The 103909-nt window shown below is 42.3% G+C and overlaps 4 protein-coding genes across 5 annotated transcripts; 1 reads left to right on the top strand and 3 right to left on the bottom strand.

The window, feature by feature from the left end:
* Positions 1-39661: 39661 nt before the first annotated feature.
* Positions 39662-42618, bottom strand: rce1a (Ras converting CAAX endopeptidase 1a; the record flags this gene model as incomplete). Its single annotated transcript, XM_079215493.1, has 8 exons — positions 39662-39891; positions 40370-40432; positions 40524-40595; positions 41244-41411; positions 41520-41598; positions 41736-41819; positions 41933-42035; positions 42449-42618. The coding sequence occupies 8 exons, from the start codon at positions 42616-42618 to the stop codon at positions 39662-39664; spliced, it is 969 nt and encodes a 322-aa protein (XP_079071619.1).
* Positions 42619-57899: 15281 nt separating this feature from the next.
* Positions 57900-66600, top strand: peli3 (pellino E3 ubiquitin protein ligase family member 3). The gene is given in 7 exon segments (XM_079215958.1): positions 57900-57956; positions 57958-58097; positions 59203-59332; positions 59677-59778; positions 60664-60888; positions 64808-64996; positions 65894-66600. Coding segments are annotated over 7 exon segments (1419 nt in total). The 5' UTR covers positions 57900-57923; the 3' UTR covers positions 66494-66600.
* Positions 66601-72901: 6301 nt separating this feature from the next.
* On the bottom strand, positions 72902-84688 carry rab1ba (zRAB1B, member RAS oncogene family a). 2 transcript variants are annotated; one of them, XM_079215332.1, is made up of 8 exons: positions 84445-84688; positions 80775-80847; positions 80598-80693; positions 78984-79079; positions 77970-78101; positions 75783-76490; positions 73869-74851; positions 72902-72920 (listed from the first exon to the last, which is right to left on the bottom strand). In XM_079215332.1, exons 1-6 carry the CDS (start codon positions 84456-84458, stop codon positions 76296-76298), a joined length of 606 nt encoding a protein of 201 aa, XP_079071458.1. In that variant the 5' UTR covers positions 84459-84688; the 3' UTR covers positions 72902-72920; positions 73869-74851; positions 75783-76295. The 2 variants fall into 2 exon arrangements, with proteins under 2 accessions (XP_079071458.1, XP_079071457.1); XM_079215331.1 differs by lacking the exon at positions 72902-72920 and having other exon boundaries at positions 73003-74851.
* A 593-nt stretch (positions 84689-85281) lies between these two features.
* On the bottom strand, positions 85282-98520 carry LOC306734301 (tyrosine-protein kinase receptor TYRO3; the record flags this gene model as incomplete). The annotated part of the gene is made up of 12 exons (XM_079215658.1): positions 85282-85646; positions 86400-86536; positions 86658-86817; positions 87118-87227; positions 87833-87954; positions 90102-90194; positions 90277-90357; positions 91384-91497; positions 94693-94911; positions 95853-96185; positions 96483-96638; positions 97977-98520. 12 exons carry the CDS (start codon positions 98518-98520, stop codon positions 85310-85312), a joined length of 2406 nt encoding a protein of 801 aa, XP_079071784.1. The 3' UTR covers positions 85282-85309.
* Positions 98521-103909: the final 5389 nt, after the last annotated feature.

Raw genomic sequence — 103909 nt, forward strand, 5'->3', positions numbered from 1 at the left:
AGCTGTGAGGAATTGGGGAGTACAGGAGGAAAATCAAGCCACAGCGTTGTTTTATTTGAGCCTGATTACAGCTTGATATGTGCTCCCATGTTCCGAATCTGTGTATTTCAGGGGAGGTTATGTTTTCAGATTTGTATTCATTTTGGGCTGACTTGGACTCATGCAGAAGTCTGACGTTTGCTTGACATCTGGGCCATATAGAACTTGTGAAGTAATTGTGAAATGACGATTGTGAAGTAATTTGAGATGACCTGGAGGAGAAAAGATTTGTGTGCGCAGTAGATCAGTGCCAAAGTGATTAAACGTTGGCCCTGTTCCTACATACATGTTTTAATTTGTGCTCTAATTGGGCGGGGTTAGAGTTAGGGTAACTCCAGTTTTGGACGTATCAGGGCATTCAGTTCAATTCGCACTAAGAATTGGCTCGAAAATATAACTGCACCTTTTATTTTATATATATTTCAATGTGTTTGGCAAACAAAATGCAGCATGTACGAGAGATGACTTTAGAGCCACAGAAAGGCTTCTTTTTGTCGTAACCGATGAAGCCATCACGCCACAAATGTCCACCTTCTCGCTCTCTGTGGCTTAAGCCACAATAAAGGATCTACCGTCTCTCTGTTTATTGCATGAAACTGATCTTCTCATCCGGCACTGAGAAAGAAGGCATATGTGTTTTCAAAAATGTTCCATTTGAAGCTGCAGCCTCCCACATAGACAGGATATGACCTTGAAACCTGTGGGCAGACAGTTTAAAGGACTGAGAGAATGAGGAGCACATGAAGTCAGCATTCCAAAGTGGGTCAGCCTTCTAGGTGTTAATGATAAGACTCCATAACATGTTGTCTGGCATCAGTGTGCATTCAAACATGGACATTGGATTAAAAGGAAGACATGTTTGTGACGATGCCCAAACAACAACTGCCTCCATTTTAATGGGCAACCTATAAAACTGATCCCAGAGTGATGCAAAATACTTCAGACAGGCATGTAGAGATCCGCTTGTTCCTGCTGTCGACACGGTGTGAAGTACACTGCACTGACAAATCTCCGTCTTAAGTCATTACCGACCGCGACAATGATAGTTTTCCACTTGTGAGTCTGTGTGTGTGTCATCATGCCAAAATGTGGTTGTTTTAACACCTTCTTGTCGCAGTAACTTTCTGTGGACAGATTCTTTTCATCGAAATAGTGTTACAGTTGAGGTTAAAAGGAGCTGAGGTTGAATAAGGGTGTGTTGCCAGAAGTAGGGCATACATGCATAGAGTCTCTTTTCAAAATAAACTTCCAACGTAGATTTATTTAGTTTTTTTATTTAGCTGTGCAACAAAACTAATTGGGTTATTAAGTTAGGCTTAGGAAAAGATGATGTTTTAGATTAAAATAAATGTTTCTTACATTTTACCTACCTGGCATCATTAAAGAACACCAGTTAACACTCTGGGTCATTTTCTTGATTTTACATCATTTTTAAATTTCTCTTTTTAAAGTCACTTGCATATGATACATACATACACAAATTACAGAATAATCTCCGCTATCTATATAATGAGGCACCATTGTCCCAAGGCACAAGTGTAAAGAGAAAATATGACTAAAACTGTAGCCAGCTATCTGGCCCGTTAGCGCCGGCTAGCTCCTTGTTAGCGAATCCTTCAGGCACTGAAGCTGCGTCGTCTGTCCATTCCAATATAGCTTTGCTCAGGACTCTTTGCATGGCATCTTCTGACTCACATTGAAGCTTTGCACACGTCGTAAGACACGTCCATGTTTAGATGCTCAGACGAGGAAGTGTAAACCATATCCGCCAGATTTGAAACCATATCTCTGATGTATTATTGCTAAGATCTAATTTTATTAAAAACATAAACACCTGGTTTTACGTATCGCCACGGGCCCCGCCCCCAAAGGGTTAACATGGGACATAAACAGTGGTATCCTGGGTGAAAGTCCTGTAGTTGTTTGAGACATTTAAACTTTATTCGCTCCCACCCGACACAGAATTTCTTACTCTTTATACTACGTCAGTCACTGACCGTCTAATATGAACACCAATGTGTTTGCATTGTGGTTAGTTGAAAGCCTGGTGTCTCATACAGATGCTAAAGGTTGCCTCAGTACGTCAGAACTGACCAACCCTGTATTGGTGTTTGACGAGTGAGAACGTTTTGGATGTACAGATAACTATCAGCTGAATTACTTCCATACTTAACCCTTTGGAGTCGGGGGTCATTTTCTTGATTTTACATAATTTCTTAAATTCACTTTTTAAAGTCACTTGCATATGATAGATACCCATGTGTTTAAAATCTAAAATTGCAGAACAATCTCAGCTCTCTATATAATGAGGCACCATTGTCATAAGGCAAAAGTGTAAAGAGAAATATTACTCTAAAGCTGAAAAATGTAATCTAGATTTTTGGAAAATCTCTTGTGAAAACATAGCTTTACTCAGGAGGTCGAACTGTTTTGGTGCTTGAAATTAGTTTACCAAAGGTCTTAGGTTCACAAAAGCAGTGAAATATATGAATACAAAAATGGTATAAACATGTAAATAAATGTCTAAAATCAAATGTATTATTATATGGTGAGGTGATGAGCTGTGGCTGGCGTTGTGGCCTGCAGTGATGATTTGGCAGAGACGGACTGGAGGCTGCTAAAGCGATGCTGCATGTTGTCCTCTGGACCCTGGCAGCTGCAAATCCTCTCTGTAAAATACATTACTAATAGTTAGTATAAGTTCACTGAAAGAAAGTAACAGGATAGTGACAATATTTGATTACGCCCCGTTCAGTCTCATAACTACCATGTACCCATTTAGGTACTGCACAGCTACTTCCGGTTAGCGCGCAGCTAACCTAACAACATGGTCATCTCAGTCTCACAAACAAATAACAGAGATCCCACACTACTAAGCGTACTACGTTCGCTGAACGAAAGTTAACAGGGATCGTGACAATATTTGAACACCCACCGTTCAGTTTTTTATCCACCATTTAGCTATATGTGACCCCGTTAGCGATCGTTAGCTCGCTCGGTAGCTCCGTGTGAGCAGCAGCTAACGTAAACACTACGGCATTAACGATTAACAGAGATATAACACTACTACGCGTACTAAGTTCACTGAAATAAAGTTAAACGGCAGTATCGTATAGCGCGTGCGCGCGCTCGAAGATCTCGAAGGGTTAAAGTCCAAATCTGATAATTATGAGTGGTGGTGATTCCTGAAGTATTCCAGCAGAGACTAAGTAATGAGTCAAAGCGATATCAGAGAATCATTATTCATCTCCACATGGCTGCTTTGTCAGGCCTGAAACCATGTGGTCCCAACAGACCCTGAGATAATGCTGAAATGATTCTCTATCATGTGGCAGAAAATATATATCAGCTCAGCTATATGCCTTTCCAAACATGGTCTCCAAGCTAAATCAAATGATTGATAACTTCTACAATGGCAGTACTGGAGACAGAGCTGTTGAGCGGTCACCGTGCCTCAGACTTAAATGAAGGGGGAAAAAATTATTTGACGAAAGACCCTGCAATTTGTCACATTCTCTGCCCCTCTGATCTATTGCAGGGCACATGACTCAAAGTCACCGCCAAGAAAATATGCTGGATATTTCATGTTCATGACGCGCTTGAAGTGGAAGGGAGGTGGTACAAAACAAAAAGTAATCTCTGGACAGGCTGCAGTTTCACCGTTTCTCAGCAGTATTTATCATCCGGATGGAGGGAGAAGAGGAAGGATGAGAGCAAAAGAGGATCCACTTATGTGAGAGGGTGATGGAGAGAGTGAGGGAAAAAAGGTGTCCTCTTCATCTGGTAAGGAGTTGACCTCACTTGCACTTTAAACCACTTTTGGGTAAAACTCCTCCGCTGTGAAGCACCAGTAGTCATGTCTGAGCCTTTGTGCACTCTATAAATAGCTGCTTATACTCCGGCTGAGTGGAAACGAGCTGTACCCGTCACACCGAAGGGCAGAGCGCAGAATGGGGGACGCACAAAATCCCATGGAGATTCTACCAAACGGGACTCGCAGCCGCAGTTGAGGATCAACACAAACTGATTGATCAAATATGACGGAGGAAGCCAGAAACAGTCTCCTTCAACATCTGCATGTGTTCAGTAAAAAAATCCCTTTACTTTAGAGCAGGGGTGTCAAACATCCGGCCCACGGGCCAGATCCGGCCCGCCAGGGGGTCCAGTCCAGCCCGCGGGATAATTGTTAAAATTGCATGGGGAAAAAAGAAGAAAAAAAACAACTAGCTGAACCACCGATTCTCTGATTGTAAGACGGGCATGCTAACCATTGAGCCACAGTCGCAATTGATTGGAGCACTGACATTACTAAAGATATTGCCTAACTGCGAGGAAATCTGCAGAGAGCCCAGGCAGATAAACAGTGGGCTGATGTCTGAATTTTTGGTCTTTATATGTTTCTAGTTTTTTGTAGAAAGACCTTTTAAAATAGGGTTTATCATCCAGAAACCTTCACCAATGATTTAAACAGAAATATTGTCATTATGTATGCGTTATTATGCTATGATTTTACTGGGCCGGCCCACTTGAGATCAAAATGGGCAGTATGTGGCCCCTTAATTAAGGAGTTTGACACCCCTGCTTTAGAGTTTAAACATGATGACGCTCCCTTTTAACTATGAAGGCAGAAATCTGTGTGTATGTCCTTGGCAGTGTGACGTGCGGGGAGGCACTGATTTACAAATTAAAAAATCAGATTTACAAATATATGAACCCAATAGAGGAGCTTAATGACCCTTTAAAAACAGGGTGCGAAACTCCCCCTGCGGCTATTGTCAGATAATAAATAACATTATCTCCGGAACCACATTTTTTTGTTTAACTTCATTTAAATTGCTACAATACTGCAACCCTTGTGAGAAGATACATCGCGTGTGAAACATAATTCAAGTAACCGTTAAGTTTAAGTATTTACGTAAACTCAATTTTTTAACCGAACGACACAGTTTTTTGACTGAAACTCCTTTGAACACCAAAATGCTGTGTTCTACTATGATTTTTGCAGATTCCGATTCTTTAGGTTCTACTTTTTCCAAAAATCTGTCTTATTAGTATGTGGGCACCATAAAACAGTTTGAAAAACTCGGTGACCGGTCAAGGAGGCATTTTTGGGAAATCTTGCTCATATTGTGCTGGATGTTCATAGTTTTGATCAAAATATCTTTTAAAAGGGATTTTTTTGCATATATACTTTTTTTGCTGAACAAATACATACAATAAACACACATATTGGAATTAATTTGGGATTCCTACAACGACCCAAACACATGGGGGAAAAAAAAGAGTCTGGAACCAAAACTGGTTCCACCGCCATTCAATTGGCAGCTTGCACATTGACTACTGGTTGTTTTTCCTATTTTATATCAGCATTCTTTACACACACATATAGGTAAGGGGCTCTCATTTTATCATTATTTGATGAAGTCAATATACCACATGTATCTCATATCATAGGAGTGCTCTGCCTCACCGCCTCCTTGGCATATCTCAAGAACTATTCCATCTACTTCACATAAGGGTACAAGGAGCCAAGCCATTGGCTACACAACTAACAGGCACTGTACTAGGAACCTAAAATTTGATAGTCAGTCAGGGTCATTTTGAACATGAGGCCATTGAAAATTTAAGCAAACCTTTTAAAAAAATGTTTATTTATGACTTTATTTTAATTTGAGCTGATTTTCTCATCAATTCTTAAAAAAAACTGCAGCGGAATGTCTTGCAATATCAGGTGGTCCTTATTGGGTTAGCCTAAAAGTTTAAAACGTTCAATGTGTGACATCATTTGAGCTGGTTTCTATATGATCATAGTCATGAACATTTTGAGCAGGAATCCATTGTGCTTCTCAGCAAAACTATGGAAACTGTTTTATCAAAAAACTTTTGATACATTTGTCTTTCTACATTTTAGTGATGTCCGGAAGCTTGATGAGAGAAAAGTATTTGTACATACTGCGAATCCGGATGTTTTAGTCATCTGTTTTAGTCATCCTGGCTCAGGAAATCTGTTCCCAGCTCTGCTATATCCATCCCTGGCTATAATATTTCCGACATCTTCGGCCCTCCGAGGGTAGGGGTGGAGGGGGGTTGCTAAGTACTGTTAGGACAGCTTGCAATGCTCTGTCTTTTTATCTAAATCTGTGGTCAAAAAGTTGGAGTTTCTGATTTTAAAGATGAATATTTCAAAGAACCTCTCTCTCACCGAGTGCCTGTGCCTTGCCTGCTCTTAGTGAACTAATTGCCCCTCACACCTCCGAGCAAGTTCATCCACACGGTCATTCAAAAAGTCTACACCGCCCTCGGCCGTTTCCCGTTCCAGTCTGCTGCTCCAAGCGATTGGAATGAGTTGCATAAGAGGTTCAAACTTCACAACCTCGTTTCGTTATCCTCCTTCAGTAACTCATTCCAAACGATAGTCTCTGATCCCTGCAACTGTTTCTGAGTTTGTTTCTCCAGGAACATTGTAGCTATTGAGGTTGTAATTTTTGTATAAGATTGATTGCTTTATTCGTTTGTAACAACCTGCCTCCTGTTGCTGCCTCTCTACTGTCCAGCACCAGTAAAATTATGAATTAGCCATTACCAGTTCCTGTTTATAATATTCCCATTACTATGATACTGAATGAGTTCTGAAGTTATATAGAGCATCTTTGTCCAATTATTTGCGATTGTCATTGGAGATACTCATATCCTCTGACAATGTCAGTCACACTGAATCTTAACATACACGCAGGGTGTCTGCGTGTTCAGATTTGAATGAGTTCTGACTCAGAGAACAAGTGCAATTTTCTGCCTCTAATTGCAACAATCTGATGCTTAGAGTTTTGAAGTTCCTGAATTGCCTCCATGGCCCGTGTTTCACAGCCATTGCTGCCGCTTCAGCTATTGATTGTGTTGGTGATTGGGCAAAATAACTTCCCATTGTCTTCAGAGCACCTGTACATAAACCTGTCGCTTTCTCCACATGCAGTGTGCTCTCATCTCTCCTTCTCCTAACAAAATGAAACTGAGGGGGGAAAAAAACGACTCATGAGGGAACCGTCACCATTATTTACTAAATGATCGTATGTATTTTATTATAGTAGTCTATTCTTTTAATTAAATAAAGACAAAAATACCTCAGATTTCTTTAGTAGATGGTTGACCATTTACAATGTAGCGCTACCATTATTGTGATATCAGACAACCGCTTCTTAAAGTTGAAGTACATGGGTTTGAGTGGCGTTCCATTGTATTTTAGTAGGTCGGAAGTACAGAGTCATTTGAAGTGCAGCATAAACTATGCTCTTTAATTAAATCGTAATAGGGGACAAGCAAGTGAAACTATGGGAAGCGCTTCTGTATTTTGTGGCATTTCCTCTATTTGCAGTGAGTTTCTATTTCAGGATGTGTTGCAGTGGCGGCCGGCCAATAAAGGGCCACGGGGCCTGGTCCCACCCTCCTTGAGCCACCAAATTAATTAATTATAATATTATTAATTACAAAAATTATAATATTAATAAATTATAAAAATGGTCAATATGTGTTTTTGAGATATGTAATATACGATATCTGCGCAAAATATATGCTTTTCTTGCTTGTCCTCTCCGCTTATGCACCTATCAGCTGCCCCCGTACACGTCTCTGCTGCGCCGGGCTGAATTGTTTTGGCCCAAGAAAGACGTGTCTAATATGCAGTTTAGCCAATCACTGATTAAAGATTTAAATGAGGGACATACAATTTAGCCCATCACAGGGTTCTTACGGTAATGGAAAACCTGGAAAAGTCATGGAATTTTAAAATGCTTATTTCCAGGCCTGGAAAAGTTCTTGAAAAAAATAAAATCCCAAAAGTTTTGGAAAAGTCATGGAAATGTGTTATATTTATGTGTTCATGACGTTCATTTACGCTGAGTTTGAAATAATGAATATGCTTTAAAAAAAAAAAGACACTCAAAATATAAGCAGGCATACATACAGGCTTTGGAATTCTCATTGTTAGTTTAAATATTACATTTTCTCACTTTCATGTATAGACCGAGATTTCACAAAATGTTTGTCGTGGAAATTTGGTTTAAAGTCAGGGAAGTCATGGAAATCCATTGGTCAAAATGTGTATGAACCCTGCAATCAGCATCCTAAAAAATACTCAACGCGCATTCACGTCTCTCGTGTTCTCATCTAGTCCCAAAAATGTCGGAACATCAAACGCCCTCGTGTTTGGGTTCATAACACCATCCGTAGCCGCACACAGCTCAGTGAATTTCACCGACTCCTCCAGGAACTGCGCCTGGCTTATCTCCGTAAAACGGATACCGATTCTGCCATCCACCATGGAAATAACCACTAGTTCTGCTTTATACTTGTTGTGTAAACTCCACATACTTTGAAACATCAAACTCCATAGTGTCTGGGTTCATAATATTATCCGTAGTCCCACAACAGCGTCTGAATGAAGCCGCTACCAGCGCTACTAACTCGTCTCATCCTTCGCCTCAAACGCGTCGCCCAACGGAAATGTTGAGCCTTCGCAAGCTGTCGCGTCTGTACATTGATTTTGCATGTAATCTGGTCGCGCCCGGTGTGAACACAGCATAAGAAAAGCTGAGATGGACCTTGAGATGATATTCTTTTGTCAACAATACAAAGAACTGTGTTGACAAAAGAAGATATGTCTTTTTCTTGTCAGTTGCTGACAAAGTTGGCTTCATCTTTTGATTATGCAACTCAGGAAAGCATTTTCTTTTCCCATAGTAGATTAATGAATAAGGAAGTGTGTTATGCTGCAGTACCGTTGAATGCCTGAAAGGCCTATCAGAGGGTCTAGTGTACGTGCAATTGTAATATGAATATATAATGCTTCTTTTCCCTGGATTTAATATCAGGAGAGCCGGGCCAGTGAAGTCCGCTAATAAGACCGAGGAGGCGGACGATAAGAGTCTAGATAGAGACTATATAGAGTCCTAGGGTCCCCTAATTAGGGGACCCTAGGATGAGCTATTAGTGGTAGCTCATACAACCAAGATATGAATACCAGACCCTATTGTCCTTTATCTCTAACGAATCCACAACTCATTGCCTTTAAAAAAAAAGGTATTCTTCGCTCCCTTCCCATCATCCCACAGAGTAATACTGCACATCTTTAGAAAGATTACAACCCAAAGCATCTAAATATGCAACAATAATAATAATCACAATAAACATAAGCATTGACATGTTAGGACGCAGTTTCAGTCCAAAAACCAAGAGCTGCGGGCTTATAAGGCCATGTACACACCACCAGCGCCTGTGTCCATAAGGTACCTTGAAAAACACATCATTATATTCATGTGAAAAGCGCTGCCATTCTGTTAGTGCAGAGCTACAAGTGGGATGAACTGGGCTCAACGTGATTGCATTCATAAAGACTGTTCAAATAACAAAATGTTCCCTCTACCAGCGCTGCTGTTTTTTTTTTTAAGTTTGTCTAATGTTGGAATGACTATTGGAATGTTGAGTTTGTCTTCAGGACGGCGGACCGAACCATTTCCGTGTCCAATTCACTCCTACATGTAAATTAGTATGTGGCGGTTTAACAGTAAGGGCAGGGAGAGACTTCCGTAAGGATCAAGGGGGGGGACAAGAATGGGATTTGGAAAAGCGAGGAGGACATAATTACGTGCTAACAAGGTTTTTACGTGTACACAACGTTTAACCATGACTTTCTCCGAATCCACAAAATGATGACTATCTGATATGATTGCATGAGAGTCTATGGAAAAGAGTGGCAAAGTTGTCGGATCCTGGTTTGGGCTTGGCGGCGCTGCGCTGATTGGCCAGTCTGCATTCGATGGGACGAAGTAAAAGAAGTAACACCAGAGTGCCTGATAGAATCACATACAAAAATAAGATGACTTTTTTGATATGAGCACTAGGCATACTAAAATTCTCTACCAGCTGCCAGTTTTTTACCCACTCTAATACATATTTAAGCTTAAAATAAATATTTTTTTAGGCAGTCACATTCTGTAAACACCACTCCTTGGAATCTATCTGAAACTCTTGTGGCGCTTTTAGTCACTCAATCATACACTCGTAAAGACAAAGACGCATTGTTAAGGACCTTCATTGTTAAACTGCCATTTTGTAAACTGCAGAAAACAATCTGGAATAAAGGCCAAAGCAGCAAGACAAAAAAATACACACACTCAGTGTTTCCCAGCTGTCATGCTATAATATCAGGGATGACAGGTGGAGGACATTGTGTTTCCATAAAGATGGACTCCCCTGAATCTTATCCCAAGCTGTCATGCGCCTCAACAGCAGTAGAGCTGATGAACAATAACCACGGGAGATGAGGCTGATGCTACAGCGCTGATAGAGATTCCATCAGTCTGCGGAAGTGACAGTGCCAGGCCTCTTCGTGCCCGGCATCGAAAACCAACTGTGAGCTGATTACAGTTTGCTTCTTCGTCTAATAACAAATAATGATGAGTAACTGTGGAAGTGAGGTGGCAGATCTTCCCCTTGTAGTGCCGATTACTTCAGAAATGCCCACAACAAATGACAAGGGCCCATGGCAAAATTAGTTGTGGACACATGAATAATGAATGGTGTTTTTGCATTCATCTGCTGAAGGAGGAAAGCTTCTCTGAGCTCACATTAAATCTCAGTTTAACACACGTACGATCCTGCAGGATTTATGACAAACAACCATGAAGCAATATGGCAAGTGGAAACTTGACGCTGAATTTATTTATTTGCCCAGTAGCCAAACTTACTAGTCTAAAATATAAACCTATTCAAATCAATCAGGGATTTGCACAATTGGACTTAAAACGTCAATGTCAGTGCCGAACAACGTCACTCGTCTAGAAGCTGACAAACTATGATCATTATGTGTTTTATTTCTTCTTTGTGTACACATATATATATATATATATATATATATATATATATATATATATATATACACACACACTACCGTTCAAAAGTTTGGGGTCACCCAGACAAATGTTCAGTTTCTTTGCAATTTCTCCCATGAAATAGCCTTCATTTCTAAGAACAAGAACAGACTGGCGAATTTCACATGAAAGTTCTCTTTTTCTTGCCATTTTGAGAGTATAATGGAACCCACAAATGTGATGCTATGCATAGGAAGGCCAGTTGTAAAGCTTCTCTCACCAGCATAACTGTTTTAAGTTGTGCTAACATAATTGCACAAGGGTTTTCTAATCATCCATTAGTCTTCTATGCGATGAGCAAACACAATGTACCATTAGAACACTGGAGTGATAGTTGCTGGAAATGGGCCTCTATACACCTATGTAGATATTTCATTAAAAACCAGATGTTTCCACCTAGAATAGCCATTTACCACATTAACAATGCATAGTGTATTACTGATTAATTTAATGTTATCTTCATTGAAAAAAACAGTGCTTTTCTTTGAAAAATAAGGACATTTCCAAGTTATCCTAAACCTTTGAACAGTAATATGTAATATGTGTATATATATATATATATATATATATATATATATATATATATATATAATGTATTATGTAGACTTAATACTTACAATATGCAATACTACTGTACTATACTGAATATTGTTTTGCTACTACTACATTTCACTTCATAATATTACACTTATATGCCATAATAGGTATAATGTACCAGCCTTTTTATTTGACCATATTATGTCATACTGTTATACCACTTTACTTTGAGGAGACGTCAGTTAGTCTAGAACAGCGGTTCCCAAACTTTTTAGGCCACGCACCCCCTTCTACATCCCGACCGGGTTCACGCACCCCCAATCCCCCACACCTTAAAAAAAAAAAACGCAACAGAGCCTATTTATAGCCGCATAAAATTGGACCAATGCGAGAACTGTTTGCTCGCGCGTGGCGTTTGTTACAAGAGTTAGTCCGCTGAATAAATTTCAGTTACACAAGGCGTCACTTTTAAAGAGCAATAAGGATGGTGAGGGAACAGGCTCAGAGGCAAATTGCAGTTCACATTTATTGACTTAAACACAGTAAGCCACGTAAAGAACAAAGAGTGGCACATAGGCTCAGAAACAGATATAAATAAAAAAGGAGGAGTCCATATGAGGATTTTCACATGCAGCGCAGGTGGCTCAGCCTGTCAAGTCTACTTGCAGAGAGTAAAACTCACTCTTCTTCACGCGACCGACTAACGTTGCCAGGATGTCTTCGGACAAAGCATCGATGCGGCGCGAGACAGTGTTGTTGGACACCGGGATCATGTCTAACTTTTTAGCTTCTTTCTCTCCAATCATACATTCCACCATCTCTTTAGCAGCTAGCAAGCACACATCTTCGCCGATTGTGTGAGGTAGACCCTTCCTTGCTATTCGGTAACTGAGCAGATATGAAGCCCGTAGTGCGTTTTGTGTAGCGCCAACACATGAATGAGACTGCAATTGTTTTTGGCTGTTTTGTAACTCTTCCAATTTGGATCTAAAAAATGTAAGGGGCTTCTGACTTGCACTGGCATGCTTGGTGTTCAGGTGGCGGCACAAATAAGAGGCTACAGACAGCTGTTAGCCAGAACCTCACTGCACAACACGCACTGTGGCTTCGGGCAATCTGCATTGCCAATCCAAGTGAAGCCCAGACCCAGATAATTGTCATCATATTTCCTCTTTTTTTCCCCAGTCTGATGCTCACTCTCGTTTCCTCTTTTTTCGCCTAGACTCCACGATGGGCCTCTGTGCTCCCGGTTCGTCTGTGATATCCCTTCCTCCTTCTCGGTCTCCTCCGTCTCCTCTTTCTCCGACTCCCAGTCGATTTCTTCTCCCGGTCTCTCCCCAACGCACCTCTCCGTTTCTCTCGCCTCCGGTTCCTCACTCTCTCTGTCCCTCTCCTCTTATTACTGATAGCTTCAGATGTCCCACCTGACAGCTTCCCCGATTTCAGCCAGTTTAACATATTTTCATGGATCTTGCTGAATGAATGAAATGACGTTAGGCGCACAAGCTAGGCTAGCTAGTGTGTATGTAAAAGACAGTCTGGCGGCCGGACCGGAAGTGCATCTATTTATTAAATTGTACGTTTTTAATTTTAAATTTAAATCTTACAAAGGGAATTTTTATAATTAAAAAAAATCCTACTTAATATTTTTTAAATTATGTTTAATATTAATTATTACACCATTAGACCACCATTACATTTTTCCTATCGTGTACCCCCTAGAGGCAGCTCGCACCACACTTTGGGAATCCCTGGTCTAAAACACTGAATTCCACCAGTAAACCTGAACATGCACACCTCTCTGTGTGACAGTGATTATAACCGCCTAACATATGTATGTATGTATAAGCATAACTATGTAGATTATAATTAACAGGAGGATATACTTTTTACGCGTAGGTTCTTAACCCTTAAATATAAACAGGAGCCCGGCCACCCTACGGAGGAAACTCATTTCGGCCACTTGTTTTTTAATTAAAATACAAGTTGGATAAAATCTCCATTTATCCTCCTTATATGTAGTCAGGTGTCGGTAGGTAGAGCTAACAGAGCTGCTGACTCGCCGCTCTCCTATCTGACGTCACACGCTGCCACGGACTCGCCGCTGCCAGTAATCTCACTCGCTGTCTCTCCAACAACGTTAGCTAACGTGTTAGCAAGCTGACTAGCTTGCCATAAAAAAACTGGTAGGAGGGAAATGAAGCCGCTGTAGACATCTTAACGCTGATTGGCCAAGACTCGACACATCAAAGATCTTCTATTTGCAAAGAGCACAACTTTTTTTTTCGTGTCTTACTCTGATCTCAGAAACGCTGGGTGAGTTGACCCCCCCAAAAAACAAGAACTCTTCGGATCTACACAATTCACGTGGATGACCTTTTCATTTCAAAACGGCGAATTTCGCCGAAAGGTGACAAGTTTGCAGGTATGCTTGATAAAGAAAACATGACACTTACTGGGTTGCATCCCAGTAAGCTTGGAGAAATCCTCCAGGATTGCCAAGTTGGTAACCATTCCTTCCCAAGTACTACTTAAAATTGCCAGATCGTTTGCAAAAGCTATTGCAGTATTGGGCTCCAGTTCTGTGGTTAAGCCCCAGCCCTTGCGTTTGAGTGTTTGGATTAGTGGATCCAACGCAAGGTTAAAGAGGAGAGGGGACATAGGATCATCCTGCTTCACTCCCACCTTTATTGCGATGTCTGCTGTGTTTCCTTCCAGACATCGCACTTTCGTCACACATGGTTCATATGAATTTCAGACTCCTGCATGTGCCAGTATAACCATTTTTGTTCAAGAGCTCCAAAAAGAACCACTCTCCCTTCAACAAACAGAAGAGCATGGCTAATTATTAAACAGTATCCCGTCATCACCATCCACTGAGCATCAGTGAGGTGCCTGCGCACAGTTGTTAAGGACTTTGGACCCAAGACAAGACTCAGATGCAAACTCGAGACTCGGTAGTAGGGTGCAAAAACAAGGTCTTTACTCAAGCAGGGTTGGTACAGGCACAGGTGGAAACAATGAGGGCGGGGCTTGCAATCACACAGGAGGAAGGCAGTGTCGGAAATGAGAGACAAGGTGAGTGACAGAAAATGCAACAGAATCAGACGGTGACAACAAAACTACCCAAGAGGTCTGGACGTTACAAGAGCCTACTGTAAAACTTGAATTTATGCTTGCCACATCCGAGGATGTCTAATAAAAGACGATACCTACTCGGCGACAACCTGTTTAACTTATGGTCTGGCAAGCTATAATTTTTTATTTTTTAAAGGGATCACAACTCCCATTTTGATTGGGCAGTGTGTTGTAAAATGACAAATGAACATCGTAACCTTGTACAAAGGTCAGTTTAGAACCAAATATAATTGGTTTCAATGAAAACTGTGATTAAAAAAACAAGACAACAAAACACTTGAAACACAAAGCCTTGTATGCCAGTGATTGAAAAACACTACAGACCTAATTTCAGCATAAGATATCTGTCCTTCAACATTGCAATGAATTCAAGTGTCTGTGGAGGACACTCATGCTCACTGCAACCTTCTATATGCTGTTTCACTTCCCATCAGCCATTGTCCTTCCAATTCATATGCGACCAGAAGGCTGTTTTCTACTAGGAGACATGATTTATGTGAGAGGTTCGAGGCACGTTATCTCAAAGGACTAATCATAGGAGAAGTCCTGCAATGTCTATCAATGTAACATCATTTAAAGCAAATAGTATTTTTTTTTTTAACATAATAAAATAGTGAACAAAAACGCAAATATACTTTATAATTTGCTTTTCATTATCCCAGAATCATGGCTTCTCATTATAGCACGATAAATTAATCCATGTGTCTATGTATGGGAAAAAGTAAAATAATTTGACTCGTCTCTATCTCTTTAACTACAACTACAGATTATTATCATTGAAATTATATAATTTGTTTATATATTATTTATAAATAAATATAATAGTATAAATATATTATTATTATTATTGTTGTTGGTGCTGCACCAAAAGTAGAGCTGTCATGGGGTCAGAGTACAGTGGTGCTGTTGTCATGTCTATGTGTCTGAGAGGCCCAAAATGGTATTTGCTTGAATGGGGAAATATGCATTGAACAAGTTTCTCTAGTTTTCAGATAATATTACTGTATACTGGCCATATTCTTACTGTAGATCTGCAAAGCATCATGGTCAAAATTAATTCCCGGGTGAATCTTACTGTAAATGTTGCTGTGAATCACAATACAGACATTTTTAGTGTTTTCCCCCTTTTCAGCAATACACCATAATCCGTTTTAATAATCTTTCATTATTTTCAACACAGATGTTAGTTTCACGCAGACGGAGGAGAAAACAACATTGTTATACCTTCCGTTGCGTTACACAAATGATGATAACGTTGTATGGCGATGGACACTTGCTTTTCTCAACACAATTTTGAAGCAAGAGCTACAACATTTCTGACCAGAGTCCACACTTCTACTTCAGCAACAGCAAGGTAACGATGCTCATTATTATTCCTTCATATTTCATTTGCCAGGCATTTTGCAACTGTATATTAATTACAGAAAGAACAGTCTTCTCAATTAAAGTTACCGTGTAACGCGACATGAGGGAAGTAGGGAGACACTTTCCTGCACTAGTAAGTTAACGTTAGTGTTAATAATATTACCAAAATATAGTATTTGCACTTTAAATTGTGATCTAAATCATTTGACTTCATATAGTTGACAAATGGCCTGAGTTTAGTGTAACTTGTAAATTAATTGGAATCGTTTATGCTGCCAACCAGTTACTGTAGATTGTACAGTGTTCATTTAATTGGTGCTTTTCCTAAAAATCCCAACGGATGTCTCACTACAGATGTATGTGTCCAGTTGCTATCACTTGTGAGTGAGACAGTGAGTGTGCACCTTTCAGTCTGTCCACAGTGCATTCTGCATACTATTTTGAGTGGCAAGCATGCTCATCTTGTGGTTGCGGTGCCTCACACTTTTCACGTTTCACACCGCCATTGACTGCCTGCTTACTCCTTCCTCACTACTCATAACCGCCCCCCGGCCAGTAAGAGCCACAAGTGACAACACTGAGTGCATCGCCGACTCCCAGCTGCTAATATGTGGCCAGAGACTGTATATGTGTGTATATGGGGAAAATAGTTAGCTGTGAAAAGTGATAAAAGGGACGCAAACTGCACTAGATACAGATAATATAGTAATATTGCCACTGCTCAGTTGCCGCTGCTCTGCGGCCAGAGATAGTTATAGGGTATCAACCTCATGTTAACTCACATACTGTCTTAAAAATAAACTTGAAGCCTAGATAAACAATTCAAGTTGTGGCTAGAACACTGAAACAGAGCTGAGATCCTGTTGTATGAGTTGTGCGAGGGGAAAAATCTGCCTGTTACACGTGTGGTCTAGACAAATGAGGGTTGGTCTATGCCAATTGTGGGTTGTGTTCATTCAATAACACAATACAACAGTGGTCGTTGCAGACATGCCTCACACAGTGTCCTGTCTAGGTGATCCTGTTATGTGTACATGTGTCAATGGATAGATTAACATGGTTTGGGAATGCTCTGGATCTTGACCCCTACCACTAGTGTTCCACTGGGACATACTACTTACAGAGGCCCTTCAGCGCTGTGCAGAAAGCTGATATTTTGTTGCTACTACAGCAGCAATGCAGTGCTGCTTGGATCTCTGTTCAAGCTTCCACAGTGGTTTCTGAGATTTTAGCCCTGTGGATTAAGTTACCACCCTGTGTGGTTGTTGAGGAAAGTCTCGTCTTCAACATGTATGTGCTTAATGCCTCCTGAGATCATTGGAATGACACATTTTGTATAGTTCTCCAACTGTTTGGCCTACATAATGTCAGGTGTTAGCAGCCCCAACAATTTGAAAAGCAGGAATCAAGCAGAGGCCTTTCCTGTTAAGACGAGGAATCAACCCCAGAGGAAGGGGTCGAGGTCATCTTTACTGCATACCAGAGCGCGGATTCTCTCTAAATTAAATTAGCATGAATGCGGGCCCATATTGCTCCAGTTCAGAGAGGCCTCCTCCAGTGACAGGGGGTACCAAGTCAGATCACACTTTCCAAACCACTTGACGGTGTTATTCCTGGAGCACCCCTCGAGCTGTTTGTTTTGCTAATGCAAGCTGAGACCTCAGTCTCTGACGATAACATTCATCAATGCTAAAGTAAAGGAAATGTCCTTTCCTTACTCGTGCATGTGCATTTAGGAGTCAAGGTGAACTTTATGTTACCTGTCCTTTTGTTTCTGCCTCTACAGTACTTTCAACAGGATGAAAATAGTCTTAGTATTGTGCATGAACACACTTCGAGCGCATTCATTAAACATGCTCTTATTTTTTGCTGAATGGAATGTTTCCACTTTTAACTAATGAGTGTGGAGGTGAGCCTTGTTAACTTTCAGGACAGTTAACGTCGCTCATGCACTGTGTGGCGGGCAGCTGGTGTGTGGCATGGCTAATCCAATCTAAAGGGAGGACCACCACCACCTCCAATGTCTCAAAAGTCAATTTGAGCTGCGAGCGAGTGTAGGGATGGTCACCCTCGTTACAGCCGAGTGCTCGCAGGACCGCATTTGAGCGCACATAGCCGAAATACGTAAGTTGCTCTGATAGTCTAATACTGACAAAGATGGGTTTACAATAGTCATCTGAAAGCCAGGTGCGTCTCAAACCGATGCTAAAGGATGCATCAGTATCAGACCCCGAGGGGCACTGACCAAGCGCCGATATTTGATGAGTTGGGAGTGAGAATGGATGGATTTAATGGGGATATTTAAAGCAGCTTGAGGACTGGTATACATAAAACATGCTGAGCCATGGCAAGAAGACGGATGGCAGGACTCTGTATATAGAACTCAGGACCGTATCTGGAATCATGCCCCAACTGGTCCACACAACAGACCAGAGAACGGACCGGGTTTGGGACGAATAATCTGTCGTCTCTGGAGCAGGATTTTAGCACTAGCCATTTAGGACAGCGTGCTTAATGTTCGCTCGACAAGCTCTCGCTCTCAGTTAAACAGCTAGTAAAGAACATGGAGGTTAGGTTAGGGGTGTGCGGATGGCCTTGGAGTCCACCCTAGTTCCATGTGGGAGACCAAGGTCTTGTGTGTAATGTTCAGTAACAATTTCCCTAACATTTACCATATTTGAGTTGCTGGGCACATATACTGTTGACATACGTGTTTGTGACAATGTTGACATTTTATGTAGACCCCACCACACAAATGCACAAATGTTCTTACACAACCCAGATGACACTTATATTGCTAGTTCAAAAGTTAGCAGCAGTTTCCCACCACTTCAATCCAATCTGGAATGCTCCATGAAAACAAACCAGTTCCTAAGATGTTCCCAAAACCATCAGTTCCTATAAGAGATAAATCAGATGCACATTCCGTGTCTGCTCTGTTGCTTTCTTTTTCCCACCCATAGCTCTGAGCCATGAACACAGAGGAGGAATAAGAAGCCTAATCCAAGCAGGCAGGCATTCCTTTAGCAAATTTTTCATCCTGCAAAGAGGAGTCTTGGCTATATGCACACAAACAAGGGTCGTGTAAATGCTGTGTACATTCTGCCCCTGTCTCTTGAAACTGTGACCAGAGAGATGAATGCACTCACATTCCTTCCTGTCCCATTCTCTGCACACATATTCACACCTCGAAGTGTTCAGTGTGTCCTGGACGCAGGAATTATCAGCTGTCACAGCCGATAGAACAACTTGTTTGAGATCGCACCGCTGCGGACCCACAAAGAGAGAGTGCTACACTCGCATGTTAACTAAAGCCTGTGTGTATATTTGTGTCTATACATACTGAGAGCTTGGCTGAAGGGAGTGGGTTAACCAAACCGTCTTCATAATCAGCCAAGTGCTGGCTATCGCGGTTTATTTGCTGAAACCTGGAGAGGAGAATGACGCCATACCACATATGTTGAGTGCGTTTGGAAAAGAGATAACATGAGGAGAGGACAGCTGGGGTGTTTCATTACATAGAACACCCAGTGGGAAAGAGATCCAATGAAGATACGACAAGTGTTTGGAGAAGATTTACAACACCTATCACTTCTAATATCGACTGATACTGCAGGACAGGCTTGCTGGTATTTAATCTAATCTACTGTGGCCAATATGTGTAAGGAACAATCCACTGATGTCATTGTATATGCTACACGGTATCCTACAGTGGTGGAAGCACAAAGTACATTTACCCAAGTAAGCATGTGACACCCTCACTGTCACAGCGTTTTGATAAAGATCACAGAGCCTTGTGAAGATGGGCTCCACCACTCTGTTGCAGTCAGGCCACTGTGTATGGATTTAGTTTCTTTTTGGTCTCTTTGTAGTTTTAGTAATTGTACTTGTATTGTTCTGTTCTTGGTGGAAATCAGAAGTGATTTAACATATATCCTGTTGGATTCAATTCAAAGATGCCGAAAGGAGAAACCTGGATATTTCCATGACGCCATTAGAGAAATTAAACCTTAAATATGGCACCATTGTTTCCACAATAAAACACCTGCATATAATAAGAGAAGACATATTATACATATATTTTTTTTTATGAATACTGATGTTATTAATTAAATTGTAAATGTACAATAAAAAGTAACTTGGTCCCCCCTACATCATGTGATGGAGCTGGTTGGAGATGTCACTGGGATGGAGGTGGAGGGACCACAGACAGGGATGACATTAAACTAGTTGCTGAAGGAGTTGGAGACGCTGATGCTTGTGAGGAGGCTGCCGGTGTTCTTTCTGTGTGAAAGGTGGGGACAGTGATGTCCTGAAACTCTTCAGATTCAGCATGACCTTCATCCGCCTCCATAGAAAAATCTGTGGCATCAGACTCTTCAATGGCCAACTTGTAGTCCTGTAGAACTTTACCAGTTTGCTGGAATAGCTTGCAGATAGCATTTACATATCTCCCCTTTTTCTGCTGGTGTTCCTTCTATTTCTCAGTCATCAAGAATTTGTTATAGATTATTGGCCCCTGTCCTATCCCTGTGGTGGCTCATGTTCACCTGCTGTTTTGCTGCCTCCATTTTGCTTTTTTTTTTTGCTTCTGTTTTGCATTGTTTGACTGTTGTAACTTTGTTCTGCATCTTTTGGCTTTTGATTATTTTAGTTGTGTCCTTTAATACACTTTTGGTTCATTTTATGAAACACTTTTGGTAAAGAATCTGTGTCCTTAACAATTCTAAAACTACATCTTAGGGTCGTTAAACTGTTATTTCTTGGGGCATAAGCTCCCATGTGTCAGTTATTCTGCTTAACACCCATCACATGATTATGAAACAAAATGTAATTTATTCAGGGTTAAATTTCCTCAAAACACACTTCTGAGCTTTTACTGGTCCAGGGTTGTCTCCCACATCACTATTCCCAATTTGTATAGATAGATGTATACTTTATTTATCCCCAGGGAAAATGTGTTTGTCACAGTAGCAAGCAAGTTACATAGACACAAAAATATCAGGAATTAAAAATACTCAATATAAACAAAACAGAGTCAGAGCTACCAACTCTCACGGTTTCGCCGTGTGACACACGCTTTTGCATGTTTTCACACGCACTCACGCCACACAACCAATTTCTCACGGCAAAAAAAAAATTCTGATTTTGGGCCGAGGTGCGTTCGTTCCTTTTCAAACTCTCCCGACGATAGATGGCGCTAAGGAGCGCATCTGTAAACCTATTCGCTGCATAGACATCCTATTTACCCCAAAGAGTCCCGAAGATAGCAACAGAGGAAGATTTTCAAACAGACACAACCGCGGGAGAAACTCAGGAGGAGCAGAGACTAAGGCAGACCTGGGCATCTTACGGCCCGCGGCTCTCCCAGTCTGGCCCGCGTGAGGTCAATCAAAAATGAAAAATAAATAAGGTGCACGCCATGAATGCAATACAAACGGCACTGCTTTTACTTTGAAGGCGATTTATTTATGCGCGCGCTTATGCAGCCGCACTACGGGCAGTGTTGCCGACTTGGAGACTGAACTGAAAGCGTATTGTTCTGCAGTTTGTCGCGAGACCCCGCCTCCCAAGAAGCCTCGCGCTGCAGTCTCCGCCTCCAGATTGAAAATTAATCGCGCAAAGCCGCCGCGGATCTGACCTGCGGTCTGATCCACTATGGCAGAGCACTTTGAGAGAAGAGTGAAGATCCTGACTTAAAGAGGAGAACGTTCCTCACATGAGGAAAGATGCTCAGAAGATGTTGGTTCTCTTTGGATCTACCTACATGAGAACAAACATTCTAGTGATGAAGTTCAACAGATCAGATCCTCTCTCACTGATACCTGTCAGCTGTCCTTCACATCTCCACCTCATTCAACCAGACTTCATGCTCTTGTTCAAGCAACACAGACTGGACTAAGTAAGAACAACTGAACTGGAAAACATCAAAAGCACTTACTGCTTTTGTTTAAAGTTAATAAATTGCTGGTCTTTAACATACATATTTAAGGTACGGTTTACATTTTTTTTAACTTATTTTCATAGCCTTATTGTAACATGTATTCTTACCAGTAGCAGCTCAAAACAATATAATTTACAGTTTTTTAATAAAGTAATAACATTCATATTGAGTTAATTGAATTAAGTTCAGACTATTGGTTCGGCCCTCCACAACGGTCCAAATTTCTCATGTGGCCCCTTGGGAAAATAAATTGCCCACCCCTGGACTAAGGTATGTTAATGACATGTGGTTTCCATGCGCTCTTTGGTGACGTGGTTGATTACGTTACTGTCATCGCCCTGACAATTTGATTGGTCTGAACAATTTTTGATTTTGGATCATTTCTCCCCAACGGAGCAGTGCCAGACCGAACTTCCAGACCTCAAATGTTGTGGGCGGGGGTAAGTTCGGCTGGTACCAGGCTACGTCTTTAGCATACCACCCAAAAATCCACTCGAATGCATGAAATAACATCTACCTAAACCAAAATGTCCTGGGGGTGGACCATCAGCTATGTCTTTGCTTCACAGAATGTAACCAATGTTGTCCATCTCCAGTCGGCCGCCCCGATCAACGACTTTAGGCCCCACAAACCACCAAAATGCAGGGTACAACATAGGTACAACATGGGTACAACGCCAAACTAATTCAAATTTCCTGATATTTGAGCCACCAACGTGTGTCGCTGCGTGCGCAGCAAAATTTTGGTCACCCCCGACAAAATCTCACTCCAAGGTTTTTTGAAAAGTTGGCAGCTCTGCGGAGTGTATTAATTTAGGAAATTAAACAATGTACAGTGACTAACAAAACAACAAAAGCGGTGCAACACTGGAACTGGACCATTAGCTTGCCAACAAGGAAAAACATGTTTGTCTACTTGATGTGTCGTAACTGGCATGGCCGTGGCTGCTCAATGACATTATAAATGGAATGTGCAAACCTTTCTTCTTCATACTCCTTCAACAGGGCAGTGTGTTTTTTGTTAATATTGGATCACAAAGTCATTGAGTCTGGTGAGCCTGCTTGACCGGAAGCGAATATGTTTCAAATCCCATTGACTCTTCTCCATGATGCCCTGTGTCTTGTCCTCGGTTATGTTCTGGGATTGGAATAAAATTGTCACATACATAAATCATCAGTAAAACACAATAACATGACATCATTAATTCATTACTTTTTAAGACTTCCACGTATAGTGAATGGATTTAATTTACTTTTTTTTCTGTTTTTTTTCCAGAACATTGAATCTTTTGGTGTAGTCCTCATATTCTTGTCGAGTCCCACGTCGTCCAAGGTTCCCTTTGCATTAAAATAAATAGTGCTATTGGTTTATATTTACAGAAAAAAAAAGCTGAACAGAGATATGTTGACAAAATTAAATATGATTTACAGAGCATTATCCCGGTCCATAGTCCAGCATAGAGTATAAGGGACTTTTGTGATGTGATCCACAAGGCCGTTGCAATAGTAAAGGTTGGGCACACCATCCTTGTCAAGTGGAGCTTTGGAAATCACGTCCTTGAATTGTTTTCCAAAGTTGTTGATTCCTTTTGACTTCTTATAGTTAATTAAAACATTTGATTAGCAGTGTGTTATATTTGAAGTCTCATGGCGCGAATCTAAAGACCCCATCAACCTTAGTGGTTTCTATTCTCTCCTCCACAATAATAATGATTTAAACATAACATTTTTTTAAAAAGTACTAAATTGTGTTTAGTAAACTTCTTCCTCTTTTTAAAATTAATTTATACTAATTAATATTGTGGTGACAGTGAATTTGTAGCAATATTCCTGATTTTTTTTTTTGCTTAGTTTATTGTGAAATAATTATATTTAGCACAAAACTGGTTTAGCACATTATGGGAATGTATTACCTTCTAATTATAACATCACAAGTTGCCACAGGTGTATACCCTAATATGCTTTACTGTTGTATAGACAACCGAATAAGTGCCTAACTACATTATCGCTTGTGTTTTATGTGTAATAAATACTAAATTGATACATTCCAATTTAAATGCAAATGTTATGACACAACTAAAATTGTCATTTACTTGTAAATCCTTAGCCATCATTTGTGAGTTGTCAGCCTCCACCTCAGTGCATTAATTCTGCAGCAATGACTGAAGGTTATTGAAATGCTTCTCAACATTGGCCCCTCTGGATAGACTTGAAAAATCACTGCAAGACTTTGTAGCATATCATCTAGGTTTAGCAAACTACTTGCAGTTGTGAGGAGACTGAAGACATGCATGGCCAGCTGGTAGTGTTTTGGAGCTCTGCGGGATGTAAAACATGAAATTCCATTCCATTATCCGAACCGCTTATCCTTTTTAGGAGCGCTGGAGCCGATCCCATTGGGCGAAGGCAGGGTACACACTGGATACGTCGCCAGTCTATCTCAGGACACATATAGAGATAGACCATTCACACCTACAGGCATTTTTTTAGAGTCCAATAAACTAAGCTGCATGCCTTTGGACTGTGGGGAACCCACAATGCCACAGAGAGTCCCGCCCAGACCGGGATCCAAAAAGTCACCAATGCCATGTGTTCTACTGTGAACATAACAAAGGGTGATTCATCGTATCTAAACTTTGTAAGAAATTCTTCTGAGACTTAGCAACACACAATACAAGTTAAATTGTATCCATATTACCATGTTACTTAATGTAAGATACAAACATGAAGTGGCAATATGAGGTTATGCTTAATACTTTTTACACATCTCATTGGCATTCCTCATAACGTGACTCAGGCAGCGGTGAAGAATGGACACCTCAAAGTCAGCCTTTGTTGCATGTCCATTGGCGATGTTGTAGAAGCAATTTATTGTGTCATGCAGATTTTTTTGGGCAAACAACAAACATATTGCCTGCATTAATGCCATTGACCGATCGCAAATCATCATTATAGGGGATCGCATGCCTTTACGTCCATAGGCCTTTACAACATCAGTCTGGAATGCCTCGAGGAAGTAGGTCACTGATGCTGTGGTGGGGGTCACAGGTCAGATATGTCGCGCCTGGCAAGGGAGAGGAGTTTTTCTGGGAATTCCTGACCACCAACTCGTAAACATAGAAAGGAGGCGACCTCTTGTCTTTTTTTTTTTTTAATGCTGCCTGTGGCATCAAGATAAACAATGTCCTTACGGCATCGCTTCTGAAATATATCAATCCCCCTTTGTGACCACAGAAGAACACCTTTTGGGTGCTGGAGGACCTCATATTTTTTTTTTTTTATCCAGCATTATCTGCTGGACTTAAAATGTCATTGTTATGTTGCCGACTCTTCTGTCGTACCTCCCAGGAAATATTTTGAACACCTGAGGAGTAGGAGCTTCCTTTCTGAAGCCAGATTCCATGATATCTTCATTAATTAATTCATTAATTAATTAAAAAGGATTCCAGATACATGGCTCTGGATAATTGATTTTGTAAGTCTTTGCCTATTAGATCCTTGTAATTTGCTCTTACTGGTCTTCTTAGTTCCGTGTGATTATGAAAGGTCACCCTGCCTTGAAACTCCACCTTTGCCTTTAAGTCCTCCTTACTATCTATTCTACACTGACGGTAACGGTGACTAGGCAGTACTCAAATCGGCAGTATCCCAGACACCAGAACTCTGGGCATTCTTTTTGGGATCCTAAAGCCTTCAGTCTGTGCCTCTTAAATGCAATTGAGCAGTATGGGTGAATGGTGCTACTTTTTTTTGGAAAATATATTCATCTACTGCAGTCTTTTGAGCCCTCTTTTTAGTATATTTATTTTGATTAAATTCCACTCGTTCTGCTTTATGAAAGAGTGGGATTGCTTCTGAGGGACTTTGATTTTGATAAATCCGTCTTCATCAGATGTGCTGCTCATGGTGCCCTAATGAAAACGCAGATGTTACAGCGCCACCGCTCCGATAAGGCGCACTACGCGCTGTGCGTTGGGGGGCAAAAAAAATATGCAACAAAAAAAATCATCAGTTATAATAATTATAATACCGATATTCTTTTAGTATAGAAATATTAGGCACCTTTTAGGCATGTGTATATCACAAAACAGGCAGAACAAGAGATATATTTAATTGCTCAAAAAAAGTTACGATGGTGCACCCACCCCAAAACAAATACACATTCAACTTCCTAAGCTAGCCGTGGGTGCCCTTCTCAGTGGCGAACTTTGACAGTAAGCTTAAAAAAAGATGGCCTCAAAAGTCAGGGTCAGAAAAAAGGAAAAGAAAGAAACTGCAAGATGATGCCGTGCATCTATTTCAGGTAAGTCCATGTTTAATCATTGTTAAATACGGGAAATGTGTGCTGCTAATTTAATGGCTAGCCTATGCACACACCTCGAACTAGCTGACGTTATTGCTAATGTTAGCTGAAGACAGGCAAGAGTGACATATCCCCTGGGAGCCGTTGACGGGGGTGGGAGGAGACGACGACGACAAATACGCGCCGCCGGACAGCTCCCGCCTGTCCCGTATTCCAATCACAGCCTTTTTTATTTGTATCCATGAAAAGAGAAAAATATAACAGTTCAGTGTAATCTGTGCCCTGGAGACAAGCGCCTCTCAATTGCACATTTACAAGTAGGCCTAACTGACGCCAGCTAGATGTTACTTTACATTCTATTATGCTTTTATATTAGATTTATCAAATAGTTGATAAATATAGGGGAGAGCACCTTGGCTGCATGCTTTCAGTTTTAAATGTTCATAATTTTTTCAGTATAAGATTCTTTGTTTGAATATTTTGTCTCTTTCTATACTGATCCTTTTTCATTGTATTTCTAAATTAAAGCAGGCTCTATTCTGAGATACGTAAACAAGGACAAGCACGTGACCAAGGCGATGATGCAGACGAGGAGCAACCGTCTTGCAGCTCTGTAGACTCCACAACACCAAGCCCTGATGATGATCAACAACCCTCAACCAGCAGTTTAGGGACAGATCCGCAGAGAACCACCACCTCTGAAAGTCCTGCCATTGAGAATCCATCAGCAGGTGACAATGCCCCCTCCAACTGATCCTGCTCTTTGGCCGCCACAAGTTTTAGACGTGGATTGTGTTGAAATAGTACGAAGAGGTCCATTTAAAATCCCATCAGATTTTAATTTTCCAAGGGGACTAGATGGAAGGGCATTTCATAGTAGCCTACAATTCAAAACTCTCAAATGGAGAGAACATTATGAAAAGTTGACTTGTTTACTCGCAACAAAGCAATGCTGTGTTCTGTTTTGCGTGTAATCTTTTCAGTTTGAAACTTATAAAGCCGAGATGAGGGCTACAGTGACTGGTCCAACATAAACAGTAGATTGAAGAGTCATGAATGTAGCTCAGACCATGCCCAGTGCATGTTTAAATGGAGAGAACTGGACATGAGTTTACATAAAAATATGACAATAGACCACCAGGAACTGACATGGCTGGAGGCAGAAAAAAGGTGGCGAGATGTTCTCAAACGCTTACTTAAATTAACCCCATCTCTTGCCTCAAGGAATTTGCCATTTAGAGGCTCTTCACAGTGTCTGTATGAGCAAGACAATGCCAACTTCTTAAAGGAAGTGGAGCTTTTAGGCAGTTTTGATGCTGTGATAGAGAACCACCTGACCAAGATAACCGATGAAAGCTCCCGAACGCATTATCTTGGACAGCAGACGCAAAATGAACTGATCCAGATCATCTCCACCAAAGTATTACAAACAATCTAGACACAGATTCAGGAAGCGAAATATTTCTCAATAATTCTTGACTGTACAGCTGATATAAGCCACAAGGAACAAATGTCCCTCATCGTGCGCATTGCTGATTTGGTGCCAAAGCCAAATATCAAGGAGTATTTCCTTGGGTATATGGAGGTGGTTGAAACAACTGGCCTGAACCCGTCTACTGTCCTTCTAGACAAGTTGAAGGAACTCAACATTCCGTTTGATAATTGCCGCGGACAGGCCTATCTATGACAATGGCGCAAACATGAAGGGGAAGAAGCAAGGAGTTCAGGCTCGACTGCTACAAAGTAATTCGAGTGCGTTGTTTGTTGCAGGTGAGATGGGCATGAGGGCCAGGTGATTGTGATGAGGGGTAATCAGGTGTGAGTGGCAGGATCTGGAATGACAGGAGAGTGGTTAGAACTGACAGACAGGATGAAAACACTTAATATGACGGGGAATCCTTGACAGAACCTCCCCCTCTAGGGACGGCTCCCGACGTCCCCCTTGGCTGGTCCGGATGAGCCCTGTGGAAGACCGTGATGAAGGAAGGGTCCATGATGTTGCGAGTGGGGACCCTTTGGCGCTCCTCCGGACCATACCCCTCCCAATCAACGAGGTATTGTAGTCCCCTACCCCGTCGCCGAGATTTGAGCAGGCGACGGACTGTGTAGACAGGGCCCCCGTCGATGAGCTGGGGGGGTTGCGGGGGTCTGGGGAGGGCTGAAGCGGGCTTTCTCGGACAGGTTTAACCCTGGAGACGTGGAAGGTGGGATGGATTCGCATGGCTGGTGGTAGACGCAGCCAGATGGCTGCAGGGTTAATGACCCGTGAAACAGGGAACGGACCCACATAACGGGGAGCCAACGTCTTGGACTCAACTCGGAGTGGAAGATCCCGAGTCGACAGCCAGACCCGTTGTCCCGGAGCGTACTGTCCTAGGTCGGAGACAAATTTGGAGTGGACGGAATGTCAAAGGAGGACTTACAAAAAAACTGCATTGAAATGCAGAAGACACTGACTGAGAAAGGAAGTTCTGATATTGATGGACTTGAGATGGTTCAGGAAATCATCAACCTTCCACAACTGCCGCCAAAGACAACTGCCTTGGAGTTGCTCACATTTCTCCATGAGAAATTCCTTCAAGAGGTGTTTCCAAATCTCTGGGTTGCTCTTCAAATCGCATTGACTCTCCCTGTTACAGTTGCCTCTGCTGAGCATAGTTTCTCAAAACTAAAGCTCATTAAAACATACTTGCGTTCAACAATGGGGCAGGAACATCCAAGTCGTCTTGCTGTCATCAGCGTCAATGGTGAAAAAGCTCAGAAGCTGTCATATGATGACCTAATTAGAGATTTTGCAGCGAAGAAATGCAGCCTCTATAGAGCCTCCCAAAACTGGTGGAAATGCTTGATCCATACAGAATAACATTATGGCTCTCTCAAAAATGATGTCTTTGTTTTATTTTGATAATTTGGTCAAAGAGGATTTTGCTTTTTACTTGAATGTTTGTTTTAGCTGTTGTGACTTTTCGTCCTCTAAATCTTTGTTTTATTTAAGAAGATTATCTTTGTTTTATTTAAGAAGATTGACTATTCTTGTTTGTACATATTATTATTTAATGTAATTTATGTGTTTACTGAAGAAAAGTTTGCACTTTCAAATGTACAGTGTGTGTTGGTTTGGTGTTAATAAACTGTTAAACTGGCAGAAACAAACTTTTTTTTTTCCCGGGGAGGGGGCACCATGAAGGAGTTATGCTTAGGGCACCAAAATGGCTAGCAGCGGCACTGCTGTCATGCCATGTAATGTTTCTGACTAGTATTGGGTTATATATGTCCTTTGATTCTGTAGTGTGCGAAGTGTGTTATGACTTCTCGTCTTGTCATTCATATAAATCAGCGGTTCCCAAACTTTTTAGGCCACGCACCCCCTTCTACATCCCGACCGGGTTCACGTACCCCCAACCCCCACACCTTAAAAAAAAAAAAAACACAACAGAGCCTATTTATAGCCGCATAAAATCGGACCAATGCGAGAACTGTTTGCTCGCGCGTGGCGTTTGTTACAAGATTTAGTCCGCTGTATAAATTTCAGATACACAAGGCGTCACTTTTAAAGAGCAATAAGGATGGCGAGGACACACGCACAGGCGCAGCGGCAGATTGCATTTCACATGTATTTACTTAAACACAGTAAGCCACGTAAAGAACAAAGAGTGGCACATAGGCTCAGAAACAGATATATAAAAAAAAAGAGGCTCCAGGGGTGCGCGCACCACACTTTGGGAATCCCTGGTGTAGCGCCAACACATGAATGAGACTGCAATTGTTTTTGGCTGTTTTGTAACTCTTCCAATTTGGATCTAAAAAATGTAAGGGGCTTCTGACTTGCACTGGCATGCTTGGTGTTCAGGTGGCGGCGCAAATAAGAGGCTACAGACAGCTGTTAGCCAGAACCTCACTGCACAACACGCACTGTGGCTTCGCATCTGCATTGCCAATCCAAGTGAAGCCCAGATCCAGATAATTGTCATCATATTTCCTCTTTTTTTTCCCAGTCTGATGCTCACTCTCGTTTCCTCTTTTTTCACCTTGACTCCGCGATGGGTCTCCTCTTTCTCCGACTCCCGGTTGATTTCTTCTCCCGGTCTCTCCCCAATGCACCTCTCCGTTTCTCTCCCTCCGGTTCCTCACTCTCTCTCTCTGTCCCTCTCCTTTTTATTACTGATAGCTTCAGATGTCCCACCTGACAGCTTCTCCGATTTCAGCCAGTTTAACATTTTCATGGATGTTGCTGAATGAATGAAATGACGTTAGGTGCACAAGCTAGGCTAGCTAGTGTGTACGTAAAAGACAGTCTGGCGGCCGGACCGGAAGTGCATCTATTTATTAAATTGTACGATTTTAAATTGTAATTAAATGTAAATCTTACAAAGGGAATTTTTATAATTAAAAAATCCTACTAATTTTTTTAAATTATGTTTAATATTAATTATTACACCATTAGAACACCATTACATTTTTCCTCTCGCGCACCCCCTCGAGGCAGCTCGCGCGCACCACACTTTGGGAATCCCTGATATAAATCATAGCTATATATAATAAAGATACTCAAGTCATTTTAAAATTAATAAAATAATCTATATGTGAAACATAATGCAAATAATACAAGACACTATGCTCATTATATATAAACATGTTGTGTGCACACTGCAGCAGATGTATGGTAAATGGAAAGCATTTTTATAGCGCTTTTATCTGAAGCGCTTTACAGCATGTGATTCACATCAACCCATTCACACACACACATCTATTTTATGGTGGAGGCTACAATGCATGATCCTAACTCCATCACTAAACGAGTCATATTTGCCTCCAACATAAAGTTAAGCAAATCTAACAGTGACTAACTTGTTCAGGTGTTTTATGGCCATCATCATCATTCTGGCTTTCAGTCTCCTGGATCAGCAGGGGAGATGATGGCACATCTGGCTTGTTCTTTGAAAGAAAATAAACATTCAAGATTTAAAAAAAAAAAACAAGGCCTCAAAATGTAGCAGAATTAACTTTAAATAGTAATGACTAACTTATTCAGGTGATTTATGTCCATTTCCAGTATACTGGATCTGCAGGGGAGATGGTGGGTGACTGTCTGGCATAAATGCAGAGAACAATCTGGCAATGAGTGAAGCTGGAGCTTGTATACTAGAGGGAATAAGTGCAGCAGAGTGGACAGGTGGGAGTGATAGAGCTGACGAGGTGGGTGTGACTAACAGATGAACAGAATAAGCTGATGGGATGAGTGTGACTACCAGGTGCACTGAGTGAACTGATTAGGTGAGTGCAGCAGAGTGGACAGGACAGTGATAGAGCTGACGAGGTAATACCAAAGTGAGTGAATGCAGGAAGGTGGACAGTGAGAGTGATAACTGAACTGTGACCAAAAAGGAACATTCGAAAAAAAAACAATCAACATCTAAATTTTGAAATCATAACCTATGCTGAAAAAAAATAAAAAAATATATACATATAACTTCCCAAAAAGTATACATACATGTAAAATACCCACACAGCAGGCTGAAGGCTTCTGAAGGCTGAAGAGAAGGCAGACAACAGAGCAACACAGGAGCTGGGCAATGAGAAAATAAGCTAATAGGGAAAAATAATTATAATAAATGTAGTGTATTTGTAAAAAACAATACAATTTTTATAAAATGGCTGTAACTTTTAATTATTAAAGTATTTTTTTATAAAAAATATAAATTTAAACTTTGTGATTCTGTTTAGACCAGCAGAGAAGGCTTAGCAGGCCCTGACGGCCCACCACTGGGTTACTGTCAAATGCTGCATCCACTTTCGATAAAACAAATAAAAAAAAAAGTTCTCTTTGTTTTTGGAAGACATTGATTTGTCAATGTCATTTATTGTGTGGTGCACTTTTTGGCCATGTTTCCTAAACAACCTTATTTTCCTCTAGCTTCTTTTTGCTTGTTACTCTGAAGCACCATAGACCAACATCTTAAGCTGCTGTGAAATCATTATTACCCACACAATTCAATGTGCACCCAAACTTTCCTCCACACTACAGCTAACCAGCGAGATATCATCTACAAAATGAACAAATTATGGGTCAGGGGAAAAAAGAGAATTGTTTAGAATAATACCTGTATTTTTTCCAACAGTAAATGCGTCCTGTGTTTTATATTAATATATGAATGCGTTAAATTATATAACCCTACTTATTGTCCTTAAATAGTCACACAGTGCTTTGAAATGCGGTGGCCCTTGGTTGACACATATTTAAACATTGAATATATGACATCACAAGGAAACATTTACATATATGCAGGAAGTCACAACTTAAGATAGTTTCTGCTTAAATTAAAGAACAAATGTAAACATATATTTTTATAATCATGTACACCTTGGGAAAACCATGTGACTTTTGAAGTCGAAATCTATTACGATTATTATTGGGAATCCCAAGTGCAGTGCATACTTGACCCCAGAAGTCTTTTGTGTCCGGGGCAGTTTGTTTGTCCTTTTGTATCCAGTAACCACAGACCTAGCTAAGGATAATATTGGAGAGCAAGCTGTAATATACCGTTATACAGTGATAGGACAGGTGACGTTATAACTACATTAGGACACGTTAGCTAGCGGGTGAGCTCGTTACTGAGCCAAATATCAATTTATCTCAAATAATTTGTATTGACAATAGCTAGACAGGACTGACTTACTTTGGCTGTCTTGTTGATGAGAAGAAAACAATAAGTTGGCCGTTCTGGTCATTGACCGCAAGTGTCCTTGGGCTCCGTGACCTCGCAGTTGAACTAACGTAAACAATCTTAGTCGGCCGTTCTCGACAATTATCTTGAGTCTCCGTGAGCTCGAAGACGCCATTTTGTAGTTACTTCGTGGTTGCGATACGAGCACTAATTGGCCACAGCAGACATTTTCTGGTTGTTTTGTGGTTACAGACGGAAAGGTGATTGGCTGGCTAACTTGCTGAAATACAGTAAAGCCTTCTGGGAAGAGGTATTGACGAACAGAAGAAATTAAACTTACCAATAAGTTTATGTAATTACATAAACCCTGTAACATCGCCGTCATTTTTCAGCGGCGGCCATTTTTCCTACTTCCTTGTCCCGTTTTTCGAGTCTGCCTGCTTCTGTGAAGGTGGTAGGTTTTTTAGACTGCGTCACACGCCTTCGTCAGACTTTCATGCACCAAACAAATGGTGAAAAGACAAAGCTTATAACTTCTACATTTTTTAACCGAACGACACAGTTTTTGACAAACTCCATGGCCATCCCCAATGCTTCGTTTTATTGTGATTTTAATTTTTTTTACATTTGTGATCTTGCAGATTCCGATTCTTTAGGTCGCTATCTTTACAAAGAGGGGTCTTACAACTCTGCAGGTTGTTGTTTAGGCCTTGAAGCATGGAGTTGGAAAAACTCGGGGTCGACTCGACAATGCATTTTTGGGGAATCTTGATCAAATTATGCTCAGATCATGCTGGATGTTTATAGTTATAACAATATGTTATAAAAGAGTTATTTGAAAATATAAAAAAATGTCACAGCTAAATTCTGAAAAAAATGATATAAAATAACACAACTATTAGAACTCATAGGGGGATCATGCGACTACTTAAAGAATGGGTACAGGGAACCCCAGAGCGCCTGATCCACGTATGGGGGATCCGGGGTGCAAGAAGTTAATGAAATGTATGCAGCATTTTGGACCACTTGTAGGCAGGGAAGTCCTGCAATGACAGGTGAAGGGACAATACTTTTTATCAGCTTCGGGACGACACCAGCTGGGTGGATATAACAACCTCCATTTGGTTCGAATTCAGCTGTAGAAAATTATCTGCCAACCAATTTTTTAATGGCGTTGAGGCAATTTTGCCAAACAAGACTCGCTGGGGAACAAAGTCGGTGCGGCTACAATTATGAGCGTAACATCCAGGTTGATAAATGCAGTGATTTCCTCTAGTTTTTCAACAGCAAAGAGAGAGAACAGCATCTCCTACCGACGGAACAGTCTGCTCCTTTTGATTTCCTCTGCCGCTGGGAGATCATCTGAATTTTAATGAACAGCGAAAATGATCACAGCAGGATGCTCCTTTTCCTCTCAGTCAACTGTCAATCACAAGTTTCTTTCTCTCGAGTGCGAGCCTTTTAAAAACCAAACAGGACTGGGGGAGATCAACTTGTACATCTAGAAGTTGAGATATGACAAGAGCTGTGAAATTCAAGCCACATGACCGAACCACCAACACATCGGAAAAGCCAGAGCAACATTTGACAGCTACTTTAAAAGTGCTGTGTAACTGACATTACTGGGTCAGTTTACAGAGTACAAGTATTCAAAATACAATTTACAGGTATGATTGTCCAAAAAGCAAGAAAATATACAGATCGTCCACATCCACCCACAAAATAATATTATCCCATACCACCCTCATGTTATATTGCTTTTTTGTTTGTTTAACTGGTGGAACTTGCAGGCAGCAAACCACATAGGGCTCAATATGGGAATGGCACAGCCACCCTGGAATTACTTTTGATACGTTGCATATATGCTTAGCTAAGGCCAGTTACGTAACAAACAAAATTACTGAATAAAAAAAAAAAGATCTTTTCCTAAACCTAGCCAAGTAGTGCATCAAGTAAAAACTAAATGAACTTAAATTGGAGGTTTAAGCAGAAAATGTAAGTTCCCTGTGAACATGGAATTTTATTTTGAAAAGACACTGCCTGTAACAAGCAGAAACAAACACACCTTCCCTGCTACGTCCAAGATGCTCACAAGAGGATACCTAGAGCATCATGGAGAAACTGACCAAGCAACAGTATTTGACAAGTTAAGAGCGACAAAGATTTTTGGCTTCTATATTTAATCTTAACTAATTACAAAATAATGAAATGGGAGAAATTAATCTTTGTCAAATCAAGACAAAGATCACAGATAAATTGCCAATACATCCTAAGCATCTGCACAAACTGACATGAATGTGATGAGACATCAATAACGGCAAAAAAAAACATTTATTTACAAATAGATATTTTGCAGAGTGACTCCAAAGTTTCTGTAAAAGATTGTCATACCAAAACACGGTTCAGTCGTCTCTAACTTGAATTGTACAACAAGTGTGACACGGTGAGCATAAAATACATGCACATATCTGTATACTCTGTTCCCGTCACCAAAATAGATCTGATTACAAAAGATAGTGCTCAATATAAACATCTGTGGAGTTCGGTTTCACCAGGTCACTCACAATTCGCTTTTCACAAGTTCTGATATTCCTCCTCTGGGTGCTCTGTATTAAAATAACGGCGCTGCTAAAGCTTAGCAAAAATAGACTCTGCAACGTCTCTCGCTGCTGCCGTCTGAATATTAAAAACAGGTTTTCCATCTTCAACAGCAAATACTGATGTTGTTGCTGGCAGAGGACGGGGTTCAGGGGAAAATACGAAGCGTATCTTTTCTCTCTTTTTACAGCGGTAAAGGCAAAACTAGTGTTTCCCTAACCCCGATTGTGTCTGAGGTTAAGCCGGTGACAGGAAGCTGAAAAGCTCAAGATCCGACATGATGAAAAAGAAAAGTGTTCAGGAGGTTGGCAAATCATTTCTGGAGAGTTTCTGGGCTGAGCAATGCATGAGCACAGTTAGAAAGAAAATAAAAAGGAGAGAACTTCGACCTGTGCCCCGCTTACAGAAATAAATATAGATATTTGGATTAGCTGATTGAGGGAGATGCTTGAACAAAGGACTGCTCTGGGACTTTAATAGGCAAGGAGAAGCTGGCAACATGCGATTCAATCTATGAAGTCAATCAACCTTCAGTTTGTCAGCACTTCTAAGCAGCAGCGCAGGACAATGCATCGTTTCACTTGAGAAAATAGTGCTTCATTAAAGCCACTATGTGTTTGCTATCAAATAGTGCCCACCAGTGGTTGCATGGAAAAAGACATGGCGTGCCGACATCCACAGAACGAACATCTGTCCCCTGGACGCTGACAATGAAAGTCAGCTGGGTAGTTTCATGACCGATTGTTGAAGGAGAGAACACACGCACACCATCGCAGCGTCATCGACTACGCTCACATGCAAACTATTCCGTCTTTTTTACATTTAAAAACATTTACATAGAACCCTGATCGCAAATTTATATTCCAAATATTTCTGTTTGCATGCAGCCGTGCAAACTCAGATTTACGTACAATGCAGGATGACTCATGTCCTTAAATAATACTTTAGTTTAAAAGTAGGTGTGTTTCTACGTGCGACCAGAAGTCTGGGCTTTGAGTGTCGTAAACTGACAAACTAAATCCCTAGTCTTAAAATCAGAACATTGAAAATGATACATTGAGAAAGAAAGCCTCATTCATAAAATGTTGCATCATATCGTGAATGACATTTTTTTTTTAATATATATATATATATATATATATATATATATATATATATATATATATATATATATATATATATATATATATATATATATATATATATATATATATATATATATATATATATATATATATACACACACACACACACAAATGTAGTCACTACCACCAGGAAACCAGAGGCCAAAGTCTGAAGCAAATTCTCAATAAAGAAAAATATGCTATGATGCATCTTTAATGCATTGTAAAATCTACACATTGCTGCTATATACAAGTGTGATCTCAATATATTTGATGCAGGTTATCATTTCTATACAGTCAAATTGCATTTTAACGCTCCTGTGTAAGAACAAGAAACCAGGGTTTCAACAGTCAAGTCACAAACTGGTCAGCCAGTTAAAGATGATCCATTCCTACGTGAATGAAGTGTAATCTTGGAGCAAAGGTGATCTGGACCGTTGTGTCACAGCTTATTTGTGAAGTTGAGGAAAGGTCGAGCACAATGTGGGCGGCAGCACAAACGTTTTGAAACGGGGATCTAGCAGCAGAGAGATCCTCCTCACAGGGTTCCTCCTCTCGGCAATCAATAATCAATCAATAATGACAGAATGATGTAGAGGACTACATCATTCTGTCAAAGCTACAGCTAAAATAAGTTAGAGCGGATTGGTTTTCCCGGTGATGAATGACTGATGTCAGCAGGTCAATAAACAGGATGCAGCGTCTCCCAGCAGCGCCCTCTGCTGCCAGCTACAGGTACGTTCACATCACAATAGTTCTCTTACCGAAAATAAATGACCTGCCAAGAAGAATTAACATACATATGAGAATCTACCGCTTTACTCTCAGTCACATAAAATGGATCCAATATAGAGGATGTATTGCTGAAGACCCAGCAGCCCACTTCTTCACAGTATCAGAACTCTCAGAAGCACCGCAAACATCACCGACTGAGCAACAGTCGAGAGGTCAACGAGTCAGATTAGAAATTATCTTCTCGTTTGACAGTTTAATCAAATAACACTTATATCAAAAAAAAGAAGAAAAAAGCCAGTGATGCGACCTTGATGTCCTCCATAGAGGACGAGAATATTACAAGACCGTACAGTGGTCCATAGGTCTAGTGCGCATAATAACGGTCGCAACTGAAATGTTGGTCCCGAACAAAACTTTGCATTTCTTGAGTCTCGGTTTGCCGATTATTCCTCGCAGTTCATGACAACATTTAATGACAAGCTATTGCCGAGTTCTGGTGAAGCAGATCTAACGTTAAAGGGGAAACTTCGGTATTTTTCAGCCTGGAACGCAAGTAACTTTCTGTAAGTGGTCCCGTGTCGAGTGAGAACGCTGAAGCTGCCAAACAAGTTGTAATGTAACAGCTCGAGGAAACGCGTCATCCTCAATGTACAGCCACTGAAAGTGCTGCTTTTGGCCACCGACAATCTGTTAAGATTGTTATGATAAGTGTAGAAAAATAACCTTTTTGCGCAGTTCTTACTCAATCCAGTCCGTTTGTTATTGTCTGACCACGTCTCATTACATTTGTGTCTTGCGCAAGGACACATCAACATAGACTATCGGAGCTTCAACCAACGAGCCTCTGATTGAAAGACTCACAGTAAAAGGGAACTAATCTCCAAGACCAAAACATACTCTTTAAGGACACGAATGCAGACATTTCAGGCTATACAAACTCAAATTTGGGAGCTGTAGTGTTGGGACAATGTTGCATAAAAATCCTAAAGCTAAAGGATTACACTACTCAACACGGATATGGAACACAGAAACTACGGACGTCTGCACATGGTCCTTGATGGACCTCAGCAGACCAAAGCAGCACCCACAGTGGGGTTGAGACAGAAAAGGCCCACCTTTCAGAGCAGTCTGGAATCAGTTATTGTTTGACTGATAGTGACACATAGTATGTTTCAGCAATAATGAACAAACCCCTTTAAAACATCCCAATACCCAGATTCACAAACAAAGAAACCCGACCACCAGCACTGAAACATACAGAAGGTATATAAATAACTAGTAATACATCGTATAAAACACTGACCGCGTCCGGCTGAACGTTTCTGGAAAACAGCAGAGTCGTGCTGTCCGACTTCAAGCAAAGAAGAAATCCAGCCCATAACGTCAGAAAATGTAGGTGATTTAGACATGTTCCTGCTGTGCAGTTCTTTTTTCAACGTCCCACCAACGTGTCCTGCTACAGCAGCGGGATTTGTGAGCCTCCATGGACCACAATGCAGTGCAGCCATAAGAAAAACTGATTTCTACAACAGCCCACTTAAAAGATTTCCATGAGCCACTACAGAGATGCTCAAAGGCATCAAATGATAATTCAAGTCCATTAGAACATGATAAAGTTCAGTACGGCGAAACCAGGCCTTGACCCGCTCCTTTAAGATTCAGTTGAGCCCAACTAGTACTACCCAATTTACCATCCAACCTGAACCCAAGCCTCACAGAACAAAATGAGCCCAACCCGACTCCAAACTTTATACTTTATTAAGACCTGTAGCAGAACTCTACAGCTAAGGTCTTATTTTTATAGTTTTGGCCATCATTTCCATTGGGTGGACGTGGATGTTTATCCAGATTACAAACTGAAAGAGAGGACACCCAACACTGGAATGGACGTCACTTCTTGTATTATTACTGATAGACACGGCTGCCTAAATTGCAAAAATAAGACCTGAAATAAACTAGAATCATCCTTTTAAAAAGTGGAGTCAGACCGCGGGGAAACACCCAAAAGGTACCCATGTGGCTTCGTCACAGGTGGATGAGATCTGTCTACGTGAGAGGATCCTTCAGCGTCTGGCCTAAAAGGTTACAGAGGCTGTCCCCAACCTACTCAAACAGTCACTGTAGAAGAGCTTCAGCTGATTTAATGACATAGAGGGTCCATAGAACATGGCAACTTAGTCCAAATGGCTGTTAGCGCTGTCGGCCCAAACTGGACTTCACCTAAACTCATAACTTGGCATAAAGAAAACATGACAAGATGATAGCAGAGGGAGGGGGGGGGGGGGGGGGGGTCAGGAGCGGCAGAGGGAGCTGGAGAAGGGGGTGAGGGTGCACACTGGTGTTGGGAGGCCATAGTAGGAGGGGTCGGTGAAGGGGAAGAGGAAGAACAGGAAGAGGAGGACCCCCATCAGGTAGGAGGAGAGGACGGCGAAGCGGTGGGGGTGCTCCATCGCCGTGCTGACCGCCGGGAAACCCATGTAGTTACAGAAGGAGTGGCAGAGCACCGGACCCATCAGGTGACCTGCAACACAGGAAGAGAACATTGCTGGAGACAGACTAGTACACAGCGCGCGGGGGGAGGGGGAGGGATGTGGAAACATTTGACACATGAAAAGGGAGTATGCCGGGCTGGGGAGATTTTTGTTGTAATACTTTTTATTTTTAAATACGTAAATTTGCACAACATGCAAAAGGTGTTTCTGTTAGTAGTAGTCACTTAAAATAGATTTCTCTAATAGATCTAAATGTTTCTTCAGGTAGGGTCTATAATCTTGTTACATTTGTTTGTTTTTAAAGAGAAGATAAAATATAATATTAGTTGGGTACATGTGTTGTTATATTAATCAGGAATTAAAAAATGTATTATGTTGGTTGTAATTTGATTTTTTTTTTTGGTGTGAAAATAATAACATTTAAGAATCAACACATCTGCGTCCGAACGTTATCAGCGGGACAACAAAAACAACGTGTGATGCAAAATGGAAGTGAAAGCTCCTCACCTGTTCGGATGAAGAGGAAGGCCGTGTAGGCTCCAAACACCGCTGTGTAGGAGAACTGGAACACTGAAGGACAAACACGGGTCATCATCAGTGCCCGTCACCATACAGTCATATGGTCGCAGTAAAAAAATTAAAACTCTGACACGTCGCTAACCTGCGGAGAGGAAGATCCCGGACAGCGTCCCCTGTCTGAACCTCAGCAGCTCGATCACGTGGTGGAAGTGAGCTGGAGGAGAGACTGCAGCGTTAGAGACAAACAGCCGCGATTGACATCAGCCAACTAATCAGCTGCTTTAAAAGCCATGTGAGTGCTACGTGGATTCAAAACAAAAACATTTAAAAACGTGAATGCACTTTTAGACCAGAAACCAGACCAAAGGCCAGACAGCGACTTAAAGGGGCAGTACCAGATTATGTTTCACAGCTAATCCTTCTTAAGATAAGATACATTTCTAAGCAGCTACTGATTCCATTTATTTCCACAGACTTTATAAATAAATGTACAGACTGCTGAAACATGTTTGCGTTGATCCATTTTAGAGAACATTAGCTACCTAAAATCGGAATACAATGAATACATTGTATTGCATGGTAGCTTGTGAATTTCCACCTAGGGACAAATAATGCCTTCTTGTTTTAATAATCATCATTTGTATATTAACCATTTGTTTGAATAGAATACTGTTGATCTGAATCTGCCAAGCAACTACAACTGGAGTAAGTAGGGTAAAAGGTTTCCCACTGAGATGTCAATGAGGCTAAACCTGCAAAAACACTGCTATGACCCCTTTCAATCATAAAGTAGACCTACTTCTGCTCCTCATTCACTCGAGCAATGTTGTGAGTATCGTGAATCCGACGCTGCAGAACTCACCCACTCCAAAGAAGAGGGGGCAGGTGAAGATGGCAGCGAGAGGACCGGCACACGGCACCAACATGGGCAGCATGCAGGCCCTGAACACCAGCTCCTCCGTCAGTGGCGCCACCACCTGATTCCTCAGCCATCGCATGTCGCTGAGACACAACATCCAGAACCACGGGTCTGCAGGAGGACAGAGACAGAGGAGGCTTTAGAGACCACAGGCAATGGCGCAAAATATTTGTCACTCAAAAAGAAAGTGAACACAATCCAGCATGTTGTCCGTCTCACCCAAGGCCACCCAGACCCCATCCATGAAGCTCCAGGGACAGTCCATAGCTAATTGCATGAGGGGGCCCAGAAACAGGACCTGCAGCACAGGACGACACAAGACAGGCTCTCAGAATTTGACAGATATCACTACGTATGAGAAGAAATGGCTTATTACTAGAAATGTAGGACTTATTTACGAAATAGTTGTCACCATAAAATGATTGTGTTCCTTACCATGGTGAGCATCAGAGGAAGTAGGATTGCAGGAATGAGGCCTTCAAACCGGATCCCCATGAGAGCCAGTAACGATGGGCCAGTCTGACACACAAAATACACCAGACGGCAACATGACTACACAGTACGTATGATAACAAATCAATACGTTAAATCCTCAGGGGTTATGGTCTGTAATTTCTGAGACGTGGACTCACCCTGACATCTGTGAATTCCCTCCATGCAAACACAAAGAGAGGCGACAGGCCCGACACGATGAGCACACTGGTGAAGCGTCTCTTTATCACAGTGGGGTGATCCCTGAGAACGGACCGGCACAGACCTTCATCACATCATCAGAGGACAAAACTCAAGCTGGCGACGACCATTTAACCCCACTTTTTAAACTACACAGTCTTAAGAAATCTGATGTATGAATTTATTTGCCAGCCTAATGACTCTGAAAATTAAATCCTCTTGTTTGATCAGACATAATGTTAAGTTCTAAATTCTTTGGAAGGCATTGTGGGAAAATATGTACTTTGTATTATTTAATTGTGTCTGCAACTGTATTGCAATTCATGTTCAGTCTCATCTGGACCTCGAGTCTAAAATAAAAGTTGGATTGATTGATTGCTGTAAAAAGGTTTGTGACGTTGCTGTAGAATTGAGCCATTTGGTAAAATACTGATGAGCCCGGCGCAGAGAGCGATGCTGTGCGCGTGTGTGCTCACCTCGGCAGGTCACTCTTCCACACGTACAAGCTCCCGACATAAGAGCACGCCAGCAGCAGACAGGACAGCACCGACACCCAGCACAAGCCGTCCGGCGGTACGAAGTCGCCATTGCTGCGCTTGGTCCCGTCTGTCAGCAGACTCGGCGACAAGTTCTCCTCCTCCGCCATGGCGACTGCCGGTTGAGGCTGAAGCAAACGACTCCTCGGCACCGGGGCGGTCGGTGGACCATCTAACGAGATGAAACAGCCACCGGCACGCGGCGTGGAGGTGTCAACACTCTCTCCTTCGAGGCGCGAGCTAATGTTGCTAGCTGGAGGGCGCTTTATGACGACGTCATCATTAATTGCCCCCCCCCCCACACACACACACACACACACACACACACACACACACACACACACACACACACACACACACACACACACACACACACACACACACACACACACTTCTTCTTCTTCTTCTTCTTCTTCTTCTTCTTCTTCTTCGAGGGGTTTTATTGCAGCGGGCATTGTTGCTGCCGCCTTGTGTCTGGAAGTAGTACTTCACTAGTCATTTCCTTTGTTTCGGTTAGTATCGTACCCCCACCCCCCCAAAAATAAACTACCTTTGTCTGATTTTCCTTCTAACGTAACCTTCAACCCGAACCCTAAAAACCCTCAAACGGAAAAAACTAATTAGTTTTACATTCCGGTCTTTGAAGGGCTCAATATGACAAAACGATTTAAGGAATATGGCTCAGATTATATATATATATATATATATATATATATATATATATATATATATATATATATATATATCTATATATATATATATATATGTATATATATATCTATAGATATATATATACATATATATATATATATATATATATATATATATATATATATATATATAGATATAGATATATATATATACACATAAATCTCCCACGCTGCACCCCATTGTGATATTTTTTGTATTTCTGTTAGCATGTAATTATAACCCAAAATGAATTACAAGTAAATCCTCCATTAGCATTTGCTGATTACATTGAAAACTGCACACTTTATTACTTTTCTTTCTTTCATCACTTAAATATAATTTGATGTTGTTTTTATCTGTGGTCTGACTTCGTAGATATTTCTTATGTTTTGGTTGGTTCGGACTGGAGGATCCTCCTGTAATTAGTGTTTTTAAGAATTCATGAATTTAATGATTATCTTGAACAATAATCACATTTGATATAAATCATCCTAAATTAACACACTTTTGTCACAGAAGACATTTGGACATGTCAAGGTCAGAAAAGCACAGGTGTCAAATACAATCGGCTGGATTCCATTTAGCTGCTTTGGTTTCAGGGCCTTGTTTGTTGACTTGGTCACTCATGCTTACTGGCACACTGGAATACAGCAGGACCATCGTTAATGTTGTGCTTTTTTTCTTCCTATCTCCATTGTATTTTTAAAGCAGGTTGATGACTTTTTGTCCATGTTAACTTATGTTATTTGAGAAGAAGATTTTTTTAATGAGATTGGAGTCTTTCTACTGTAGTCCTATTCTAATGGAAACCCTACTGCAAGTTATAACTGTTGCAGGTTTGAATATCATATTATATTTTATATAACTATGTTGTGCTTATGCTGGCAATGACCTTTTTGTGCTGGAACTCCTTGAGCATCTCATTATGATCGTTAGACTTTCACTCCCTTTTTGACCTGAAGAACACATTCTTTTGTCCCACTATCAAGGCCGCTTGGTTGTCTGTCTCCTCTGGCCTTCGGCTTGTGAATTTGCCGCTGGGACCCAGAAACTTGTAGCCTCCCTAATGATAAGATAGCGTTATCTCCACAATGACCATAATACAATGAAGCAAACTATATAACCTCTGATGCACCCTTTACCTCCCTTACACACTCCTTTACACACTCCTATCTGTGCATGTCCATGTGCTACCCGACCCGTCGGAAGATATGTAACTTGTATTGAATACTCAGAAGCTTAAAGGTTGTTGTTGGATCTCATTGTTTTAAACATCTCATCCGAAGCTTGTGAATAGGAGTTACAAATAATTCCACCACACTCTGAAGCCATACCTTTTGTTTGTGCGAAACAACATTTTGTCACCAGATGGAGCCAAAGTAATGAATGTCGTGGCTTTCGTTTTAAACTTACACCAGGAGTTTATTAAAAGGTGATCATCTGGCTTCTATTGTGCTTTGCATGCAATGTTTCAGAACTGTATACATGTGACACACATTGGTGACCATTTGGAGACTAATCTCACACCAGAGTCAGAAAAAAAAATTCAAATTAAAACTTAAATGTGAGTCTTGTGGTGGCACTGAGGAAAAGTTAGGGGATCATCAACATTGTTGGGATTCATCCTCTGGGAACTATGGGTGTCCATGAGGTCACGATGGTGGACATTTCCATCTGGGCTGATCTCAACAGACGTTTCAGATATCTGCATATAAATGCAGATATCTGAAACGTTTTTGGTATCGGAAGCGTTCTGGTTTCCATTTGTAGTCCGCGTGGTGTTGACCGGTAGTGTTTTGAGCAGCTTTGGAGGTGAACAGCCCGGGTCCTGATATTAGTCTGCATGTCCCAGAACAGCGAAGCTACCGACTGACGGACAGAAGGGCAAATATATAAATATAAAGCCCCTTTACTTGAATGTTGGCGGTCCATGTAATGCACAAGGAGGATAAACACCAACCTCAACCTGGCAACCAAACATCAACATCAATGGCTCCTAAATGACATGTATTGGTGCATTTATGAGTCCTTGAAGGCACCAGATATTTGGAAACCCGAATTTACCGGGTGCCCCTTAAAGGCAGCACAATATTCGTGTGACAAATTTATTTTTCTTTAGAGAGAGAAAGACAGAGAGAGGGAGGGAGAGAGAGAGAGAGAGAACGAGACAGAGAGAGAGAGAGAGAGAGAGAGAGAGAGAGAGAGAGAGAGAGAGAGAGAGAGAGAGAGAGAGAGGGAGGGGGGACATCGGGCTGTCTGTTGTTATATCCGGAGGAGTGAACGTGTCTCAGTCTCCGGTGTAACGTGAACGGAGGAGAGGCGATGATACGGATCCTGATACCCTGCGCTCCATCTGCTCCATCTTCTTCTTCTTCTTCTTCTTCTTCTTCTTCTTCTTCTTCTTCTTCTTCTTCTTCTTCTCCGCTCCTGCTCTCTACCTCTCCGCCTCCCAGGCCGTGAGGGGACTGACAGAACCCGCACCCGGACCCACCCACCCACCCAGAAGGAGGAATTACACACAGATCCGAGCCGGTCCCGGACCTCCATCGGCAAACATCAGCGGGTACGGGCCTGTTTATGTGACCCCCTCTCCTCTCCATCACCCGTCTCTCCTCCTGCAGCCCGTGCACTGAGCAGCTGGCCTGCTCCTCCAGCGACACGGTGACGTTAAAGGCACCTTTATGTTCGTGGATATTATTTATTTCCGCCTGTATTCCTGCTGACGTGAATCTCTATGAGGTAAATGTAATTGGCACGTGATGTCGAATCGTTCGAAGTGACGCAAAAATGGGGCTTTTGTGGTAATAGGTAAATTCTGCTTTATTATTGAGCGTTTATTATTATTATTATTATTATTATTATTATTATTATTATTATATTTACCTCTCAATCCCTGCTGGTGTGTGTGTCTGTGTGTGTGTGTGTGTGTGTGAGAGGGGGGGGGGGGGGCGTAAAGAGGGCGTGTGTGCGCGTGCTGATGTCTTCCCTTTATGTGGTGTTGTCTGTGCGGTGGAATCCCCCCGTGTTCAGACCCACCTGCACGATGGCACGATAGACGAAAGTTGACATTTAAATGAAAAAAGAAAAAAAGGAGTGATGGATTTTGCAATGGTCCCCCCCGACCCCCCCCTTTTTCAAGCAAAGCCTGTTAATAGTCAAATCCGATCCGGTTACTACACCATCGTGGCTTTAATAGGGAGCAGCAGAAACAGTACGCGTCCATCCATCCTCATCCTCCCCGGCAGCGTGGCCCTGGGAGAAACGCAATCCGCTGCAATCCGCGCAGACAGAGCGGCAGTAATGAGCGGAGACAGAGGCCATGTTTGAATCATCTGGACCCGAAATGAAGCTTCTCTGGCGCATTAACAGCTCCGTGCAATATCCTCTGCTTCCAGATGGTTCTGATACTTCAGGAGGAGAGGATTTGGTGGGATGGTTAAGGGGGAAATGAGCTCAAAATGGTTCACAACACATGCACACACACACGTATAGCAGCAGTGGTGCTTTGATGTTATTCATGATCCAACAATATCGTAGTTTTGCTGAGTAATGAGTCATATTTGTAGCTTGCTGGGGAGGTGACAGTGTTTGGCTTATGGGCCTAAACATATGTGTGTTGTGATCAGGGGATGAGGCAGATATTGGTGAGGCCGGAAATATGTAAAAGCAGATGGTACGGTCGTCCACCTCTGTATTAATGGATGTGATGCAGCCAGGTTATTAATTCATATTTAATGTAGAGACGTTCTGTGGGGATTGCCTGTCTAGAAGACAGCTGTGAACCTGAAGGGATTTATTCTGACACGTTTGGATCAAATTACAATAATTTAGAACGCTATCTAAATCTTTAAAGGTACCCTGTTGTCCAAAACAATGATATTGATAATCTATCTTTTAGGTCTAAATATGTCTGGGCGATACAAGAGGTAGAAGTAGATATCTAGATGCAGTAGTAATAGTATTAGTAGTGGTGTTCAAGTACTTTAGTACCATTGACCTCAGTGATAGTAGCAGCAGTGGTAGTAGCATTAGCGCAGTTTAGTCAAATCAACAGTAGTAGTAGTAGTAGTAGTAGTAGTAGTAGTAGTAGTAGTAGTAGTAGTATTGTTTGCAGCAATAGTAGTATTAACATAAATAATGGGTCTGGACTCAGTATACTTCTAAGGAACTAGAAATCCGAGGAAACCGTATTTAACTGACTCTTTTGAATTGTGTTTTTAGAAAGATCTGGCAACAGATGAAACTTAAGTAAAAATACATGGTTTGGTGTGCTATTATTATTACTAAGTACTGTAACTCCACGTATAAGCCCCATAAAGAACGGGTTAGGCACGTGAAAAGAATGATTCCACAATTACAATAAGTACGCTCCTGATCGTGTCCAATATGTATTACGGTCTCCAAAAACCACAGCTTGATACCAGAGATGTTGTGTGTTTGTGTGTTTGTCGGCAGCAGCCCACCTGTCAGGCTCTCACGAGGCCGATGGGTCAAACTGAGAGGAGGCGAGCCGGCAACAGCAAGCGAGTGCCGATTTAAAAGAACACGGAGAGAATTTGAGCTGCTGGTTCCTCTAGCTCTATTGGAGCTCATTTTAGTCTGAAGCCAATTCTTTCAGACAGCGACGGCTTTCTTCGGCTCCGTGGCGTCCACATTCATACGTTTTCCTTTAAAACGCACATCACATGACCATTCATGTTAACTGGGCATGCCGGTGGAAACAGGAAGGAGATTGTCTAGTCTTTCTGCAGCTGGTTGCAGACAACACAACGTTGTATTATTGTACTTCCTATATTATTAGCACAAGTCAAATATATATTCTTTGATGCTTAAGATCTACCTCTGTCATTCACACACGTGCACTTAAACAGAGACACATTTAGTGGAAAACCCGCAGTAACAAGACGGCCACTATCTCTGTCTCACAAAGTTACAAATTAAAGTTTTATTATAATAAGGGTTAAGGAATTTGGTCAACACATATCCCACTCAGTTCCCTCTGTTTCGTCGTCATCTGTTCTCACTACGCTGCTACAATTTATGAATTTGTTTTTGACTATTAAATTCACTATTTTGATAATCTAATGATCAGTTTGAGTAATTTTCTTAGAAAAGAAAGTCTAAATTCTCTGATTCAACCTTCTTAGATGTGAATATTTCCTGGTTCCGTTACTCCTCTGAGACCGTAAACTGAATAACGTTGACTTGTGAACAAAATCAGACATTTGAGGGTATCATCTTTGTCTTTGTGGAAACACTGATCAACATTTTGTACAAACAAAACAAAACAACTAATCGAATAATTAACACTGAAAATAATAGTTAGTTTAGTTCTCCCACTAGTTGCCCTGCTGAGTGTTGTAGTGGAGAGCAGCGTTTATGCTTTGTTCCTTTACAGTTTCCTAAAAGTTGTGCAGAACAAAACAAGCGTCTCAGGATAGGAGTGTGGTGACCCAACCAGGAGGCGAACGTCCAGACGGAAATTCAACCCTGGAGCCCCTAAAACGTCTCTGGTTTAGGGGCATAAACCTGTACTAAACCTAGCATTTTCAAAACAAAAAGGTATTAGTGTGGATGTAGCCTGAAGGAAAATGGGTTTGTTGCAGGTAGGAAGGCTTCATTAGGGTCGTCTAAGTGCTAGCAGTTGAATGTAGATGTGATTGAGGATACAACACTTGTGCTGTCCTACTGTATAACGCCAATCTGATATGCTGCACCACCATACTGTACTTTCCCACCTGGAGTTGACCCGTGTTGACCTTTGTCTGGAGTAACGCTCACACTAGCAGCCAGTTCATCTTTAACCACTTGGCTTATGTTCTGGAATTGCATAGTTAAAAAAAATGCTGACTCATTTCCACTTTTCAGAATTACAAACAATGACTATGTTCCACTCTTATTCCAAATTTTATGTGGTTCATGAAAACATCGTACCCTGTTTGGATATTCTGAATTAGGCCTTATTCTGAATCTAGCCTTTTCAGATTAAAACATGTGGGATATTATTCAGGTTTTAGGAGCATTCTACGGACATGTATCCAGCACAATGTATCCAGCACAACAGCAGAATTTGTGTCTCAACGGCCTCTTCAGCTCAGAGCGCTGTACACAAACCAACTAGCCATTAAGCGTACTGAACGATGCTCTCTGAGAGATGTTAGATCTCAGCACGCGGCCGTCATTGGTATCACTTAGAAACCCAATCTCCATGAGCAAATGGGTTGTCCCTCCATAAGCACAAAACCCTGATCGTGACCTTCAGAGAGTCGTGAGGTTGGTGGTGCGTTTGCTTCTCTGTCAGCAGCATCTCTAGTTGACTGCCTTTTGAATTGCAGCGAGTAGTGCTTAATGATGAGAGGAGAGAACAAAGGTGAGGGAGTCTTAAACGTTTCCCGTTTGCTTTCATCTCCACTGCCAGGGTTAGGCCTATCTGCTAACAGGGTCATGTGAACGGGCACTCCTTTGATATTTAAATAGAGCCGCTGATTGCTACAGGTGCATTCTCTCCGTCTGAGCGTTTCCCTGTTCTCCAGCTTTCTTGCTCTTTTTTCTTCATTTTCTATCGCCTTACTGCGTGCTAGACAGCAGGGCTATTTAGGAGCAGACAGGACTGCAGGATACATACTCCATCATAGCATAGCAGCAGCCACACACGCACACACACACACACACACACACGCTAATATATCTCCGTTGCTAGATGCATAATACATAGTCGGTTTATGATCATGGATAGAAACCTCTGCATAATGTACATGTAAGATTCGTGTTAACACAGTGAAGCTGCGAAAATAGCAAGGACACAAGGTTTATATAATGCCGTTTGTTTAATTACATAGTGGCATGCTCTTATAGAAACACTGTTGCTCTTATAGAAACACTGTTGCTCTTATAGAAACACTGTTGCTCTTATAGAAACATTGTTGCATTTTGTCCAGTTTGATCTGGTGCCTATTTCATACAAAACACACAAAAGCAACTAGTTTGTGCGTAAAATGAAGATCACTGCCTATTCCTACAAAGCGGCTAACTAGGATGCTACAGACTACACCAGAATGTAAACAATCAAATTATGAACTCTAATATTCCCATTTTGTCTTGGACTTAATGACCTTCAAAACTAATAACTGTACTTTTTGTTTTGGTGCTAATTAGCAAATGTTAGCATGCTAAACCAGTCTAAACTAGCACTGCCTTGGTGAGCGTGTTAGCATGCTGACATTAGCGTTTAGCTTTAAGCACCACTGAGCCTAAGAACAGCTTCTCAGAGCGGTTAGCATGGCCGTATGCTCTTTTGCCTCGGTATACACGCACAGCATCCGACGCAACAGACGTGTGACAGTTTTTCCTGATCCGATGTGAGGTCCCGGGACAGGGATGTTATGTGTATAGATTGTAAAGCCCTCCGAGGCAAACTTGTATTTGTGATGTTGGGCTATATAAAATAAACTGAATTGAATTGAATTGGTAGTGTTGTTCATACCGTCTACACAAAGGCCCGGACCACAGACCAGCAGCCCTCCCCCCCATATTATTATTAGCTTTATTTTCATTGGTTGCTGGATTGCATTTCACCCAGATACAACAGATACGTTTTTCTGATTAGCTATTCGTGTAGCCCATTTCTTTTTTTGATTGGCTGATGAGTGGCACCTCGCGGCAGAACTCCAGAGGATTCGGGGGAGACGTGCTTGATTCCTCCATGGTGAGGGCAGCGCGACCAGGTCATGTTTGTGCGCTGCGGCACATTAAATAGCCTAGAGTTTTTTTCAGCGTGAGAAATACGATGTGTGGCGGGAGGGCGTGACTTAAGACCGAAATGCGTGACAGTCACGCTCAATGCGTGACACTTGAGAGCCCTGAGATCGCTATGCTACCACTTGGAGCGGAGTGGCAGTGCTCACTTTTTCCTGCTTTGTTTCACTTTAACAAATCACTAGCAAGCGAAGCATCTATCTTGCCAATTCGACAAAGAGGCCGCAGAAGTTTTTTAGGAGCAGTTTACTTGATTTTTCTTTCCCGACGATTCAAGAAATATGTCGATTCACAGGCACATTTATGGATTCTACGCATGAAGTTCAGTTAAGCCTGCTAGTCACGAGCAGCCTGTGAAAACAGTTGTATGAGTTCTTCTGCGTCTCTGGAGGGAGATTTCTAAAGTCTGAATAATAATAAAAAATAATGATGTCATCAGGGGTAGCTTCTCTCAGCTTGGGTTTGAGACTACACATTTATGACTGAAAGCCTTTGTTACCAACTGGAGGTTTGGCGTTTGAAAGACATGGGAGGTTTAATCAAAGAGTTGCATTATGGGACATGCAGAGTCGAGTGTTTTGGGGCTTGGCGCAGGATATATGGGCTTCTTTTTTCCTTTATATATACCTAGAGACAAATCTCCTAACGGTAGAGCTACATCAATCTCATTCACACATTTCCATCGCCATATTTCATAGATAGGTAAAAAAAAATAGGTCTGGAACTAGTTTAGATTTACCTTTACCTTAAGAATATAAATATATAAACTCAAGGTATATACATATGTGTCATCTGTGAATTTAAGAGAAAACACTGAATGGAACCAATTGTGAGAAAGAGAAAAATGAAAGTAAAAGAAGGAGCGGCGGTGTTTGGTGGTGGGGGAGGGGAGCAGAGCGTTCATAACACTGGCTTGTAGGACTTGTACACTCTAAATGTTACATAATGTGGAGCAGACATGCTCTCTGGCTCTGTCATGCTTTCAAATATGAAAACATACCCAACCAATATGTGTATGATTTGCTGTTTCACACTTAAATGTTTGATTTTTTTTATCTGCCTGTAATGTTACATTTTAATTCGATGTCCTATGACTATAACCCTTCTCTTTATAACTTATCATACAAAAGCACCGTCTCGGTTCCAGTGACTAAGAATACATGCGGAGGGGAAAATCTTTTTTTAAACAGGTTGAAGATATAAAAATAGTGTGATGAGTTTTGTCATGAGGCCATAATTCACCGCAGAGTTCATTTGTCAATTGGAGTATATTTAGCCCTCTGTTCATTTGTTTCTGGAGGAGACACATTTGACTCTTAACTTTATTTCTCTCTTTCGTCTTTCTCTCTCCCACACACTCTCACACACTCGCCCGGCCCCTGCAGTGGGCGGTGAGAGAGAGAGTGAAGGAGGGGGAAAAAGAACAACAAATGTCCAAGAAAAACAGGATTGGAAGCTACAATATCAAAACCGATGATAATATTTTAGGATACATATTTTGCATCTTCAAAAGGTCCTAATTGTAAAGGTCAACAAGAAGGCGTGAGAGTCAGCTGCCACTGAAAAATATCTGTTGGTCTGTGTTGTTATTGTTCTTTATGTAAAAAAAAATCAAGCTGCATCTTATCCATCGTTGATATCTTCATGGATGAGGTCATCTACCCTTTTTTTTTAAAAATAATTTGGACATTAACCGAGTTACAGAAGCTAGTTGAACAGGAAGTGATGTCAGCACTTCAGCCCTTTAGGTGTTGAATTATGTTCTTTACATTAATCATTACATTTCATTTAGCTGACGCTTTTATCCAAAGCGACTTACATTTTTGCTCTATACACCGTAGACACGCAACGGGGAGCAATTAGGGGTTAAGTGTCTTGCTCAAGGACACAACGACATGGCCTAGCAGAGCTGGGGCCGGGGGGCGAACCACCAACTCTCTGATTGAAGAACAGGCATTTTGTTTTTACCCATCATTTAATTATTTTCATTATTATTTAAAGGCCAATACTTTTTTTGTCAAATTCAGCGAATACCTTTCCGTTCCAGGATATTTCGTTAGATTAAAGCATGTTTCGTTAGATTAAAGCATGTTTTTGAAAATATTTATCTATTTTTAATACATTTTCAGTTCAGGACCAAGTACCGACACAGCAGCACACACGGTGGCGGCGGGTCTCGCACTGTGTGTGTGTCTGTGTGTGTGTCTGTGTGTGTGTGTGTGTGTGTGTGTGTGTGTGTGTGTGTGTGTGTGTGTGTGTGTGTGTGTGTGTGTGTGTGTGTGTGTGTGCGCGTGTGTTCCAGGCTTCCTGATTCTGGCCTCTGAATTGGTGGTGTTGTGCAGGGTTTTGTTACATTGTTACATGTTGCATTGTTTTGAGGTGCGTGCACAACACTGGTGTGTGGTGCTGTAATGCTGCGATACAGATTGATAGAGTGTGATGTTGCGTTGGTTGGTTCCCTTGGCTTTGCGTGGTGTACAGGGCGGTGTTATTCGCAGTGTGTTGTGTTGTGTAACGCCGTGTGTGAGTGTGTTAACAGCAGTTCATACCACAAACCCTCTAGCCACTCCACTCCGCTCATATGGACTGCATTCCCTTTATCTATTTCTCTCTATTATTCTTCCCTTCCTTTGTCTTCCTTTGTCAGACAGCGTTTCTTTGTCTCTCTCTCTCTCTCTCTCTCTCTCTCTCTCCCTCTCTCTCTCTCTCTCTCTCTCTCTCTCTCTCTCTCTCTCTCTCTCCACCCCCAGGATGTGGCTGTGGGTTGATTAGAAAATGCGTGGCACAGAACAGGCAATCCATCACCCTGCCAAAGCGAGCCACTTCGGCGCATGCGCTCGCTCCTCTTCCTCATTTTCCTCCTCTCTCTTCATCATCCACACAGATCATCCAAGCTTTGGTGTGTGTGTGTGTGTGTGTGTGTGTGTGTGTGTGTGTGTGTGTGTGTGTGTGTGTGTGTGTGTGTGTGTTTTTTCTCTCCAGAAAGACCAGCAGCATCTCACATCTGCCCCTCCTTTCATCTTATTCCCTTCACCTCTCCTCGCCCTTCAAACCCACTCCTCCTCTTCCTCCTCCTCTGACTCCCACCTCATCCTCCGTCTCGTCTAGATCTACTCATCCACCCATGACAGTCATGGCTCTTTTGCTTTTATGGATTATCCTCTAATGGTGAATCTCAGTGAGATCATTTACAGTGCAGAGACTGAGAAAAGTGCACAAGAAGCGAGGGACACGTGAAATATTGATTAACCTCTCACATCAGACGGGAGGTTAATCATTTCTCTGTGATATTGCTGTGCTGATATCTAGTTTTTTACACAGTTTTAAATCACTTTTATATTGAAAACCATTGACGAACCTTAACCATTGGACTAAGACCTTTTATCCTCCTATCCTCTATGAAGTATGTCAGAGAAGAAGTATTTGTAGTTTGTTTTATTCCTGTAAAAATGTGACTGTGGAAAAGCTACAGGTTTGTTTGGTTTGTTATCTGTTGAAATTATATTAACTTTGTTTCTTAGCATAGACTGTATAATACCTTTTGGTATGTGGACTAGTGCTTTGAAGTTTGGCACTTTGGCTGTTACCATTTTATAAAAAGCCAAAGTGACCATTATTGGACGAGAGGGTGGTGGGCCAGCAGCTAACGCTAGCTAACTAGTAACAATTTCCTCATGTTTTGTCAGTAGCAGCAGACGCTACCATTGTTAGCTTCCCTTTGGAGATTCTATCTGGCAAGTTGTTCTGGAGTTTGTTCAGTAGTCCTCTACGTATGGAACTTTGGTCATGTAAAACAAGTGGTCCATTCACTGACCATGTGGTACGGATGAAGGCTTTGGAAAAGCTAGCAGGCTGACCTTGAGTTAAGATTATTTTATTGAAATACTATTCACAATAAATGCTTCAAAGATAATTGGTTAATTGTATTGTCACTCCAGGGACACTGTTTTTACCTATAAGTGGACTTTTCTGTTTTCTGCACCAAGCTGATCTCCAGATTGGTATTGTGGGCCGATACTGACATTGTATCACCTGTATGGGATCGGGAATTAGTATTAGGAGAGAAAAAAAAAACTAATCTCTAATTTTCCTCATAGAGACCACATATCAATGGTGTTTGGCATTTAGATTTCATAATGAATCATTTTGAGGCTATTAATAAAACAAAATGTGTGAGGGCCCTGGATGTTCCCCACAATCAATACAGCATTCTGCCAATCAGAGGGAGCCCCCTTTTCTATTTCTTCTCTATTCGATATTTCCGCTTGCTCTTCCCTCTCCACTCATTTGCTTTTGTACACCAAGCCTCCCCTGAGTCCACTCCACCTCTGCATCGCTTCCACCGCTCAATAACCAGCCAGGGCAACAGAGAGATTGGATAATGAAATGGCCACTGGCTGCCTGAATCTGCCTTCTGCCGTCCATCATCTGATTATGAGGATGTATTCTTCTCATCGGGCCCCACCAGATGGGCAAAATTCGATCAGGTCTAATAACGGCCATGCAGTTTACTCACAAGAAGTGTTGTCCGTTGGGTGGTTTGGTATGGCTGGTGATCAAAAAGGGCCGTTCCTTAATGCTGACACAGAAAAATCAAGGCAGGAAGGGAAGGAAGCGTCAAAACATGGGATAATATTTTCAGTATTATTACGTTCACACTGCCAGGGTCATTATCTAATCTGCTCAAAAGGGAGAACAAAGCTTGTAGGGGTTTGTCATGCTTTTGCACCGCTCGCTTTCCACCGTGTAGGTGGTCTCGCCCACTTTTGATTAATAATAGGCTTGAGCATTAAGAACAGGCTTAGAACCTGTGTGCAGAGACAGGGATTGAGCTTTGTTTGACTTGTGTCAAAGGGATGTCAAAATGTCCACATAGTGACTCATACTGTATGTGGTAGAAATGATCCCACTCTGTGGAGCATAATATTCATATTTCCTCTACTCTCTTGCCGGTTAATTAAATGCTTGTCAATGACATTTTGTTGGTGTACTATAAATCTATGTCCAAGGTGTTTTATTGCCAAGCCCTTGGTTTGATGGGACAGGACTGCAACCAAACACATCGAAATGCAATTGTAATGAAGCTCTAATTGAAATGAAAGGCAGTGATTGTGAGCCTGCTTCACCTCTGTTTGGTGCTTGCTCATCAGGGCCTCCCGGGCTTCCTTATGAATCTCGGATGCGACAGTTTGTCAATTGATGTTTATCTGATGGTTAACTGCAAGAGTCTGAAGGGGACATGCTTTCTTGTTTGCAGCACTCCTCTCCGGGTTCCATATCAGAAACCAGAAGAGTGTAAATCACCGCCATGGGTAAAACGGCACATGCATCTTAAAGTATATAAATAGGGTTTAGAGATCGATATCAGTTTATCGGCCTTGGTGGAAAAAGCTGGATCGCTTGCGCCTATCCAATCATATTAGGAAGGGGTTCTGTTCTCTTGAGGCCCTGGGTCAGCAAACAGAAAGCACTTCAGTCACATCAAGAGGATGACAATTACCAGAAGAGCCAACGTCACAAAGACTGGGGCCAGCAGCCATCCTGTGCTACAGCCATGTTTATTCCTGAATTACATTTGTTGGCTATTTTTAGGAACTTTCACAGGGATGCAAGCTAAAGGCCTGGAAGTGACTGCTATATCAGCATGGCTATATCACCATTTGGACCCCAATCATTGCGCTCAATTGGCAAATAAAATCAACGCTGTTAGCAGGCTTTTCTGCTGCTGTCAGGTAAACCTGTATGTGTATTTGGATGTTTTAAAAGATAGCGTGTGGATAGTGGCTTTTGATAGTAGGTACTCAGTCAGCCAATAAACAGTCTAGCCTTAACTGATAGCAGTTGAGCACTGGCCAACAGTTAACGCTAGAACATAGTAAACAATGGTCATTCTTTTAAGCAGTGTAGTTGGGCTGCACCAGTCGGCTACCGATCAAACCTGGCTGGTTTTCAGCTAATCGGCCGGCAGTCTCCTTTTCAGATATTTTGCCAGTCATATATATAATCGGCACACAGCGGAAAATCATTAACGTCACACACACACACACACACAGACACACACAGACACACACACACACACACACACACACACACACACACACACACACACACACTTGTGAGTGAAGAATACTTAAAGCTCGCAATTTGTCACCCCCCAGCTTGTCTGCTGAGTCTCTCACCATCAGTCCTGCTTATAACGGAGCTCACGACTCACATTAACGGAGGTTACATTAACTTGCATTATGATGCATTCAAGCTATTCAGTAAAAATTTTGGCCGATGGATCTTGCAGAATGTGTTGTTTTTTTATAAAACAATCATTTACTTCCTAATTATTTGAATTGTGGGTTTTATGCCTCTATGGATGACCGTTCAACTCAACCAAAGGTTTCAAAAGTACCCGTTGAGTCATGTGGGTGATGTCATTATAACCTCATTTCTCCGCAGTCTACTGTTGTAATTATTAATGGTTACAAGCTGGGTGATTATAAAGTGTTTTATTTACAAAACCCGTCGGAGTTGCACTTGTTTATCTCGATTCAAAATGAAACCTGTGTATACTGATGTTTATGATGCTGTAATGTGATAGTTATGTAAATGTGACTGTTCCTATCTTTGATGAGTACCTACTTACAAGCTAAAGTTGAAATATGTGTATATAGAAAGTAGCGAGCTAGAAACATACTCTGTGAGAGCGTAGAGCTCAGAAAGAACTAGTTGATTCTGGTATTTTCCTCCACTTTCTCTCCCAAAACTTCTTTCAGGTATCATCCAGTGTTTTATGCATGTTATTCTGACATTGAATTGAGTTTAGCAGTAACAAAACAATCTCTCTCTCTCTCTTTCTCTCTCTCTCTCTCTCTCTCTCTCTCTCTCTCTCTCTCTCTCTCTCTCTCTCTCTCTTTCTCTCTCTCTCTCCCTGACCCTCCCTCCTCTCCCCAGCAGCGAGCCCCAGTTGTGGCCGGTGGGCATGGTTTTGGAGGGCAGCTCAGAGGCGCTGTGTCCCCCCCCCATCTCTGGAGCTGCGTCCATCCTGCAACAAGAGCCAGCCCTCGCCTCCTCTGGGCTCCAGCTCACAACCCCACGACGGAGTTTTCCCTGAGGACAAGGAGCCCGTCAAGTACGGCGAGCTCATCGTCTTAGGGTGAGATATTGAAGTGCCAATCTAATCTAATCAATATAAGAGCTTGTGAAATGCATATGTGAGTTATAGGAACCATGAACCAGGACCCAACTCGTGCCGTATCTAAATGATAGTCAGCCTGATTGGGTATGGTAGGGGCTCTGGTCTGGGTGTGTCCTTTGGTTACCGGTCAAAAGACATCCTGTGTGAGTATGGCTTTTAAATCTCAAGCGCTGCCCTGTCACCAAGGTCTCAAGTAGAACGGACTGGGAAGGGTTATGGGATACCAGTCACACACTGAGCCACAGTGGCAAAATGAAACCTTCATCTCCTGGAGGAACACCAATCAGATAGACATGTCATACGTGTGTGTGTGTGTGTGTGTGTGTGTGTGTGTGTGTGTGTGTGTGTGTGTGTGCGTGTGTGTGTGTGTGTGTGTGTGTGCGTGTGTGTGCGTGTGCGTGTGTGTGCGTGTGTGAGAGAGAAGGACGCCTCTCCCGCAGCCATGGTGTGGTGCAGAGACACAGATATATGCTTCCACTCCTCGACCTATTGATCCACGCACTGGATGACGAACACTCGGTGAATGAGGAGAATGGCTTGGGTTCACTTTCAATGAGATTGCAGAGCGAGAGGGGGAGGGGGGTTACCTGCCACCAACATTTTACAACATCCATCCAATCATGGCCTCTCTGTGGCTGGAGAGAGTGTTGCAGCATCGTATGGAATAATCAGGGCTGGGGATACTGGATAAAAACTGAATGCGAGGATATTATATTTGGACTTCCTGTGGCATTAAACATTAAAGATCATTACCGAGTGACCAGTTTGTTTCCTATTTCAGTAAACAGAATATTCGTTATAAGTACTAATTGTTCAGGCTCAATCTTGGGAACCAACAATGGGAATTGACAAGCAAAAAGGTGCCATCTGCCCGTGAGGATGTAACTTAAATGTTCATTTACACACAGCCTTTGAGAGCTATTTGGGGTTCCGTATCTGGCCCAAGGACACTTATACATGTGGACTGGAGCTTTAAGCCACTACATATTACATAAATCTGACTCTACAAAGTAACAACTGGTGAATAAAAGATACTCAGTTATTAACATGATCACAATTACAGGCACAATGGGTCGTTGGCCAATGGGGACAAGGGTCGTAGAAGAAGTCGCCTGGCCCTCTACAAGAGACCGAAAGCCAACGGTGTCAAACCTGATGTCATCCACAATGTCTCAACCCCTCTGGTGTCAAAGGTGAGTTACATTAACCGCAATATGTTAGCATTGTCATGGTGAGCATGTTAGCATGTTAATGTTAGCATTTACCTCAAAGCACTGCTGTGCCGAACTGTATGTGTATACTGTTAATATAATGTATTGTATATATGTTCTGAATGATTGTGTACCTTTTGTCACACACCTGAACATTAATTTATCTCTCATAATAATACATCAGCTGATGATATGATATCAGTCATTTTATTTGGAGCTAGCATTGTCCCTCCAGAACAGGAAATGTCCTCTGGTAGATCGTGCTGGAGGCCAGACCTTCAGCTCTCCTTGTCATGTGACCTGGATAATGTATTTTCCATTGGCAGGCACTCAGCAACAAAAGCCAGCACAGCATCTCCTACACACTGTCACGGAGCCACTCTGTCATTGTGGAGTACACCCATGACACCAACACAGACATGTTTCAGGTCAGTGTTTGCACACACACACACACACACACACACACACACACACACACACACACACACACACACACACACACACACACACTGCACGTGCACGTGCCATGCTAACTCTGAATTTGAGCTGTGTGACCTACTGCAGAAAAGGACATTGGAAGTCAAAAAAAGAGTCCTTCCCGCCAAGCCAACAAACACCAACGATTGGTTACTTCATTCTGGAAACATTAGGGAAAACTAATTGACCCTTTTCGCTAAGCTCCGCCCCAACGAACGTAGACTGGTCAATCGTAGCGTAGCGTGACGAGGGTCAGACCACTAGCCGACTGTGCTCCACAGTGTTTGGACGCATGGAAGAGGTTAGCCGTTTCTCTCAGTCTAAGATAGGCCAACCACCATTCTATACTTCTTCCTACCTTCTACGTTGAGTTATTACGTCCTTGCTGCCTCACAATGAAAGCTTGACAGATCAATTGGCTGGTAAACCATCCATAATATATACAGACATGCATTTTTTGTGATTAAAAACATATTGTAAGCTTTTTTTGAGTTTCCTCACTCGGGAGTGGACTTGAGTTCCTCCTGGTAAGTAATGCAGTGTTTGTGTCTGGGGCTTTTATTGTTGAAGGTTTGAACGGAAGTAGTAATGTTGCATTCACATGGAATCAGGCATTTTAGTGAGCGACAGCAGGACGGTAAAGTTAGGTGGGGCTATTCCTTTGTATGTATTTATTCAAACAGTAGCTGAAGCTGTCAGGTCTAGCGAGCCAAAATGATCAAAAAAAGGAAAGTTTTGGTTGATTTAGTATTCCAGACAGAGGTGAACTAACCCTTATTATACGTCTGTTGGTCGTTGCTGTATGATTTTTAATTCCCCTCTCTGGCCTTTCTCAGATTGGTCGGTCCACGGAGAGCATGATCGACTTCGTGGTGACGGATACGGCGGGCAGTGGCAGCGGTCAGGGCGGGGGCTCAGCCGGGGAGGGCGGCGGCGGAGGCCAGTCTGCCCAGAGCACCATCTCCCGCTACGCCTGTCGCATCATGTGCGAGCGCAGCGCTCCCTACACGGCGCGCATCTACGCCGCCGGCTTCGACTCCTCCAAGAACATCTTCCTGGGGGTGAGTGTTCTCCCTCGTGGGCGCCGGGGCGTCTCCTGGTATAAAAAAAAAACGCTTGGTGATCGGTAACCACGGCAACCATGGTGAGAGCAACATCAGGGATGTTACTATGGCGCCCACGGGTGACATCATAGCTGTGAGGAAGTGTGTCAGTGTATCGGTGCAAGTCTCTAAATTGCATCCCCATTTTCCTCACTTGCGTCCTTTCCTTGCGTCTTAGTCCTTCCCACCAGGGATACACGGAGAGACGCAAGGAAACAATGCGAAGCGTCACGTGAAGCGATGTCGGTTTCTGATGACTGCGGCTGACTGACAGCGGATAACATTTGATCTGATCACCGTTTAACAGCTGACAGAGTTTGTGTCTGTAAACATGATCATCAGAACAGAATTGTTTTCTGCTCCGGACAGGTTTAGCGAACATTGCAATAAAAATCCACTTAAAATATTGATTAAAAATGATTGTATAATGTTTGCAGTTGAGTTAATAGCGTTAAACTACTACTACTACTAAAGACAGTTATCATCACTGTCAGAGTGGAGATGTTTTCTCTGTAGTCTGTTACCTGTTAAACAAATTGCATTGCGTATTTATACACAGTGTGGTATTTATACTGTGTTCTGTGTCCTGCTTATACGCGCAGTGGAAAAACAGTAAACAACAAACTTATTTTTATTATTATTTACGTCTGTATGTTTTGAAATTCTGATTGTCACATCATTATAAAATAACCCACAATATGATTATGGTTTCTTTTAGGCTCAATGTTTCAGGATAAACTTAAATTAAACCGACAGTACAATCACACAGAATAATCAGCCTCACGTGACTGAATGAAAGGACGATACATGTTGTAAAAAGTGTTTTAACCAGATGGTGAATCAGAAAACAAATCTAATATATAGCTTGAGTTTAATCTGTGATCGTCTCTGGTATGAAACTCCATCAGTCCACCAGCTGCAGCGTCCAATCACATAACAGATGAACAGCGAGGGGGCGTGTCCAGCGTTAAAAGGCTTCCTGGAAGCCTGCTCTCGGGGCTCCTCGATCATGATCCCTCCTTGCTCCTCAGAGCAGAATAAGAGCTTTGGCACGGCCGTCAAGATGGCGCCGCAGAACCACTTCCGGTTCAAGCGAGGAGCGAGGAAACGATAATTTAGAGACCTGGGATGCACCCTATGTGACCTGGCTCAAGGAAGCAGAGGAAGGAGCAGTGTTCTCTGTGTGTGTGTGTGTGTGTGTGTGTGTGTGTGTGTGTGTGCGTGTGTGCATGTGTGTGTGTGTGTGTGTGTGTGTATGTGTGTGTTCTAGGCGGATGTAACTGTCTCAAGCTATTGGAGATGTGTCTGGTCAGATAACCGGTCAGTGGACATACATCATGTTATACTTCAGTCCTTTTTAACATATTTAGTTCTTCTGCTATAATAATATTGTTCTAACCAAAATAGATTATTGAGATCTGGGAATTAGTGGGTTGCTGTTGGCTTGTTGCCAACCGGCTCGCTCATTTCTCACATTGTTGGACCTATTTTTAGCGACAAAAGCCATGCTCCACCGAGCTCTTACTTTGAAGAATACAATGTTATCATAATATGCCACCAGGATAAGGATAAGGCTTTTTATTGTCATCGTAAAAAGAAGCAACGATATAACAACATAACCGGTGGTCAAAGCTCCAAAATACAAACCAAAATTGCAATCCCTCCATTTGATCACAATTGCATCATCACTGGTCGGAGAGACTGCCAGGACTACGATGCGAAGACATCACTTGGAATTAACCAGAATGACCCTAAAATAGAAAGGAGCACTCTGCTTGTGTTCATTAACACCGTCATGCTCCATCAAGCCGACTCAGCACAACACTCCCTGGTCTTGCTGTATCTCCAATTCAGTGAGTCCGGAGCCTCCTCCCGCCAAAGTTTCGCTTACAGCTAGTGGCCAATTATAAGAAGACCCCAACCCTATCCCATCTGAGTATTGGAATGGCATTTGTAACATGCCATTTTCCCCAATGAACGAACCAGAGAGTACTGTACTCAGTTATCAGACTCTTCTTTGATATTGAAAAGTTTCCAACCCTCTGCGGATAGCTGACGGGGCGGGGCGGTCTAAAACGTGACATGTAGGTGCACCTAAGCCATGCAAGCCAATAATAGCTTTCTCATGATATGACGTCATTCCATGCAAGAATAATCAGGAACCCCGACAACTAGGCCAGCAGTCAGAGAGATAACATCAGCACCAGTGCTCAGCTCAACACACACACACACACACACACACACACACACACACACACACACACACATCACGACAGAGGCTTGTATAACTCCTCCATCAGGACTACATTACTACATTCATGCTGATATACAGAACAAATGTTGTCCTTTTTATTCAAAGTCAGTCTCTGAGGTTCACCTCTGAACTGTTTGATGGATGAGATTGTGTCGTTGATAGATAATGCATGAGAAGTTTCAGTCCTAAAGATTTCATCACTTCCTCCTCCGTCAGACCCTTCCGGTCCAGGGCTTGGAGGAGGAAGTGACATCACAGCATACGATTAGTTTAAATAAATCAAGAGAGAAGTAGAGTAATTTTCCTATTGACTTCTATACAGAGGATACCAGAGGAGTCACCCCCTGCTGGCCAGTAGAGAGAATGCACATTTAAAGATATTTCCACATTGGCTTGGCCTGGATGTACACACCCTGTGCAACGTTTAAGACATGCTTAAAATATTGTTACATGTTTGATACCAAATACACATATCAAGAGACAGCAAGCAATTCAATTTTTTTGCAGTTAATAGAGTTTCTAAATTGTAATTCATTTCGGCTCTGGTTTTGGTCTCCACCTCCTCCTGAGAAACACATCTGTCTATTTAGCTGCTGAGTGTTTCACTGTGTGAAGCAGCTCGTCTCTAACGGTGTCGTCTGTTGTTTGGTGCAGAGCAGGTAGAGAACAGGGGCTTCATCAGAGCTTTTTCGCTTAGATAAGCTGATGAGAACACATGAGGGGCCTGAACCCAAACGGGACATGTGGGACCCATAAAAAACAAAACAATGAGCTTGTATTTTAAATCCAGCACTGTTTACAAGCAGAAGAGGCTGAAAGGAAAGTGCAGAGTTGCTGATAATTCGTCTTTACAAGTGACTCCTTTCACATTACATTGTTCACATGGTGTTCACATGGTGTAAAAAGAGCAGCTTTAAAGGACCAGTCTGTAGGACTTAGTTGCATCTAGCGCCAAATTGAAGAGCCAGTGTGTGGTTTGTCCTTTCTGGGCTACTGTAGAAACATGTGGCACTCTGTGAAAAGAACGTGCTTCCTGTCGAGGTATGACGGGCTCATTCTATGCTAAAGAAAAAAACAAGGATGCTTAGTTTCAGGTGAATTCAAACATAGTTATGAATATTATATTCCATTTCTGCTCACCTACGTAAATGCTAAACACTGGTCCTTAAAGTTTGGAAACCTTTTTTATCTTTAGCCTTACACGTTAATGTTGAGCACACAGTGACATTCTTCTTTCCTCCAACAGTTCCAAAGAACTTAATCTCAAAGTGTTTCTTTTACAACTGCCTTGGCCCTTTAAAAGCTTTTTTGTTGTATTATTAATGAAGCTACACATGGCAGAAAATTGCCGTTTCATTCCATCGGAGCTAATTTGTGTTCCTAATACAGCCTTTGGTTCTCTCAGGGATGGGTTCCTTCTTAAGCGTGGGCGTGCTCCGTGCATTAGTCAGTACAGTAGTCATTCTGTATGAGCTAAATATAGCAGCAGAGAAAAGCAGCGTTGGCGGTTCTTCTCGCCAGCCACCTCTGACATCTACCTCCACTATCATCCCTCTGTGTCTCCTCAACATCCCTCTAACCTTTACGTCGGCCTCTCCGTGTGTGTTGGTTTGTGTTTCTCAGGAGCGCGCTGCTAAATGGAGGACGTCGGACGGCCTGATGGACGGCCTGACCACCAACGGGGTGCTGGTGATGCACCCGGCGGGGGAGTTTGTGTCTGAGCCGGCTCCGGGCGTCTGGAGAGAAATCTCCGTTTGTGGAAACGTCTTTGCCCTGAGGGAGACTCGCTCGGCCCAACAGAGGGGGAAACTGGTAAGACTAAGGGCTGATGGGAAAATTAGTCCCAGGTTTTACCCGATATGGTCACAAAGTTTGAGGTCACTGACCTTGATTTGACACATGAACTGCAGAGATTTCTGTAGAAATTGGTTCCTTAATGTAATGCAAAGAAGTGAACATCCTGGTACTGCAGAACCTGGCTGTTTTATATACTTTGCATTATTTTAAAGAAGGTAGGAAATGAAGTCCTCTATAATGCTATGGAATCTTGTCCCTTTTCCCCATTGGTGTAAATCTTGCACCACTTTGTCCAGACATTTCCTGACGTGACCCGAAAGGGTTGTCAGTGTCGCCGTTACCGCGAATGTATGGATTCCCTCGATACCAGCATGATCACATTACATCATATGTATGTATTCAATGTTTGAATGTTTTAGCTCTATAGACAGTTATACCCCAAACACCTTTATGTCCCTGCTCAGGGGTCAATGGTCGGCCACTGTGACTCATAAGGCTGGCTCACAAGTACTGTACTTTCATTGTTGGTAGAAATCAACCAACAAATGCAGTGTCATCTGCAAACAACTTGACAGGGAGTGGGAGATGCAGTCTTTTGTAAAAAGTTATGTACAGCAGTAGACGGCCACGTGCACCCTCTCCAAACTGTCACAGGAACTATTCTTAACCGACGATTGCATCTGTAAATGTGATGTGTACATGCTGGTTATGATGGTATTTAAAGGGAAGCCACTTACAATAGATGGGTGAACTATAACTAGTGCAGCACAGTGCCGTCATGTGGTGGTACGGAGGGGAACTGCTACAAGACTCCCTTGTACAGATTGTGCCCGCCCAGTGCAGTCTCAGTTTAATGAACCCTTTCAGTGTAAAACAAATCACTTTGTCTTCTTCTTCTCTTCTCCTCTCGAGGTGGAAAACGAGTCCAACACCCTACAGGACGGCTCACTGATTGATCTGTGTGGGGCTACCCTGTTGTGGAGGACCCCCGCTGGACTTCGCCACACCCCCACCCTCAAACAGCTGGAGTCCCTCCGCCAGGAGCTGAACGCCGCCCGGCCCCAGTGTCCGGTGGGCTTCAACACCCTGGCCTTCCCTAGTCTGGCCCAGCGCGAGATCGTCGACAAGAAGCAGCCCTGGGTCTACGTCAACTGCGGCCACGTACATGGCTACCATAATTGGGGCTACCGCAAGGAGAAGGGTCCCGCCGGTCCCGGGGGCACGGCACCAGCCAGCACCGGGGAGAGGGAGTGCCCCATGTGCCGGCGAGTGGGCCCCTACGTGCCGCTGTGGCTGGGCTGTGAGGGAGGATTGTACCTGGATGCCGGGCCGCCTACTCACGCCTTCTGCCCCTGCGGCCACGTATGCTCCGAAAAGACAGTGGCGGGGTGGAGCCAGATCCCGTTGCCCCACGGCACCCACGCCTTCCATGCTGCCTGCCCCTTCTGCGGCACCTGGTTGACAGGGGAGCAGGGCCACATCAAACTCATCTTCCAAGGCCCCGTCGACTGAGGACACCCGGGGGCCACAAGTGACGTGACGGTGGACGCGCTGAGTAAAGAGCGTGTGCTAGAACAAAAATCTGAACACTCAAGTGTGGGACGAAGAAGAAAGCACCGATGACAAATCCAAGAAAAGGACCGCTGACATGATGAACTGAATGTGCCGTGCAATAGTAGATTGCCAAGGCTTCAAATGGAATATGAGGTGTATGGAGAATATGTAAATAAATTGTGTTGAAATGCGCACGCGTCGAGTGATCTTTTGTTCTTCTCTTAAGTAGCTGCCCAGTCTCAGCCCCGCACCCCATTTGACTGGACGACAGCAACACGAAAGAAACAAAAACCATGTTGGCAGTCGCCTGCGAGGCTCAGCGAGCTCAAAGGAAGGTGAAACAAAGGAAGGTAAAAACAAAGGAAGGTGAAAACAAAGGTGAATTCCCCAAACTTTCCAGCGTAGAGATTCATCACAATTTATTTGTGGAATTTTCTTGGAAACAAACCTTCTTAATTGTTTTTTAATCCAGCACTTTTTGTCAGTCTTCTACTTCACTGTCTTTGTTGGCGTACTGTAGTTGATCTCGGTGTCTCGACCCACCTGACTTCGTTGTCTTAGCGCCTCACTCGGTGAGCACGAAGCAATCATCACACCGTGGCGAGCTGCAGACTCCACAGAGTATCTCTCAGCCTTTGCTCCCAGTTTGCAGCGCCCCCATCGAGCTAAAAATAACTCAAGGTCACCGAGCACCCTGTGCCTCCCCATCAGGGGGGAGGAGGCAGCTCTGTCATCAGGAGAGTTGCACGGCACCTTTTCAACACCAAAGGAAATGTTGAACAAAGCACTGACGAAGCCTTCAGCTTGTTCAGAGTGAAGAACTCCACCAGAGCTGCACCTGCACACACATCTCCAACACTTGCATATTATGGATTGGATAAGAGCACATATTGCTCATCATGTGATATCTGCTGAAAAGGTCACGCTGCAGAGCGGACGCAGAGGGCCGCTGCCCCCCACCAGAGCTGCCGCAGGGTTGTAGTTTTATTACATCTGTGCCAGACCCCCGAACATCAACTGGCAATATTCAATGTCAAGTATCTCTTCATTTGCCCTCTGTTTGACACGGTGATGTACTACAGCTTAAATAGATTAAATGATCCATGTCTGCTGGTGATGTGACGCTTTGTATGCCTCGATTGTGTGTACGGTGTATATAAGGGGGGAGGGGCTTATAGAGGCAGGTGACTCTCTGGTCTCGCCCTGTTCAAGAATCAGGGTGGACCAGTCTCACAGGTACCAGAGGACTTATATTTTACGACTTGACGATGGAGAGCACGTACTGTATGTAAGAAACATCCCTAATGACTGTCGAGAAAATTATGCTTTCATTACAATTTTAGATATCTTTCAATGTGCACGATATCTCAGCTAACTGGCCGGGTTGACGTCACATCTGGCAAACACAGTTAAGACCCCGTCCGGACCAAAGTAAGGAACTTTAGTGGGACTTGATCAGTGAATATTAACATCAATAAAATAATTGTTGTGCTTGGGCTCGGCTGCCAAATGAAAACCAGTGTTCACAATATTATACAATTAGCATTGGCCATAAACACAAGGCTGTAGTATGTGCACCTGTAAAGTATACTGTAGATTATATTACTAATAGTTTATGTCAATCCATTGCTTTCCGACTGATTAGTGTTGTAACTAAACCTTGACTGATGATCGTTGTCTTATTTAAAACAATTTGTCTGTGAGAGTGCTCATATTGTCTGGATGCCCCACAGAGCTGCTGCTGGACATTCATTTGTTCATTTGTTAAGCTTTGTTTATACTCGCGCTCGCTTTTCTTGTTCAGAGCTAGTTTGACTTCTGATGTGTACCTCCACCCTGAAGGTATTCGTAGAAGAAAAAAAGATATTTAGGGCCTGAGCACCAACAACGTCGGGCCAGCGAAGGCCCTATTGAATCTGTCATGCTTTCTTTTTCTTACTCTGCCAATTCAATTGCCTTTTTGGGGAACTTCATCATATCCCGAAACTTGTTAAATTTGACATGCATATCAGGACTGGTGAAAACTTTTATATTTTAGGGGTCTCACATTTGGGTATAAAGAAATGGCTCTATAGCGCCTCCTAGAGTTGGTTATGTTTGAAAGCCCACCGATGATGTTTAGTGAGAGAAGTTCAAATAAATAAAAACACAAGTGCGTCTGTCTGGATCAGTCCACCAATCAGGTGAGTCAGTACATTCTCATGGTGGAAAAAAACAGTAAAGAAAACAAACATGGGCCTCACCAACTGATTTATTCTCCTTTTAATTATTTAAATTTCAAATCATTAGAAAATATTGAAAGCATTGATCCTCCCCCAGTCAGCGGGCGGCGGTGTGATGGTCTGGAGCTGATTCAGGAGGTGGTCTGCAGGGTCTTTATTTAACTAAAGAGGCCGCCGAGGGCACCCATCGCCTTAGCGACTGAGACAAAAGTGAGAGAGAGACAAGAGAATATTAAAAAATATACCACAAAAAGCCAAAATGGACCCTGAATCAGATTGACAGCTGCATGTTTTTAAACAGTAACATAATATTATTATCCAGGATTAACTTCACTGATCGTCTGACTTTTCCATCTAGAACCCTCATCAGGTCCACATGTGGATGTACCTGCAGAGCTAAAGGCATTCTGGATGCGATTTTGTGTGAAATCTACGAAATATTTATTAATCTTGTTGTAGCTTTATGCTACGGATGCTGGATGAGAGCCGCCAGAGCATCAGAGCCAGAGTTCCACGCTGGATTGTGGGTAGGCGAAAATGGTGAACTGACAGGTCGGCACGCGGTTTCACCAAAATGTTATTCAAAACCAATCACCAATCAATTTTCCCAGACCAAAGGACCCACCTCCTCCTCCCTCGCCCTCCTTTTTCTTCTTGTCATCGTCTCCTCCAGTAACCATCGAGAGGGCATCTCCGAGGCCGAAGCCATTGTCGTCCTTCGGCTTCTCCTGTTCGGCCTCTCCTTTCGGCTGCTCCTTCTTGTCTTCTTTGTTACCTATGAAATTGTCCATGGCCTTCTCCGCAAACTCCTCTGTGGAAACAAACAGCTGTCAGGTTCTCCATTACCATACGTACAGGTGGAACCGGGTTTCTGTCTGCAGCGCTGCGTTAGATCCAACCTGCCTAGAGCAAATGGATGGGAGATCCCAAATATGTGAAGGTGAATAAATTAATTAAATTCACTGACTGTGTTTCCCTTAATATTGAAGGAGACTCCAGAGAATAAATACATTGTACATACACAAGATGAGGGAAAGTCCTTGTTTGGCCTTTTTAAGTTTGGATGGAGGCGGACGAAGAAGCTGTTGGAGTCGAATCTCAAGAACAGAAATGAGAATTTAACGTATTTTTCCTCGACGACAATCAGCGAAGCTCCTCAACTCAGATCTTAAACACTGAAATGTAACTTTGAAAAGAATTAACACTTTTCTATCTCAATTCTAATCATTTTAAATTAGAAAACCCATTTGTTCCACATAATAATCCATATATTCTGCACGTTGCCCCCTCACTATTTATTATTATGATTATTATGATTGTTATTTGGTATCTTTGGAAACTTTCTACTCACTTGAAAACAAACATGTGCATGTTTAATAAAAGATACGCTTAATACTCAATGCTTTCTGGTTTAAACTCTTCGAGTTGAGAATTAACAAAGTCAAGCTTCCTCTTTAAAAGAAAAAGGTCATTGATAATATAAATCGTTTTATTCTGTAGATATTCTTCATTTCATTATTCTTATGTCTATTAGAGTTCAGGTTGTGCGAGGTCAGTTTAACAAATACTTTCTGTGAGAAGTTTCTGTGAGAACAGTCCGGTTGTCTGTTCCTCAAGGTTCCACGCTTTGCACTACAACACTCACACCTGTTTATCAGTATATTGACATTAGAGAAGCAGACCGGTCGTTGCACGTTCCAGCCTTGTGAGCAAAGATGAAAACACAATTCTCCTCCTCTTAGACAAGTTAGAGCCAATAGAAATGTTAGATGTTCATGACGGAAAACCGTGTATTAAAGAGTCGGACTTCCGGCTGTTCGGGATGTTTTTGAACGGTCAACCTGCGTGTTGACTGGACGACTCCCTGCTATCGCGGTTGCAGCTGCTTTGCTACTTTACTTGTGATCAAGGAAAATAAATTCCGAGAACCAGAGAAGTTGTTTGACTAAGTTCTTCCGGACGCTACACCAGGCATCCAATAGTTAGTACGCATTATCAGTCATCATACTTCTAATGAAACTCACCCGCTTTGTCTCCGACCATCGCGGCGATGTCTTTTGTATTCATGTTTGCTGGTGATGTGATGCTTTGTGCTGCCTTGAGTGAGTGTCAGGTGTATATAAGGGCGAGGGGGAGGGGCTTATAGAGGCAGGTGACTCTGGTATCGCCGTGTTCAAGAATCAAGGTGGACCAGTCTCACAGGTACCAGAGGGGGGTGTGTGTGTGTGTGTGTGTGTGTGTGTGTGTGTGTGTGTGTGTGTGTGTGTGTGTGTGTGTGTGTGTGTTACCTCCTTAAAGAAGAAATGAAAGAAGGCTGCATGACTCACAACTTTTAATTCACGTGTCCATCACATTTATTAACGCTTCAGCTGTAAAATGTTGAAAACAGACTGAAGTTTGGCCTCCGTTTATGATTGTCGACTGAAACATTTCATCTCGTGAAGATGGATATCTGCGTCTAATAACGTCTTTGCTTTGACTTTGTTTAAAACATTTTGCTGATGAAAGAGCTATCATCAGTTTATCCAAGGTGCCTTTTGGAGAGTTACGCCACGAAGCTACCAAAGCTGAGGCGCTGTAATGAGGATGATATTGTGGTAATTTAGCTTGAAGCCTCAGTGACTAAACTAAACTAAACTATGACGCCTTTGGACGGCGAGGCTGAAGCAAGTAAAATGTAAGTAAAATATTTACAAAAAATAAATGAAAGATATCTTCTGGCTGTGATAGGTTGTTCCTCGTCACGTGATCTCTCGGGGCGAAGTCGTTTAAATGCCTTCGGCGCGTCTCCATACACAATGGATGTGCTGGAGCCGCCCCTCTCTGGTCTCGCCCCGTTCAAGAATCAGGGTGGACCAGTCTCACAGGTAGCAGAGGACTTACATTTGTGTGTGTGTGTGTCCTCAAAGAAGAATTTAGAGAGGGCTGCATGACACCTTAAACAAAGATGATCTTTCACGTGTCCATCACATTTATTTACAGTTCAGCTGTAAAATGTTGAAAACAGACTGAAGTTTGGCTTTCGTTTCTGATTGTCGACTGAAACATTTCATCTTGTGAAGACTGATATTTGCGTCTAATAACGTCTTTGCTTTGAAACATTTTGATCAGATTCCTCTGATTTCATGTGTTTTCATGTTCCATCTTTAATCCTTAATGTTGAGTAAAAATATAATCTATCAGCCTGAACTTCCATGTTTCCTCCTCTTTCTTTACCTTTTTGTTTTTACGTCTCCATAACGTCTAACCCCGTGTTTAACGGGAAATCGCTATGAATTGTGGGTAACTCCCTCAGTCTGTCTGTGTGCTATACTGTAACACACTCCTCCCAGGGAATTAATCAGATCTACCTAAAATTCTGTCAGTACAATCTAAAGACCTTGGTGATCAAAAGTTATCAAAAGCTTTACGTTTAACGGCCACTTTACGTGAATTTCCATTACACAAGCTCATGTAACTCCTCTGGACTTGTTCGAATCCGCCCCAAACTTGCCATGCTTCACGGCCTGAGTATGTCCACAAGCCAATTTTCAGAGTCATAGCGCCTCCTACTGGCAACAGGAAGTCAGTGTTATGTAACAAACAGCATCGATTTACATGATTACTTGATGTTGATACAGTTGATAGAGAACAACATGATGCATGTTGGGGAATGTTGTCTAGCGCCACCTAGTGGATACAGGAAGTGGTGGACTGGTTGCAAAGCATCATGTTCAGCGTCACTCCATGCAGGAAACAAACGTTTAACTCGTGGACGCTTTGTCACAGTCGCAGACATTCTCGGCCGCGTGAGCCGCCGTCCAGAGAGAGAGCGAGAGAGAGCCCCCGAAATGCACAAAGGTGCGAGGCCTGGACATCGCTGCTTGCAGCTTTATTTATTAATGTTCTTCATCATTTCTATAACATAAGATAAAATAAGATAATCCTTTATCCCTAACACAGTGTGGAAATTCACAGGATTACAGCAGTGTAGGGTAGTGTACACGAGACCAAAAATCTAAAACAAAAATAATCTTTTAAAATATTTGAGTGAAATTGTCATGACTAGCATATGAATTCTTTAGCCTCTAATTTATTTAGTTCATTCTCATCCTCTTGAGTCCAGGTCGGCCATGAAGTTAAACTTGAAGACATTCCCTCCAGGTGTTCCAGAGACACGGCATCTACGAGAGTAGACCCGAAAATGAAGTGAAACCTAAAGCTTCCCCAAGAACCCGTTACAACAAGACCAGACCAGCTCTCGTGTTGACGTTGATCTTTTTCATCATTTTATTATATATAGTATATTTATAATATGTACAGAAAGAAAACATGATCAAACTCAGCAGGGAGACGGCACCAAAGTGAACAAGCCGAACAGAAAAGAAGACAGAAGGTGACTTGACAGGCGAGCTCCTGCCCGGTGCTTTTTATTACCAAACAACACCTATTGAGTGCCTTTATTCAGCCATTGAACAGCGACGGACAAAGTGTGCAAATGACGTGGGAAAAATACCCCTTTCAAAACCGAACCAATACAAAAAGAGAACTTAAGAAGAAAAGTCAAGTGTTTTGTTTCATCAGAATCACATTCATAAGCAAAAGCACTACTACTACCCCTGCGTGTCTTTGACCACGCCCCCAGCATCCCTTCAGACCTCCGTGGACTAGACGACACAGTAGTAGTATTCAATGAATACATTAAAATCAATAGAATATCAAGACTTGTTGAAACAAAGATAACAAAAATAAAGAAAAAACAAGAAAATCAGCCAACAAACCCCAAAACATCCGGTGTGTGTGTGTGTAGAGTTTCAAATGATTGCTTGTTTTGCATCTACTCAAGAGAGACTGGCGTGATGTGTCCAAAGAGCTCAGGAATGTTACACACACACAAACAAACACACTTTCTGCTGACACACACTGCTGGTTCCTTCCCTCCCCCTTAAACTCAGATCCCAGTCCTGCTCAGCAAACAGCATTTCTAGTTTAGCTTAACAGGGCTGAAACACACAAGGCTAAAAATACAACTGTGGACAATGACACCATCTCTCTCTCTCTCTCACACACACACACACACACACACACACACACACACACACACACACACACACACACACTAGTATTCTTACTGAGCATGTATTAGTGACGTGGCGCCACAAATGGGGGGAGGAGATGCTGTCCTTAAACACGATGTGGATTCGTCTATTCAGGTCTCAGGGGGACTGTGTTGGCGTTCCAGGCTTTTTCGTGCAGTGAGAACCAAAGCCCGCGCAACTCTCCTCTCAGCAGAGGGGGCGGAGCTCGAGGAAGCAGTGACGCACGGTTGTCTGGAGGGGGGGATGGAGAGGTGGGAGTTCATATCCGGTCCAAACCAAGACCAGTCAGTCCCTGGACCTCCGGAATGCCCCCTAGACCAGTACACAAGTGATGAAACTACAGAACAGCTTCTGAGAGAGCATTGAAGGAGGACGAGGCCCTGAAGCTACTCTAGACAGCACGCTGATCCTTTAACCTTATTTTCCAGTTTTTGTAAAAAAAGAAAAAAGTAGCGGCTCAGATAGATGAGGCCCGATCGAACCGTTTTGGGTGTGGAGGCCGGGGCACACTCTCCTACTCACATTCCTCCCGGTTTCCCTGGAGATCCGGCTGAGACCCGACACAGCTATGAGCTTCAGAGCTCCAGGCACGTAAACAACTAGCCCATTCTCAGCGTCGCCGCCGACAACCACGAGGCCCTGTGTCCGATCAACACAGTTCACATGAACGACAACAGCTCCAGTTTGCGCCTCTCAAGTGAAGTAACATTATTCTGCCGACGAGCACGGAGAAAGATCCCTAAATACGCGGTAAACGGGCCTTGAGTTATGATTAACCACACGGGAAACTACTTTTGGAAGAGGAGTCTAGGACAGAAGGAGTCTCAGTGTGCACGTGAGGACAGGCGTGCACGTGGAATCCCCCAACAGCGCCTGGAAAAGAGAATGTGCTTCCTCGTTCGTTTGGACCATTTGTGTGAAAACAAAGAAGAAGAATCACGAACTGGAACTCTAAAGCAGGCGACGCCCAGGCCATGATGTGATACACCCACACCCCACATCCACCTCGGCTTCATCTGCAAACAAGCAAAAATGAAATGACGACCTTTAACCTCCTCCATCACATACGGAACACGAGAGCTTTGGGTTATTGGAAAAGTTGTATCAGTATCAATGAGAAATTAAAAAAAAGAATAAAACCACAACAATAATAAAAGTCATTGTAAGATCAATGCTTGATCAATTTAGCCAATCGTTTTTCTTTAAGTTAATCTGAGAGTGCTCCCCCACCCCCCGACCCCCTCTAACACACACACACACACACACACACACACACACACACACACACACACACACACACACACACACACACACACACACACACTTTTCTTCATCTGACCCTGGACTGGAGGATTTAGTGTCATTCCAGGAAGTGGCTGTGTTAAATGTCACGTTGCCTTCTTTTGTGGATGAAATGGAGACTAGAAAACAGAAAAACTAACACCATGTATTCTCAGGACCCCGCCTCCAACCCGCCTATATATGTGGAATCAACCACACCTACAGCCTGTCTTTGCTCCTGTGTGTGATGTCATTACAGGTCCAGACCAAAGGTCACAGCGGAAACGTTATGAGCCAAAAAACTATTTATTTCAGTAAATCTGCCCAAAGCTTTTCTGTGAATTTCTGATTTTGGAGGTCAGAGCCGAAGAGTCAAACACAGTTAGGCATCGCGTTAGCTTCCCCACACTTCTCTGGGAACGTTCCCATCAAGAGACACCGCTTGCAGACCAGATGGTACAAACTGGTCTCTTTAGTAAACTGTGTTCACTGACGTCGAGCTGGTTGATGCTGGCTAACTGACTGCCTAGCGGTTAGCTCACTGACTGGTTAACTCAGAAAGGTCTGTGTAGGACGCAGATTCACCCGTAGCAAATGCAGGAGAACAGGTACGTGGCTCGGATTCACCCGAATGACGTAAAGCGAGAATTTCCCCTCTGAACACACCTGTGCCTCGGCTCGCCGAATGGGCCTTCCCGGATCTTCATCAATAAATAGTGATGATGCGTCGCTGTTCAGCAACGCCTCCTACAGAGTGTGACTCCAGCACACCAAGTTTGGACCTAAAATGAGATCAGCAAAGACATACTTTGGCCAAAAGGCTTTGAACTCATGCCTACCCACTACAGTGTGTGTGTGTGTGTGTGTGTGTGTGTGTGTGTGTGTGTGTGTGTGTGTGTGTAGATAAGCTCAATTGAAACCTAATCTTCCACTGGCTCCATTCGAATCTAAATCAATTTCCCCCTCTCTTCTTCAATCTGCTTCCTGACCTGAACACTAACGGTCTACTCCTGTTGGAGCCAACCGTCACTGGGTCTCATGATGGACGGGGCAGTCGGGGGGCGAAGGGGGTGTAACAAGGTGTTTTTCTGGGGGAACAGTGGGGTAAGGGAGTGGCAGAGGTTATGGGCGGGAACACAGAAAGGGAGAATTCAGTGGAGGGTGGTCAACGGGGGTCTCTTAACAGCAGCCCCCTCCGGACTGCCGGACGGGGGTGCTGTCGATCTTCAGGTTGGGCTTGTCTCCACCGGCGGTGGCCCCGGGTCCCATGCGCTTCTTGATCTCCGCGGCCATGGTCATGAAGGCCTGCTCCACGTTGGTGGCGTTCTTGGCGCTCGTCTCCAGGAAGGGGATGGCCAAGGAGTCGGCGAACTCCTGGAACGGGGAGAGAGGGGCTCGTGGTGAACGTGTGCATTCAGAACATACAGAGAGGTGAGAGTCAGACAGTAAATACACACGAGCACATGTTGCGTTGACGCTCGTGTTTTTTTTCCACTATTAAGAGGGGGAAAATAAACGTTGTTTTTAATGCACTGGTCATTTTTAGGGATTTTGGGTAAACGTTTTCTTTCAGACTGGTGATGAAACATTTTTTGTCTTTGTTTATTTTACTACTTTTGTCTCTTTGCGTCTGTAGATTGACCAAAAGTTGCCATTAGAACATGCCTCATTTGCATATTGTAAACATAACATTTCTGAAAACTTGTAATGCAAAGAATTATTGTCTTAGTTTCAGTGATCAACTGGAGAAGTTTCATGGTGATATTTATTAGTTAAATGTTTTTACTCCGTCAAAGAATTTAACAATTCATGAATTTTTTTTCAGCCAGAAATAACCACTTCAGCAGCTTTTACATCCAGCAAACGTTCCACTTTCATTCCTCTCTATATTCTGAAGGTGTTAACAGATGATGCTGATGCATCATTCAATGCCTGATTTGTACAACATTTCAATCACTAAAACACGGCGTAAATATATTTTGAATGACGTTTCTTCCTGATTTATGGAGTGATACAAAGAGAGGTAAGCGCATTTTATATGCCTCATTTACACATTTAAACATATTTTCTGAAAACTTCTAATACTAAAAATACTTGTCTTGATGTAGGTAAGTAATCAAGTGGGAACGATAAATTGTGAGATCTATCAGTTAATTGCTGTGCCTTGAACAATCCTGACATCAATCAATAGGATCGTCTTGAAACAACTCTATGTTTTACGTTGTATTAGCCTGCAGTGTCTCCCTTTAATTGGGGAAAAACAATTGACAAATGGCACAAATGCTGTTCGTTTAACTAAATACTCGCTGGTCCAGTCGGACACAAATAACTCGGGTTGTACTGAATAGTCGAGCTTCAAAGCTTCGTTCACAGTTCCAATTCAAAATCCACATTGAACGCTGCGCTGCCTATGTTTATCTTCGCATGTCTGTTCGTTGTGATGTGGAACTCAACAGTGAATTACATTTATATAACCACAACATGTTTAGGGTGATAACTCCATATAACAAACATCTAAAGCTTCATTCAAAAACCTCAAAAAAGGCATCAGCGTAAAAGAAAATGGCATTCAGCAGCCCTAGAAATAACATTTTAGGAGAAAAACACAAACCAATTCAGTTGGATGTTTTCAATATAAGCATAATAAAGTACTTTTAATAATAAATATTATTGGCGGTTTTCCGGATTGCTGTTAATAACAAATACATTGTCCTGCATAGGTGTTTCACATTATAAGACCTATGGCAGTGCAATGGGCATAATCCGTCCTTTTCCTTGTGGGCTTTTATTGTGAAAGATCAGTGATCAAAAAGGGAGCGGGATAACAAACACGCTTTCAGAAGGCAGCCTCACCTTGGCTGTTGTGTAGTCCACTACTTTCTTCGTGGTCAGGTCACACTTGTTGCCCACCAGCAGCTTGTTGACATTTTCACTGGCGTAGCGGTCGATTTCCTGGAGCCACTGCTTGACGTTGTTGTAGGACTCCTGCGTGTCGACAACAATGTGAGCGGCTGTGTATCACAGCTGTGACTGTGCAGTTGCATTTATACAGTTGATTTGTGGACTTTTTTTTAGTTGGCCTCATAAATGAAGTAGGACCAGATCATTACGTCTGCAGACTTATTCTCCTAATTTAAAAAAAGGGACAGTCCAGCCCAAAATAAAAAAAAAAAAACACACATTTTCCGTTTTCCCTGTACTGCCATTTACCAATATAGATATTAGCCGGTGTGAGTAGCCAAGTGATAGCGACATCGGCCGTAGAGACGTCGGCCTTCACTTCAATAGAACGGAAACTATACGGTCCTCAGCTTGTCGTGCTCAAAGCGTCAAAAATATACATTTGAAAAACTCAACGGCAACATCTCTCCACAAAATCAGGACTCTGTTACTCGAGATAAGCCACAGAACTTGTTGTAAGCCGTTTCCTTTACCGTGCAGAAAGAAGCAGGTGTCTACTCATGGACAAGAGGCTTGTGATTTCGACATTAAAAAAGGGGAAAAACACGTCATTCAGAGCATTAATACAGCAGCAACAACTATCCGGCTACTCATACCCAGACAATTTAATTCAGGGTGAACTGTCCCTATAACAAGTTGTTTTGAACTGTAGTAGCAACATTTAAATGAACATACTGAGCATGAATTATCACGCTGTGACCAGAGACACGTTTGATTGTATTCAGATGTATTTCAATTGATCAGATGAACAGAACTGTGGTCTGACGAATGTGACCCAAACATCTGTGTTCACACCAACCTCACATTAACACGGTTAGCGTGGAACAGGGTTGGTTAGAACCTCAACACATGTAACGGAGCTAAACTACGATAAAGTACCGGAGTCATTTCCTTCTCTGCACCCACCTGATCCGTCACATCATATACAACTATGATGCCGTGGGCTCCGCGGTAGTAACTGGAGGTGATGGTGCGAAACCTCTCCTGACCGGCAGTGTCCCACTGAGAGAGAGGAGGATGAGAAATCAATACCACAAAAACACCACATCATAAAGAAATCTGAACAAATAAATAAAGAACAACTCCCTCATGTCTTGTTAGGAGTAGCATGTGATGATTACATCACAGCACACATTATACTGAGTTGACCACATTCATTTACAGGCTAATAGAAAACAGCTGACTTCAAGCCCTCAGTGGTTTTCTTCGTTCCCGCCGAGCACGACACACTTACAGGAGAACTGGCTTTTATTTCATCTGAAGTATTTATGGAGTAGGAAAAACATTATTGTTTTCATGTATTTGGCAGGTGAGGGTGCAGGTGTATGCCAGACGCCTCACAGTATCATCAGCTACATGTCTGCGCCTGTGAGGGACACAGTGGATTATTTTGTGGCGCTCCCGCTTTGAAGTCATGGGAGCGCTCACGTCATCCGACAGCGCGGACCCGACCCGATTAGCGTAACTTAGTTTCTGGAGGTAGGTCCTTCTTAATGAAGCAGGTCTTTCATTGCCAAGTCGGACCTCAATTTGGCCAGTTAACTGTGGTGTCCTCAGTCTTTGTGAATCAAAATGAACAATATAAATAAAGGTTTCTTTTGAACAAGCAACACTGAATGATCATAGTTGTTCTGCAAAAAAAATAATAGAACTATTATGTAGTTATTGTCATGTCACCTCCCTTGAGGAGAGTTCCTGGAAAGAAATCTGAGCGCTGCTGAGGAAGTGATCCTGAATCTAAGTGCCAGGTGCTTTCAGGGACTGGAGGCAGAGCGGCCTCACGTGATTGGTCGAGCAGATGTGACATCACAAAAAGATCCACCGGATCAAACCATTTTGGTCCTGTGTCTGCAAGGAGCAGGTCAACCAATTCTTAAAAAGAAAAAAAGAAAAGAACGCTTGATGGCCGTGAAGCCATAAAGAGGGAGCTGGAGTCAGGGGGCTGTACACCAGTACCAGTACCACCAGTACCAGTTTGAGAATACAATGGAAACACACAGAACTGTAGCCATACAAAGTTCTTAAAAGCAAAAGAGAAATATGGAGGGCTACCTGTTTTATATAATCTTCCTGAATAAAAGCCTTTTGCTGAGTATAATAGGCTACATATAAACATGCAGGTTAAATAGGCTATCTGTCAATACTTAACTTGTTTCAAAATGTTGTATTTTTTTACAAAGTTTCACATCGACTAAAGCATTTTTTCTTTTTCCAGCTGGGAGAAGTAACGCACGCAGTGTGTCACCCAAAATGGAAGAAAAAAAAACTGACCAGGTGGGTGTGTGTGTGTGTATAAGCAGAGTTACAATGTGTCTGCTTTACAAACTGGTTGTGTTTGGGATGGCAGAGCCTGCTACCTTAATTAATCCAGGCTCCAGTCAGTCAGTCACACACCGTCTGTTTTCATCACAATGGTTAGATGTAAGCCTGAGCTCAGGGGAGGGTTACGGAGTTCTCTCTCTCTCTCTGTGTGTGCGTGTGCGTGTGTGTGTGTGTGTGTGTGTGCGCGCGCACGCTCACAATCTGCAGTTTGATGGTCTTGCCGTCCAGTTCGATGGTGCGGATCTTAAAGTCCACTCCGATGGTGCTGATGTAGCTCTCTGTGTAGGTGTCGTCCTGTGAAGAGGGAGCATAGACATTTAGAGAGCGGCAGTGATGGAAACACACGCATTGGGAGGGTGAGACGGAACTACTTACGGCGAAGCGGAGCAAGAGACAGGACTTCCCTACTCCAGAATCTCCGATGAGCAGGAGCTTGAACAGGTAGTCACTGAAAGAAAAACGTACAGGTTAGTACAGCTATCCTCACAATACCTCAGCTGAGAAATGTGCACAACATGTGCACAACATAGAATGAAGCCTGAGTATTTGGGGCAGCTGTTGCTCAGGGGGATGAGTGGTCGTCCTGTAACCACAAGGTAGCCGGCTCGATCCCCAGTCGCCCCATAGTTCACATGTTGAAGTGTCCCTGAGTAAGACACCCAACCCCTAGCTGCTCCCCGCCCCCTAACCAAGGATGGGTCAAATGCAGAGAAGAATTTCCCCAAGGGCATTAATAAAGTATATTTTCTTCTTTTCTTTCTTTCTTATATTCTAATGGAACAGCTGATCCCTTTAGGTTTTAGCAACTGTTACTCAAACATGAGGAAATGCATTTATGGGACTATTTTCCACGGCGGAACAAATTAACATTTGGCGCTTCAGTGAGTATTTGTGGTGTGTTTTTAACAACAATGTATTCATTGATGCTTTGGCTTGTAGAGATAGAATAAGAGTAGAACAGACATTCCCATTCAAATCAGCAGCATTATGGTCAGAAAGCAGACAGGTGTTTTGTGTTTCATTGCAACCGTTGTAGTTTTGTAGTTCACGTAAAAACTAAACTGATTTACGGCACGTTGCAGACTCACTGGGGTGAGTTTTTTTTTTGCAGTGACGTCTAAAACGAGCAGTGGAGTAGTAACGTTACGAAGTGTAGAGAGCGGATTTATTCCAGCCAATAATAATCCTGACATCAATCATTAGGATCGTCTTGAAACAACTCTATGTTTTATGTTGTATTTTGACAAAAAAAACATGTCGATTTAAAATCGATTAATAGCTTTTGTCAGAAAAAGCTAGTGAGGTGACCTTGAGAATAGATTTTAGTTTTTGCCCAACTTTTTGTTTGCAATTCAACAATAACGTCAATACTCAATCAATGCTAGGGCCAGGCAGTAATCTGTACAGAGAGTGGGATTATGGGATGGTAAACAGGGGCCAAGGACACACTTGTGAGCCCGGGGCCCCTTCAGCAGGTTAATCCGGCCCTGGAATGAGGGCTGTTTATCACACTGGAAACTTGAAAAAAACATTTCTAGGAATATATACCTTGTTTTTCTATTGAGGACGGATACTCACTCCTAGTACAGGCAGGTTCTTCTGAAATGATGGAACAACAATCCCCCCTAAGCCCCCACTCACAACCTCACAGAGGAAAACAACATCACATGAATTTGACACAGCTGTGGAGAATTGCCCAACACCACCGCTATTCTTGTGTCACAGGAAAACTGAGACCTGTCGTGTATCAGCCTGACACTCAATCAGCTGGTAATATCTCACAAACACTTGATCAACAGCTCTGTTGCAATCAGCCCAGTTCACATTTCTACACGGCTGTGGATTGTGTTGATGTGGGTGGATGCTTAGGGCCACCAGGACTGATCAATCAGCTGTCACTCATTTCAACAAGCTATCCAAAGACCACCTGAAGTGCATAGCCCTGAATACTGAAACTTTGAGTTTGCTTGCACAAAAAACTGTGCAAGCAGAGCTTGCCATTGTCAAACAGCAAAACATGGACCCCCAAAATATATGTATATATTTTTTTTTTCTTCTTCTTCTTCTTCTTTTCTTTTTCCAGTAGCTTGGCTGTGGGGTTGTGTTTGGTTACTGTAATAAAGCTTTCATTCTTTAAGTCACATTTTCATTATTAAGCTGATGTACGACTGCGGAGTATCCTAATTACTCAAAATATAAGGTGATCAAACATGGCAGTTTTGGCAAAAAAAAGAGAGCTTTTACCTTTTTAAAGTGTATGAAAATAACACAATTATTTAAATTTAAAACTGCTAAAAAATATATATGTAAACAAGATCATGAATCTGAGATTAGAAACCAACTTTTAACTGACACATTCCGGTCGATACCAAATAGTGACTGAGCAGAGCTACTAATGTAAAACAGGGCTGCAGGCTGTCAAAGGTTCATCATGGGCAGGTGGCTGTGGAGCCACAATTCACACACTGAGAAGCCTGTGGATGACATTTATTTTTATTTTTATGAGTGCACTCTGCACAATCAGCACAGGTGATGCTCTCTGGAGTCAGATCAAACACCAAAAACTACTTAAGATGATCACCAAATGCGCTGGCAGTTCACTCTGGTCAGATATCGCTTGATCATCTATCATTGTTGTGTTTGAATTTTAAATTGCAATTACATTTTAAATTGGCATGTTCAGACAACTAAACATTAAATAATAAAGACTTGCTGTTTATATTGAGCAATGAAAGACATTGTTAGCGGTTATAAATACATTAGTCATTAACAGAGGTTTTAATAACAAACAATTCATTGGATTGTACTCCAAATGCTCTGCTGCCTTTTTGTGGTGGAATGATCCAATAGAGAGGGGTTCCCTGATTAACTTGAGGTAAGTGACATGTTGGAGCAGAATAAACACTAGTAAAGTGTTTTTATAAGTGTTTTATGAAGCATTACTGAATGATGCCCTTTAGCCCATTAGCCACACGTGCTTTTCTAGAAAGTGGCAGCAAATCCTTGAGGTCTCTTACGATCAGTCTCGTCCGACCCCGTGTGTGACAGCAGGCGGAGTGAAGGCATATCGCACGAGACGAGGTAATAAAGTAAACAGGGAGAAACAATGGTTGTCTGCTAAGGGTGTGGAGGTGTTAGCTTAGCCGGGTGCCATCGGGACTCAAAGGGAAGTCTCTGCTGCCGGCTCCGGGACGACTCAGCACTCTCGTTTCAGGGCAGCAGGTCGGCTGTCAAACACCCGCTGTAGCCGCTGCCTTGCCGTGCAGCACTGGCCCAGACAAGCGGCGCACGGGAGAGCATTTCATCCGCAAAATTAGCACACATTTAGCAGGCACAACAGCATTCAGCGTGACAACCCCCTAACCACGTTTTAACAAAATAGTTATACAAACGTAAAAAGTTAGTTCAATACATCTACAAATGACATGCCAATAGTGCACTCTGCTCGTAACGTTAAGCATTTTGGTAAACCGGAAGCCATTTCTAAAAACTGAAAATTGTACTAAAGTAGAAACCAAACGCACGTATGGCGACTTTAGAGCAACGTTAGCGCGCGTCTGAATGGTGGACGTACAGTAACGTAATGCACCAGCACCGGTGTCTATATGTGTCCGTATGAGGAACAGCGGGGTGTCTATCGAGGACGCAGGTCTGTTGCATGACTTCATGCAGCGCTACTGGCGAGCTAAAGGCTCTTCATTACGGGTTGCACCATGGCTCGCGAGCCGTCTGGCTGGTTCTACACACGGCACTGCTCGTTTGCTTGTCCCGTGAAAAGGTCGCGTGCCGCGGCAGACCACGGTTGAGGCACAAGTGAAAAAACTGTCAGCTGACGTTTTCGAAGAAAACACGTCCGCGAGCCTGACACATCGAGGACGCGTCCGCGCCCTGTTCCCGAGAGCCGGCTAACGTTAGCCGACGTTTCACGATACGCGTATCGACAGCAGCATTAGCCTGCATTATTTATACAAGGTTACACAACAGACCACACAGACTGCACACGGCAGTAGCCGCCTCACAATGGATCGTGTTTAACGTGACTCACTATTCGGGATTCATGGTTTCACTCTGGATGTGTTTTTCTGTCGGCGACTCGGCTCTTCCTTCCTACTCCGGCGAAAAAGATGACTTGTAGGTCCGGGTGTCCGAGGCACTTGGATGGCTGTGTTACCGTCTCCGTTATTGTCCCGTGGTCGCTCCACTGTATTCGACCTTTACTGTTTCATATGTCCTTGATTCTAGCGGACATATCCCGGTTTCCTCAGGTTAGGCTGGTGTATTTTACTCCTGTTTTTTTGCCTTTCTGTGCCCGTTGCTTGCTAGCGGCTCAAGATGGCTGCGCAGGTGCGGTAGTGACGTGAGGTGACGTGTCGCTCCTCAGAAACCAGGACGAAGCCACACTTAGGGCGGTGCTGGGAGTTGTAGTTTATCATAACAAGTCGGCTAAAAACAACAACTAAGGTTATGTAGCCTGCACTCATTGGGGACAACAGGGTGTACTGTTTCACAGCAAATAGTCAAGCAGCTGGCTGAACACAATTCAAATTGCCATAATTATCAAAGGTCAACTCAATATCAATAAGACAAGATTTTCATTGACGTAATCAAATTCAATGTCAAATTAGTTCTGTATAGTGCTGGATTGCAATCTATCTCTATCATAAAACCAGTGTACAATGTTACAATGTTGTTGGACTTTTGTAATTTATTTCATAAAATAAAGGAATGGACTTCCAGAAACGTATATCTTTTCTAGCAACAAATACTTTCTAGTAACAGATATACAAAAAAGTAAAAAAAAAGCACAAAATAACTTTTAATATTTACTACCACATCTCTTCCTCTGTCACACAGCTCACGAGAGGTCCACTTCAGATACAAAATGTAATTTCATAAAACCCTTGTTGTTTTTAGTGACCCTCAGCCCCTTTATCTGCTGAGGCAGCAGCAATATACTTAAGGTAGCCATCCTCCACTTCCACGTTCTCATCTCTGGCTGCTGCTGCAGCAGCACCCACAGGACTAGGCAGGTAGACATTTTCCCATCTTTCTCCAGAATCTGTCCGTGGATTCTGAGAGGCAGCAACCACAGCAGCGACCTCCAGGCCGTGGTTGATGTAGCTGGCCTCCTGGCTGGCCTCCAGCGCCGGCAGCTCCGACAGAAGACCCGCCAGCATCTCGCCCAGTTCCCCGAAGTCGGGCCTGCTGCTCGGCTCCTGGTCCCAGCAGCTCTGCATGACCTCATAACTGTGTTTGGGGCGAGATGGAGGAAGGAGAGAGAGGAGGCAGTGTGAGGCAGATACAACTATACATAACTGTAGATATACAATAATAATCCCCATGTCTTAAGACATAGCAATAATGTGTGACCCGTCGTTACAGGGTTCATCTTTGTGTTGAGTGATATTTCATTTATCAAAAAAGTCTGGGAGAAAGTATAATTTATATATATATTTAATGTCTTTGACTCTTTAGTGGTTGTATTTGTATTTGAAGAGCATCAGTATACCTCACATACCTGATAAGAATCAGGTATGTGAGGTATGCAATTAGAATGCACAAACAATTAATACATGTACAATAAAGTAATACATATATTTGATATTGGCATGAAACCCTATTCAAAAATTAGAGGTAGAAGTTAAACAGGTATGAATAGTGTCATCTTGTAGTTATTGTAAATTCCTTATTAAAAAGTCTAATACTAATACATTTAAATAGTTAAATCGATTTATTAACATGCTTCCTTTTATATTGCTCTGAAATGTTCACTTTTAGATTGTGGACATTTCAAAAAGCTGCAGCCCATTAGGTGTGGCAGTTAGGTAACGATGTCTTTGTCAAAGAAATGTCCCCGTAAAAACAGCCTGCTGTGTATGTGCTGTATGTTCTTATAGGGTACACTAATGCACAGCATATACATTAATTAACTTATGGTACCCCCAGCTTTCTGTTATTATGTATAACCAGGAGTGCCCCTGAACCAGCACAGGAACTCACAGCCCAGGGTCACAGTCCTCGGGGGGTTTGAGCCTTTGTCCGGACATCAGCAGCTCCAGCAGCTCGTGGTTGTGAACTCCAGGATAGGGAGTCCTCCCCCGGGACACAATCTCCCACATGGTCACCCCGAACGACCACTTAAGAGGACAGGGACGAGAAAATCACACTCTCAGTGTACAAATTCAGACGTTCGGGAAACATCAGAACCCCTGAATTGATGGCGCTGATGGTGTGGCCATCCACGAAGCCGGGACTCACCACGTCACTTTTGGTGGTGTAGACGGACTCGGACAGGCTCTCCATGGCCATCCACTTGATTGGCACACGGGTAACTACTTTCTGACGATAGTAATTGCTGCTATAGATTTTCTTGGAGAGGCCGAAGTCGGCCACACTCACCCTGAGGTCATCGCCCAGCCTGTGGATGACATTTATTTTTATTTTTATGAGTGCACTCTGCACAATCAGCACAGGTGATGCTTTCTGGAGTCAGATCAAATAACAATTTGAGAGTTCTGTTATTTTTTGTCCCAACACATTGCGTCTTTGAGGCCCTCAATCTGCTTTATTAACATTTTTAGCAGCTTCCTTCCCAGATACGAGCCATGGTTGAATACCAATGGCTGAGGACAGAGACACAGTCATACACGAACAAGGAGTCCTTCATTTTAAAGCCCCCACCCCCGTCCCTCTCAATGTCTCCCTCTGATGGACTCACATGCAGTTGCGTGCAGCCAGGTCTCTGTGCAGGAACCCATGCGCGCTCAGATAGTCCATGCCTGCTGCGATGTCGATCATGAAGCGCAGGAGACTCTGATGGGGCACAGACTGGAAGACAGGGGGACAGAAGGCTGTGCTCTGTGATTTCATTTTATCCACTTTGAACACAAATGTGCAGACGTAAACGTGTAGAAGTGAGAGGGGCGATGACGAAAATTGTGTTATTTTAACCATAGTAAAATCTTTGTCATTGTTTGACAAAAGATTAAAGAAGCAGTGTTTAGGATTTAGTGTCATCTGATTGTGAGTTAGCAGATTGCATCCAACTGAATACCCCTCCACTCACTCCTTACTTTCCAAGCAGGTTGGAGAACTACGGTGGCCTTCAAGTAACGTAGAAACATGAAAGGCTCCCTCTTGAGCAAGTGATTTGTTTGTCCGTTCTGGGCTACTGTAGCAACATATTGATGCAATGTCCAATGTCAAGTCTCTATTTGATCATGTGACAAGATGATATTCCAAAGCTAGTTTAGGCACACCAGCTGAGCACATGTACAAGCTGAGCTATCAGTCATGCCTTCCAAAGATAAAATAGGCAGTGAGTAACGAGGGCCCATCTTAATGGTGTGCACTGGGGCCCCGTCGTAACTAAGTTACGCCACCGCAATCTTCCTTGTGTGTATCTGGGTATGCATGTGCTGACTGCATCTCACCATAGGAATATCGCCATATCGTGTAGCAATGAGGAAGCGGCGCAGGTCTCCATGCTTCATGTAAGGAAGGATGACCAGAGGGACCGGCAGAGGAGAGTCCTGCTCTCTCTGTAAAGTAACTCCTGCAGGACACACGCACGTGCACGCACACGCACACACACACACACACACATACACACACACACACACACACACACACACACACACACACACACACACCTTTCACTAGGTTCAGGATGCTATACTGAGTCTTTGTCAAATCAGATTTTCTGACACATGATTTAAACCTTTTTGATATTTTTGTTGAAATCCTCACTCCGCCCGTGAACTCGTTGAGCTCTATTGAGTCTTTTGCCGTGTTCACACCAAAACAGTTGCGAATTTTCGCAACGCCACTTCGCCTATATCGCGCCGCAGGTGAAAAATTCGCACTATGTGGTTAATCCGTTTTTTCGCAACCATCGCTGGGGATAGGGGGCGGGGCTTATCTCTCTGTCTTGAAAACATTTACTATTTCCTTCATCCACCAGGTAAATAACCACTAGTTCTGCTTTATACTTGTTGAGGAAGTCTCACACACGTCGGAACATCAACTGCCCCGTGTCTGGGTTCATAACATTATCCGCAGTCGCACACAGCTCCGACTCCTCCAGGACGAGTGTCTGAATGAAGCCGCTTCCAGCGCTGCTTCAGCGGACCAGCAGTTTCATTCAGTAACGGCAGGACGGCGGTGATGCCGGGCGGACCTTCTATCTCTGTGTTTGTGAAAGCATTTACTATTTCCGCCATTCAGCATTGAAATAACCTCTAGTTCTGCTTTATACTTGTTGAGGAAGTCCCACACACGTCGGAACATCAACCGCCCCGTGTCTGGGTTCATAACATTATCCGTAGTCGCACACAGCTCCGACTCCTCCAGGACGAGTGTCTGAATGAAGCCACTTCCAGCGCTCCTTCAGCGGGCCAGCAGTTTGATTCAGTAACGGCGGTGATGCCGGGTGGAGCTTCTCAACGCTGATTGGCTTTCGCAACTCCACGTCATGCGAATTATTCGCTGGAGTTGAAATATTTGAACGCCGGCGAAAAAGCGAAAAAGCGGAGTTGTGAATATTCGCAAAGCCGTTTCGCCTCTATTTCAACTGCAGCGAATAATTCGCATGACGCGGAGTTGCGAAAGCCAATCAGTGTTGAGAAGCTCCGCCCGGCATCACCGCCGTTACTGAATCAAACTGCTGCTGGTCCGCTGAAGGAGCGCTGGAAGTGGCTTCATTCAGACACTCGTCCTGGCGGAGTCGGAGCTGTGTGTGACTACGGATAATGTTATGAACCCAGACACGGGGCGGTTGATGTTCCGACGTGTGTGGGACTTCCTCAACAAGTATAAAGCAGAACTAGTGGTTATTTACCTGGTGGATGAAGGAAATAGTAAATGTTTTCAAGACAGAGATAAGCCCCGCCCCCTTCCCCAGCGATGGTTGCGAAAAAACGGATTAACCACATAGAGCGAATTTTTCACCTGCGGCGCGATATAGGCGAAGTGGCGTTGCGAAAATTCGCAACTGTTTTGGTGTGAACACGGCATTACTCTAGCTGCTAGCTTGACAGCTGTCAGTGCTAACAATAGCCATGTTCGTTGTTTACGCTCATTATGATCTTTTTTGGGGAGTGGCTTTGGATGGAGGCCTAAAAAGACGGGCTTGTCAGTGTTGCTGATTTGGCAACTTTCTTGTTAGAATTAACTACGTTTGGAGCTAGTGCTTTCATTGCAAAAGAGTTGGCAACATTGCTCTGGGTTTTCATGTTGAATCAAATTGATAAAATAAAAGTAATCTTGCTAGTTTCTCAAGATTACCAACCCCAGCTTTAATGATGACAAATACGTTTTCAGCTTTTCATTTTTTAAACATTTTATATAAGTTGTTTAAGGCCTTAGAAATCTTCATATTAAGTCATGACCCAAGCATAACTGTGGAGTGGCAAACTTCCCCAAAATGGCAACCTTACTGTAATATGTGCCAATGGCAAATCTAATGAGCGGCTGATTTACTCAACAGAATATTTTGGCTACATGTACTCTAGAAAGTCATCAGTTCTATGATGTAAATGGTATGGACTGCCACAGTCGCCCCACACAAACCATAATCATAATCATAGTGTTTATGTGACAACACTATTGTCGAGGTTTGGTTAGATTTAGACCCCAAAACGACTTGACCTTGTAGTAATGGCCGTCATGATAAACTAATTAATTTCATTCATGTAATCTTACCGAGTAGTCTGACCACATTTTCATGATCAAAGTTCTTCATGATCTCTGCCTCTCTCAAAAACTCATGTAAGTCTTCCTGGCTGTGGATTCCAACTACGTGGGACAGAGAAAAAGTACAAAAATAAGAAGTAACAGTGTAGAGTCTTGATAAAGGGTTTGATTTCAGTACACACACCTCTCATGGTCTTTACGGCCACCTTGATGTTCACGCCTTCATCTGGTGTGAAGACGCCTTCGTAGACTGAGCCAAACTCTCCTGTAGAACAGAAATAAACGACTAAATGTCATCACTTACCTTTATTCCCTAGTCAAATATTTTTTGAAACATGCATGGCTCTCAGGACAACAATGTCATGTTTTTTTCCAACACTTTGGTTAAGATTGAAGGGTCACAGCAACATTTGTGGTCATTCATGGTGTCCAGAGGATGAATCCAAATGTCACATTCCCTGACATTTCTTTGCAACCAGCAGGTCAAAGTGTTTACTCATTCAGTAAAATATTTATTTATTTATACATTATCATATTACTTGATGGATTGGCACATAATTTGGTGGGTTTCCAGAAGATGGATGTATCTTTATTATTTTGGTAATCATGACTTTTTGACAAGATGTTGATATAGACATGAACTACAATTGGATGGATTACCATGAAACTTGGTAAAGTCATTTTTCCTCACGTTAGCATTTAGCTAAAAGCCCCACTTTCTATAGATTAAGATAGCTACTAGCATGGCTGTAGACTCTTAGTATTGTTGATCCAAGAATCAAAAACATATGCTGAGAATCATTTTAGCCACCAGACGTCATCTTTGTGGCCTTTTTCTCCCCTCTGGCTGATTCAAACGTTGATTTTGGTGGATAGTCTCAGGCTGTATGAGAAATCATTCACTCTTTCATTATTCAAATATGTATAATTCTAATGACAGTATACTGAGTGTAAAGATGAAGATTGGCTATTTTTAGGTGCCAATAAATTGACCAAAACTGAACTATGATTGCGGTATGGTTTAAAGAATAGGCAACAAAAACACTTTCCCCACATTTTGGGATAGAGAGGGGTTATGTCTTTTTAAAGGAATTGTTCCCTGTCACAGTTCACTGTGACATGAACTCTGTTTTCCTGCATGAAGGTCAACTGGTCTGCTTTATCTCAGCAGGAATACTGAAGGTACAAGACATCTACAGTATATTCACTCTACTGAGAGTTTGCCCAACGATGGTTCTAGGTTGGGAGGCTATATGACGGGATCATTGTTGATGAGAAATCATGAACTGACCTTTGCCAAGCTCCTTGCCCAGGGTGAGCGTGTTTCTCTCCACCAGGACCTCTTTAAGACTGTCCAGCAGCCTGCCGCTTAGCCCCTCCAACAGCTGGACCACACCCTCCACCGCTGAAACAAATAGAAAGTCAAAGGATTCACATCTCAAATGTAAAAAAATATATTCTGAGCCCCCTTAAAACAGGTATTATCTGCAACTTGTCAAAAGAGGCTGGTCTTCCTCAAGTACTGATGCGAATAAGAAAACTAGTTGAAGATGTTTTACAAGAAAATGTATTCAGTGAATCACAAACAGTCAACTGAGAGTATCAAATTAAACTCAATGCATACACTAATTATTAAGAAGGGGGTTACCTAGGCCATATGACATTGGGTAGCAACAAGATATTTTCCAATAATAAGAATCCATATATACACACACTCACAAAACTCATAATTAATACAAATAAATAACAATAAATGATGTTCAATTGTTATTGTGGCATGTGTACTGTATATACTGTATGCTCTGACTTAATGGCTCTCTGACCTCAGGGTTCTATGCTTTGACTTCAAGGTCCCTTTCACAGTGTGTTTTCAGTTCATGAAAGAGAACTTTTATGAACTGAAAACACACTGTGAAAGGAATCAAGTTGTAAAACGAAAATACCGATAACTCCTAGACTGGACAAGGCCGTGGTATTGAACTGTCAATCACAAGGTAGCCTCGCCCTAAAGTATACCCTACTTTATGGTCGATCTAAATGAAGACTTGAAACTAGAGATTGAGAACATAAACTCATGTTTACAATGTTTACTGAGGAAATAGATCAAGAGATAAATATACGTCATTTTCTCATAGACTTCTGTACAATCAGATGCGTTTTTGCAACCAAATTAGAGAGAATGTAAGTTTAAGTAGAACTCCTCATTGGCTTCACTTTTCAGAATCGGAAGTTGTAACCTGACATGGATGAAATTGTATTTGTAAGGGATTTGATTTGTGTCAAAAGCATTGAGCAAACATACAACAACAAAAAAAGGAAAATGGCGCTTACTGTTGGATATCTGGGGTGCAGCCGCCACCTCCTGTGGATGTCGGTAGGAAAATTCAGCATTCATTGGCAAAAGCTCTACTTCCTGTTCAGACCTGTAGGTAAAATTATAACTTTAAGTTTAGTCATCATCAATTTATGTTTAAACAGTGTAGGAGGGTTTCCACACATATGGGAAAATATAGAATTATTTTTGTTAAATTCAGTCATTGGTAAACAGCTGTCAGCTGAAATACAAACGTGGTTGTGTAACCGCTGTCAAATTCCATGTATGTGTACACACACTAGGCCAATAAAGCTGGTTCTGATTCTGGTTGTAAAAATCTGTTGATATACAATATTACCTTGAAATGTCCTAGTATAAGATCAAAATATTGAAATATGATTAAATTACGTAGCAATTCGGTCTGCCACAATATTGTTAGTTATTTTTGATAATACAACCCTCTCATTGTGTAATTCCCCATCTTCCCCCATGGTGTTCCCAGCATGCTGCTGGGAGCAATCCACAATTAGTGGAGCTCTCCCTCGTGTACACTGAGAGTTATTGCAAAAACAAACTAGAGTCATGTTTCCACTTTACACACAGGATGAACACACAGCAGGGAATTATAAACGCATTGCCTCAGTGTCAAGATGGTTTGTTTATGAACATTTTCAGTATTTAGTAATGAAGCAATGAAGCAACTTGCTGGTAAGTAGTAAAAGTATTTTTTATGTGTGATATTTTGCTGTGTACACCTGCACAACGTTACTCATAAGAAACGTACAATGCAGGATTTAAGTTTCATGTATCAGCCACAAGGGATTATGCAAAGAGTCTGAAGACCTTTTTGTGTGTTTTTTCTTTGAAAGATGAGGATAACAGCATGATGCATTTACAGCTGTCTCCAAGTTACAAACTGAAACTATCAACTCAAATTAAACTGAACACCATAGGTTATAGAACCTGATTAACATTTTCAATATTCATTAAAGGTAGTCTATACGGAGAATGAACTCACTGAAGTGTGCGTTTTGTAATCCAAACTTCTCTTTGTTCTGTTCACATACCCGGCCCTGCTTTTACTGCATATGAGTGTAGGCCCACCGTCCTGCAATGCTCCAACCCTCGTCTCCTAAAAATTACGTTCCCCCAGAACTAATACGCATTCCCAATTACGTTTGATCAGAAACGTATCTCCTCCCTGATTATGTTTGTGTTTGACGTATTACACATACGTTGATTATACACGTATAGGTTGATTATACACGTATTTTAGTTTTATTGTTTTTATGTTTGTGTTTGACGTATAATAATACGTTTATAATCGTGTGTTTGTGTTATTGTTTTTTTTATTTTAGCATATTTGTTTATATATTATTGTTTTTCTTTATTTAAGCATATTTTAATTTTTAAACTCTGCGGAGAAAAAAGAAAAGAGGGGCGGGGTGAGGCCAGTGACAGCCGGCCGGCCCGGGAGTCGGCCGCACCGGGAGGACCGGCCGCACCGGAGCACCGGCCACACCGGGGCTCGGTGTTCAGACGCTTGGCGTCGCCGTTAGGCCGTCGGTAACAGCCTCCTTCGCGCCGGCTCCGGTCTTCTCTGAGTCGGGTTGTTTGTGAATGCAGCCCAAAGTGTGTGATAAACTCCATCTAGTGCAGTAAACCACTGCGATCATCAGCAGACACTCGGATCTCTGTGGTCACATCAAGTGCAGAATCTGACGTGAAAAATATTCAAACGGGCGGAAGGAGTCACGGGACCCAACATCCGGTTTTCAAAATACTAACTGATATGAATATGTTTAGAACATTTCTGACCACATCCAAACATCTTAACTGTACTGGTCTTACAAAAATATTATAATAAGTCAAACACAACGTACTGTTACAGTTAAGATGTTTGGATGTGGTCAGAAATGTTTTGAACATATTCATATCTATATGTATATATATATATATATATATACATATATATATATATACGTATATACGTGTATATATACATATATATATACACGTATATATGTATATATATATAAAAATTGTAAAACATTGTCATTGTATATATATATATATATATATATATATATATATATATATATATATATATATACATACATATAAAAATTGTAAAACATTGTCATTTTATCAGAATATATGCGGCCATTGCTGTGCTGAGAGGTTAAAGTTTTGGATGGGACAATACTATTTTGATTATTGTCCCATACAAAACTTTAACCTCTCAGCTCAGCAATGGCCGCACACATTCACCAGCAGTAACTTTACAGTCGTAGACCAGAGAAGCAGAAGTGGACCTGAGTTTAGTGTAGTTGCTGCGCAGGACACACACAGCGATGGGGATTACAGCCATGAGCAGCAGGACGCCAAATAAAAGGCCGACTGTCAGCCATATGGAGAGGCGACTCTGTTGAGGAGCCGGCGTCATTTGGTGCTCTGAGGCGTTTAAGTTCGGGGTCACCTCGATCACCACAGGTGGAACTTTCCCTGTAAAAAAAAAAGAGAGAGAAGTGTTTCCTCTCGCTCAGCACTTTTGACATTCTATTTACTTCAAAGATGCATTTCACAATTATTATTTTTTTAATTGTAATAGTAACCAGATGATTCATCTTCTTGTGACCATGAATATGCACAGCAAATGTCATAGCCATCTGGCTATTAGTTCTCCAGACATTTAGGTGTAGACTATAGACTGTAAGAAGTAAACATAGTCATCAAGACGTCATCCATTGGTTTGTGGACTGCTGTTTTGAACCCTCATTTTCTTTTACAACCAATTCATATTTGAAATGCAGAGGATTGACGTAGAGATGCCACTCTGATAGCGGCAGCGACCCGCCAATCACAGTAAGCCCGCCCTAAAGCTGACTCTGCTTTATGTTCTGTTTGACTATACGTGGACCATAATTTACTAAATGAACATCATGCTGTATTGAAGAAGACTTTAACAGAGCTTGACTAACTTTGCCAGACACTGCCACTAGTAGAATACATATAATATGTACCCAGTGCTTAACAGCAATTACAGGACAGTGTTAAATGTAGTGTAGCAGAAGAACAAGATAAGTCATAAAGGTGGCAAACTGAATCAGTATTATCAATCACACAGCAATAATATATATTGCGAACGTAAGATAATATTAGCTAGCATTAGCTAATGATAAAGATGCAGCTAACATTGGTAATACCATGGCAACAAAACCTTTAATGTATTGAGCGAGAGTGTGTTTTGCTGCGTATGATTTTTTTATTGAAAGAGGAAGAATGTGTTTTGTTTGAGTTGCAAAGTACTGCTTTAAAAATAAGCAGGCTAGCTCGTTCAGCATGGGAACTGTTGAGAAATAAAAAAAACAGAATTGAACCCTCACTATTTTCTCAGCTGTCTGAGGTATCTAACGTATTGACGACTTCTAGTCGGGCTTACGTACATCTATGTACGGTGACAGTGGCAGTGGATGAGGGCTGCGCCCCCCTCAGGGTGGATATATCGTTCCGGGCTTGCACCGAGAGTCTGTAGTCGTGCTGCGGGTTCAGTTCTGTGATGCTGAGCGACGTATTGGTCAGCCCTGCCGAGTCTGGCAGGAAAAGCACATCGTCCCCACATGCCTCCCACCGACGGCCAGAATCTGCTTCCCTCTCACACTTGATGCAATACTTCACTTCCTGTCGGCCGCCCCGGTCATGCGGAGGATCCCAGGTCACCGTCAGCACAGAGTCATTATGATGATAGGCCGTTAGATTCACAGGGGCCGAGGGCGGCTCTGACAGGGACGCAAAACATGATCAGACTTTGCAAAATCTACAAAAAACATGTAGTAGAAGGTAGACAACCAGTGACATCAATCAATTTTACAATAGATACATAATCAAATTGCATCTTATTCAGTAGAAATGGGGGTCACTGAGAAGTGAAAAAATAAGACAAGTGGAGTCCATTATTGTCCGCCACCGTGTCTTTCCTGATAGCCAAAGTTGACGATTTTCTAATTCACAATAGTGGCTTTAATGTCCAACCCCATGCATTCTTTGTATAATAAGAGGACACCGGTGTTTCTTACTGGTGCAGCCGAGCTCATCAGGGTCAGTTGGCAGGCGGCTGAAACCCTGCATACAGTCGCAGCTCTCTGATCCCTCCGCACGCGTCCTGCTATTCGGCGGGCACGCCCGGCACTCTCCACTCTCATTGGCTGGTTTGTAGTAGCCCATCCAACATGCTGGTGAAACAGAAATAGTGATTGTCTCCTTCCTACTGCTAAGTGGTGTTTGTAAAAGCTTTGTAATGTTTGTGAGTGTGAAAACTGTGAGTGAGATATGTAGTGACCGGGATATTTTACAGTGTAACAATAAAGTGCTTTATGACAAATGATGTAATGGCAACTGTTTTTAATCAACCTCAAACATATCTATGACATCCCAAGTGCGTCCCTAAGAATAGCATAATTGGCAGTATGTTTATGGGTTATTAATGCTCCCGTGGCACAGGCCCCATCAGCAAGCTTTGTCTTTACAAAGAGAATACATGTCGCTGAGAATGATATCTGTCGAGCAATGCGCTGGGAATATATAAAACTGAGAAGAAGGAAGATCATTGTGAAGAGGATGTGAAACTCATCTATTCAAGATTATTTTAGCCAAGATACTTATACTGTGAAATGTTTGCGTCAGCACATGGCTTACTTGTTTGGCTGCCATTGGCTCAAAAAAAACATGTCGTAATTTCTTGCACATTGAAAAAATGTGTTCAGTTGCCTGGATGTCCAGTGGATGGTTTATTAAATTAATGAAATTAGCAGCATCAGTTTATGCCTTCCTAGCATGTGACATTTGGCACTACAACTAAAGCCGAAGTTAAAACTTGACATAAGAAGTCGTAGACAAGAATTTCTAGTTGACCCAGCTTCCAGAGTGAATTGACATTGTAAACATTGTGATGTTGACTTCAAACCTTTTCCTTTTCCTAACTGCTGAATGATGTCCAAAGTTGGTCGATGAATTTCAACCACATTAAAGACTTAAACAGGCGTTGATGATAGTTTCTTGGGAAAGATGGACGTCGATAGAAGATGATAAGTGTCACATGAAAAAAAAACATATTTTAGCTCTGATTGATTAATTAATCCCATAATTTTTACAGTCACGAGTCTCGACCTTAAAAAGTGACTGTTAAATGGTAAATGGACTGTACTTGTACTGTAATGGCAGGGGCTGCCATATGCAAGGTGCCACCTGCCCATCAGGACTATCTAACATTCATACCCATTCACACACCGCAACAACAGTGGGGGAAATCGGGGTTAAGCGTCTTGCCGATGTACACAGACATGGACTAGCGGAGCCGGGGATCGAACTGCCGATCCTTTGATGGAAGGACGATTCTGCTCAATCACTGAGCCACAGTTGTTACATTGTGCAATTAACATTTACTTCATAATGATACATTAAAGTAAAAAATAGGTATATTGCCACTTTAAACTCTGCCATCTATTTGTATCCTGGTATTGATGGTTGTGCCAGAACATTTTGTAATTTGAATAAATTATAAATCTCCATACCTTGACAGGCGTCATCCTTGACTTGATGTCCGGCTTCACAGGCACACACACCCTGCAGTGGACCCCAAAGTCCCTCCACATCACACTCTCTAACAGGTGGGGAAACCGCCACAGCTCCCTTCACGCAGGAACCCGTCAACGGACCCGACGCGGCCCCGGTCCCCTCAAACACGGCCAGGTGGGACACGGTGTCAGGGCACCTCCTGTAGTACAGTCTGATGGATGTTACCAGCACACATGTTCCTGAGTAGGAGAGGGCCAGCTGGAAGCCCCTGCTGCTGACGGGGCCCAGACTCAGAGCCCGGCTCCGGTTCAGGTAGCTGGCTATAGGAGGGAATGTGGAAGGGAACGGCTTGGAGGTCTGAAGGTCCAGGACTGTCACAGTATTTGGAAATTTTTCAATTGGTGTGTTTGAGTCCAACAGGTGAACTCGTAGAGGGCTGAGCTGACCGGACGCCTCCTCTTCTTGGCCAAATGAAACATCCATCAGCAGATGGTGGGCATCTCTCCGCTCCATCCAGTGGCTTGAAATAGTTCTCGTCATGCTTCTGCCACAAGCTTGGAGCACGGGTACCGGACGCGGTGAGTCCACTGTGAGCAGAACTTCACTCCACTGGGAGGACAGGTAGATGCAAGAGAACATCAGTGAAGAGCGTAGAACTACAGGTTCACACAGAAACTCAGAGGAACCTCAACAACCTCATACAAGACAGATGCGGCCTTCGAATGTGGTTTTGTTTACCGTGATTGTATTTTTGTGGTATTTCCGATGCCAGAAGTAGAAATTCTCTAAAAGCTCACCGTTTACGTTACGTTATGTTATTTTACTATCGTGAGAGAGATAGATGGTATGCAGATAAGAAAAAAATTATGCAGATAATTTTTTTTCTTTCATTCAAGTGCTGAAATAACTGAATCACATGTTAATAAAGTACCACATTGCAGATACAATATAAAATAGAGGAAATATAATAGCATGTGTTCATACAGCTAGCAAGTAACAATTAGGTCAAACTGTTGTAATTATTAAGCGATTAATTAAAGTGTGTTTTGACAGTTCTTGATAAAAGCCTTATAATTAAATAAAAACCTGTCAGTTAGCGCCCCAACTTACTTCACTGGCTGGGTCAGATTTCCAGTCCAGCCTGGTCTGTTTATCAGAATGGAAAATCTCCACTAAACAAAAGGCAAAGACAGAGAAAATCAATGTGTTACTCTGTTGAATCACTTTTCATGTCCAGCAGCCACCTCTAGATTAGATTACGGTTCCCTAGCCTGTCTGTCTGCCTGTCTGTCTCCTGCACCCCATAGGTAGCAGGAGGGGGAGAACACCCTAATGGGAAGCACCTGGGCCCGGTGCTCTCCCAAGATAAAGCTCCGCCTCTGAGATGGTCAGCTCTCTCTCTCCATCGCTGGGCATTGTGTGGCCAGCCAGGCAACAGAGCTCTATGATCTATCACTGTTTTCAGCTGTTTTGGGTTTTGCCACCCACCTTATTTGGTGAATAAACTATGTTTTGCATTGAACGCTGCTCTCCCTCTCGTCTTGGCATGGCATTAGAGCCGAGTCGTGACACTATACTCAATATACTATACTAGAACTATAGCTGGCACAATACTCTGCATCCCATTGTAACCATCAGTATTAGGCTGCTTTGGACAATTATTCCCAATTATTTCCCAAGTGTGTTCAGCTCGTCTTCATCAGGGTGGTGTCTGACTTTGTTTCCTCTTTCTAGATATACAAGTATTTTTAAACATTCAATAGATTAATTTGCTCTCACAAAAATATATAAAATATCATGTCGAGAACCTTTAAGTGTTAAAGTCAAATGTAGATATACTTCATGAAAGTTAAGAGATAAAAGATTATGCTGTGAAAAAAATTGTTTGAGAAAATACATTTCTTGTATCATATTTAAGATTTCATGATAATAAATAAATAAAACATTTAATAAAAGTGACAGAATGTTTGTCATATTGCATTGTCCTCTATAATTCCCTTTTTTATTTACCAAGTGATGGCTCAGGGTATATTTGTAAAAACAAATACTTGAAAAACATTTAAATGTAATTGGATATTCATGGTCCCCAGCGGAGGAATCCTAATAACTTTGGTGACCCCTGACCTTTTCTCAAGCGCCTTCAGCAGATCAAAGTTTCAAGTTGTCCAGATAAATAAACCATGATTATGATAAGTAAACATAATATTCAGTGTGGTTGAACCACAGATTGTATAAAGTTTAAACAAATGAAAATGTGGGAAAGTAACAAAATATATGTGTTTTAATTCCTTACTGTATGTTTTGCTCCACTACTTGCATCTGTCAGCCATAGAAAGATGTTTCTTTACAGTCATTTTACGTACAAAACAAATGATTGGTCCACAGATTATAATGCAGTGTAATAAGGTAAACAACTCAACTATTTTTTAAACCTATGATACAATCATGATATTTTGCTGGAAATACTTTTGAACTTTTTACTTTTTAACCCGTTGTTGATATTTACTCACAAATTCTGAATACTTCTTCTACCACTGCCTTTTGGACCTAATCCAGCTCTTAAAATAAAATACAAATTATGATATATGAAATGTGAATAGTCCCCTTTTGTCTGAGGGCATTTCTATTGATCATTTTATTAACAGTTGTTATTCCTAGCAATGTGCCTCAGAGTTAAAATATATGACGACACCACCTCATAAGCATGTGAAAGTTTTAAATATTCATGGAAGTAACGTTGTTCAATCCCAGAGTGTCAAACACCTGAACACTCACCCTCCTCTGCCTGAGATTGAATGTCACAGCCGGCCTCCCACATCCAGATCCACAACAGGACTAAAGTAGGCCAGACGACCCATAGCGTTGTGTGACACGCAGACATGACTCCAGCTGGTTAGAAGTGTGTTCTGTCATGTGCTGATTACTTATGATTCGGCTCTGAGGAATGTCGTAATTAAAGTGTCGAAATGAGTCTTCCTCCACAGAAAGATACGCCCCCCCCACCCCTTTGGACCTTCTGAGTTCCTGTATTTATGTGCTGCTGCTTTCAAAGACACAATATACTCCAGAACACACACAATACAGAAACACACAAAATAACTAAGGTGTAGCTAGAATAAATGTTATGATGTATCCCTAAACATGACTTATATATAAGTAACTATATGTGCTCTCTGTATGTTAAGCAATATTTCCAAAAATATATATTTTGTCGTATTCAGAAGTTATGAAAACACTTTTTTGTTATGCCTCTAGGCATAAAGGTTAACGAGGTACTGCACGTAAAATGAATGACATGACTGGACTGTGGTGAAACGCTTCAATGCTGCTGATGTTAATATTCATATTATGGACGTAGAACACAAACCAAACTGTGGAAGTCCACAAACCAACTGGTGACGTCATCGTGACGTCACCAGTTGGTTTGTGGACTTCCGTTATAAAGCCTGGAGTTAGGGGATTTTGCCGTGGCCATCTTGGATTACAGCATTTTGGATTACGGCACCATGTTGTTTTCTTCGTCACCAATGAAAGGAAGTTACCATATTTGGAATGCTATTTGACTCTAAATGAAGCATAATTTACTAAATGAACATCATGCTGTATTGAAGAAGACTTGAAACTAGAGATTGAGACATAAACTCATGTTTACAATGTTTACTGAGGGAATACATCAAGAGAGAAGTAGAGTCATTTTCTCATAGACTTCTATACAACCAGAGGAGTCACCCCCTGCTGGTCAGTAGAGAGAAGGCATGTTTTAAGACACTTCCTCTTTGGTTTCACTCGGCAGAACCGGAGATTGTGGCCTGTTAGTTACACAGTACTATCTGACAAGCTGTCCTTGCAAATTGTTTGGAAAGAGGCAGGCATATAAAGAAAACACCGTAGATGGCAGGTGATTGGATGAACCATCTGTCAATCAAACTCTTATTGAAGCAAGTTGAGAAGAGCCTTCAGTCTCAATCTTTTCTCTTCTTTAAACAAAGAAATGCTCTCCCGTTCTGATGCTATTCCAGCATATATACGCTAGCCTCTTCAGGAGTCGCCTCTCCGTAACGTGTCACACAGACCTCAACCCCGCCCGTAGTTGCCAGCAGCTCATCACAGGACACTGATTGGTCCATCTTCTGGTTTACTGGCCACAAACGCTGTTTAACATAACTACGTCAACGAGCGCTTACGCAACACTTCAATGGTGACTTGGTAACAATGTTGCCAACCACACTTGTTTTGTTGCTCGTAGTTTGAACAAAGCACAACAGTCTTCCCTGGAGCTGGGGACATGTTTAGATACATAGTGGGTTAAAGGAGCTGCACAGAGCTCAGTGAGAGACATTCATTATGCAGAAATATTTTCAATATTAAGGCCCATTTTAAAATAATAAAAAGTGTTCATACTGACACAGGACTGACATTAAACCTGGTTAAGAAAGGACTAAACTCAAAGAGGGGTTTATAATTAATCTGGTTTAATTCAAAACTCGGCTTGACATTTTATTGCAACAAGATGTTCTGATGAGCTGGATTTAATCTAAATGAATTATAGTCGTGCAACTGATTCAAAGTCAGTCTTCCTGTTGATTTAGGTGTTTTTTCCTTCCAGTATTGAGCAAGACTTTCTCACTTCCTCTTTCTATTATTTCTCTCTTTAGAAAAGCTGCAGTCTGGGAATTTTTGCTTTTAGTCATCTATTTTTAAAGAGCACCAGTCACCCACGATTGAACTAAAAAGACATCCTGTGGATATGTTGATAGGAGCCCCGATGCAAGCAAAGGTTAACCAACAGAGGAGATGGGTTCAAGCGCACCACCGTACATGGTGCCCCCAGGTCAGACCATGTTTACCGGCTGCATCGGTCCTCAAGAAGACATTTGGGAGTTAAGCCAGCTCACTATACAATGGAAACCGATCCTTAAAGGTGGGACAAGTGCCACAAAGTGTAGTCAGGAAGGTATATTTTGCATGTTATTTTACATGTAACGAGACACTTCCCAAACACACCTGAGGCACATCGAATAATCACAGGAGAGGTGCCAGGATGGAGGACCACAGGACCAGATGAGAAGGATGGAGGACTACAGGACCAGATGAGAAGGATGGAGGACTACCGGACCCCTCCCAGCACCCCGATGAGTCACAGACACAGTGACCACCGCTACTGGAGCGTCCCGTCTCCACCGGCACAGAGGACGTAGTTCTCCCTCTGCTGCTTCTGTGCAGCTGGGTTTGGGAAGCTCCTCCCACACAGGAAGCAGCTGTTTGTGTCCGCTCACAAGTCCAGACAGAGAAGGACGGTGCAGGCCGAATGAGAAATATCAATTGTGAAATGTTTAATGTGTTCAGTTTGTGACATAGAACACTCTGTTAGTGTGAACCGTATTACTGTGTGTTTAGTCCTGAATAGTACGATGCAATACATGTAAGACAAACCTTCTGAATATATCTTTATATTAGAAACAATATCATAATCTTATGATTCAGAAATCTGCCGTCTATAACATCTTACATTAAATAAATATTATGCAAATTATGATTTACTTTGTTTAAATTTCCATTTGACACAAATGCATTCCTTGTATTACGGATGATACTGTAGAGTACTATATATATATATATATATATATATATATATATATATATATATATATATATATATATATATATATATAAATAATAATCATAATACAAATATATGGGGATGCTTTAGATTATGGCCCACAGTCCTAAATAATAAAAGAATAATAAGAATAATAAACATTTATTGTGGGTTCAAGGGAACAAGATATAAAGTTAGGGAATAATGTATGAATAAATATAAAAATAAACATAGTATGAACAGATAGATACTGTAGGTGTGTTGTTCCAGGGTACAGTATTTATTTACTGGGCAACAAAGATGGAGGTTTGGGGGAAGATGGGAAATAAG

This window comes from Taurulus bubalis (genome assembly GCF_910589615.1).
Source record: "Taurulus bubalis genome assembly, chromosome: 3".
Classification (NCBI taxonomy): Eukaryota; Metazoa; Chordata; class Actinopteri; order Perciformes; family Cottidae; genus Taurulus; species Taurulus bubalis.

Coding starts and splice junctions, on each gene's coding strand:
- rab1ba (XM_079215332.1), bottom strand. Junction 79,080..80,597: donor AGACCATCAAACTGCAGATT/GTGAGCGTGCGC, acceptor CCTCTCTCTCAG/TGGGACACTGCCGGTCAGGA. Junction 76,491..77,969: donor TGGACTACACAACAGCCAAG/GTGAGGCTGCCT, acceptor TCCCCGTTCCAG/GAGTTCGCCGACTCCTTGGC.